We start from the raw sequence: 120,231 nt of genomic DNA, 5'->3' as shown, positions 1-120,231 counted from the left end.
CATTCTTACAAAAGGAAAGAAGATTATTAACACGGGAAAGAATGAAAATGTCGAATTACCTCACACACAGGTATTTTGTGGTAGATTATGTGTTGTGCGAATAAATGTAACCAAAAATAAACTGTATTTGTGCCACGGATACCTGTTAGTACAAAATGTAGACAGCAGACTGCAGACCGAATACAAAATATAGACTGCAGAGTGGGTAAAAAATGCAGACTGAGAATCTGAAGAGTTTTTACGTCTGGTTTATAATAACATGTCATCTTACAGCTTACCGAGCGTCACGCAATCGCTTTTCCGCGATCAGCCTTCACCATTATTTGCACTATTGTGGAAAATTCCTGGCCCATTTCTTGATGGAAATCGATCGTAATATAATTTCAAGCCTTCAACATAGTCTTCTTACTTTGCGCGCGAGTTGGTTGGTGTGATGTCTGTACAGATTTTACCAATGTAATAAAAGTAGATGACGTGAATAATAGTGATGGTAAAGTAAGCTTAAAACGGCAACAATCGCCAGAAACTACAACGGATACACAGGGTATGACTAAGTTTTATTGATTTTTCGAGAAAAATCTTCATATTTCGAAATATTTATCGTTGTAAATCGACCATATTTCGTTCCCTATACTATTCCTTATAACGTGTTCAAATTTTCAACGGTTCCTAGAATAACTTACTCTGAGTCACATAACGCGTGACGCGTTCGTGAATTAATCGTTGGCTCTTTCTCGAAACGTGACCTTGGGTCGCCTGTGACAAGACAATTGCGTAAACAACACTTGACATAATAACATTATACACAAAAAACACGGGATTTTGAATCATGTATTTATTAAAAAAGAATATCCATACAACTACAATGAAAACAAACATAAGATTCACCTTTCTGATCGTGAAATTAATACCATTCGCACTGTTATCGTAGCTACGTTCCCTGGCATCAAGTGAATCCAGCATGACGTCTTTCTTCACTAGCAGTTTGCATCCATTTGAATTTTGTTCTTCAGTCTCACGGTAGTAGTGTTGTTCAATAGATTGCATAGAGTATATGCAGTTTGGTTTCAGATTTCAGATTTTGCTGTTTACAACGAGTTTACGTTTTTAACTAAGACATTGGCATACTTGGCATTCAAGACATACAAGGCATTCAATGCTTTCATGGCTTTCAAGCGTTCGCGATTCTGTCCGATCCAAAATTACCGCTCAATAACATCTTTTTGTGTGGATTAGCCGCGAACAATACGACTTGCGCATGCGTCTAAAAGTATTTTGAGCGTTTGCCCCATAATGCTCCAGATGATCGTAATCCAATTACGTTGAAATACAAAACGACTGACAAAATAGTTTTATGAGCAAAAATCTCGTGTTCGTCATGTGACCCGGCCCTGTCCGTGCATGACAACGTCAATCATCATCAAGATAGCACGCGTAATCAGCATGTGAACACCTCATTGGATCACAGTTAGTTGTCATGGTGTTGAGGGCCCAATGACCTCTGGGTACTATTGCGCAATTTTTCCATTTTGTGGCGGAGGAAAAAAACAAAAAAAAACTAGACCCTGTGAGCAGGGTAACTGGGATACCTGGATGGTACTGGATCCTTGGAATCAAGTGTAGTGATACTACGGGTATCGGACTAGTATACTGAAATAGTGCGCTCGAGTCTGGCCAAGGGCATACACCTATTTCAAAACATAGGCATGGTATGCATGCAAGAGTTACTTTTTTGTAGGGTGGCTGGATTACTTGAAACATTGTGAGTGATGTCTACATTCTTACAAAAGGAAAGAAGATTATTAATGTGGGAAAGAACGAAAATGTCGAATTACCTCACTCACAGGTATTTTGTGGTAGATAATGTGTGTTTTGCGAATAAATGTAACCAAAAATAAACTGTATTTGCGCCACGGATACCTGTTAGTACAAAATGCAGACCGGATACAAAATATAGACTGCAGACTGCATACAAAATGCAGACTAAGACTCTGAAGAGTTTTTACGTCTAATATAGAATAACATGTCATCTTGCAGCTTACCGAGCGTCACGCAATCGCTTTTCTGCGATCCGCCTTCACGATTATTTGCACTATTGTGAGATATTCCTGACCTATTTCTTGATGAAAATCGATCGCAATATTACTTCAAGCCTTCAATATAGTCTTCTTACTTTGCGCGCGAGTTGGTTGTTGTGATGTCTGTACAGATTTTACCAACGTAATAAAAGTAGATGACGTGAATAATAGTGATGGTAAAGCAAGCTTAAAACGGCAGAAATCGCCAGAAAATACAACGGATACACAGGGTATGAGTAAGTTTTATTGATTTTACGAGAAAAATGTTCATATTTCGAAATATTTATCGTTGTAAATCGACCATATTTCGTTCCCTGTACAATTCCTTATAACGTGCAGTTCCTCTCGTAACTTAACACCGAGTCACACAACGCGTGACGTGTTCATGAATTAATCGTTGGCTTTTTCTCGAGACGTGACCTTGGGCTGCCTGTGACAAAACAATTGCGTAAACAATATTTAACATAATAACATTATACACAAAAAAACACAGGGTTTTGGATCACGTATTTATTAAAAAAGAATATCCATACAACTACAATGAAAACAAACATAAGATTCACCTTTCTGATCGTGAAATTAATACCATTCGCACTGTTATCGTAGCTACGTTCCCTGGCATCAAGTGAATCCAGCATGACGTCTTTCTTCACTAGCAGTTTGCATCCATTTGAATTTTGTTCTTCAGTCTCACGGTAGTAGTATTGTTCAATAGATTGCATAGAGTATGTGCAGTTTGGTTTCAGATTTCAAATTTTGCTTTTTACAACGAGTTTACGTTTTTGACTAAGACATTGGCATACTTGGCATTCAAGACATACAAGGCATTCAATGCTTTCATGGCTTTCAAGCGTTCGCGATTCTGTCCGATCCAAAATTACCGCTCAATAACATCTTTTTGTGTGGATTAGCCGCGAACAATACGACTTGCGTATGCGTCTAAAAGTATTTTGAGCGTTTGCCCCATAATGCTCCAGATGATCGTAATCCAATTACGTTGAAATACAAAACGACTGACAAAATAGTTTTATGAGCAAAAATCTCGTGTTCGTCATGTGACCCGGCCCTGTCCGTGCATGACAACGTCAATCATCATCTAGATAACACGCGTGATCAGCATGTGAAGACCTCATTGGATCACAGTTAGTTGTCATGGTGTTGAGGGCCCAATGACCTCTGGGTACTATTGCGCAATTTTTCCATTTTGTGGCGGAGGAAAAAAACAAAAAAAAAAAAGACAAAAAAACAAAGGCATTTTATGACTGGGCTACCACAGGTATCCCAGTAACTAGACCCTGTGAGCAGGGTAACTGGGATACCTGGATGGTACTGGATCCTTGGAATCAAGTGTAGTGATACTACGGGTGTCAGATTAATATACTGAAATAGGGAGCTCAAGTCTGGCTAAGGGCATACACCTATTTCAAAACATAGGCATGCTATGCATGCAAGAGTTATTTTTTGTAGGGTGGTTGGATTACTTGTGGTCTACATTCTTACAAAAGGAAAGAAGAGTAATAACGTGGAAAAGAACGAAAGTGTCGAATTACCTCTCACACAGGTATTTTGTGGTAGATTATGTGTGCTGTGCGAATAAATGTAACCAAAAATAAACTGTATTGGTGCCACAGATACCTATTAGTATAAAATGCAGACAGCAGACCGGATACAAAATATGGAGACTGCAGAGTGGGTACAAAATGCAGACTGAGAATCTGAAGAGTTTTTACGTCTGGTAAATAATAAAATATCATCTTACAGCTTACCGAGCGCCACGCAATCGCTTTTCCTCGATCAGCCTTCACGATTATTTACACTATTGTGGAAAATTCGTGGCCCATTTCTTGATGAAAATCGATCGTAATATAATTTCAAGCCTTCAATATAGTCTTCTTACTTTGTGCGCGAGTTGGTTCGTGTGATGTCTGTACAGATTTTACCAACGTAATAAAAGTAGATGATGTGAATAACAGTGATAGCAAAGCAAGCTTAAAACGGCAGAAGTCACCAGAAACTACAACGGATACACAGTTCGCAACTCAATCCGGTCCAAAATTACCGCTCAATAACATCTTTTAGTGTGGACTGGCCGCGAACAATACGACTTGTGTATGCGTCTGTAAGTATTTCGAGCGTTTGCGCCATAATGCTTCAGGTGATCGTAATCCAAACACATTGAAATACAAAACGACCGACAAAAGAGTTTTCTAAGCAACAATCTCGTGCTCGTCATGTGACCCGGACCTGTCCGTGCATGACAACGTCAATCATCATCAAGATAACACGTGATCAGCATGTGAACACCTTCACCCTCATTGGATCACAGTTAGTTGTCATGGTGTTGAGGGCCCAATGACCACTGGGTACTATTGCGCAATTTTTCTATTTTGTGGCGGAGGAAAAAAAAAAAAAAAACTAGACCCTGTGAGCAGGGTAACTGGGATACCTGGATGGTACTGGATCCTTGGAATCAAGTGTAGTGATACTACGGGTATCGGACTAGTATACTGAAATAGTGCGCTCGAGTCTGGCCAAGGGCATACACCTATTTCAAAACATAGGCATGGTATGCATGCAAGAGTTACTTTTTTGTAGGGTGGCTGGATTACTTGAAACATTGTGAGTGATGTCTACATTCTTACAAAAGGAAAGAAGATTATTAATGTGGGAAAGAACGAAAATGTCGAATTACCTCACTCACAGGTATTTTGTGGTAGATAATGTGTGTTTTGCGAATAAATGTAACCAAAAATAAACTGTATTTGTGCCACGGATACCTGTTAGTACAAAATGCAGACCGGATACAAAATGTAGACTGCAGACTGCATACAAAATGCAGACTAAGACTCTGAAGAGTTTTTACGTCTAATATATAATAACATGTCATCTTGCAGCTTACCGAGCGTCACGCAATCGCTTTTCTGCGATCCGCCTTCACGATTATTTGCACTATTGTGAGATATTCCTGACCTATTTCTTGATGAAAATCGATCGCAATATTCCTTCAAGCCTTCAATATAGTCTTCTTACTTTGCGCGCGAGTTGGTTGTTGTGATGTCTGTACAGATTTTACCAACGTAATAAAAGTAGATGACGTGAATAATAGTGATGGTAAAGCAAGCTTAAAACGGCAGAAATCCCCAGAAAATACAGCGGATACACAGGGTATGAGTAAGTTTTATTGATTTTACGAGAAAAATGTTCATATTTCGAAATATTTATAGTTGTAAATCGACCATATTTCGTTCCCTGTACAATTCCTTATAACGTGCAGTTCCTCTCGTAACTTAACACCGAGTCACACAACGCGTGACGTGTTCATGAATTAATCGTTGGCTTTTTCTCGAGACGTGACCTTGGGCTGCCTGTGACAAAACAATTGCGTAAACAATATTTAACATAATAACATTATACACAAAAAAACACAGGGTTTTGGATCACGTATTTATTAAAAAAGAATATCCATACAACTACAATGAAAACAAACATAAGATTCACCTTTCTGATCGTGAAATTAATACCATTCGCACTGTTATCGTAGCTATGTTCCCTGGCATCAAGTGAATCCAGCATGACGTCTTTCTTCACCAGCAGTTTGCATCCATTTGAATTTTGTTCTTCAGTCTCACGGTAGTAGTGTTGTTCAATAGATTGCATAGAGTATATGCAGTTTGGTTTCAGATTTCAGATTTTGCTGTTTACAACGAGTTTACGTTTTTAACTAAGACATTGGCATACTTGGCATTCAAGACATACAAGGCATTCAATGCTTTCATGGCTTTCAAGCGTTCGCGATTCTGTCCGATCCAAAATTACCGCTCAATAACATCTTTTTGTGTGGATTAGCCGCGAACAATACGACTTGCGCATGCGTCTAAAAGTATTTTGAGCGTTTGCCCCATAATGCTCCAGATGATCGTAATCCAATTACGTTGAAATACAAAACGACTGACAAAATAGTTTTATGAGCAAAAATCTCGTGTTCGTCATGTGACCCGGCCCTGTCCGTGCATGACAACGTCAATCATCATCTAGATAACACGCGTGATCAGCATGTGAAGACCTCATTGGATCACAGTTAGTTGTCATGGTGTTGAGGGCCCAATGACCTCTGGGTACTATTGCGCAATTTTTCCATTTTGTGGCGGAGGAAAAAAACAAAAAAAAAAAAGACAAAAAAACAAAGGCATTTTATGACTGGGCTACCACAGGTATCCCAGTAAAAAGACAAAAAAACAAAGGCATTTTATGACTGGGCTACCACAGGTATCCCAGTAACTAGACCCTGTGAGCAGGGTAACTGGGATACCTGGATGGTACTGAATCCTTGGAATCAAGTGTAGTGATACTACTGGTGTCGGACTAGTATACTGAAATAGTGCGCTCAAGTCTAGCCAAGGGCATACACCTATTTCAAAACATAGGCATACTATGCGTGCAAGAGTTCCTTTTTGTAGGGTGGGTGGATTACTTGAAACATTGTGAATGATGTTTACATTCTTACAAAAGGAGAGAAGAATATTAATGTCGGAAAGAACGAAAATGTCGAATTACCTCACTCACAGGTATTTTGTGGGAGATTATGTGTATTTTGCGAATAAATGTAACCAAAAATAAACTGTATTGGTGCCACGGATACCTGTTAGTACAAAATGCAGACAGCATACTGCAGACCGGATACAAAATATAGACTGCAGACTGCAGAGTGGGTACAAAATGTAGACTAAGAATCTGAAGAGTTTTTACGTCTGGTATATAATAACATGTCATCTTACAGCTTACCGAGCGTCACGCAATCGCTTTTCTGCAATCCGCCTTCACAATTATTTGCACTATTGTGGAATATTCCTGGCCCATTTCTTGATGAAAATCGATCGCAATATTATTTCAAGCCTTCAATATAGTCTTCTTACTTTGCGCGCGAGTTGGTTGGTGTGATGTCTGTACAGATTTTATCAACGTAATAAAAGTAGATGATGTGAACTACAGTGATGGTAAAGCAAGCTTAAAACGGCAGAAATCGCCAGAAAATACAACGGATACACAGGGTATGAGTAAGTTTTATTGATTTTACGAGAAAAATGTTCATATTTCGAAATATGTATCGTTGTAAATCGACCATACTTCGTTCCCTGTACTATTCCTTATAACGTGAAGTTCCTCTCGTAACTTAACACCGAGTCACACAACGCGTGACGCGTTCATGAATTAATCGTTGGCTTTTTCTCGAGACGTGAGCTTGGGCCGCTTGTGACAAGACAATTGCGTAAACAATATTTAACATAACAACATTATACACAAAAAAACACAGGGTTTTGGATCACGTATTTATTAAAAAAGAATATCCATACAACTACAATGAAAACAAACATAAGATTCACCTTTCTGATCGTGAAATTAATACCATTCGTACTGTTATCGTAGCTACGTTCCTTGCCATCAAGTGAATCCAACATGTCGTCTTTCTTCACAAGCAGTTTGCATCCCATATAGTTATGTTCTTCAGTCTCACGGTAGTAGCGTTGTTCAATAGATTGCATAGAGTATATGCAGTTTGGTTTCAGATTTCAGATTTTGCTTTTTACAACAAGTGAACGTTTTTCAACTAAGACATTGGCATACTTAGCATACAAGGCATTCAAGGCTTTCATGGCTTTCAAGCGTTCGCGACTCAATCCGTTCCAAAATTACCGCTCAATAACATCTTTCAGTGTGGATTAGCCGCGATTAATACGACTTGTATATGCGTCTGTAAGTATTTTGCGCGTTTGCGCTATAATGCTCCAGGAGATCGCAATCCAAATACGTTGAAATGCAAAACAACTGACCAAAGAGTTTCATGAGCAAAATCTCGTGTTCGTCATGTGACCCGGCCCTGTCCGTGTATGACAACGTCAATCATCATCAAGATAACACGCGTGATCAGCATGTGAACACCTCATTGGATCACAGTTAGTTGTCATGGTGTTGGGGGCCCAATGACCTCTGGGTACTATTGCGCAATTTTTCCATTTTGTGGCGGAGGAAAAAAAAAAAAAAAAAAAAAAAAAGACGACAAAAAAACAAAGGCATTTTATGACTGGGCTACCACAGGTATCCCAGTAAAAAACTAGACCCTGTGAGCAGGGTAACTGGGATACCTGGATGGTACTGGATCCTTGGAATCAAGTGTAGTGATACTACGGGTGTCGGACTAGTATACTGAAATAGTGCGCTCAAGTCTGGCCTAGGGCATAGACGTATTTCAAAACATAGGCATGCTATGCATGCAAGAGTTACTTTTTTGTAGGGTGGGTGGATTACTTGAAACATTGTGAGTGATGTCTACATTCTTACAAAAGGAGAGAAGAATATTAATGTGGGAAAGAACGAAAATGTCAAATTACCTCACTCACAGGTATTTTGTGGTAGATTACGTGTGTTTTGCGAATAAATGTAACCAAAAATAAACTGTATTGGTGTCACAGATACCTGTTAGTACAAAATGCAGACAGCAGACTGCAGACCGGATACAAAATATAGACTGCAGACTGCAGAGTGGGTACAAAATGCAGACTAAGAATCTGAAGAGTTTTTACGTCAGGTAAATAATAACATGTCATCTTACAGCTTACCGAGCGTCACACAATCGCTTTTCTGCAATCCGCCTTCACGATTATTTGCAGTATTGAGGAATATTCCTGGCCCATTTCTTGATGAAAATCGATCGCAATATTATTTCAAGCCTTCAATATAGTCTTATTACTTTGCGCGCGAGTTGGTTGGTGTGATGTCTGTACAGATTTTATCAACGTAATAAAAGTAGATGATGTGAACAACAGTGATGGTAAAGCAAGCTTAAAACGGCAGAAATCGCCAGAAAATACAACGGATACACAGGGTATGAGTAATTTTTATTGACTTTACGAGAAAAATGTTCATATTTCGAAATATGTATCGTTGTAAATCGACCATACTTCGTTCCCTGTACTATTCCTTATAACGTGCAGTTCCTCTCGTAACTTAACACCGAGTCACACAACGCGTGACGCGTTCATGAATTAATCGTTGGCTTTTTCTCGAGACGTGAGCTTGGGCCGCTTGTGACAAGACAATTGCGTAAACAATATTTAACATAACAAAATTATACACAAAAAAACACAGGGTTTTGGATCACGTATTTATTAAAAAAGAATATCCATACAACTACAATGAAAACAAACGTAAGATTCACCTTTCTGATCGTGAAATTAATACCATTCGTACTGTTATCGTAGCTACGTTCCTTGCCATCAAGTGAATCCAACATGTCGTCTTTCTTCACAAGCAGTTCGCATCCCTTATAGCTATGTTCTTCAGTCTCACGGTAGTAGCGTTGTTCAATAGATTGCATAGAGTATATGCAGTTTGGTTTCAGATTTCAGATTTTGCTTTTTACAACAAGTGAACATTTTTCAACTAAGACATTGGCATACTTAGCATACAAGGCATTCAAGGCTTTCATGGCTTTCAAGCGTTCGCGACTCAATCCGTTCCAAAATTACCGCTCAATAACATCTTTCAGTGTGGATTAGCCGCGATTAATACGACTTGTATATGCGTCTGTAAGTATTTTGCGCGTTTGCGCTATAATGCTCCAGGAGATCGCAATCCAAATACGTTGAAATACAAAACAACTGACCTAAGAGTTTTATAAGCAAAATCTCGTGTTTGTCATGTGACCCGGCCCTGTCTGTGCATGACAACGTCAATCATCATCAAGATAACACGCGTGATCAGCATGTGAACACCTCATTGGATCACAGTTAGTTGTCATGGAGTTGAGGGATAACACGCGTGATCAGTATGTGAACACCTCATTGGATCACAGTTAGTTGTCATGGTATTGAGGGCCCAATGACCTCTGGGTACTATTGCGCAATTTTTCCATTTTGTGGCGGAGGAAAAAAAAAAAAAAAACTAGACCCTGTGAGCAGGGTAACTGGGATACCTGGATGGTACTGGATCCTTGGAATCAAGTGTAGTGATACTACGGGTGTCGGACTAGTATACTGAAATAGTGCGCTCAAGTCTGGCCAAGGGCATAGACGTATTTCAAAACATAGGCATGGTATGCATGCAAGAGTTACTTTTTTATAGGGTGGGTGGATTACTTGAAACATTGTGAGTGATGTCTACATTCTTACAAAAGGAGAGAAGAATATTAATGTGGGAAAGAACGAAAATGTCAAATTACCTCACTCACAGGTATTTTGTGGTAGATTATGTGTGTTTTGCGAATAAATGTAACCAAAAATAAACTGTATTGGTGTCACAGATACCTGTTAGTAAAAAATGCAGACAGCAGACTGCAGACTGGATACAAAATATAGACTGCAGACTGCAGAGTGGGTACAAAATGCAGACTAAGAATCTGAAGAGTTTTTACGTCAGGTATATAATAACATGTCATCTTACAGCTTACCGAGCGTCACGCAATCGCTTTTCTGCGATCCGCCTTCACGATTATTTGCAGTATTGAGGAATATTCCTGGCCCATTTCTTGATGAAAATCGATCGCAATATTATTTCAAGCCTTCAATATAGTCTTATTACTTTGCGCGCGAGTTGGTTGGTGTGATGTCTGTACAGATTTTATCAACGTAATAAAAGTAGATGATGTGAACAACAGTGATGGTAAAGCAAGCTTAAAACGGCAGAAATCGCCAGAAAATACAACGGATACACAGGGTATGAGTAAGTTTTATTGATTTTACGAGAAAAATGTTCATATTTCGAAATATGTATCGTTGTAAATCGACCATACTTCGTTCCCTGTACTATTCCTTATAACGTGAAGTTCCTCTCGTAACTTAACACCGAGTCACACAACGCGTGACGCGTTCATAAATTAATCGTTGGCTTTTTCTCGAGACGTGAGCTTGGGCCGCTTGTGACAAGACAATTGCGTAAACAATATTTAACATAACAAAATTATACACAAAAAAACACAGGGTTTTGGATCACGTATTTATTAAAAAAGAATATCCATACAACTACAATGAAAACAAACGTAAGATTCACCTTTCTGATCGTGAAATTAATACCATTCGTACTGTTATCGTAGCTACGTTCCTTGCCATCAAGTGAATCCAACATGTCGTCTTTCTTCACAAGCAGTTTGCATCCCATATAGTTATGTTCTTCAGTCTCACGGTAGTAGCGTTGTTCAATAGATTGCATAGAGTATATGCAGTTTGGTTTCAGATTTCAGATTTTGCTTTTTACAACAAGTGAACGTTTTTCAACTAAGACATTGGCATACTTAGCATACAAGGCATTCAAGGCCATCATGGCTTTCAAGCGTTCGCGACTCAATCCGTTCCAAAATTACCGCTCAATAACATCTTTCAGTATGGATTAGCCGCGATTAATACGACTTGTATATGCGTCTGTAAGTATTTTGCGCGTTTGCGCTATAATGCTCCAGGAGATCGCAATCCAAATACGTTGAAATGCAAAACAACTGACTAAAGAGTTTCATGAGTAAAATCTCGTGTTCGTCATGTGACCCGGCCCTGTCTGTGCATGACAACGTCAATCATCATCAAGATAACACCCGTGATCAGCATGTGAACACCTCATTCGATCACAGTTAGTTGTCATGGTGTCGAGGGATAACACGCGTGATCAGTATGTGAACACCTCATTGGATCACAGTTAGTTGTCATGGTGTTGAGGGCCCAATGACCTCTGGGTACTATTGCGCAATTTTTCCATTTTGTGGCGGAGGAAAAAAAAAAAACTAGACCCTGTGAGCAGGGTAACTGGGATACCTGGATGGTACTGGATCCTTGGAATCAAGTGTAGTGATACTACGGGTGTCGGATTAGTATACTGAAATAGTGAGCTCAAGTCTGGCTAAGGGCATACACCTATTTTAAAACATAGGCATGATATGCATGCAAGAGTTATTTTTTGTAGGGTGGGTGGATTACTTGTGGTCTACATTCTTACAAAAGGAAAGAAGAGTATTAACGTGGAAAAGAACGAAAATGTCGAATTACCTCACACACAGGTATTTTGTGGTAGATTATGTGTGTTGTGCGAATAAATGTAACCAAAAGTAAACTGTATTGGTGCAACAGATACCTGTTAGTACAAAATGCAGACAGCAGACCGGATACAAAATATAGACTGGAGACTGCAGAGTGGGTACAAAATGCAGACTGAGAATCTGAAGAGTTTTTACGTCTGGTAAATAATAACATGTCATCTTACAGCTTACCGAGCGTCACGCAATCGCTTTTCTTCGATCAGCCTTCACGATTATTTGCACTATTGTGGAAAATTCCTGGCCCATTTCTTGATGAAAATCGATCGTAATATAATTTCAAGCCTTCAATATACTCTTCTTATTTTGTGCGCGAGTTGGTTTGTGTGATGTCTGTACAGATTTTACCAACGTAATAAAAGTAGATGATGTGAATAACAGTGATGGTAAAGCAAGCTTAAAACGGCAGAAATCACCAGAAACTACAACGGATACACAGTTCGCGACTCAATCCGGTCCAAAATTACCGCTCAATAACATCTTTTAGTGTGGACTGGCCGCGAACAATACGACTTGTGTATGCGTCTGTAAGTATTTCGAGCGTTTGCGCTATAACGCTTCAGGTGATCGTAATCCAAACACGTTGAAATACGAAACGACCGACAAAAGAAAATCTCGTGCTCGTCATGTGACCCGGATCTGTCCATGCATGACAACGTCAATCATCATAAAGATAACACGTGATCAGCATGTGAACATCTTCACCCTCATTGGATCACAGTTAGTTGTCATGGTGTTGAGGGCCCAATGAACTCTGGGTACTATTGCGCAATTTTTCCATTTTGTGGCGGAGGAAAAAAAAAAAAAAAAAAAGACAAAAAAACAAAGGCATTTTATGACTGGGCTACCACAGGTATCCCAGTAAAAAACGACAAAAAAACAAAGGCATTTTATGACTGGGCTACCACAGGTATCCCAGTAAAAAAGACAAAAAAACAAAGGCATTTTATGACTGGGCTACCACAGGTATCCCAGTAACTAGACCCTGTGAGCAGGGTAACTGGGATACCTGGGTGGTACTGGATCCGTGGAATCAAGTGTAGTGATACTACGCGTGTCGGACTAGTATACTGAAATAGTGAGCTCAAGTCTGGCCAAGGGCATACACCTGTCTCAAAACATAGGCATGCTATGCATGCAAGAGTTATTTTTTCTAGGGTGGGTGGATTACTTGAAACATTGTAAGTGGTCTACGTTCTTACAAAAGGAAAGAAGATTATTAACGCGGGAAAGAATGAAAATGTCGGATTACCTCACACACAGGTATTTTGTGGTAGATTATGTGTGTTGTGCGAATAAATGTAACCAAAAATAAACTGTATTTGTGCCACGGATACCTGTTAGTACAAAATGTAGACAGCAGACTGCAGACCGGATACAAAATATAGACTGCAGAGTGGGTAAAATATGCAGACTGAGAATCTGAAGAGTTTTTACGTCTGGTATATAATAATATGTCATCTTACAGCTTACCGAGCGTCACGCAATCGCTTTTCCGCGATCAGCCTTCACGATAATTTGCACAATTGTGGAAAATTCCTGGCCCATTTCTTGATGAAAATCGATCGTAATATAATTTCAAGCCTTCAACATAGTCTTCTTACTTTGCGCGCGAGTTGGTTGGTGTGATGTCTGTACAGATTTTACCAATGTAATAAAAGTAGATGACGTGAATAATAGTGATGGTAAAGCAAGCTTAAAACGGCAACAATCGCCAGAAACTACAACGGATACACAGGGTATGAGTAAGTTTTATTGATTTTACGAGAAAAATCTTCATATTTCGAAATACTTATCGTTGTAAATCGACCATATTTCGTTCCCTATACTATTCCTTATAACGTGTTCAAATTTTCAACGGTTCCTAGAATAACTTACTCTGAGTCACACAACGCGTGACGCGTTCGTGAATTAATCGTTGGCTCTTTCTCGAAACGTGACCTTGGGTCGCCTGTGACAAGACAATTGCGTAAACAATACTTGACATAATAACATTATACCCAAAAAACACGGGATTTTGGATCATGTATTTATTAAAAAAGAATATCCATACAACTACAATGAAAACAAACATAAGATTCACCTTTCTGATCGTGAAATTAATACCATTCGCACTGTTATCGTAGCTACGTTCCCTGGCATCAAGTGAATCCAACATGGCGTCTTTCTTCACTAGCAGTTTGCATCCATTTGAATTTTGTTCTTCAGTCTCACGGTTACCGCTCAATAACATCTTTTTGTGTGGATTGGCCGCGAACAATACGACTTGTGTAAGCATCTATAAGTATTTTGAGCGTTTGCCCCATAATGCTCCAGATGATCGTAATCCAATTACATTGAAATACAAAACGACTGACAAAATAGTTTTATGGGCAAAAATCTCGTGTTCGTCATGTGACCCGGCCCTGTCCGTGCATTACAACGTCAATCATCATCAAGATAGCACGCGTGATCAGCATGTGAACACCTCATTGGATCACAGTTAGTTGTCATGGTGTTGAGGGCCCAATGACCTCTGGGTACTATTGCGCAATTTTTCCATTTTGTGGCGGAGGAAAAAAAAAAAAAAACGACAAAAAAACAAAGGCATTTTATGACTGGGCTACCACAGGTATCCCAGTAACAAAGGAAATTTGTTCCTCTTTTTGATTCAGGCGGTACATTTTTAAATTGCGCTTGCGTAAAAAAGATATCGCCGGAGACGCTTCGCTCGGTTGTGTTTTGAACAAAAACGCCTTGTTAATTTCACGCAACCGCTCGGAGAAAAGGTTAAAATGACGAGTTAGAAAATTAGCGAAATAGAAAGCCACAATATTATAGTTTAATATTTCAGAGGTACATTGAGTGCTTTTTCCGTAGAGAATCCGCACGATGGTAAAATGTTCGAAAATTACACTCGATTTGAGTGGGGCGTTGAAGTGGGCGTGGTCACTATATTCATGTTAAGACTATTTGTACCCCGTGAGTTTGATATGTTAAACCAGGGAGGGATGCTGTCCTCGATCTCGGTAGACAGACTTAAACAACGGCCGTTTCCAAATTTTCATGCAATGTAATCGGTTTAGAATTGAAAAGAATTGACGTAATCGTCATTTATGAGACGGTAGATACAATTTGTGGAGATGGCCGACTCTTCTTAAGTGAAATGAAATAATAATAAAAAATAAACAGTTTTATCAGTTCAGAAACTGTATAGTCATCCTTGTTGAACTGCTTTTGTAAAATCACGAACAGCCAAGTTATAAAAAAATATTAGTTAAACCTAAATTAACAATTCAGTGTAGTTCACGTAGAACTTGACTAGCCCAAAGACTACCTCTTATGGGCTGTACTTATTTTGCCTCCACAAGTCAACCAGGCACACGAAGAGATGATATCTTGGCGCGTTGGCCAGACCATAGTTAGTAGAGGAGTCTCCTCTACTAACTATGGCCAGACAGAGCCACTTTCCAGTTAATGAACACCAATAAGCTTACAAAGGTTTACACCATTGACTTGAATCAAATGCACCAAAGCCGGGCACAAAAACCCCTTTAAAACCAGCAGGTGGATAAAATGGGGCATTTGTACGCACGGCCAAGGCCTTACCACCACCACCCCCCCCCCCCCGGTTTTAGGGTACAGTATCCTCTACATAACACGGTATACAGAAATAGATAAGAAATAAGCACATCATTAAGTAACACCTGTGAACATCGCCATCTTTCAGTAAAAAAAATAATAAAAAAAATAATTTAAAAAAAGTAAATAAATAAATGAATTCCAGCGAGAACGTAACCTCACAAGTTTACACTTCGAAGGCCGAGCCGAGACTGTCTCACAGTACTAACGACTCCAAATCGCAAACTGCAATCCCATGTGCGTGCTGGCAAAATAGCACTTTATGCTAATTACGATTATCATTAATTACTCATTGTAATGATAGTGGTCGTACAGATCACCAAAAAATCAAGATTCATTCGAAGGCACTCTCAAAAACGTTTTATTTTCTATGGTCTCGGTTACAAACTCTATCCAAAAAAAGAACCTCGTGAACTGAATCGAATTGAAATGAACTCTGTGGAAAACAAAAACATCCGTTGAACTTCCAAAAACTTTATTCTTGAGTGAGATAGACAGTTCGATACTTTTTCGAGATTTTGTGGATTCTATTCTGTACAACTAGATACAAGAAAAGCGCGCGAAGAGCGAAATTTCGATCTCAGAAGTTAGGTCAAGCGATTACGTAATCCGATAAGAGAAAGGGACAAATTTCGTGTAAAATTCTTTTTTCAAAAGCTCCTTTAAAAGTTCTCAATAAATACTCCTAGGAAATAATTTTCTCGTCTCCTCACCAAGCATTAGTCATTTTGTTTGTTTCCAAAGGTTACATTATTCTTGTGGTACTGTAGTCTTCCACTTGAAAACGGAGTTGAGGCCTTGTTTTTGTCAACAGCTTCATAGCTGGTTTGTGAAAACCTTGATATTAGATATTTAGACATGGATTCAGGGTTCTGCACTTGTGTTGCGTTTTTTTGTGTTTTAGTCACTCTCGGCAAGGAAGAAAAATAATAACATTACCTCTCTAAAAAAAAACAATTGACGGTAGTCATTTTTTTCCTTCTAGGAGACTACAGATGGTTTTGTTACAAGATGCACGGTGCTTATAGGTTCAGTGAGCGTGGGCTTCCTGTGTACCTAATAGGGAATTTGTCCAGTCCTTTCGAAACTGCAGGGTCATGAAAGATACGCTTGAAGTTTGTCTCTCCCAGGTAAGGTAAATGGTAGGGCGTTACTTGAGTCGCTGTGAAAAGCTATCAAGGCCTCCACCGTCCCACATGACGAAGCTGCTGATTTAAAAGAGAGGTTCTAATGTTCTTTTGATCTCCTCTGGATACCTCTGGTGATCTATATTTAGTAAAACAAATAGCAAAGTAAGATTTCATTTCACTCATTTTTAAAAAAACAGAGACGTTTAAAATAACATTTAGGACTACTAAGAAAATCACTTATAATGGATATGGTATTGTCTGCTTTACCTAATATAAAGAAATTAAAGCAAAATTAGGAAAACTGAAAACTTAACGCCTCATAGTGCTTAAGGGCTAAAATAGTTTCTTTTTATGAGATTTCAAGTAAACTAAACCAGTTTTCCCCCTATCTGCCCTTCTTGTCTGCCGGCAAATAGCTGCTACAGAACATTTTACTTGAAGCTTTTACTTGGTCAGTCGTGGGAGATTCTTGATCCGTTTAGCCATGTACATGAAAAAAGTTACCAAACTTTTTCTTTGACGGCAGCTTCAGGTCTGTCCTGTGATAGATCTAGACTAGAGATCAAGTCAATGATAAAATCGTCAGTAATTCAAACACAAATTAGCCGAACACTTAAAGGTTTCTTTGACGCTGATATGGAAAAGCAATGTGTCGGGTGAAAGTCCTTTTCACAAGTTGTTCAACCATAATCGGGGAATTCAATTATGTTCATTACTGTCTAAGCAACAACGGAAGAAATATAGATGTATAGATTCATCACAGTGAGTTTCCTCAACAACGAAGAAACCTCGAAACAAGTCAAACAACTTTAAAAATTCATTAGAATAACTTTTTTTTAAAAACTGATGCTTGTGTTCAAGTTAACAGTCAAGTTAAAAATAGTCATGCGGAATACTACGTCCGCGGCACGACACATCCTAACTTAAATATGCGACGACATTGGTCCTCCAAGGGGGAAAACAATAGTGTCCAGACTTCCTTTCCACAAAACACTGATAATATCCCCTGAAATACCTCCTCCCCCCCCCCCCTCCCCGATCATGGGCTAAATTATAACTTCACCCGTTATTCAACGTGAATCATGGTTTATAACCACGATTTTACGGTACGACACTTAAATGATTAACTAATGTAGTACGGAAAAACTTTATTGATAGTGATAAACATAGTTGCTCTAATTACACCTAGCTCTGGCAGCTAGTCAAAGGCTGATAAATAGTACTTTATAATAATGACAATGATGACAATAGTACACCATAAACCTGTCATACAACTCGGAATGTAACTGATTAAGATATCTTTTCTAAAGTATATCGAACTTGAAATTGTTAACTTATCAACGTTTTATTCCTTAAGAGTAACCATAAGTGGTCCAGTTCACTTAAACCGTACGAATTCATTTCAATAACTGTGCATCAACAAACTAACAGACCTCAGCAAGGAAAGGACAATTCATCTCAACATTCGCTTTATCGTATTTAGCTTGTTGACCTGAAGATGAAGATCATAAACGGCAGACTTACCGAAGGTATACCTTAACTTAAACTGCCACAAACCTCTCTTCATTCAGGGAGTAGTATTGTTTAAAAGTGCGTTGCTAACAGAGTAATTTTCCAACAAAAGGGTTAACCCAACCAAACTCAACGTGTATGTAAAACGGAACGGAGATTCAAATCAAGTAACTTAACTAAGAAAACCGTAACATTTTATAACAAAATGGCAGAAAGGTACATCTTTCGCCATTCTGAAAAGTTTTCAATGACCTCGTGAGAAAAAATCATATCAATTTAAAATTTCAAAACTACTGATTTCCTTCGTCTATTTAAAATGTTCAAGTGTCTATATAGCTTAAGTTCAGCCGCCTAATGATAAAAGGGCTTTCAAAAATTTTCTTAACCAGCTATAACTAGTATAAATTAACTATGATGTAAATATTAATACCAACAAAAAATTAAAGCTAACATTTTCGTATGTACAAAATTAATGCTATGTGTTTAAAGTATTTTGAAATATTCATTCCTGAGTTCGGCAACCGCCTCACCATTTGATGTTGGTTCGGAGTTATCTTAATATTTCTGTTTCTATTTTTTTGCTGTTACTTTCTTCTTTATCATTATTTTTTTTTTAATAATTTTTAATTTTTTTTCCCTTTTTGTTCCTTTTTTTTCACTACAAGAGCTATTGTGTGCTTTACGCGTAAAAAGTCGCCTAAGACACGGTGGTTGGTTGGTTGGTTGGTTGGTTTGTTTTCTCAGACCCTTTCAAACGTTTACTGATTTTCTGTCAACCCTTTGTTGGAAGAAATGTCAAGGACCTTCCAGGAATTCTAAGCACCTACTTTACTAAGTCAACATTACTGCTCTTAGAAACTTAATTACATTGTCTAAGTGGTCAATTAAAAATTCAACACCAAAAGTGTCTAAATGATTCCTATTAACGTGTTTAAAATCCCTGGAAAAAACCTTCACGTTTTCACAACTGTTGCAACTGCTTTCCGGATATTTTGATATAAGTCGAGGAAATGATGGAGGAGTGATACGAGGCTAGTGGTTTGTGACAGGAAATTAAATTCTAGAGCACACTACACGAAAGATTATTAATTAAGACAAAAAAATATGGGATACTCACAGTAGACACAACTCACCCCGATGAAATCCATTTAAGTTTTTGAATTTCTACTATTAGTGTTCAAACTTATCTACTTTTAATGCGATATATTCCATCGATTTAACCTCAAAATATCCTAATGCAAGCGAATTCCAATGAATGAAATGTCCCAGCTACGCTGTGACAGTGTTGATGTCGAGAAAATTAAGATTTTTTTCTTGTAAATAAACCTGCCGTCAGAACGAGCAAGTCATGTTAGGTAAAGCGCCCTTACAGGACTAACTTCTGACGCAGCTCTGATTGGTTTAAGTGACCCGGCACAAAAGTCCCTGACAGAACCCTTGTCCATAAGGACTAAAGAGCTGTTTTGTTTGACCCTTCCCCGAAGACCAATCCAGAATGGTTAAACCTAATAGGAGCACATGGCTCCTTCTGGCACAGCTCTGCGGATCACTAGAGTACGCACGCTTCCTCATCTCGTCACGGTACAGCACCAAGAGGAAGATGAAAATGTAACTTTTATGTTCTGAGTCTAACAGAACTGGAGATATCATTAAATGTTTCACGTACACTTGAGTGAGAAAAGAGTGACATTCATTGAAATTCCCTTGCATCACTTTTAGACAATACTGCACAGTTAATGAAAAATTTGAATCCGCACCAGCATTGTATTATTCCTGACATACTGCGGCTCACGGATCGACTCAATTGGTGCAAACTCAACATATCCATACCCCTTGTAGTTGCGCGGCGCTGTGGGTCTTTGGAAAGCCAACAGGTTAGGCTTGGCCACCAGGGTCTCACTGATGTGGTGACGGTATTCAGCGCCATCAGACTGATCCAAAATGGACAGAGCAATTCTTCCCGTAAAGGGCCATTCCAGAATGCTGTCATAATCTCCCTGCATCATATGAACAAACAGCGCCACGTGTTTTCCAACACCACTATCCACACCGTTCAGGTTGATCCTCATACACAATTTATAGCCGTAAAGACTGGTGTGGAAGGACGGGCTGTGGATTGCTGTCATCACCCCACTGAGGGCATCTTGGCGGCACTGTCGATAGTTATCGATCTTCCAAATATATGATCCGTTGCACAAACGCCCCTCAACTTCTGACAATTTTGTTTCATATCGGTTGAATCTGATGAAATAACAAGAATTATATATTAACACTAGTATATCGAAATCTCAAAAGAGTCATATCTTGGGGATAATGGGTGGGTAGGGTTGTGGGGACCTTGCAACACTAAGCAGGCTTTGCCTTGCCACGAGCGACAAGAATTTTCCCTTTCTATGGAAAATCTCCAAATGAGGTCTGCCGTATTTACCTTGGGTTAGCCCTATATTAAAAATCCTAATAACCGGGATCGTCTAGTTACTTGGTCACTGTAGCAAGTCCTGAGTTTGATATTTTCCCGTAACGACCTCACTCTTAGTTATCGAGTAGTGACCACCACTTACTGTGCTCTAGCTCTTAGCCAACCAGAGCACGTGATATCAAACACGCGTCACCATATTATAATTTCCCGCGATGGATCACGTAGATAATGGTGGGAAACGTAGACAGCTTCTAACATAGAAAAAAAGTAACCGGTTTTCTCCTTTGAGGAGAAAACCGGTAAGTCACATGACCACGTTTCAACGTGTCTTCTATTAATGAATATACATGGTAGAAGTTTTGGATTTACCGGCTAACATTCTCAGCCATTCGTGAAATTTTTCTAAGGAGACCAAAAAGTACAGCTCAGGGGCGGCGAGAACGACCCCATACCCTTTCGAGTTTCAGGTGAAGACGTCACCATTCGAAATTCTTTGAAAAAGGACTTTTTAAAGATTTTTTATAAAGTCGATCTTCTAGATGCCCACACACCAAAGTAAACGGGTGTAAATCACCAAGTTAAAAAGATAAGCTGCACTAAGAGATCTGTCAAGAATCCTTAACAGATAAATAGCAAATATCTCACCAAAGGTGGTCATTTACGAAGAAGGCGATGACGAAGACTGAAATATCCCGAACATTGCATTCCATGGCATATTACGTTTTCTTTTACCAAAAGGCCCCAAGCTTTTGAACGTGCGTAAAGCTACTCTCTGCATGCAGACTTAAGCTGTTGATACTAGAGAATCTGGATGAGATTTCTGATGCTAAGTTCCAATATAACATGAACAACACTCAAATATTATCCAAAAATACGGAAATCACATGTACTCAAATTGAAAATATCCTCTTGAGGAAATACGTTTTAGCACCCAAGCGTTTTACAATTTCTTAATTGCCCGATTGTTTCATTAGAATTTCGCTCAATTTAAGTTTTCGTTGCTATTGTTGTTACGTTGATTTCTCGCGCACTTAAATTTTTATTATTCTTTTCTGATTGTTACGTTAGTATCTCACATGATTAAAGTTTTCCCTATTGTCTGATTGTATCGTTAGTATCTCGCGTGCTTTGATGTTTCGATGTTGTCCGATTTTTACGATAGTATTTCACATGCTTAAAGTTTTCGTTGTTGTCTGACTGTTATGTTCGTTCCTTGGCACTTAAATTTTTAGTTCCAGTCCGATTGTTACGTTAGTATCTCACGCACTTAAAGTTTTCTCTGTTGTCCGAATGTTACGTTAGTATCTCGTGCACTTCAACTTTTTGTTGTTTTCTAATTGTTAGGTTGGTATCTCGCAGAATTAAGGTTTTAGTTTTTATCCAATTGTTTCGTTCGTATCTTGCGTACTTTAATATTTCGTTGTTGTCCAATTGTTACGCTAGTTTCTCACACGCTTAAAATTTTCGTTGCTGTCCGATTGTTAAGGTGGTATCTCACACGTTTGAATATTTGTTTCTCATCCGATTATTACGTTAGTATTTCCGCGACTTTAGCTTCTTTGTTCCGCTTGTTTCGCAAAAATTTCGCGCAGTTTAAGTTAAAAAATTTTCACCTGCGCCTAAGTTAGACAAACCACATATACACTGAAACACATTCTCAAATTCCTTATATTTTTTATTTCTCTAAGTATGTAGCGAGTATGTCCTTCAATATCTCCCAGATTTCCCTAAGGAACACATCTGACAGACTTGAACTGCTAAATAATCGCACCTGCGCCTTTATCACACAAAGCCTTCTGGTTCGTTGTTACATCAGTAGCGCACGCTTTGTACGTTGTCCTTATTTTTCAGTTATTTAGTTCTTATCTCCCAATATCATTTGACGGTTACTCAAGAACCTTGCGAACTGTCATCGCCTGGCTTGTTGTACTTTTACGAACGTATCTCCTGCACTGTTCTTATTATGGTTTGTTTTATTATTTACAGAAGCATCACGTGCACTTTTTGTTCTTTGGTTTGATCGTATTCACAGTATCACGCATATTTAACGAACTGTTTCATTTGTTCCTGGTTTGTTTGGTCGAGATGAGAATTTAAATTTTTAAGTTACTCGATTTTCACGCGAGGCAAAAATTATACTCGAATGTAAAGCATACCAGCACTTATCCAGTACTAAGATAAAAACGCCCCCTTCCTTTGTTGTTAATGTTGCAAGGTGATCATACTTTCCTTACCCCACGCTTTATTTTCACAGAGCTTGGTGTCGTACGTTTACTGAGTAATACTTCTCCTTATGTCTCTGCCTAACTTTCTACTTGATAACATGCAGATGATACACCATCGATTGTAAACTGGTATTGATTCTGATGACTTATTAAATGAAATAAATAATAATATACATGACTTACCTTAACATGTCTTTGTTATTTTATGAGTCATTAAATGACGATGTAAATCCCTAGTTTCTCTCCTACCTCATGCTTCAAGCAAGATATACTTACAACTGTATACTCGAACTACTTCAACTGATCAATTCGATATACAAATATACAATAAATTTCCTTAGAAACTATAGGAGATTGTGTCTAAGTATTAGTAATAAAAAATTCTGGAGTGACTCATACCTCAGAGTCAACTCTTGGATGGGCCTTTCCTGTCGCATACGAGTCTCCTCCAGCTGCCGCTCCAGATGATGTATTATATTACTCAGCTCAGCTACCTTGTGCCTCAATTCGTCCAGCTCTTCTCGCTGAGTCTGAGTCCTGCTTGACAAATCATGTAGATATCCTTCTTGGCTCGCTTGCTCTCGAGGAAATGCCCCCACCCCACCCCTAGTTCGCCCAGTACCACCCGCAATCCTCTGTCCTTCTGTGTTATCATTGCCAGACCCAGTTGTCATCAACTCACCAAGTTTCTTGGCCATATCCATTGTGTGGGTAGTTATCTCCTCAGCAACATGTTCAATGACTCCTAGCCGCTGACCCTGAAATATTTGAAAATTTCCCTTGGTCAATCACGGAAAACAGGAAATGAGGATTGAAGTAGTTCAAGGGCATTGGTCAAAGTGAGGTTTCGATTAATGAGAAGTGACAAATCGATTATAAATACTCCACAAGACTTCCCGTATATAGTAGAATATCAAATGCAATCAAATGATCATTCGATTGACAGATAAAGGACTAACTAATTGACAGACTGACTTAATGACTGGCCGACTGACTAGCTAACTGACTGACAGACTGGCTAGCTGACCAGAATGAAGGAAGAAAAAACTTTCACATGTAAAGCATACTGGCCGGGAAATATCTCATACTAATTTGACTAACTGCCTACCTGATAGACTGGATAACTGACTGACAGATTAACAGACTGGCTAACTGACTGACTGGCCAACCAGTTGACTGGACAAAAAATTGAAATTGATTGACGGTGTGTGGTTTGTTGTGTGTGTTGGGAGAAGTCCTTGCCTAATAGGGTTGACATTTAAGGAAGCTGGAAAGTGTTTTCCGCCATTAAAAGCAAATATCCTACAACAAAACATTACAAGATTGTTGATCTCGTCATAAGGAAAATTTTCAACACCTGGATTACACTATTGTTAAACAATTTTTAAGGGTGTTCGCGGGGCCTCATCTGTTGTCATGGCAACAGTACAGCAAATGACCCAAAATAACCTCGAGTTATGTGAACAATGTGGCGTAGACAAAATCTGTATCGGACCGGACCGGATCACGGATTGCTCGTTTCGGTTTGGGGATTTTACATGGTTTGGAATTTCATTTTCGGTTTTCGTCAAAAATACAAACGGGTTTTCGCATTTTTTCCCGGTTCGACTTCAATCTGAGCGGCAATTAAGCGCCTCCACTGATCTCGAACAGCTCGACTCAACGCAAATGTTATCGAGAGGAATGCGTGACAAAACAAATGTCGCTAAAATAACTTCTCGTTGGTCGAATATCGTAGGGATCCATGGGAGGTCACGCGTCTCGAATGGCACCCAGGACTTTGACCTTGCAATGCGAAGTACTAAGGTTGATCGGTTTGCGAACTATAGCTTCCAACGTGCCTCACGCACCAGCAACTTGAGAAGCTCAAAGACCTTAAGAAACAACTGTGGATTGTATTGCGTTTTTCTCACCTGACTGATGAAATGATACGTACCTCATTTTAGGTCATTATAGAAATCACCCAAGGTCATTAAAGGTCATTCTAGAAATCACTAAACGTCATTTAATGTCATTTTAAGTCACTCTAGAAATCACTAAAGGTCATTTTAGATCATTCTAGATATCACTCAAGGTCATTTTAGGTCCTTCTGGAAATCACCCAAGGTCATTTTAGGTCATTCTAGAAATCACTCAAGGTCAATTAAGGTCATTCTAGAAATCACTCAAGGTCATTTAGGTCCTTTTTGGTCATTTCAGAAATCACTCAAGGTCATCTTAGGTCATTCAAGAAATCACCCAGGGTCATTTTAGATCATTCTAGAAATCACCCAAGCACATTTTAAGTCATTCTAGAAATCACTCAAGGTCATTTTGGGTCCTTTTAGAAATCACTCAAGGTCATTTAAGATAATTCTAGACACCACACAAGGTCATTTTAGGTCTTGTAAAATTGCGCCAGCGTGTGGCTGCATGATTTTAGGTTCTGTAACTTTTAGCATTCCTAGCGTTTCTTAGCGTTTCTTAGCATTTCTTTTAGTTAGAAGTCATATTGTTCTAAGTCTTAAATATGCTAGTTTACTCCAGAACTCTCTCATTTCACTGCGTAACTGGTACAAGACTTCAAGAAGCTCTCAGCGCCGCTTCATGGATCAGTTGTTCGACCAGTATCGACCGAAGTTTGGGAGAAGCTTGCATTCCATAATTTGCTAGCTAGCACAAGAGGACAGCGAGGCGGAAACCATCTCAGAAACCGAAGGTCCATTGCTATAGTAAATTTTATTGCCAGAAGTGATGGAGCGTCAAACCCAAGTCAGAAAGGATCAAATCGTTCGAACTTATAAACCATTCACATTGACACCTCTAGAGCCATGACCGCGACAACAACAACAAAAGAACATCAGTGCTAAACTTCTAATCTCCCGAAGTCTAAACTTAAAATTGCACATCTTAATGTAAGATCATTGAAAACAAGAAGCCATTTGCTGCAAGTGCGGGGGTTAATGCGGGAGAAAGATTATGACGTCTTCGCTGTTTCAGAGTCCTGGCTCAACTCGACTGTGACGAACGCCGATGTTGAAATTGACGGATATAAATTAACTAGATTGGACCGTCTAGGAAAGAGTGGAGGCGGAGTGTGCGTATATACTCGCTCATCGCTCAAAGTTAAACGGTTAAAGGACATGTCTGAGATTTCGGAGTCAGGATTTCATCAGTTATGGATGCAAATTCAGCTGAAGAAACTGAGGTCTATGTTACTTTGTGTGGCGTATAGACCTGATTATTGTCCTTTACCTTGTTTTGTCAACAACTTTATGGACAAATATACTCAAGCGCTTACCTTTGTAAAAGATATACTTGTTGCTGGTGAATTAGTTTGCGACATGTTGAAACCACGTTCTCCTGAAGCTAATGCCCTCCTTGATTTGTGCAACAGCGTTAATTTAACTCAGTTGATTAAAGAGCCGACACGGGTGACTGAAAATGCGTCAACTCTTATTGATGTGATCATGACCTCCAGTAACAATATAGTAGAAGATAGTGGAGTGGTCGTATCTCACATCAGCGATCACTTTCTAGTGTATACTTCTTTGAAACTCAAGTTGCCTAAGTCTCTATCTAGCTCTGTGAATATACGATCCTACAAGAATTACAATCGTGATAAATTTGTCGAGGATCTCAAACAAGTGTCATGGCATGAGACAGCCCTTGTTGACGACGTGAGTAAAATGCTTGATCACTTCAACACAAATTTTCTCAATGTGCTTGAAAGTCACGCCCCTATTAAAACAGTGAGGATCGGACCCCGTTGCTGCCCTTTTGTCGACACGAAATAAAAGAGCTTATGCGTAGCAGAGATGGCTTATTAAGAAATGCCCGTCGCACTGGTATGCCTTTGGATTGGGAGTTACACCGTGATTTACGTGAAGAAGTGAAGACTAAGTTAAGAGGGGCGGAAAAAGGATACATACAGGAAGAACTAGAGCGCTCTCAGAACACCAGGTCGAAGTGGAAGGTTATTAGAAGTTGTATTCCTCGAAGGGAAACAACTCAGCAAGTATACACAAGAGACTTGAAGGAGGTTGCTGACGAGTTCAATTAATTCTTCACTTCTGTGGGTGCTAGAGCCTCCGAGGCTTCCAAGTCCCTGTTAGACGTCCACAATCTGGCCCCTCTATTGGCCGTTGTTCCAGATAATGAAATCTCAGAAGTGGACAAGTTTTGTTTCCATCCAGTGTCTAGTAGGGAGATTCAGAAGATTGTGATGTCTTTACCATCAAACAAAGCCCCAGATCACGATAAAGTGTCAACGTCTGTACTTAAGGATGCTCTTCTATGTATTCTTCCAATTCTTACAGTTATTGTTAACCGTTCCTTATTGACCTCAGTTTCCCGTCAGCCTGAAAAAAATCTGAGGTCGTTCCATTATTGAAAGAAAGGGACCACGAGATTGTTAATAAAAATCGCCCAGTCTCGCTTTTGCCTGTAGCATCTAAAGTGTGGGAACGAGTAGCTCTGAACCAGCTGGCCACCTACATGAATAACAACAGGCGCCTCACTGAACATCAAAGTGGCAATAAAAAATTACACTCATGCGAAATACTTTACGTTATGACGACAGATAAGGTAATAGAAGCGATGGATTCGAAGAAATTGACCCTTGTGGTCTTACTGGATTTGTCAAAAGCCTTTGACAGTATTGACCACTGCAGACTTCTCTCCAAACTAAAGGCTCTTGGAATTGGTCGTACTGCATTAGAATGGTTTAGAAGTTATCTAACCGGGCGCCAAAAGTACGTCAGGACTGGGTTCTGAGACCTCGAACCTCGGCCCGATCACTCATGGAGTTCCACAAGGCTCGATACTGAGGCCGGCCCTCTTTAACCTATACATAAATGATTTACCAACCATCCCGGAAAGTGGCTCATTGGAATCATTTGTTGACGACTCAAAGCTGTACTTGTCGTTTCCTGTCAAAGATGCTACCGCAGTGGTGCAGCTGATAAACGAGGACCTGGCTAAGATCGCTACGTGGTGCTGTTATAATGATCTCCTCATCGATCCTAATAAGACTAAACTCTTAGTGATGGGAAATCGCCAGATGCTAAGACTCCCCAAAGATTTTCATGTCATTTTACTTGGCAAAGTTACTCCATTCAACTCAGCGAGGGATCTTGGCATAGAAATGGACGCTACGCTAAGCTTTGACGAACATATCACAAACACTGTCTCATCTTGTTTTGAAGTTTTTATATGAAATAATTCATATTTGTACTGCGGTTGTAGATGAAAGTGAAATGTGATCATCGCAGTAAATTTTCCAATTTAAGCAATTGGAAAGAAATTGGAAAATTTACTGCGATGATCACATTTCACTTTCATCTTGTTTTGCTAGCTTATGCCAGATTAACAGAATTAAACATCTTTTTGACTCAAAGTCTTCGGAGAATGTTGTCCACGCTTTGGTATTTAGTCGATTGTTTTATTGTTCTCCTGTATGGTCCAGTACATCAAAGAAGAACGTCTCCAAACTGCAAAGTGTTCAGAATTTTTCTGCAAGAGTTGTCACAGGCTCGAGAAAATTCGAACACATAACACCTGTCCTGAGGGTCTTAAATTGGCTTCCTGTTAGTAGTATGTTGAAATATACTGTTGGCATTCTCACGTTTAAATGTGTTAATAGACTAGCGCCTAGATATCTCTGTTCCCGCTTTGTCACTAGGGCTATTGTACATGATCGAAATACTAGAAATAAGAACAAATTAGATATTCCGGGATACAAATCTGCTGCTGGGCAGCGATCTTTTCCGATCAGTAACTATGTGGAACTCACTGCCGACTGCTATCACTGATTGTAATAACCTAGCAATGTTTAAAAGGAAATTGAGAGATTATCTTTTCCGATTGTATTTTTTAAATAGTTAAATGTATCATTATACGATGATTGTTACATATTCACAAATTAGGACTGAACGGCCTTTTATTGTAGATAATATTCATTTGTAAATTAGGATTGATAGGTAGTTTTCCTATTGTAGACAAAAACCAATGCGTTTGTGTAAATTAGGACAGAAAAGCCTTCTTGGAGTCCTAATGAAGATCTTACTCTTACTCTTATTGAATAAATCACCCAACGTCATTTTAGGTCATTCTAGAAATCATTCAAGGTCATTTTAGGCCATTCTAGAAATCACCCAAGGTCATTTTAGGTCATTCTAGAAATCACTCAAGGTCATTTTAGGCCATTCTAGAAATCACCCAAGGTCATTTTAGGTCATTCTAGAAATCACTCAAGCTCATTTTAGGTCATTTAAGATCATTCTAGAAATCACGCAAGGTCATTTTAGGTCATTCTAGAAATCACCCAAGGTAATTTCAGATCATTCTTGAAATCACTCAAAGTCATTTTAGATCATTTTCCAAATCACTTGAGGTCACTTTAGGTCATTCTAGAAATCCCCCAAGGTCATTAGAGGTCATTCTAGAAATCAACCAAGGTCATTTTAGGTCCTTTTTGGTCATTTGGAAATCACTAAAGGTCATTTAATGTCATTTAAAGTCACTCTAGAAATCACTCAAGGTCATTTTAGGTCATTTTAAGACATTCTAGAAATCATTCAAGGTCATTTTAGGACATTTTAGAAATAATTCAAGGTCGTTTTTGGTTGTTAGGACATTTAAAGTCATTCTAGGTCATACCTTGTTTTAGTACCTAACTTCAGAACATGCATTAAGGCCTATTTACACGGTACGACTTTGTCGCATGCGACAAGCTTACGTCAGGCCTACGACATGACTTAGGACAATTTACACGCGCACGACATTTTCACCTACGACATGCCAAAATCGCGTGCAATTCCACTCGTTTCGGCCGCGGTCATTGTTTCAATAATTTGCAAGAGAAGGAAAAGAACCTCTTCCTCGCTCCACAGTGATATCATATTCTCTATTTCCTCCGCCATTTTGACGCAGGAAAATTTCACCTTCCTCCCCTACTCAGTAGAAATTTGTCACAAAATACGTCATTTTCTATCAATTTCGGCTACGATTGTCGCAGCGTTTAAAAACATGTTTTAAAATCCTACGACATTTTTCGTGACGTGCACGACAGTCGTAAGCGAGTGGTAGGTTTAATTTACACGATACAATTCGTGCCGTAGGCCTGTCGTAAGCTTGTCGCATGCGACAAAGTCGTACCGTGTAAATAGGCCTTTGTGAAGAAAATCTCTTCTCAGAATAACCCCTTACACCTTCTCATCTATTGACAGGGAGGAGAATTCTGTCCAGCCCTCGCGAATGTGCAAAACTGATGTCCAACTCCTCACCAGAAGGCAGCGTTATTTATCTAGATTGCTCATTCAATTTTGGAACCGTTGGAAAAGTGAGTACGTGGTGGATCTAAGGGAGCACCACAGGCCTGCTAATGAAGGTGCCTGCGTCGCACAATCAGTTGCACCAGGTGATATTGTCACCGTGATGGAAGAGGGGAAGTCGAATCGTAGTACTTGGAAACTCGGAAAGACTGAGGAGGTGCATCCTGGAAACGATGGTTTCGTTCGAGGAGCTACTGTGGAAGTTGCTTCGAGCAATGGCAAACGAAAACGCCTGAGACGACCCTTACAAAAATTGTTTCCGCAAGAAGATCGAGAAGTTGGGGGTATGGAACAAGTTCCAGAGGTAAATACTTTGCAAAGGCAGAGGAGGAGTGCCGTTACCTCAGGAGAAGTTAGAAGACGAGAAGTCGATCAGTTTCTTCAAGAACAAGAGGACTCCTTTTAAAGGAATTGATCGAGGGGTGGAAGATGTAGAAAATCTCTTCATTTTTCTAACTATTAAGTTACAATTTTTCTCTTCCTCTCTCCCCTTAGTATTCTTTTTGCATTCACGCGCGGTGCACGTGATTTCACAAATTGGTCAATCACGTTAAAGAACTCTAACCTTGAAAAACTGACGTGGACATTTTTCGCGTACTTTTAGTTTGTTTTCGCGGAGTTTTAGTTGTTTTTGAGCTTTCGTTCGCGTAAATTTGTTACTCCTTGGTTTGGAATTTAAGAAGTTTCGGAGTTTTTATTTTAGTTAAATGTTGTGGTTCATTTAATAAGTTTAATATATATTTTCTGCGGAGTTTGGACCCTAGTCTCTTTTTTCGAATATGGATTTTTTACACATTACTGACTGGCGTAAAATCTTACGCCAGTAAAATCTTGAACCAGCCGCGTTGGATCTCAGCATGAACCGTCATGATTAGTTCGAGTTTTTAACAGTCTCGCCAGTTTGGCTACATTTTTCATCATCCCTGTTTTGTTGTTCTGTTTTGTTTTTGAACACGAAACTGTATATACTACACGAGTGTTAGCGGTGTTTGATATTTATTACCGTAAGCTTGCAATTTAACTGAGTGTGCAAAACCTTGAAAATTCGGACTGTCCATTTTGTTTACTCTTTGAGGATTTTCGTCTCTGCTCTGCTATTTGTTGTTTTCGGAAATTGTAACAGTTATGATTTATTGGTAACGGGACTTTGTGTCGTCCAATTCTGTCTGTAATCATACTCATGATCAACAAATCAGACTTCCGCTTCGCGGTCATCCGATTTTGTTAATCAGTCATATGACTACAGACCGAATTGGACTCCCCTCGGTCCTATTAGCATTATTAATTACAGGAGTAGAATCTTACAGTATGTATGTTAATTTGTTTTCGTTTTGTTTTGTTTTATTTGTTTCTGTTTTTTTTTTTTTTTGGGGGGGGGGGGAAGGGGGAAAACTAGGTAATTTTCCCTAGATGAACATATAATAACTTAGTTGTCAATAACATGTATGTCACACTTTGACCATCGCATCCTATATCTCACCATGGAGATCTCATTCCAATGTCCAATATGATCGCAATCGAAGTTTCGAATACGCATTGACATGCATTTAGGTATCCAGAAATTACCGGGATCAAGCTATTTAAGATTTTACGCTAGTGACTGACGGGGCAATTTCATTTAGTCAGTAATGAATATCCTGTAAAATTTTACGCAAGTAACTAACGGCGTAATTTCATTCAGTCGATGATGTATGTACTTCAAGATTTTACGCCCGTAACTAACGGCGTAATTTCTTCCAGTCGGTAGTATATATACTTTAAGATTTACGCCAGTAACTAATGGCGTAATTTCTTCCAGTCGATGATGTTTATACTATAAGATTATACGCTGTTAACTAACGGCCGACTTCGTTGTTTTTCACTTACACCACGCAATTTCGCGGGAGTATCGCGTGTGGGATACATTTATTTGGATCCTCTCTCCCCCGTATAACAACCCCTTTCGAACTTCCTTAAATTCAGTGAAGTGCAAAATCTAAAGTAATCCTATTTAAGTGTCAGTGTACAGTAAAAAAAGGGATATTCCCTACATACAGTTTCAATTTCATTCAATTCAATTCAATTCATATTCTTAATGTTAAAAAAAGGAAGACAAAATTTGGCCTCAAGTTCAAGCCCTCTAAAAATGGGTATTACAACAGGTTTCAAGGTACTCGAGAAAGAGACGCAGAAAGTGTTATCAAAACAGTTTTTACTCACATACCTCAAATGGACACCCCACGATGTAGAAAGGACATTTCAATTCCACTGCAGGACATTCTTTGTCCAAATGTTCTTGCAACTACAGAACACAAATTCTTATGATATAGATGCATTTCTACTTTAATTTGCAAAGACATGACCACTGTCCTTTATAATTGACTGTCAGGTTCATGCCTTGCCAGAGCTCTGCTAGAGGGTGAATACTTTGTGTTTGGAGAGAGTTTGAGAGCCCAAAGCCGCAGGTTTGCAAACATCTGACTGCAAAGTTTTGGCGCAAAGGTGGCATCACCCACTAAAAATGTGGGGGGCTTAATATCAAGGCAAGCACCCTGACATAGCCTTGGGACTACCCTACAAGAGGTTGGGTTGTTAACAGCAGGGATGGGGAGGGTAGGTTTTGAATCCCTCAGTCCATTGGTCTTTGCTTTTCAGTCAAAAGGGGCTTCTTGGGCGCTTGTCATGCTGTTTTGCCCCATTTCAAAAGGCTTAATGCTAAGACTCATTAGCTGAAGGTTAGCTAGGTGTCAAAACCATCACTTACAAGAGGGGGAGGGTTCTATTAATATTGCAAACACCTGATGGCAAGATATTTCACTTGAATGAAATATACTGTATCTCTCTATCCTTCCCATGAGGTGTACAAAAAGGCAGTACAGGAAGAGTAAATAACTTTGCTGACGAAAGATGGTCTACTTAGCTGTCTTTAGATCTTTAAAATAAAATGACACAAGGAACAGGGTTAGGGTAAAAAGGATGGAGTTACAAGATAGGAAGAGAGAGAAGGCAGAGGGATGTAGAAAAGATATGGCTTTTGATTAAAAGAGGTCACTATACCCACAACTGAACATTAAGAAAAAGTAGTGCTGATACATAACAAGTGGTTAAATGAGTGAAATGCAAAAGACTAGAGTTACATTGTTTACAACAAATGAGCCTAGAAAAATGAAGTAGAGAGTTAAATCATCTTTCATGTTTCTACTTGCCTTTTCTCTTGCAATGTTTTCTTTCTTGCAGCTATCACACTTCACAGGGAATTTTGGACAGTTCCCATAATGGTCCTAAAAGGGAAATATTTTAGGGACCAACTCAACAAAGTGCCTCAATGTTGTTACAATAACACACAATTTTCAGAATCTTCAACCTCAGTTACATGTTAGCTTTCTTCCAAAACATTCTAGACATTTTAGTCAATCTCTATTTTTTTCTCTGTACTCAGGTGACTAATGAAGTCTTCTCTCACCAAAAAAAAAAAAAAAATTGGAAAACATCTTTATCAATGCTACATGTAAGACCCACCACACTTTATTCTAGATCTTAGAGTATGAGGGGCAAGGCCACCCTCACCTGTTAATCAGGACAAACCTCTAATTCATTCCACTTTATGTCTTTTTTGCAGTGTTTACAAGGTATTGTTCTGTTTGGACATTCCTTCGCCAGATGTTCTTTAATTTCCTTCCTCTGCATCTCTCTTCCACACTCTTTGGGGCACTTCACATCCACAAAATCACATTTATTCAGATGTTCCTAGAATTCAAAATGAGAATTAATGCATGTGGTTCCTAAAGAATCTGTTGTGCTTTGTTAATGGGCAACAAATATTATTAATAAAGAACCATAACATAAAGCTGCTCTGAAGGAGAGAGTTCACCCTTCAGCCCCTAAGAGTGATTAGCATCTAATTTCTCCTTATTGTATCACCCCTGAATCAAACATGAAAGTCATGCGAATAGAGGAGATGATCACTGACTAGAGCAACTCTTGATCTTGATTGGTAAACAAATTCTTCTTAGCAGCCTCTTTGTAAATGTATGGAGAACAGTATGGAGAATATGCATACTGATGTTAGGGTGTAAAGGGCTAAGTCTTGCTACTAGCATACGATGATTATTTATCTTAATACAATGTACTTCACATAGAAGTTCATCCTTTCTTATCCATCATGATAAAACAGTCTTATCTACTAAATTACATCTTAAACATCAACTTAAATTTTTAGGGTAACTTCCCAAACACAGTTGATGAAAACAAGCCTTGTTGAGTGATAATTAATAATAGGGTTCATTATCACAAGAATTTGTGCTCATACAGTCCTAATACCTCTAACTTGCCCAGCTTTCCCTTCCAAGTACAGCCGTACTGCTTTTTCATACGACAGAGGACATCTTGATCCAACATTTCCCGCTTTGCAAAGTTGTCTGGATAAAGCTGAACATAAAATAATTTGAATTCATTATGCATTGCCCTGTGGGCATAGAAAACATTTCTAAAATGGTTTACAGGAATTAGCAAAATCATCTTTCACTTTAACACACACACACCTCTGTGCTGAGTATTTATTTACAGCATTTTGTTGTGATTCTTGACTCATAAAAATTCTCTCATCATTTTGAATCAAATATTTAGTGTGTTTCAATTAACAGCACTCTAAAAATACAATTTGCCTGCAGGGAAAGTTGTTAATTGATGGTTATTATTCACATGAAGAACAATATCTCACAGATCCCAGGTGCCCTATCAAATGGCTTAAATTTCACCTTGTCTTGAAGGCCCTTTATGTCATTCTACAGTTTCAAATATTGATGAAAAAATCATGCACAGCAGCAACAGCCAAAGTATAACTAGGCGAAAAAACTTGTCTGAAGCCAGTTGGTGCAAATTGCTCCTAACGAGGCAAACTTGAGCCACATTTTTCCTGTTCTGTAAATTTTACATCAAGAATTCTTGCTGTAAAAAATCTTAAGCCAAACAGTGGCAACTCTTGGATGAACAGCTCGTCACAGTGTCGCCCAGACAACATGATCACTTTGGGTGTTTTTTTTTTACTTCACCGCTTGGCTGATTCAAAGCAATTCAACCTTCTTGTCAGATGCCCAGTAAGATATGGTGGTCAAGGTTTTCTAAATACATCATCATTCTACCTTGTTAGAAAACAACAAAAGAGACAACCAGCATGAAAGGTGCTATGAGAGGAATGAGTCTAGAATGTCCTTTGCAGCAGGAATATTCAAGATTTGAGCATGAAGTAGGCAGTGGTTGTTTACACTGGTCCCCATTGTCTAGACTTTCAAATTATGTTCAGTCATGTGTAATACTTAGGATACAAATTACACCACTGTTCATGTATCAAGCGCTTGATAAACTTGACTGCAAACTCAGACAGGCACTAAAAGCATAGCTAACAATGCAGTAAAATGATCAGCATTTAAGCCTTTCATTTACCTTCCAAATACTGACTGATAAGTCAATTTGTAAAGTGATCCAACTACAGTATGCATGTTCTGATCCAACCATTCACCATATTTCTTTCATGAAAACAGTAACACAGAATACTTGTACAAACCTGTGATTCGCTTAGTGGCTCATTATCTACAGGGCATTTGGGACCAGCATCCCTGATAATAGTAACGAAAAACAATGTTATTAGTAAGACTACGACTTATCAAGGAATAGCATCTTTACCTGTAGTTCTGTAGTTCTAAAACACAAAACAAAAAAATCAAATTGCATTTACTATATAACAAGCCAGATCCATTAATTGAAGGTATATCAAATGTTAAAAATTAAAACTTACATCAACCCTACTTATACTTGTCAAAAATGTTTTTATGTTATTTTTCCCAATAAACATTTCACTGCAAGAAGGGCATGTATCATATATAAATAATACAACCTGATTTTTTTCCCTGAAAGAATTAAAATGAAACAAAAACAAAATATGCCCTCTTAAGCACTCTCCTAGACAATTCAGTATTTACTTCAAATTATCATCTTCATTCTACAATACTATTTTCAAAAAACATGACTCATGTTTCCTGGTTAATTCCCCTTGTAAACAGTTCACCATTATGAACAACATCTACATTTTTAGTTAGACTTGGCAGGAAGAGGATGAATTACTCATAAGAAATATAATAATATCAAATTTTCTCATTGAAGTCTGAAAATGAAACAAAAAAACAAAACCTCAGCTCTTTCATTTTCTAAGAAAATTTCCCCCAAAACCCAAAACATCGATAATGAAGGTAGAAGATTATAAATGGGATTCACACAAACTTTAATCATAAGATGTGACAAAATAAGTGATTGGCAACATGAAAATGTTACAAGTTATGCTACTACCCTTCCTTATAAGTTTTAGCTGTAATGGATATTGTTGAGGACACAAAGAATGACTTGTGACATGCACACAAATTACTCCATGCCACGCAAGAGTACTAATCTATAAATACTTTAACCCTCCCTTATCTAAAATGATGAAAACCCTTCCACATAAGACAATAAGCTGTGACGCTTCGAAAAAAAATCCCCATCCACAAATAAGCTACTGCATCAATCAACTCTGCGTACAAATACCGTTTCATGTTCATATCAATCACAAGGGATTTTTTGATGCAAAGGCTACCTTCCAATATGGATTGGCTTTCTCCAATTGCTTCAAATATTCTTGTCTGTCTTTGTTTATTTCTGCATACCTGGATTTTCCATTTGAAACTGTTTGATCAAATCTGGAGTAAACACCCCCATAATGCTGTCACTGTTGTCTGACATGTACCCGACATATGTTATTAAGTGACTGGTTGACCAATATGCAACAACTGAGATGCTGCTCCTTTGAGTTTGCAAAATTGTCACATTCAAAGTTTCCTACCCAATTAGGTATATGAGAACAATAAAGGCATACACACGCATGCGTCACAAAAGAATCTTAGTTAACCATAAAGATGAGAAAATCATTTCATGAACCTACAAACTAGTGTCGAGCGAAGGGATGTAACGCTAAGGCGTGGAAACACGGGTAGAAAAAAGGCGTCATGTTCGTATTCTTCATAACTTATAAGGTACGGTTACAATGTGCCACTAGATATAAAGAAATTACCTAGATTGATCAAGACTAACAGCAAGTAACGGCAACATTGCAGATATGATTTGGGATCGAACAAACTGCTATGACGACCTCAACCCTTAAGTATATTTAATTTCCTTATGTGAATTTGGAACTTCATGTTATCAAAAACATGTATATGTAAAACTTTAATAGACCTTACCGTATTGACCGAACAATACAACCTCTACAGAACCTGTGACCACAGCTTGTCTGCACTGGCTCTCGCAGCCCCAGAAGACAGATAGGACATTCATATTTGCTTTCCAACGGTGGATCAAAGTATTCGTCATATCCTTCAGACCTTGGTTCAACTTCAACAGATGGATACCTGAACTGGGTTGCTGCTGAACCTTCAAAACTTGGTTCAAATGAGCTATCACGAGGAAAAGGAGAGGACTGGTCCTCTAAACGAAAACTACGATTCATAGTGATAAGTCCATTTTGCTGAATAGGAAAAAATTCGAATAGAGCGAAACGACGTTTCATAGAAACCGAAAGCGGGGAAATCCCGTATCCCATAATGCAATGGGAGATTATTATTATTGTTAATTGTTAACCCTCGCTTCCGTTTCACCTTGGTCGGGGGAGGGTGCGGCTATACGTAGTACTAACGTCATGCTCTTGCGTGCTCCAAGCTTCCTTTGTCACATTGTTTTCAGTTTTGAAGACAATAGGAAACACACAATCGAAAATGCTGACGTGTGCAATCTTGAATCCTCGATTTTTCAAAGTCACACACTACAGTTATCGCCTCGTGTTAGCTCCATAGTGTTGGCTCTGAAAACTCGTCCAATTAAGAATTTTGTGTTCAATCTCTCTATCGATCTCTGTCGCAAATGTTTTTTGCGCTGAGTGTTGTTTCCTTCAATCAAAGAAACGGCATCATGTACGCATTACCTGATCGACTTGTCAAGCTTTCTTCAAGTATTCTATCTGAAGTCATTTTTTATTTTTTGTAACGATCCTATTAACTTAACATTTGCAGCGTATCACAACGTACAAAGTATGTCCATGGTCAGTGCAATGAGATTGTCGCGTTGCCAAGTTTGAGGATCCGACAAATGTTTCAGGAAGAAAGCAAACAACAAAACCAACTTGTCCCTCGCACTTCGCAGAATTCCCCACATTTGCTGCTTGCACACTTTTCCACAGAAATTTTCTATCACAAGGATAACACACTAATCAAGATGGAGATGTGAACTGTCTACAATTAGACATAGCTTATAGGTTGTATGGCTTTGCGTAACAAACACGCCCTCATTAAAGCCTTTCAGTAAAGTTTGGGTTGGCACTAAATCGGTCACGACAAAACGCAGACTGCAGACCGTGCAGACTAACAACAAGAGTTGTTATGTCAATTTCATACTCAAAAGTGCCAGCTTTTTCAGCAGACTTTTAGTTAATTCTTAAAAGATTCTAGAAGTGAATACGCTCAGTCACCACCTACATCACCTATTGTGAGAACAAATTTTGTAAAAGCAAAGGGATTATGTTTAACGATACTGAAGATGAAATGGTACAGTGTATTAACGCTTCTTTTACCCCTGTATAATTATGTACCTCAAACTTTTCCTGTTTACTGTTGTAAGTTACTTTTATTAACAGATATCTATCTGTTCAACTTATTTAAAACAATTCATCATCACAGCATATCCATGGAATCTGTCTCTGTATTGACAAGTACTAGCAGTCTACCACAATTAATTTTTAAAATTCTCTTCACAAAATATTGCAAAATAATTTTAAAAGCATTTACTCTTAAACAACTTCCATTAATTTTTTTGTTATCTATGGCATCATCAGGTGATGAACTGCTTGGTTATGTACACACTAGTGTCACAGCTCATTAACTGTATGAACATGTATCTGGAAAAGTCATATATATCAATTTTCAATTCCAGACATCTTCAACCAGTATGCTGAAGGCCATTTGTTTCTCCCCTCAAAAAACAAAGACACTGACTACTGCAATGCAGTGACACTTAAGCAACAGTTACCAAAGTGATCAAAGAAAAATCATACGAGGAACAAAATGAAAAAGCTTTGAAGAACACATCTGCTGTCCTTGTTGACCGAACAGGATCAATCAATGCTAAATTTTGGGAGGATAATGGGCAGATTACATAGAGGAGGAAGATACCAATATCTTTAACAATCTCAGAGTAAAAGGAATATTATTATACAAAAGAGAAAATAGTAAATACTGCCCTCAGTGGTTTTGCTATAAAGTCAACGATCCCATTCACTGAAGAGATACAAATTACTGTTACAATTTTGCATGTGTTACTTGCAACAAAAAGATTCAAAATCAAGGCAACTAAAAGAATTGCCCATCCTTCAATGTTAAACAGAAACCCAAACAAGATAACCAGCAAAACTAGGTCAAGTTCTACATGAAAGATCAACAACAGAACAATTTACATTTGTCATTCTTCAACATACAATTCCAAAAGTTCATGCAGCATATCAACAAGAACCTGCTTCAAAGTACCTTTAATGAGGAAAGCATCACCAATGTACTAATTTCAGAACCTGGAAAAGAAACAAAATTCACCATTATCAGTAGTGAATGTTTTAAATGGTACAGTTCTTGATGTTCTTGATGCTCAGTTAAAAATTTCAAAACACCAAACAGTTAACAGTATATGTTATTCATTACACTATAAACCTTACCAAGAAATTTTAAGATATTTAGAGAACATTACAATATGTGTTACTGATGCATTGCTTCAAATATCTAAAGATCAAACAAGAATTACTATAATCCAATGTTAATATGTAGTATGTTTCAGTTCTCTGATGTTTCAAATACCCTATAGGGTATATCAAAGCAGTCCATGTTATTTGTTTATTTTCACCTTACCCAGAAATGTTATTTCATATATAGGATACTTAAGAAAGTATGTGCAATGCATTACTCAGGTACCTAATACTGGGCAGTTCAAAAGTACATACTGTAGTGTTTGCAGTGGACAATACAAGCTGGTTTTGTTTCAATCCTATGGAAAAATCTCACTGGTTTGAATTGAGAATACTTATATTTTGTGTTACAAAAATTGCTTGGCACACAGATCTATTAACAGTAAATATTCTAGAACTAATTGTGAAATGACAGGCGCAACAGCACATGCTTTTAATCACTTGTCCATTATGATTTATAATGAAAAGCAAAAAGTAAAACATTTTTTTAAAGGTAATCAATGGTGAACACTTCAACTCATCCCATAAGTCACTACAATCTGCCACCCTAACAGTTCTGTAGTCTTTAATTTTCTAAATAACTTGAAACTTTAAGTTTTAAAGAGTTGCTCACAAGCATGGGAGAAATTTTAAGGATATTCAAGTCTAACGGAACAAATCGCATGGCTGCCAAACATCATTTTAGCTATTTATCCATCACCATATCAGATAAAGATCTTAATAGGCCAGCGAAACATAGTTAAGGGACATGTTATTTGTCTGTTTTTCATGAAATTGTTGACTTTTTCACGCTTGACGTGTGCTCTAAACGAGTATTTTGCTCAAAATTGTTTAGAAAGCCGAAAATTGCTCGAAGTTGCCAGAGCCACAAAGACTTGCTCCAAATGCCAAGAGTCGCTCAAAAGTTGCTAATGCACAATCAGGAGAGGCCTAGAAATGATTACATTGAGGCTATTTTAACACGGATCACTCTCCCTTGCACATTAGATATTCATGAGTATGAATTTCAACAAATAATTAAATGATAACATAGAATAATATTACCAATGAGAAAAATAATGAAAACAATAATAATATAATAATAATTTAAAGACGCTGGTTTGAAAGCTTCGTGGCCCCTCAATCCTCATGGCTTCATCAATATTTCACCGGTTAATTATAAATAGTAATATCACTTATTGCAATTCCAATTTTTAAGACATTTTTTTAATTCTAAAATGCTTTCCGCGGTTTTGGATATTCCATCATTTCGCTTCGTAAGATATCCCGCCATTCCACCAGTGCACCGTTCCTCCCTTCCATCATTCCGTTGAATATCAGTAGGTATCGTATTTCGCAGCTTTCTCGCTTTGCAATTTTGATGGCTCTTTCCGGCATAAGTCGTTGATTCAAACGGTAAAATGCTCTTTTTTCAAAGAAAAAATTCTTAAAGCTTCCACGATGTGCAGACCGTGTTAATGAGAATTCCTTTAAGGAAAAGTTTTGATTTAAATTATGCGTCAATGGGATCTTATCGTCTTATGCAGTGTCAAGGCAGGGGAATATATATAACGGCGTAATATGCGACTAACACAGTCTATATACTGTAAGATTTTACGCCACTAACTCAGTCGGTGATTAAATTATAATAAATTAAAATATAATTAATTTATACTACTGGCGTAAAATGTTACATATATATATATATCACCGACTGGAAGAAATTACGCCATTAGTTACTGGCGTAAAATCTTCCATATATAACTACCGACTGGAAGAAATTACGCCGTTAGTTACTGGCGTAAAATCTTCCATATATAACTACCGACTGGAAGAAATTACGCCGTTAGTTACTGGCGTAAAATCTTCCATATATAACTACCGACTGGAAGAAATTACGCCGTTAGTTACTGGCGTAAAATCTTCCATATATAACTACCGACTGGAAGAAATTACGCCGTTAGTTACTGGCGTTAAATCTTCCATATATAACTACCGACTGGAAGAAATTACGCCGTTAGTTACTGGCGTAAAATCTTCCATATATAACTTCCGACTGGAAGAAATTACGCCGTTAGTTACTGGCGTAAAATCTTCCATATATAACTACCGACTGGAAGAAATTACGCCGTTAGTTACTGGCGTAAAATCTTCCATATATAACTACCGACTGGAAGAAATTACGCCGTTAGTTACTGGCGTAAAATCTTCCATATATAACTTCCGACTGGAAGAAATTACGCCGTTAGTTACTGGCGTAAAATCTTCCATATATAACTACCGACTGGAAGAAATTACGCCGTTAGTTACTGGCGTAAAATCTTCCATATATAACTACCGACTGGAAGAAATTACGCCGTTAGTTACTGGCGTAAAATCTTCCATATATAACTTCCGACTGGAAGAAATTACGCCGTTAGTTACTGGCGTAAAATCTTCCATATATAACTACCGACTGGAAGAAATTACGCCGTTAGTTACTGGCGTAAAATCTTCCATATATAACTACCGACTGGAAGAAATTACGCCGTTAGTTACTGGCGTAAAATCTTCCGTATATAACTACCGACTGGAAGAAATTACGCCGTTAGTTACTGGCGTAAAATCCTCCATATATAACTACCGACTGGAAGAAATTACGCCGTTAGTTACTGGCGTAAAATCTTCCATATATAACTACCGACTGGAATAAATTACGCCGTTAGTTACTGGCGTAAAATCTTCCATATAAACACAACCGACTGGAAGAAATTACGCCGTTAGTTACTGGCGTAAAATCTTCCATATAAACACAACCGACTGGAAGAAATTACGCCGTTTGCGGCTGGCGTGAAAAATTACTTAGCGGGAAGGTATATTTATTTTTTTTTTCTGTTTTAGCGAGGCCACCTTAGTAAGAGGTGCGACAAATTTTTCTTTAAGCTTGACAAGGGACAAGGTATGGACAGCTTCTACGGGCATTTCGTTTGTTCCAACTTTCTTACTGCAGAGTCGTAGATGTGCTTCTACCATAAATTTTAAAAAAATGATTACAGTTTACTTTGAATTCGAATGCCTTGTATTGCTTTTTTTTTTGTGTGTGTGTGTGTGTTAGGATGTGTTATCGTTCCAGTTCGCATTTTCAAGACCAGTCATTACCCACGTTTTCCCCTGCCAGTTTACCGGATCAAATCTTTTGGTCTCCCGAAAGTATTTTGCCACATTAGTGGAGGGGTACAGGCCCGGGAGAACAGGGGGCTGGAGGCGGGAGCAGAAAAAGCCGAACCTAGCTAAGTTTTTGACTTCCATTTAATGCCCACCCAGAAGAGAAATTTCGTTTCTTTATTACGTCCAAGGTCATGTATGAGGTGTCATGAAAAATCGACGAAATTGTCGGTGTCTTTCAGCTGTATCAGTAGAAAATTGTCCAAAGTGAGTAAGGTCAAATGTCATTGTTGATCAGCCTCATTATTTTAGGCGTCGCAACGGAAAATCAGTCTGTATAAGACCTTGTTTCTGCTATTGACAATCACGTAGGTAAATTATAGCAGTGTAGAAATCTATCAATCAACGTATGTACAACGATTCAACCTTTCCGGAGAGGTATAAAGAATATTTCAACTCCTCAAAGAAATCTGAATAATTATAGAATGTGACAACGAGCCGGACAAAGTAATGTACAATACCAGAGCTGAAAATAAACGCTCAAAATGCAAATGTTTGTACACTTCCTGTGCAGTGATACGAATCACTCACTGAATCTAGCTTTCATATTGCTCACGACAATAGCTACTGCCGAAGAAAAGCGAACATTACACGCGATGGGTATTCAATTAGCTGATTCAGGGCCAGTCCGTAATAAATCCATACATTTTACACTAGTCAGTAATATTTTACGCCAGTAACTACCGGCGTAATTTCTTCCAGTCAGTTGTGTTTATTTGTACGATTTTACACCAGTAACTAACGGCGTAAATTTCTTCCAGTCGCTACTATTTATATGTAAGATTTTACGCTAGTAACTAACGGCGTAAATTTCTTCCATTTGGTTATATTTATATGTACGATTTTACGCCAGTAAAAGGCGTAATTTCTTGCAGTCGGTTGTGTTTATATGCACGATTTTACGCCAGTAACTAACGGCGTAATTTGTTGCAGTCGGTTGTGTTTATATGTACGATTTTACTCCAGTAACTAACGGCGTAATTTGTTGCAGTCGGTTGTTTTATATGTACGATTTTACGCCAGTGACTAACGGCGTAATTTGTTGCAGTCAGTTGTGTTTATATAGAAGATTTTACGCCAGTAACTACATACATACATACATACATACATCTTTATTTAACAATGCAGGTTAGAAGGATTGGCAAGACCGAAGTCCTGATGTGGACCTGCCTAACTACAACTTAGAAACAATTACAATAAAATATATAATACAATTGGAAAAACTGAGTGAAATCTGTCTTGAACACAATCCTAATTTGATAAATAAATATATAACAAGTATTAATTCGTAATTAAAAATATAGAAAGTCATCGTGTTTCATTGAAACACAGCAGGAACCTTTAGCAAAATTTATGCTATTGAGAAGATGCTTATTAACCTTAAGCTTGATCTTAAACAGTCTTAAGTTAGCACATTCCTTGACATGATGGGGAAGTAGGTTCCATGCCAAGGCGGCCCTGTGTTTAAAAGAGGACCTGCCAAATTCAGATCTTGGTCTTGGCACTTCAATATTTAGAGAATTTCTTAAGCTGTAATTTGTTTTTGCCTTAGAAATTAAAGGCGCGTAATTTGTTGCAGTCAGTTGTGTTTATATGGAAGATTTTACGCCAGTAACTAACGGCGTAATTTCTTGCAGTCGGTTGTCTTATATGGAAGATTTTACGCCAGTAACTAACGGCGTAATTTGTTGCAGTCCGTTGTGTTTATATGGAAGATTTTACGCCAGTAACTAACAGCGTAATTTGTTGCAGTCGGTTGTTTTATATGGAAGATTTTACGCCAGTAACTAACGGCGTAATTTCTTGCAGTCGGTTGTCTTATATGGAAGATTTTACGCCAGTAACTAACGGCGTAATTTCTTCCAGTCGGTAGTTATATATGGAAGATTTTACGCCAGTAACTAACGGCGTAATTTCTTCCAGTCGGTTGTTTTATATGTACGATTTTACGCCAGCAACTAACGGCGTAATTTCTTCCAGTCGGTTGTTTTATATGTACGATTTTACGCCAGTAACTAACGGCGTAATTTCTTCCAGTCGGTTGTTTTATATGTACGATTTTACGCCAGTAACTAACGGCGTAATTTCTTCCAGTCGGTGATATATATATATGTAACATTTTACGCCAGTAATATAAATTAATTATATTTTAATTTATTATAATTAAATCACCGACTGGGTTAGTGGCGTAAAATCTTACAGTATATAGACTGTGTTAGTCACATATTACGCCGTTATCTAACTACCGTCAAGGCAGCAACTGAGAAGATTATATCATCGGATCTACATAATTTGCTGATTTAAATGGTAAAATGCTCTTTCTTCGAAGAAAAAAATTTTCCGGTGAGTTTCATGATGCGCCGATCACATCTATTAAGATAGTTCTGCAACGAAAATGTTTGTTTTCAATCACGCGCAATCCTGAGATGATTGGGAGATGTTTATCGTCTTCTGCTGTCTTTCATTGTGTTACGGCAAGAAAGAAAAACCAGAAATCACAAAAGGAGAGATCTCAACTGTATATTGAGTGCGAATGTCGAACTACCAAGATGGAAACATTGGGTCAAAATTGGGTCAAGATTGGAATTCTGTTGTTACACTCTCACTCACTCATTTCTACAAAACATGTGGCTTCGCCACATGTAAGACGCGGTAACCATAAAATGGAATGTTTACAAAACCTCTCAAATGAAATGTGAGAAAATAATACTCGGGCCTTGACCTCAAATATTCCATGCATTGTATACTTGCGCTATTTTAGGATTTTAAGATTTTAGGGAAAAACGTAGTTACTAAAACAAGGAATGACCTGAACTGACCTAAAATGACCTAAAGTGAGCTGAAATGACCTATAATGACCATGAGTGATGTCTTAAATGGCCTTACGTGATTTCTAAAATGACCTAAAATGACCTTGAGTGATTACTAAAATGACCTCAAATTACCTTAAATGACCTTGCGTGATTTCTAAAATGACCTAAAATGACCTTAAATGACCTAGCATGATTTCTAAAATGACCATAAATTACCTTGAGTGATTACTTATATGACATAACATGACCTTGCGTGATTTCTAGAATGACCTAAAATGACCTTAAATGACCTTGCGTGATTTCTAAAATGATGAGGTCAAACTGGTAACAGTCTAACCTTAAGCATGTGCATGTGCACATTTCCCTGCACTCCATTTTTCAGTCATTTACCATCAGTCAAACTCCCACTAACTAAAACCGTTTTTTTTCCTTTGGAGTTCTGGTTAGCAGGGTTCTTCTATAAAATAAAATCTATCTAGTGAGTAAATCTAAGTAGCTTTTGTCTATGATTGCAATGCATGATAAATACTATTGTAAAACTTAACTGTTTGCGTCTCGATGATCTTCAGGGTTTGATTGTAAGAGGGTGGAAAAGGGTTTTTGCGTGACGCGTGATGGCCCCAAAATTTGCGGGGTGACGGGGGACCGGACAGTACAACATGGTGCGTGATTTGCTGTTTTACAAGCGCGTGACACGTGATTTACAAGACTTACCACTTAGATTAAGTGACAAGCAAACGCTCTCTGACATAGAAGGATACCAATCATTTAAAGAAAATAGAGTCTTAACAAAGATCAATAAACCGTGACAGCCGTGACACTGTTTTTTCCTGGTCTTTTCCGTCCTTTGCTGACCTTTGATTGACCTTTGATTTCTTTGATCTTTGTGGTAGGTGCAAACAAAGTTAATGTAGTTAAAATTTGCACAAGGACTATGACCTTCAATGCCTGGTCGTGGTGGTGCTTCACATCGTATCCAGAAAGACTAGAAAGTAACCGAATTCATCGAATGAAAGATTTGAAAAAACGAACCAACTTGAATAGTAAGTAAGTAGGCTTAACTCTTGTGTTAAATATTCTGATTCTTTAATTTGTTTTTACTATGTTCAGTACTTGAAAAGTACGATTTGATATTGCGAAACGAAGCCCGATTGAACGTTCTCGGAGCAAGTAAGTCTTCTATATTTGTCTGGAAAAAAGCAATATGACAAGTGAAACGCGATTCATTCCAGAATAAAAAACGTTGGATACAAAATGATTTTTGATAATCTGCTGGTTTTCACGTGACGTCACTAAATTTCAGACTTCAGAACTATTGATCCTCCTGAGATTTTACTTTCATGATGTATTACAGCAGCTAAAAACTAATATTCAGACAAATTTTCACTCCAAATGGGTTCTTGGTTTAGTGATAGACTACTCTTGAATTTCTAAGCTTTTGCGTGACGTGGCCTTTACATGTCGAGCGAGAGAGCTGTTATGTTGGTTTAAAAGGTGACTTATTTAGGGAAATTCAACTATCTGAACAGTTCTTGTTTTAGAATAAAGTATTATTGTTACGTTTATGAGTTCTTAGAGAGATAAATTCACGCTTTTGTAGCAAAACTCAGTGACAGATGTTTCTGCTGGTTTCCGGCCGCCATGTTGGTGCCCATCTAGGTGGGCACCAGCATGGCGGCTCCATACAAATCTCTATAAATTTGTGAAAAACGTTTCTCCTCATATCTTCCGTAAGAAAAATTGCTGTGACCTGAATCTTGGTGAGAGTCTTTACATGTCTAGCTTCTTTCTATTTCCAGATTCTAGACTAAATCGATTGAACGGTTTTTATTTTTTATTTTGATCTATTTTGAATGGCGTGACACTGAAAACCAGCAATAGGTTGAAATCTTACAGTATTATCTTAGCGTGCTTTCACCTTTTAACGTGATTGGTTAAAAAAATTCTTCGTGATGCGTGATTTTATAGAAAAATTCAGCGTGATGTGTGATTGGAATCCTCTTTTTGCCACCCTCTTGTAAGTTCACTAGTTTGATTGCTTTTACATATTATTAATAAGTCATCGTAGTACCTGTGTTTTTTATCTTTAGATACTTTGATTATTACAAAACAAAGCCAAGTGGAAACCATCAGCTGTGCAAAGTTGGCAGCAATTTATCTGCAGATTTAAACCGCAAACAATACAAACAGGCCAGCACTAGGATTTTCTTGTCAGCCACTGTTGTAGGGGGGAACCAAATGGATGACTCTCCATCTGACTTGGGACAAAGGGAAATCATCACCACAAATCAAGGTAAAAACTGAACCACAAGTGATTGCCATTATGACAGTGAAAGGAACGATAAATGTCTCTTCTTGTTAGCACTTGAATGCTCAGTGTCCTTACTCCCGTAATCCCCATTCATATCTGACAAAAATTTCAGCCATAGCTATAGGTCAAGATCACAAAGAGTCAGTTATTGTAGCTTTAATTACTGACATGGACGAAACTTCAATATTGCAGTGTTTGTAGAAGGATTAAATGTATTTCTCCAATTGTACTCAGTAGGGTAAATAAAGCACTTGCACTGGTTGGATGAGAGGTTTGTAGCTGTGTCTACTGAGTTAGTAATTGCTGAATGCTGCATACCTAGTTTCAAATTGAATTAATCAGTTTTTTGTCTCATATCCAGATGCACAAGCTCCTTCAATTTCCACATAGAGTCTGCAGCCAGAGAAAGGTACCATTCTCTTAACTTTTGATTAAGAATGTAATTATGTAACTTCTCATAAACTTCTATGTTGATATCACATATGATTTTAAGGTTCTAGCTTTCAGATTTCATTTGGGGACAATTGAATTCAAATCAGCAAGACAATGAAAAAACATTTGTATACCACTTTATAGTTTCCAGATACTGGATTTGAACCCAAACTGACCACAAGTCTTGCATCTAATCAGTAGCAACATTAGTCCCTCAGTTCAACCACTGAATCTTACAATTATCATGTCAGGTGGGCCTCAATATCATGGCGACCAGCATCCAGTACTTCATGTATATTGTTTGAAATTCAATTCAATGAAAAATAATTGAAGTCAATGCTTGGTCAGCTTTCTCATGTTTTAATTTCCTTTCTTCTCTCTTTCATTTGATACTCAACTAATTTGTGTTTTCCCCTTCATTCTGCAGTGGGTTTAGTGACTTTCAAGCTCTCAGACTCTGGACTTGGACTCATGGGTACCAGGGAATCACCATGTTTCAGCGTATAAGATAAATTTCAGGGTATGTTTGTAGCCTATCATTAGTAGTTGTGGCAAGAAATAAATTTTTTCATTCTACTATCCCATGATACAATTAGCACCATCTTCATTGTACATATAGCTTCTGGCTGCATTTAACTTCATACATTAATGTCAATTCTAAGAATATCACCCATTGCGAACCATTAGATAGTTTCTCTTAAAATCCATTCAGTTCTATCTTCACTTGTGCCTCTATTTATTATTAGCATAGATGGGGAAACTGACCTAAATATGGTTGTGTGAGGGTGGGGGTTTGGGAGTGATAGCTATACAATAATACTCTTAGCAGCAGTGTGATCAGCTGAGCTCTAAAGTAGACGTTAACTTTTATCTTTGCAGGAATGTGTACAGATGGTTTTTACCAAACCATATTTCATTTAACCACTGCAAATATTTGTCCTGGAGTTTCCTTCACTGGAATCCCATTCAAAGCTGTAAGCTAATTCACATTACACCATAGCTCTAGTAAATATAACAGGTACACAAAACCTGAAAATAACTATTTTGCTAAAGGTGTTTTCAAAATATACAGTTCGCTACAAGTTTGGATTCATTGTAATTATTCATTACTATGTGGTGACATAGTCTTGAGGTAACTCCAAGTGTTCTGATTGGTTCTTACTTGGTTGGTATTTTGTAAGATGGACAGTTTCCATGGAAACAGAATAAGCTGTGTATTATTTTTTTCTTGAAAACTGGAAAAATAAACATTTATTTTCCGTGAATCATTTAATAATCTACTTACTAACATCACTGGCTCAAGCCATACTGAGGAATATTGTCCCTTAGTTTTTTTTGTATGGACCTTGCTGTACCCAGTCTGTACTGCCACAGAGGGTCAGCCTTTTCATGACTTTTTTCAAGCAGGTATGTTTTAAACAATGAGATATTCTTTCTCCTTTTAGCTTTGTTATCACATTAAAAGAGGCCTTTAGATAGCCATGATTGTGACTGTAATGGCTTCACACACCCTATCTCTTGAGGTAAGTTTTCCTTTCAAAAAACTGTATCTTTATTTTGACTTAATCTTAAACAGAAAATAAAATAATACAATCCATAGATGTTAAGTCAGTATTAATACCTTTTATTAGGGGAAAAGACTTATTTGCTTAAAAAGGCAACAAGGAATAGGCCAAGAAGTATGATGACAATGCAATTGGAACTTACAAAGTGAACCTTGTGCATGGTGCTGACAGTGTTAAGCTTGTTGATTACATTCTGATTGAGCTATCATTCATTATCAACTGTTTTCTTCAAATGCATCCCAATAACTTCATAATCAATGAAATTACGGGTCTCTGAAGACTACAGAATAGTTTAGTTGAGCCTGGGAAGGTTATAGCATTTACCAAGGGTGGGGTAATTGGACAAAAATTAAAAGAACAGATAATGCACTGAAAAGAACTCTGCAAGCACATGAATATGGAAATAAATAGAAGTGAGTGAAGGAAAAAAAAGTACTTTTCTTTACTGATTCTGCTGAAGTTGATTAGGTTAAAGAGTTATCAAGAAATTGGTCACAGAAACAGGTTTTCCCTGTATTCCTGCTAATTTGAGAAATTGAGGAGGGGCTTATTTGACATTTAGGCCTAGAGGGTGGCTTTTTATTCAGAGGGGGGGGGGGCACTTATTGGGGCATGGACACTTATTTAAGGAAATACTTTAACCAAACACCAAAAAGGATATTAAGTCCTTTTACATAATTTGTGTAGACCCCAAGTCAGTCTCACCATTAAGAGAAAATTAAAACAATTTTTTCTGTTCTAGCCATGGAGGCACTTGGTGGCCAAACTCTTGGTTTACCTCAGATTATTCTGTGTACACCATCCATGGGGGGGTCAAGCCAACCCACACCTGTGGAGAGATATGCAGGTAATAAATGAAATTTAGTTTGCTTTACTCTAAGATACCTTGTACTCTGAAAAAGCCTGAGCCATTAACTGAAAATTGTAACTAATCTAGAAGGTTACTGTAGGCACCCCCCTTGATGCAACAGTATTTCCTCAGAGTGCATACAAAAAAGGAAAATCAAAGCTAAAGCTACTATAATAATGACCTTATTTTTGTTTTTTTATTGTTGTCAATAGTACTGAGCAACTTACTGGACATATTTTGATAGCCCATGCTTACATAATTGTCAGGCAGAAAAACATGTTCATTTTGCAGAAAAATGACCATAATTTGGATCAAGTTGTACTCAGATAAATTAAACCAAACTTGCATCCCAAAAATAAATTGTCAATTCCTAAAGTCAACCATACCCTTCCCTCTGATGATGGGCTAACACTTGAAAGGCAAACTTAGAAACTCTTTACAGAGGCCAATTTACGTTTATAGATTGATTGGCTGGTGGGCAACAGGTTAAAGGTTTCTGATATATGCACTAAACTAGTTAGCAAGAAGGGAAAAAAGGATTGAATGGTAACTTAGAATTTGATTGCATCAACCTTGATGAACCATTTGAGAACATTCATTTCAATGAAATGTTACAAATCCCAGTATATCAATGAACATATTTTGATTCTTCCAAATAATGACAAAATTTCTTTTTAGAGTCAACTATAGTCCACTGCAATTTCTGTCAATATCACCTAAAGTCAGAGACAAATTATTTCGGGGTAATTTGGTATCAGCTACATCTTAACTATAAATGTTCTTAATTAACAACAGAGGAACCAACAACAAGGTACAACGAGGGCAACAGTTCAACCAACAGAGAGAAAAGACAAAGAATTAAGCCTCCCCGAAGATGATCTGGTAAGTGCTTCATATATGAAATAATTAAGACTGTATTTGTGTTGTTTAAAAATGCTAGCTATCAAATGATGCAAACCCTTTTGCAGCTTACTTCAATGGGGTTACACATACACTTCAACTCCCACAGCCAAAAAACATGCTCAGTGAGATCTGGAAAAACATAAATATAGGAAGAAATAAATAAAATATTTAAAAGGTATACATTTACTATTATTGTGTTGTCATTTTCAAGATACAAATAGCTACTAAGATTTGATGAATGGAAAACAATTATGTTTCTGATGCAGGCTGAAGAAATATGCAATTTGTGGGAAAATTGTGTCAGAAAAGGACCAAAAGATGGTGTAAAGATTAAAGTTTACATGCCCAGTGGTTTGTGCAAAAAAACCTTTCACAGAGGAGGTTCCTATCAAGTGCATGATAACCTTGCAAGCAATTATACAGCTTTAAAATAACGTACATAATGATCCAGATGTTTTGCTATTTTAGGAAATTATGAAAATTATAAAAATCACTACAACATGGGAAAGGAGATTTGCCTTTAAAAAGTGCTGCTGCACATCCCCCATGTAGCTCATATATGTAATTTTTGTATTAACTCTACAATGAATTGCAGACCAATGAAGATTACCCTTCTCAAACTTCTCAGTGGTATCAGCTTGCCTTTTCAAGAGGTTTAAATTCCCCCACAACCAAACTTTTAAAAGTATCCAATAAGTGAACTAGAGAAATGTTACAAATAGTTTTTACTTTTAGGATATTACCTTGAACCTTTTACTTATAGGAGGTGTATGACTTGCTTGGGAGTAGCCACAAGCAGCCATTGTTCTTTGTCCTAGAGAGACAGGAAAACAGGACAGTGTTTCCAACAGAGGCTGTTAAACCTCCTAGAGAAGTGCTACCTAGTGGAAAAGGTATTGAATCAGTTAACCTATTTAAGTATCGGTGAGTGGTATTTTCAACCTATGAATAAGATTCAAACCACATGTTTCTTTTCTTGCAATCAAAAACTGCAGGTTATTTGATAATGCCATTCAGAGAACTTTATTGTCCTGTGAGCAATATTTAGTACTCATTAATCACTGTATGTTGGGTAACACTCTAAAATGAACTATGTGTTTGAACATTCTTTCTAGAACTGAGTTGAAGTCTTTCTCCTTTACTTCCAGTCTGAACAGGAAATGGACAAACTTATGTCAGAGTCCCCAGAAAAAGTAAGACTTTATGATGTTATGACTTGTACTTATGAGTGGAGGCTTTCTAACACTCTATTTCATCTCTCCTAACTTTTCATACTACTTCATCCACATGACCACATTTATCATTTCATTTATTGTAACATGTAACTGAACACATTGAAGGAAGAGCTAACACCACCTATATATACACATATAGATATGATAACCTGATGACTTGTGTGTATCAACTGTTGCCTGCAGATTGCAATTCTTTCGTCAGTGTAATTTAGGCCAGGCTTATTCCAGTAATAAAATGTCAGGATTAGGTGATATAGGTAACCTTAGCTAGGGTTAGATTTGCCTGCAGCTGCTTGGCTACAGATGCTTACACACACAAGTCTGATTAATTAAATGACCATTATCTTTGTTATATTGTTATTCACTAATTCCATATGCCCTCATTAAAATAATATAATTGAGAATCATCATATACTATAATAAATTACTTTTACTTTATAGGATCCTTTTTAATGCTTATAATGTACATCCCTTGATATTTTGAATAGTTATAATGAACATTCATGTTATATTAAAGCATCTACAGCTATTGATGAATTTACTTTTAGTATACCACTGGTACACAACAAATGGCATATCACACAAGTTAATTTCATTACAAAAAAAAATCAATTAGAGGAATCACTTGTTTTGTTCTCTATCCTGGTTATTTACCAGCTTTAACGGGGATGCAGAGAAATCTAAGTCCTGAATGCCTATTATGAAAAAAAAAGTCCCTGTCCATGCTTTAATGCCAGAATACACAAGGGATGTTTTCAGAAACTATAAAAATGTTGAAGTGCAAGATTGAACTTAAAGATTTTGCATTTAAGATAAAATGGACAGGAGAAATTTAGCATGTAGGAAAGGGCTGAAGGAGAAATGAGAAGGGAGTGGGTAAAACAGAGGGGCCAGTGAACGGAAGGGAAGCTAAGGGTAGAGAGAGAGAGAGCAGATAAGGGGAAGGAGAAGGAGAAGAGAGTGGGACTTGAAGAGGGGAGGGTGGGTACAAGAGATGGGAGTTTAATTTGGTTATAGGTCATGGTTAGTAGATGAGTCTGGTAAGGAGAGACTTTTTGGGGTTCAGTTGGAGATCCTGTTCATTTATTTTAAATACCCTTGTTTTCTATGTTTTTCCTTTCTTGAGTGCTTTTTTTCCCCGCTGGTCAGTTTTTTTCCCCTTCACACAGTTTTTGAAGTCTACCTGGCTAGTTTTTTCATGCATTTGGTGATTATATTTAATTTTACTGTTGAGAACATCTACAGTGGTTTCTGTCAATGCCACATCCAAGAGCAATTTTCCAAGCATTGTCTTAGTAATAGGTACACATGTATATATAAGAGAAATCTCCCAAGAAAAAAAGGAGGGCATTGACATTTGTCCCTTTGTGTACTTTTGCAAGTAGAGAAAAACATACCAGAAGTTCCTAAACTCAATGTATTTCAGGTAATCCTACAGCTAGATTTATAGTGTAGGAAGGTGCTTTTGTACCCGGAACTTGTAACCTCTACCATAGAAGTGGATGGTGTTCTTTTGTGAGGTCTCACCTGGAGTTCCAAAGCTAGATTTGGTAGTGGAAGGTGCTTTTGTACTCTGGAGCTTGCAACTTCTACTATAGAGGCGGAAGGTGCATTTTTCTGCATGGGTGCAACTAAGGCAAGGGTTCACTCAGTGTTCTACAGCTAGATTTGGCAGTGGAAGGTGCCCAAGTACTCTGGAGCTTGCTACTTCTACTATAAGGGCAGAAGGTGTGTTCCTCTACGAGGTTTCACCTGGAGTTCTATTGCTAGATATGGCAGTGGAAGGAGCTTTTGTATTCTGGAGCATCCAACTTCTATACCATGGAGGCTGAAGGTGTGTTCCTTTGTGGTAGCATGACAAGAGCAAGGTCTCACCTGCAGTTCTAGAACTAGATTTGGTACCAAAAGGTGCATTTGTACTCTGGAGGTTGCAACTTCTACTACAGGGTTGGAAGGTGTGTTCCTCTGTGGGAGCTCTGCCATTGTCACTGATGGTCCAGATTTACACTTGTTTCATTGAATTAGGAATAAAGGGGTGTTTTTCGTAGTGTTGTATCATTTCAAAGATATTTTACTTTAATATTACAATAGAATCAAGGAACTTAAAGAAATGCTGTGGAGTCTTAACTTCCCATTTGTTCAACAAAACTTAGACTTTAAAATTTTCTTAGAGAAAGACAAATGTAGATAGTCTATTTCTGTAATCAATAATTCTTTTGGTCGGGGATGCTTCCACTCTTCTCCTATTTCCTTCCAGGAGTCATTCAAAGGAACTGGCCCTCAAGAAACTGACCAGGACTTCAACTCAACCATTGAGACTAGAGGTATGTTTTGATTGGTTTTTGTTCTAGCCTTGTTAGTGCTTTTCACCTCTTATCAAGTGTGAATGCATCAGAGTAATGCAAACAACACTGTTATCACTGAAAGTTAAGTAACCAGGAAAGTTTGTGTACTGAATTAAAGTCATAATGATCCAGTTTTCATCTTATTTAAAAAGAATGAAAGATAGATGTGCTCTACATTATAATTGGATAGTTACAAGTAAATGTACACTGGAAATACTAAGTTTTTTCCCACTATTGGAATGTTAATTGACTTTGGTAGAATTAAAGAAATTCAAAAATATCCTCATCATTTCAAACTTCAGGTCATCAATTGTTTGAACCTCTATAATCAGGGTGACCACAAAAATAATGTGGTCAATAGCCAGGACTTGATTGAAGAAATACAACTTAATTGTCTGACACAAGTTTAACAATACTTTAAAATTTAATTTAGCTGATGATAATAACAAGGACACTGGAAAGAAAGTTAAGAAGATGAAGAAGAGGATGAGAGAATTGATAAATAGGTGACTAAAGGGAAATCAAGAGACACACATGACAAAAAGAGGAAAAGAAAGAGAAAACCAGAAGACAACAACAAGTCAAACTTGAATGCCAAAAAAAATTAAAACCAAAGAAGATGACATTGAAGTGAACAACATAAATAGACGTCAAATGAGAAGGCTAAAGCTAAAGAAAACAAGAAAAGTAACACTAATAACTAGAAAAATCTACCTTAGGTTTTATCACACAAAAAATTATTTGTTTTTGCCTGCTGTCATGACGTTGGGCAATTATATGTCATATGTATGTATGTATTGCCACAAAAAAATATTTTTAGCTTTTTTCTCTAAAGTAAACTTGAAAAAAGGAAGCTTTTTACAGACTTCGGCTAGTTACACAACACAAATGTGAAAGAGTGAGTCACATTACAACTTGCTCTCTCTTGAGAGAAAGAAGTGACAATAAACTTCATGATCATTGTCCTTGATAAACAATTCTTCTTTCTTCAAGTTCAAATGTAATTTTTCTATGGTAGGATTCATTTTCAATATACAACCAATACAATTGTACAGAAAAATCCCAATTATTACAGTTACATTGATCACCAGAAACTGCAGCAATCAAGTTTGAAAAGCTTACTGTTTGCAAATTTCAAAGCAACAGTTGTACATCAAGTTTTTTTCCACTGATGACGTTTAATGTCATGTTTTAAATTCAAGATTTTTACCTGATGTCCACTGAATTGTACTCTGCTTACAAGACAACTTTTCACTTTGAAATACACAACCATTAATAATATAGAAAGAGAGCCCATAACATGTTATTAACCTTGTTGTTTTAAAGTAAAAGATGGGCTTTATAAATTTAATTCTGGTTGAGTGGTTACTGATCCCTTGCTTAGTTGGAAATAGTCAAGTGGTAAACTCTTTACCTTTTTACAATGTCAGTCATATTCTCCACCCTGTTCCCTTTGCATTTCTTGGGATCCCATTTCCTATGGTACTGACCACCATGGTCATTACCTTGACATTTGATCCAAGGGTGATACTGTTGCTACTTAAAACTTGGCCAGCTAAATATTTGGCCATCCAGAAACTTGTTGATGAGACAGTGCCAGAGGATTTTAAGGCAAAGTACCCTTCAACAAGGGTGATCATTGACTGCACAGAGATTTGCTGCGAAATGGGTGCCAAGTAATCTTCTTTTAAATAGTGAACTTATAAACATCACACCACTTTAAGGGAGAAGTAGGAATCTCACCCAAGGAGTCCTTCGCATTTATTGGACAGTTGTACACAGGCAGCATATCACATACATGCCAATACACCCAAACCGTTGCGATTCGTCTACGGTCGTTGACGTCACACCGGAAGTCGAATCGTGCGTTAACATACCGGAAGTCGAGAGGCGTAGGCAGTATGTGAAGTTATCATGGTATGCCGGAAGTCGAATCGTGCGTTAACATACCGGAAGTCGAGGGGCGTGCACGTGAGCAATGAGTGAAAATGAGTGGCATGGTACAACTCGTCATTTATTATGACGAGTCGTTCGATTCGAGTCGAATCGTCTCGATTCGACATCTTCAACCCCCCCTTCACAGATACTTGCGTAATATTTTTCAAGTGTCTTGCAAATCGACATCAGCTATGACGGGTCGTCATTTGTTGTGACGAGTCGTTCGATTCGACAACATCTTCAACCCCCTATCGCAGACACTTGCGGGATACTTTCTAAGTCTCTTGCAAACTGACTTCCGGTTTCCATGTCATAAGAGATGGTTTCTCAGACCTCCGGTATCACAACACCACTTAGCCGCGAATCGACTTTCGGTTTGATGATTCGTCAACTGCCTTTGACAATTCGCAGCGGTTTGGGTAAATTGAACAACCCTCGCCTATCAGATAGGGTGGAAATAGTTGAGTGCAGTAGTTTTCTAAACCCCCCTTTTCTAAAGGGGACTCTATAATGGCTGATAAGGGTTTCACCATTGAAGACATATTTCCCCTGGGTATCTCCCTCAATACCCCCCTTTTCTTGGGAATGTCAGATCAGATGTCAGCTGAGGATGTGGTTAAGACACAGGATATTGCTTCCCTGAGAATTCATGTAGAAAGAGCTACTAACAAGGTCAAGAACTTTTCAATTTTTGATGGTGTAATTCCTTTAAGCCAGTTTGGCATAGTAAATCAAATGTGGTGTGTGTGTGTGTGTGTGTGTTTCATTTTGTGTAATATGCAAGATCCTATAATTACATAGCGATGTACAATGATATTAACTTAAACAAGATGGCCCTGAGATAGCAGAAATTTGCATCATAAATCTCATCAACATCTCTGTGCATGCATAGAAATTATGAAACCGATTAGATCATGCCTCGCTTGTGAGGCACCAAGTGCTGTTCACTCGAAAAGATGTTAAAGTCCAATTTAAACAATATTTACGTGGAGCTTGATCTGCTTTGCTAAACACCACAACAGACAGAGGCTTGTTTGACCAGACAGTTTATTAAATGTATATATCCTACGTAAATAACACACTAGACCATTACATAACAAAGATATTGGACGAATACACTAAACCAACGGTCCAGTAATCAAGAATAAATTACAAACACGAATGAGATTAAGATACAATCAAAACTGTCTATGGTGTGGATGGGAGGGAAATTAAAATTTTCTTAATGCTAGAAATAATCTTGTTGCTGGCTTGCTTGCAAGATTACTAATAACACGTGCACAGATACCTAAGCGGTAATACTAAAGTAATTTCGCAATTAAAACGTGTTAACGTGGTGAATAGCCATTGGCTCCACCCAAGTCTAAGACTTACATGCTGGAAAAATTGCTCAGTCTTACAGAGAAGGGAAAATACTAATTTGCACCCTGCCTGTACCCGGTCCAGGCCTCTCAATTATCGATGTCTAGATTCATATTAATAGAGATTTATATTCACCTTAAATTCCTGTGATGCAGTTTTAATGAAACCATTGAGGGAATCTCGTCCACATGTCAGCCAAAAACCTCAACTCTTTGTTCCTCAGTAATGAAGGAATTCTCCCCTCCAGTGAAACCCCCGAAATATCATCTTCTGTGAGAATAACAATGCTATCTGACGAACTTGCCGAAGAAGACGCCCTAGTGATACTGAATAAAGGCCTTTTGAGTTTCATTCTCGTGTATTCGAAACAAGGCGTTTCCGCGCGGCCGCCATTTATGAATTCGGTGTTTACCTTAAGTTTAGCTGCCACAAAACACCTCTCTTCATTCAGTCGAAGATGAAGATGTAATCTTTATGTACTGAATCTAATAAATCTGGAGATATCATTAAATGTTTCACGTACATTTGAGTGAAAAAGTAATGAAATTTATTGGAATTGATGATAGTTGATGATAGTCGGTGATAGTCGGTGATAGTCGGTGATAGTCGATGATAGTCGATGATAGTCGATGATAGTTGACGATAGTTGATGATAGTCGATGACAGTTGATGATAGTTGATGATAGGCGATGATAGTTGATATTTGATGATAGTCGATGATAGTTGATGATAGTTGATGATAGTTGATGATAGTTAATGATAGTCGATAGTTGATGTGAAAAAATAATGAAATTTATTGGAATTGATGATAGTTGATGATAGTTGATGATAGTCGATGATAGTCGATGATAGTCGATGATAGTCGATGATAGTCGATGATAGTTAATGATAGTCGATGATAGTTGATGATAATTAATGATAGTCGATGATAGTTGATGATAGTCGATGATAGCTGATGATAGTTGATGATAGTCGATGATAGTTAATGATAGTCGATGACAGTCAATGATAGTTGATGATAGTTGATGAAATTTGATGATAGTCGATGATAGTTGATGATGTTTGATGATAGTCGATGATCGTTAATGATAGTCGATGTAAGTTGATGATAGTTGATGATAGTCAATGACAGTTGATGATAGTTGATATAGTCGATGATAGTTGATGATAGTCGATGATAGTTGATGATAGTCGATGATAGTTGATGATAGTTGATGGTAGTTGATTATAGTTGAAGACAGTTGATGATAGTTGATGATAGGCGATGATATTTGATATTTGATGATAGTCGATGATAGTTATGATGTTTGATGATAGTCGATGATCGTTAATGATAGTCGATGTAAGTTGATGATAGTTGATGATAGTCAATGACAGTTGATGATAGTTGATATAGTTGATGATAGTTGATGGTAGTTGATTATAGTTGATGACAGTTGATGATAGGCAATGATAGTTGATATTTGATGATAGTCGATGATAGTTGATGATAGTTGATGATAGTTGATGATAGTTAATGATAGTCGATGATAGTTGATGATAGTCGATGATAGTTGATGATAGTTGATGATAGTCGATGATAGTTAATGATAGTCGATGATAGTCGATGATAGTTGATGATAGTTGATGATAGTTGATGATATTTGATGATAGCCGATGATATTTGATGATGTTTGATGATAGTCGATGATAGTTAATGATAGTCGATGACAGTTGATGATAGTTGATGATAGTCAATGACAGTTGATGATAGTTGATATAGTCGATGATAGTTGATGATAGTCGATGATAGTTCATGATAGTTGATGGTAGTTGATTATAGTTGATGATAGTCGGTGATAGTTGATGATAGTCGATGATAGTTGATGATAGGTGATGATAGTAGATGATAGTTGATGATAGTCGATGATAGTCGATGATAGTCGATGATAGTCGATGATAGTTGATGATAGTTGATGATAGTTGATGATAGTTGATGATAGTTGATGATAGTTGATGATAGTTGATGATAGTTAATGATAGTCGATGATAGTTAATGATAGTGGATGAAAGTTCGTAATTAAAACGCGCGTAATAGTTGAAACAATCATCGACTAATAAGTAAAGCTCCAATTGTATGAGATACTAACGCTGAAACGGCTTAACAAGGAAAACTAAAGTGTGTGAGGTAGCCCTTCGTTAGAGTATAGTGAATTTGGAGAAAAGCTAGCGCTTGAACGTCAATGAGTCAGCTGGTCAGTCAGTCTGTCAGTCAGTCAGTCAGTCAATAAGTCAGTCGGTAAGTCGGTAAGTCAGTCAGTCAGTCAGATGGTCAGTTAATAAGTCAGTTACTCAGTTAGTCAATAAGTCAGACAATAAGTCAGTCTGTTATCATTCAGTCGGTCAGTTAGTCAGTCAATATGTCAGTCAGTCAGCCAATCTGTCAGCCAGCCACTCGGTCTGTCAGTTAGTCGGTAAGTCAGTCAGTCCGTCAGTCAACAATCAAATAAGTTTGCCAGGTAATCAAGCATGCTGGTGTCGGCCTCATCTTCCATAGTCTGGATAAAATTAACTAGTGCCTTTGCTTCATGTTCTTTCACAGAAGGGAATGAGTCATCAACTATTCGGTGCAGAAGGCTGGTTGTGTTGGAGCTACTGCTCTTAATGAACTCTTAAATGACGTCAAAGCCAATTATGGAATGCTCCTGATCATCTTGACTACCTACCTTGTTGAGTTATAGCTCCTTTCGCTTGGGTTTAGGCATTGGTAACTGAAGTGGCCAACATCCACAAGTGAAGCAATGGTTGCAGCGGAAACCCCTCCCTTGTCTTTCGCAACTCCAGCACCCTCCAGGGCGGACCCTCATTTGTTCTGCTGGGTTGTACTGTAGGTGGGGGTTATTACGACTTTGTTGTTCCATACTCTCCCGGATAGCGGCCAGTTCTGCTTTCAATTCTGTAACTTCGGTAAAAAGGTTAACTTTTGTTGGCTCTTCTGGGGTTTTATCTTCAACCGAGGCTCCGCTGTTACTGTGTGGGTGGTCACCTAAGCTACAAGTTGCGTGGGGGTTCGGTTTGTGAGCTGGCCATGGCGGGAAACTAGCTTCTGCATTCTTTCTGCTTCATTACTAACTTCTACATTCAATTTCTCAAAAATTTCTTCGTCCTATGCTTTTTAGGTGTTTTGTAGGCAGGGTTTTATCTCCATTTTGATGCTATCATTCTTAGCTCAGAAATATGCATTGTACCAGCTTAGGGTCATACTTTAAGTCAGATCCTGCTTCTTGGGATGCAGGCTACTTTCTGTCTTTGGTCAAGGAGGCGAAAAAGAAAGTCCTGAGGGATCTCCCCCGCTTCCTGTGCTGCAGAACTAAGTAGTTGGCACATTTCCGTCGCCCATTTCTTCTGGTAATGCGACCTGAGTATTTTACTTAATCTGGCAAGTCCTAAAACAGGCTTACCTTCCAAGTAGCTCCTCAATCTGAGGCCTGGGTTGATTGCTCGAATGACGGCCTCGAAAATGTCATCCTCTTTGTAGCCTCGCTTCAGGCTGGTGAAACTCAGGCGGTCCTTCTGACGAGAATCTCCAATCTGTCCCGATATTTTAAATTCATTCCTGAACGTTGTGATCGCTGCGGTCTCTTTAGACGTAGGTATGTTTGTATTTAACTTGATGGCAGATTTCTGCTCAACCTGCCGGTGTTTACGCCACTCTCTTGTTCACTCTTCACATTTCTTGTCCTCTCCAACGACTTCAGACATCTTGATAGCCTTCTCTGTCACATCGGGGTCACCAAATGTTGCACTCTGCTCAATCTCACACAGAAACTAAGGTAACAACACGTTTTCTCGTAAACTAGTATCGATCTCTCATTGCTTTTTTCACAAGCAAATGGGATCTTCCGATCCCATAGATGTGTATTCTGGGGCTGGGTCCAGTCTCTTTCGTCTTACCTTGAGTGATGTCTAAAATGACCTAAAATAACCTTGACTGATGACTTGACCTAAAATGATCGAAATTACCTACACTGACTAAAATGACGTTTAAACTTCACTCGAACAATTTGAAAACGTAATTGCCAGCAATATACAACAGAACAACAGAATTGAATAAGCTGAGTGCTTACCTTCTCGGTTAATAGTATGACACTTCAGATCACTTAGAACACCTTAAATCACTGTGCTACTACCAGCTAATATTGTGGATCTTTTTAGCCAGACTTTTGGTTAATTTAGACATCAGTCAAGGTTATTTTCATGTCCGGCCATCTTAGACAATAGTCAAAGTTACTTTAGATTTTTTTATTTAAGGTCATTGAGTATATCACTCAAGGTCATTTTAAATCATTTCTTGTCTTAGTCACTACGGAGGGAAAAAACTGAGAATGTTCATGTGACTATAAGAGCAGAAAGCGTTGTAACTGTGAGACACCGCGATTTTGTTTATACTCCCGCCCTATTTGAAACTGAAAGGATTATAAGATTTTTTTTTTCATACTTCTCACAGAAATAAGCAAAACAAAACAGAAATATTATCATAGACGTGACTGAACACATCCAAATTATAACGCCGGTCCCTCCAGACCTGCGAGACACCGCAATTTTGATTGTACCCCCGCTCTAATTGAAACTGAAAGGGCTGTAAGATTGTTTCATCCTTCTTAGAGAAATAAGCCAAAAAAAACAGAAATATCTTTATAAACATGACTGAACACATCCAAATTATCACGCCAAGTCCTTCCAGACCTTTTGCCATAATTTCCTTAGGGTTCAGTCCACTCGCGAATTGATAAACAAAACAGAAGACAAACAAATCCCAAGTTCGAACTTGTTACATCAAAGTTCATGATCAAAGCCTTATTACAAAAATGGATCGGGTTTATTTACCTTCGATCGATAAATTCGTGAATAATTAAGGGCAGAGCTCAGCCCACGTCATATGAATCCTTCTCAAAATCGGTTACGAATAACTTCCTACGGTCGACATCCTACTGACTGAGAAACACATTTGAGCACGATTCATCTTTCTTTTAATCTTTACCTAAGTCAATTTCTGTTTTCCGCTTGAATCAGTCTGCTTTCTGTACAGAAAAAACGAGTGCGTGTTTCTTTTACATTTCGCTCCTGCATTCATCAAGGGCAATCCCATGCTTTGTAACTTAATATTTCACAAAGCTGTCGCCATTACCATCTGTACAGAGCGAGTATAGAGGAAACCATGCTATCCTCGAACAATACAACTTCCTTCATCATCCTACGGAAAACGAAGACAAAATGAGAACAGAGACGCTTTCGTTGTCTTTTGCAATTCTGGTAAGTATCATAGCTTTCGATCTGACGTAGGGCTAACACTCGAAATGTCTGCTTAAAAACTCTTTGCAGTGGCCAATTTACATTATCAACTCATTTTGTTAACCAAATTATCTTTTTATACCCTCCACCGACACAGTACCACAGTTTCTTAAGAAATTTATCCCCTTTATCTAACTAGTAAATACACCAGTTTGCAGTTTGCGTTTATCGAAGAACAGGAACCCAGAATATGGACTAGACCAGGCGAATCACCCATAAAAATAGGTGGTATCTTCTGGTGCTTTTACGAAATTCTGCAACCAGGATCTTACGAGAGTATTTTCCCTCAGTGTGGCTTGCCTCACATATATACGGCTATTGCTTTTTTGCTTCCTTTTTTCGGTTTGTACTTTTCATCCTCTGAACATTTCTACAGTAGGACAATAATCGACTAGTTGTTCAACTGATTTGCTCGAAAAGACCACGTGACACTAAACTCGTCACGTGAAACATAGAGAGTGACACTTTGTATTTGACGCGTGCATTTAGCTCAACTTCCGCTTATGCTGATTTTCTTTATCAGGGATGCGGGGTGTCGAATTTTTTGTCTATGTAATCAACTTCCTCTTCGAACAACTGACTTCCACTTCCCAATTTATCGCCAGTCAAGAAGCTGCATGTAGTAATACAACTTGTCATTTTCTAAAATTGTTTAAAATGGTTTACACCACACAATTATTGAGAAATTATCGGGTAATTTAACCAGTATCAAAAAGCAGGTCTTCCTTTCGACTTCCGTCGGTTTATCACCGTTCTTTTAATTCAGATATTTTGATTTCCATGTATTTTGGAAAAACCCGTTCGTCATCTGGTGTCAAAAAACTCTCCAAATGTTGTTACCATTTGGCCCTTGATATACACGTTACTCTACAGAATAGGTAAAAATAGAAGCTTTGTTTCTTAAACATTTCATTTCTGTTTCCTCTTCTTGGTTTATACCCACCGTTTACGTTTATTTTTTAATAAGATGAAACGCAGTTTTCAATTAAGTTTTGAAAATAGACTACTACAAAACGGCATTATACTAGTTCGCTTTATGTCTTCGTCTAGAATACTTCTCAATCAATCAAATTCAAACTTATTCAATCGCTTCTTCGTCGTTCGCCTTTTCTCGCGCTTCAGACTCATTACATGTTCAAATTTTGAGCCCTCATTAGACTACGAGCAGTCCCTTCTTTTCGGTAAAGTCCGTCGCGCAAGTTATTTAAAAAAAGAACTGCGAAAGAAATCGATGTTAGCGCGCCACTTGAAACTCTGCGAGAGAGGCGCAGAGTTCCACATAGCGCACAAATTTCAATTTTTTTTTCGCTGATTGTTTTCTTGACTCGCGCGATAGACTTCGCCACACTCTAAGTTCCCATTTGCTCCTCGTACAGTGTTCCTTGATCCTGATTGGATGATTCGAGAATCCGACAAAGGAGAATAATTTTTTGCGCAGCCCATTTCACTGTGATGACGTGTTCTTTGCTCTTCTACCCCAAGAAAAAGCCCTCCCCCTTCTTTACTTATGTCCATTGGAACAGGTGGGCAAAGGATCAAGGACTCGGGGAGCGCTATCTACCACTGAGCGTACGATTTTGTAGTAGTGAAAACAAGTCCTTATCGCAACCCGTATGGCATTTTTATAGAGCTAGCGCGGGAAAGGAGAAGAAAAAGGAACATGAGCGAGGATTTCTCCTTGTTCATGTACAAAGTCAAACGCTATGACACTTATAAAAGTATTGCTTCCATATTACAAGTGGTTTTTATTTCATGTTACATCGGAGTTACTTATCCTCGTTTTTTGAGAAGAATCTAGTCTTTTGAAAGAAAACTTCTTTTTCTCTGTTTCTGTTTTGACTTGCACTTACAATCGGTTATAAACATCTTTTTCAGATCATTGTAATACTGATACTTCGGCTCACACTTATGATACACGGGATGTGTGCCGCTGCATCCAAGCATGGAGTAACCATAACATTGCGCCTCCTTGATCAATTTGCCTTCAATATAGACTCGTGAAAAATGCCTCACGCAGGGATGCTGTTTAGGTGATCCTAAATCGTTTCTTTGTGAGTTCGTCTTCGTCAGGATTTTGTCGGCAAAAACATGCCAGCGTTCATGCGGAGAATCCAATTGACTACTTTGGAAATCTCCACCTGGTTCATTGCCTGAGATCTGTTTGGGTTTCATCCACTCTGTGCCATATGTGTTCTCCAATATTGCTATCTGAAAAGCAGAGTACTGTTATATGGAGCCTTCAAGGCACCTGTGGTAAGGCTCAAAATGAGTCATTTATTGTACAGTTACAGTAAATGATTACAGTCCATCGCTTTCTATAAAAAAACATTGCTAATCTAGCGCCCAGACACTCAATTACTGGGCAGTGAAATTGTATAATAAGGTTTGGTTACGAAGTAAGTGTATAAGACATAACATGTTCGTCTTTGATAAAGAACCAAACGGTTCACATTCCGATTGACCAAAACCAAATTTAAGAACATCGTCGTCCAATCAGGATGAAAGCGCACTGTACAAGGAGCTAATAAGGACTATCGCACGAGTCAAACGAGGCGAACGACAAAAACGCGATTGTATAAGTTTTAATTTGATTGATTAAGAAGTATTCTAGACGAATACATAAAACGAACTAGTCTATTTTCGAAACTTAATTGAAAACTGCGTTTCATCTTATTAAAACTAAAAGATAAACGTAAACGGTGGGTATAAACCAAGAAGAGGAAACAGAAATGAAATGTTTGCAATTGAGAAACTTTGGAATTTTTTCAAGAAACATAGCTTCTATTTTTACCTATTTTGTAGAGTACCGTGTATATCAAGGGCCAAATGGTAACAACATTTGGAGAGTTTTTTGACACCAGATGACGAACGGGTTTTTCAAAAATACATGGAAATCAAAATATCTGAATTAAAAGAACGGTGATAAACCGACGGAAGTCGAAAAGAAGACCTGCTTTTTGTTTCTGGTTAAATTACCCGACAATTTTCCAATAATTATGTAGTATAAACCATTTTAGACAATTTTAGTAAATGACAAGTTGTATTACTACATGCAGCTTCTTGACTAGCAATAATTTGGTATGGGGAAGTGGAAGTCAGTTATTAGAAGAGGAAGTTGATTACATAAGCAAACAATTCGACACCCCACATCCCTGATAAAGAAAATCAGCATAAGCGGAAGTTGAGCTAAATGCACGCGTCAAATATAAAGTGTCACTCACTATGTTTCACGTGACGAGATTTAGGTGTCATGTGGTTTTGTTGGGCGAATCGTTTGAACAACTAATCGATTATTGTCCTATGGTAGAAATATTCAGATGATGAAAAGTACAAACCGAAAAAAGGAAGCAAAAAAGAAAGAGCCGTATATATGTGAGACAAGCCGCGCTAATGAAAAATGCTCTAGTAAGATCGTGGTTGCAGAATTTCTCAGAAACCACTGAAAGATACCATCTATTTTTATGGGTGATTCGCCAGGTCTAGCTCACATTCTGGGTTCCTGTTCTTTGATTAACTCAAGCTGATGGTGTATTTACTAGTTTAATAAAGGGGATAAGTTTCTTAAGAAACTGTGGTGCTGTGTCGGTGGAGGGTATAAAACGATAATTTGGTTAACAAAATGAGTTGATAATGTAAATTGGCCACTGCAAAGAGTTTCTAAGCAGACATTTCGAACGTTAGCCCTTCGTCAGATCGAAAGCTTTGATACTTACCAGAATTGCAAAAGACAACGAAAGCGTCCTTGTTCTCATTTTGATGGTGAAGGAAGTTGTGTTGTTCTAGGGTAGCATGGTTTCCTTTATACTCGCTCTGTACAGATGGTAATGGCGACAGCTTTGTGAAATATTAAGTTACAAAGCAATGATATCTCTAGCCAAAGCGCGCAGTAAATGCTCTTCAAGGGCTGGAATTTTAAATGTTGTATGAGATGCTACTTCATCTTTTTAAGAGGCTCTTTTTGTTTAACGCCCGCTCCTATTACGGCAAGCCTCATAAACAACCAGAGTTAAACTTCCTGCTAGCCTTCTTTCAGTATTTTTTTTTTTCAGGGGTTGCCCATGATGAATGCAGAAGCGAAATTTAAAAGAAGCACACACTCATTTTTTCTGTAAAGAAAGCAGACTGATTTAAGCGGAAGACAGAAATTGACTTACGTATAGATTAAAAAAAAGATGAATCGTGCTTAAATGTGCTTCTCAGTCTGTAGGATGTCGACCGTAGGAAGCTGTTCGTAACCGATTTTGAAAAGGATTCATATGACGTGGGCTGAACCTAGAAATAATGTCCTTGTCTTTTCTTTTGAAAAACATCAGTGTTTTTCTTGTATAGTAAATATGTTAATGTATAAGCTAATTTTGTGCCAATAATTACATTTCTCTTCAGTTTAACAGCTCTCGGATTTAGTTTGATGAAATTTCTCATCATCATCATCATCATCATCATCGTGATAATCATCATCCCTGTTATTATCATCATTATCTGTCACAATCATCGATTTTCAAGATATGGGATAAAAGAATTGAAAAAACGTGCGTCATCAAATACGTACTTTTTTCCCTTATTCAGCATATCGACTTTTTGAAGGTTCCGGGTTAAGTGTACTAAAAATGATAGACAGGAACAATTTTTATGGTTTTAATCTCCAAAGTGCCCTCTCAGACCAAGTCACAATAACATCTCTTAAACACGCCAATCTTTCTTTAATTTTCCCCATTCACTAATCGGCTGTAATCGGTCTTCAAAAAGAACTTAGGTAAAATAAAAATAAAAAAGATTGTCAGTTTCTAAAAGAGTTGGTCAAATGATTTCAATATTTTCAAATGCATCTATTCATGTGGGTTACGCACAACAAAGACGATAAATTGAACCTTAAATTTCAAAAGGATTTTGTCAAAGAAGGACAACGTGCTCAAGATGGTCACACACAAAAAAGCTCATTGCATTTCAAAAGGTTTTTCATTCAAGTAGGAGGATTGCTGGTTCATACATAATGATTAATGGTTTGAAAACAAGCATTTTTTTTCTGAATAGAAACGGGTACAAGTTTAGTTCAAACGATTGTCTATCAAGCTAGAATGCAGAGAATAATAAAAATCAGATTTCAGTTTGTAACAGGAAAACAACTAATGAAAAGATAATTCTACACCAAAATCAATAAATGCAAGTTCAGTGGAGGAAAATATTACAAGAATAAATAACTCTGGAAATAGCTTGAAAAGACAACACAATCACTTGCAAGATGGGACTAAATTCTTGGATGGACGGCAAATCAAGATGAAAAATTTTTCTCTTGGTGAAATGCTTTTTATATTACATTGTAACATAAAACTTTAGGGGAACAGAGTGCAAACTGACTGTCTAGACACTTCGTAACCAAAAATAAACCTAGAAAAAGCTAAGTTTTTTATAATACCAGTCACCGCTCAATAGCTTTGAACGACTAACGTACGCTATTTATCATCCATTAATAATTGTACCGTCGAGTTATTTGGGAGATCTTTATTGAGTATAATATCACGTGTTCTTTAAGGTAAATGTCAAACAAATGAACATAGAAGTGACAATCTTTTAGCGCAAGATGTTGAACTGTAAGTGCGTAAATGTGTTCAAAAGATAAATCCTCTCATAATCTTCAGTTCAAAATGCTGAAAAACAATAACAGGGGCAGATCTAGGTTTTTCTTAGGAGGGGTTGCACCAATAAAGAATGACGTAACTGAAGGGTGACATAAACATGTTTTAAAAGCGGACAACGAAGACGATGGCCTGAACCTTTTTCGAGCAGCGTTTCTGGTCCCATGTGAAACAGCTGAAGCCTGAAGACCCAGGCGTAGCTGACCTCGTGATCGAAGGCAAATATTCAGCAATGGAGCGACCAAAGCGGAATTTTGAACAAAAAATTCTCTTCTGTTTTCAGCAATTAAACTGACTCAGATCCTCAGAGCGTCGGGAACGAGCCAAAGTCTAGCAGAAGTCCTCTTATAATCACCGTTACTGGTGTCACCAAACAGCTAACCTCCCTGAAGACCAATAAGGCTTGCGACTACAGACCATAGACTTTGCTTTACTTCGCTTTGAGAGAACTCGCGCCGCTTCAAACCTTGACCAATCGCGGCTGGGTCACTCGCGTTTTCCCGCACTTCTTGTGGCTTAGCGGCTTTCAGTTTGAGTTTTCATTGGCTCTTATAATCTTTTCCTGTGTTTTGATTGGCTGTTGTGATAACTTTGGTTTTTAGCTTTGATATTATGACACGTACACCGAAATGCGCGCCAATGTAGAGGAACGTGTCACCAGATGTTTTAACTGCGAAGACAAGACGAACCGAAAGCACATGAAAAAAATTTTCTTTCGTTTTCGACACAAATAACCAAAAAAATGTTTTTATTTCTTAGCCAAGTACGCGTCACAAATAATAAAAATAACAATTTTTGAAACTAAGAGAGGTCATTCTAATGTTAACAAACGTTAAAATCAACAATTCTCTAAGACCGAGTGCGTGTAGACCGGCAGAAAAATACATTGAAGTTTCACACATTGAAATATTTGAATCATGCATCAAAGTTAGTATCATTCGGGATTAAGGAAGGATAATCGCATAAGATTATAACGTCTTGAAGGGACACATTCAAATTTAAAAAAAATTCAAAAGATATAGGCAAAAATTACAGAAAAACTTTCCTTCTGAACTTTCAGTACTTAAATCCATTGATACCAGCTATATTAGTCCATTTTAAACTTGTTTTTTTTCAAAATGCGTGGATATTTTGACCGGAACAAAAAAATTGCGGCTCGGGAGATTACGGATGTTTCGCCGTTTATGTAGAAGGTTCTCAGACAAGTTTGCCCTAAACATTTCCTATACAACCTAACTAAATAAATTTCTTCCACCCTTCTAAAACACGGTCAATTCTCGTACCGCATATTCACAATAAGTCATATGATCGTTTTTTACAAGGCGTGCATCTGTTGATCACACTCGCCTTAGCCTTGGGTTTTCTTGTCTTCGAGAATATCTCCGTTTTAAAATAAATAGTTGTGCGTCGCCTATTTGCGAGTGCGATCTTGACTCCGAATGGGTGAATTTTTTTTCTTGAATTGCCTAAGGTATGCCGATCAACGCGACGTCCTCTTTACATCTGCTGCTAATATTCTAGGTGAAACATGGTCATCGAGAAGCGATCGAGGAAGCTGAATTTTTTTATCGTATGGTGTTGAATCTGTAACTATCAATTACGATGTCAGCTATGCTTTGTTTAAATAATATATCCCTAGCTTTGTAAGTTAAATTCATCGTCATTACAATTTGTGTGTGTAGTTTGTGTGTCTGTTGGTGTGTGAGCATGAGTAAATTGAATTTTATTTGCAATATTATAATCCTCTCGTTAAGCCTTCGTACTTTTGGGGAAAAAAAAAGAAAAACATGTATAAATAATAATAACAATAAAAAAACCTATCTGTATAAACTTGTAAAAGGGAAGCAAGCCCTTAGGTCACCAGAAAACCGCATCCCTTTTGTTCAAGAGGCGCTTCTACAGTGAAATGCAATATACCTTTTCGGGGTTCAAGACTGCTACGAGCTACTAAGTCAATAATGTGTACAACATCGCACTGTCGTAAATAATTCCCTGAGATACCGTGCAAGGCATATTAAACCGGCTGTTGAGAGTGGTAGTCCGTAAATGTAGGAGCAGGTCAAACAGGTAGGTTCACCGATTTCGCGTAAATTTTGCATGTAAACTTGGTTAGGGTTTCCAATCATGAGATTGCAATTTATTTTGCGTGGGAAATTACGGCTCACAGCCATATTGAGCGCCATCTGGAACATGGAAACTGGGCTAAACTAAGAGCTACTAAGTCAGATTCATGGGCAAAGTTTGAAAGAAATCGATTTTTTAAACCGAAATACACCGAATCGCTTTGAGAGAGACTGCGTCTTAACTGTTCCCTATTTGCTTCAAATATCAAGCCACCCAAGAGAGTACAAATAGTTTATATTCTCTTAGCCGCCGTAAGTCTATTCCATGTCAAGTCGTCCTGTATTCCCTAAGAAAAGAAAAAATATAAAAAGAATCTCGAGGAGTAATTAGCGATATCAGTTCACGAAGAATATTATATCTTGTGACAAAAAACTGATAAAGCGAGGAACCGAGAGTACAAAATATTTCAACATCGAAACTCTTGGACACGGAAATAAGTTAAAAGTAATTACAGTTTACAGCGTAGGTGTTAGTTTTCGTAACTGAGACCCTGTATTTATCTTCTACAAGTAATGCAAACTGGACTGGCTACGAACCCTAACAGTTCCGCCTGACATAAATAATTTGTTACTCGTAAATTCAGACTTATCATAATTACTCTTGGAAAAGAAGTGTTAGTCTTACTATGCTGATCTAATACAAAATAGAAAACTGGTTGCCGCTGAGATCTTTTATTGTTTTTCGAATGAAATTCAGCATGGGTGTTTTCAAACTGACGTTTATTCAAACGCGTTGGTGTTGTTTCATCAGAGCGAGGAAGTAAGTTCGTTCAAGGCAACAGATGCGTATAAGTATTCTGAACTCATTTTGCATTGGTATGATCAAATGAAGACAACAATAAGGAGTAAATGTATAATTAATGTATTTCAGTATCAACGTTCTAACTGATGAAACGGTTGGTACTCAGGGTTACAATTTGATCTGAGGTGACCAACTTTAGAGAAATTGGAAATACTCAGAATTTGTACTTTACCTTCCAAGAGCCAGGGAGTCATCGTCATTGTCTGTCAGAGTTTCCAGATCTATCAGAAAATTAAGGGGAAAAAATATTAACATCAAAAACAATCGCTTAATGTCGCGTCATTTCTATGAACACATTCACGACAGCTTACAGACATCGCTATACAACAAGAAAATTCGAGTTGGTTACCTTTGATGCAATGCACAGAAATGGATGTCAATAAAGGGTATCAACTCATCCATGAGTTCTATATTCCCGGTTGTCTTCCACAAGAAACAGTCGATCGAAGAAAAGAACATAGTGTTGAATTAAACACTCATTTTTAGAAAGTAAGTAATTGTTATCCACGAAATCCTCTTAATCAATAACTTTATGGTTTGGAACAACTGCTTGGGACAAAAGTATTTGATGTCTCAGGTGATAAAATTCAAAACCGCGCCGTTAAAACAGAATACTCAAAAGTAATATGATCCTGTTTTTCTTCGCCGTGATCGACTCGGATCGATCGCAGCCTCAACTGAAAGCATTGCTTTTTTCATATCTTACCTTTTTATTATTATCTTCAGATCAAACATGACCATGATCTTCAAGTCCGTTGTGGTTGTCTTGATAGCCATCCTGTTCATCGACGAAGCTACAGCGAACACCTGTCCTCGTTTGGTGAAGCTTAAAAAGAGTCCAGTCTGTTTCGGGGCTCGAAGTAACAAGTATGGTCGTTTTACCTACCCTCGGAACATCTTCTTGAGCTCCTTCCTGTTCGTGCACCGTACAGGATCGGTGACTTGTAATAAAAAACAATACAGCTACTGGGGTTGTTTTCCAAATCACCATGGACTTGTTGTCATCCTCACAGATCATCAAATCAGAATACTGGCAGGTTACACTTCTTCGTCTTCTGCCCTCGTGTTCTGTGCTCCTCGGAAGCCCCACTGTCCTTCGCCAACACCGAGCTCCGCCTCTGGTACGGAGAAGATTTACGTGGTTTCATAGAGAACGACAAGGGCGGAAAAACTTGCGCAGATGTGTATGATGCGTTGGCCTAATCAGTGATCTAAAAAACCTCGAACTTTAGAATGAATATATCAGTAAATGCTGAAAAATGTTATCTTTGTACTACATGATTATCATCTACAACCGCAGTACAAATATGAATTATTTCATATAAACTTCACATCATTTCACTGCACGGGAAGATATGAACTCAATAAATTGACCTCGCTCCCAATGTGTGGCTTCATAGCTCAGTTGGTAGAGCATCGCACCGGTATCGCGGAGGTCACGGGTTCGAATCCCGTTGAAGCCCTGATTTTTTTCAGGCTTCTTCTTTCCAATTGCTTAAATTGGAAAATTTACTGCGATGATCACATTTCACTTTCATCTACAACCGCAGTACAAATACGAATTATTTCATATAAACTTCACATGATTACAACTGATAAGGGAAATAAAATTATTCGAGGTGAGGAGACTGGTATTTGTTCTCTTACCATAAAACCCCGCTGATTAGAGGCTCAATGCTTTCAGTTTCATTTAAAAGTTCAGCCAAAGACGGAATCAGCGAACTTATGCTCTATTCGTATGATCTAAGAGGAAATCTCTGGAAAGGTGAATTTAGTTCGCAGAACTGATCAAATCTTATCAAATTTGTTTAAAAAGAAAAGAATATTTATGTCACAAAGTTGACCCAAAAATTGGTGGCAATCTCCAAAAATTACACATTCCCATCGAAATCGGATTTTCGAGCAGCTAAATTAGAGCGTAGACTCAATTTTTTCCCGCCGGCGCTTGTGCGATTTACCGCGCTCCCGACCGCTCGCACAACTGCATGAGACATATGAATGAACCATTTAAACGAGCGTCTTGCGGCAAATTTTTATGTCATATTCATAAAAGCGATTCAGTTCGCGCCTTAAATAAACTGCGGTTTATTTCCCTCGTAAAAGTGGCCCCGATTTCCCCTTTGTGGGCTGCGCAAGATCTTCCACCATTGATGCTTCAAATTTAATCGACTAAGATCTTTCGCTTCCTACATACTTTCGTAACAAGAGACTATAAACTGTAATCTTTTGTTTCGTAACAAAGTGGCCCTCTACAAGTCATATGTTTTACATCTACATCCATGAAATTAAAACCAGTACTGACCATATCCGACCACATTTGTTTAGAAGACTAGAAAATTAAGGAGAATTTGTAACAAAATTAATCCCGTGAATCATAATAATGTTAAAAAAGTTCTCGTCTCACTTCAATTTTCCAGCTGGGGCATTTGTTAAAGTAAAAAAGCTCGAAACAGAAGAGTATTGAGACAAATATAATACGAAATTAACAAAAAAACTAGAAATTGAATATCAGGTGCTAAAGAAAAATTTGTGGCAACGAGAAGCAAACCATACAGATTTGCACAAGTGAAAAAGCACGAATTCCTTTACCAATCTGAATAGGACAACTTTACGTGTGTCTTCTAGTCAACTTTGCGAGAGAGGGAGAGTAAAAACTATGGGGACAAGGTTATGTTCCAGTCAGTTTGCTAAGCAACACCTTGGACACGTAATTAAGGGTTCATTCGTTGTGAAGCAGATTCTTGTGAACTGTTCATGAAAAATATGATGATTTTTTTCGCATATCAAACATGAACAAAATCAAAATATGAACAGGACATGAAGAAAGCCTCTGTGGTCAGACAGCTATGAGAATTATTCAAAAACATTATTAAGACACTTTAAGTTTCTCTTCTTCTCTTCTTCCTATGAACAAAAGCTACAAAGGATTAACTTTGTAAGAAGAAAGTTAACTCTGCTGTCCATAAAACACCAACAAAGATTTATGCAAACTCCAAAACGATATGACCAAAGTAACCTTTTATCGAAGATGTGACTGAGAACAACATCAATTAGCAAGGTACACAATTGAATGATGACCTGTCGTCAAAGTTATAAGCAGTAACTAAACATTCAAATGGATTGGAATCATAAGCAATTAGACATGTCGATTTGGCTATTATGTACTATTTACAACTGAATACATAAGTTTGGCCAAATACAACATGCATCAGTTTAACAGGATAAAGAGGGCTCCTTTCCAAAAACAAGTTAACACTCGAGATCTCCTTTCCAATGACAAATTGATTCGAAACATGGAAGGATGTTTTATAATCTAGTCACTACTGTGAGATAGAGAAATACTTGTAGGCCTCCGCTCATTACCAAGCTACTCACTCAAGTTAATAGAATTGATGGATTCTGATCCAGCTTTTATTTAAAATTGAAAATCATTCCGAATCAATTGCTACCCAAGGACATCAAAGAAGTGCCATTTGATTTAAGTGGATCCAACGTTCTTGTCAGTGAAAACTACAGATGAAAAGCAGATTCAGCAAACTTTTCCTGTGATAGCCGAAAAAAATGAGACAAAAGTAAATTGTTATCACGTTTTAACGAAGATGGAAGATCAACATCAATTAGTAAAATATACCATTGAACAGCCACGAGTTAAAATTGGAGTCACCACAACAATACAGCTGTTAAACACTATTAAAATGTTCAATGTTTCATATAAATACAGCACGCATCAGTCATCAGTTCACTGTGTATAGATTTTCGTTCCTGATCACAAGCAGCTGACGAAACCTACAGCGTGGAAACTCAAATTTCTCGTTTATTCTGTTCCTTCAGCGCCCATTGCAAAAGGTAACTGAGATATTTGATTGATTCCAAGAGTTCATATTTGATCATTTTTTAACCAGGGGTTTCAAAAACTTTTGCCATAAGCATAAGGGGTGTAATAGGCGACTTTGCCTGTAAAAGGGGGCGAGGGTGGAACCCGAACGCGAAGTTCTGTTCGCAGGCTAAACAGGCGTCAGTAAGTGGTCATTACTGCAGGTAATGTGTCGATCATCCCAAAGCTTCAACATCCTCTCGGGCAACCCCCTGGGCATTTGAACTTTTGAAGATTGGTTTGATAAAATTCCCACCCCCTTCTCCTTCCTCGAGGCCAAAATTGTGTTCAAATGGCCCACCCAAGAGCTGGATTGATGATCCATTTTTTTGCAAGATTCAAAATCAGGGACGATCTTCTGAGCCATTACCCCGCGAAAGTAAACTGTTTACTTTCAAACACGTCCATTTTCAAGATGAAGCACTCGTATTCCATCGGAAAGACTTCACACTTCCGGTTCAAAATTTCATTCCGGCCAGGCAAAGTTCAAATTGCCCGATTCCCTTCCCCCCCGGCACGTTCGACAATCAAATGCCCGGGAAGATATTGAGGCTTTGAATTGATCGGCGCATAACTGACTTTTGTCGAAACCCTTGATTTCAACAGTTTTTTTTCACGAAGTGACTCTGTTTCTACTAACTATGTGTACAGTTGTCTGTTTTCCTTCTTCTTCAGATCAATCCAAGTCACCATGCTTTTTAAGTTCGCTCTAATCACCATGCTAGCCACAGCGTTCATCAGCGAAGCTTCAGCAAATTCCTGTCCTCGCTGGGTGAAGCTAAACAAGAGTCCAGTCTGCTTCGGAGCCCGAGACAGTCAGTTCAGCGCATTTGCTTACTCTCAGAACATCCTAGTAAGCTCGTTCATGCTCGTTCATCGTTCTGGAACAGTGACATGTAATAAAAGACATTATAGTTACTGGGGATGTTATCCAAATCACGCAAATATAAATGTCGTCTTAACAGATAATCAAAACAAGTTATTGGCCCCAGCTGCTACCAATCATGGTGGATGGTACAATCTGTCAGGTTACACCTCCTCATCTTCTGCCCTCGTGTTCTGTGCTGCCAAGAAGCCCCACTGTATCCACGCCAACACCCAGCTCCGCCTGTGGTACGGTGAAGATTTACGTGGCTACACAGAGAGCGACAACGGCGGCAAAACTTGCGCAGATGTTTATGGTCTGCTGGTCTAAACTGCGATCAACAAACCTCGAACATTAGACTGAACGAGATGATTACTGATAGAGAAAGACTGTCGATTTATAACAAGTTGTCAAAATAGAGATAATAAAGTGATTCGAGGTCAGAGAAGAGTGGAGATGGTTTATATGATCCTGCAATCCCATACCCAAATATTAAGGCAAGAGCTGCTACTCAACCTCTAAGGAATACAACGGTCAAAACATTGAGCATGCGCGAGGGTATCAAATTTGGCCGCCCGCGCGCCAATTCCCCGCGCAGAAAAACAGATAAAACAACTGCTCTCGCAAAATGGGTGAAAGAAATTGAAAAGCTCATAGAATTATGTTAAAGAAAACAAAAATATGGAAAAGGAAAACTCTTAATTTTTAGAACAGTACGGGTTTTCTTTTGATTCACTACTCTGTTTTGAGCTTTACCAAAATATGGGCTTTTTACGCTTCCAAAAAAAAAAGTGACTTACCGGCTTGTTTGGTTCACTGTTTTACCGCTCAGTCAGCGATAAACAGGCATATTTGCATAGACATCTTAACCTTGTAAAATCCTAGTTGCAATAAGACACCAAAACAAAAGAATGAGTCTCCAGTGATGGAGACCCGCGTAATCAAATAAGTCCATAAATAAATATTAGAAGGAGTGAGACATCAGGGTTCGACTGTATCTCAACGTAAAAATTCTACAAATCATTGATGCTTCTCTGTCAAAACTTGCCTTTTGATTTTTCCTTTCGCTAATTTCACAGCTCGAAAACTTGTCCTGAACGGGGATACCTATTATTTGCAGATTGTCACCAATATTTGGGTCGACTTTGTTTCCAAGATATTCCGATCCAATCGTAAAATAAATGTGAGAAGATTAGGTCAGTTTTGCTGACTAAATTTATGCTTGCAAATATTTTCTTCTTTTTTTTTGGATCACATTTATGAATGGTCATATGATACAAAGCTTCACTGATTTGGACTTTCTCTGAAAGTTTTAAACGAAACTGTGTAGAACTGGAAGCACTCCACCTCTAAGTTTATAGTTTTTTTAATGAATAGGCTTTTATAGTCATAAAACAAATACCAGTCTCCTCAACTCCGATGATTTTATTTTTCTTCATTCCAATAGCTAAGTACAAAGAAAAATATCTTTTAACAACTACTGATCTATTCAGTCTAATGGTCAAGGTTTCTTGTTACGAACAGTTTAGGCCAACAGACCATACACATCTGCGCATGTTCGACCGCCGTTGTCGCTCTCTGTATGGCCTTTTAAATCTTCTCCGTACCACAGGCGCAGCTCGGTATTGGCGAAGATACAGTGGGGCTTCTTAGGAGCACAGAACACGAGGGCAGAAGACGAGGAGGTGTAACCTCCCAAACTGTACCATCCATACTTGTTAACTTTTGATGCAGCTGGGGCCAGTATCCTGTTTTGATTATCAGTGAGGACGACAACAAGACCACCGTTATTTGCTGAACAACCCCAGTAGCTGTAATGTTTTTTATTACAAGTCACCGATCCTGTACGGTGCACGAACATGAAGGAGCTCACGAAGATGTTCCGCGGGTAGGTAAAACGACCATACTGGCTACTCCGAGCCCCGAAACAGACTGGACTCTTGTTAAGCTTCACCCAACGAGGACAGGTATTCGCTGAAGCTTCGTCGATGAACAGGGTGGCTAACAAAACAACCACAACGAACTTGAAAAACATGATCATTTGTTTTTGATCTGAAGGAATCAAAATAAAAATACATTAAGACATAAACAATAAAAACGTGCTTTTGGATGAAGCCGGAATCGATCCTAATCAATCGCAGCGAAGAAAATCTAGGGCATGTTACTCTTTAAGAATTCTATGTTTACGGCGTGCTCAGTTTTTAATTTAATCATCTTTGTGATCGATTTATTTTGTCCCAAGTCGTTGTTTCAGTCCGTAAAGTTATTGATCAAGAGGACTTCATGAATTACTTACAATGGCTCACCTTTTGAAAATGAGTGTTCAGTCCAACACTGGGTGCTTTTCTCCGATCGACTGTTTCTTGTTGAAGGCAAACGGGAATATAGAACTCATGGATGAGTTGATACCCTTTATTGACATCGGTTTCTGTGCATTGCATTAAAGGTAACCAACTCGAATTTTCTCGTCCGAAAGGGAAGTCTGTAAGTTGTCGTCAAAGCGCACATAGAATTGACAAGGAAACTATTTGATTTTGATTTTTATTGTTGATATTTCTTCCGCCTTTATTTTCTGACATATCAAGGAACTGCTCTGATGGATATTGAGTTCACGTAAGGGTAATTGTGAAGAAGAGCTCCCCAAAAAACCTGTCGGCCGACTGTCGGTCAACTGTCGGCCGACAGGTTACCGACAGTCTACCGACAGCTAACCAACAGGTTACCGACAGGTTAAGAAAAAAGAAAAATTGTGTTAAAAACGAACAGTTAACGTGACATAACAATCCGTAATGGTAATGTATGACTCGACAGACTTCACCTACTCACCGATCGACGGCAAAGTTGAAAGTATGTAAAGAAACGTTTCTTCCAAAATGTTGTTATCAGATGCGTATAGGATATATCACTTGCGTAATTAACAACACACCAGACAATCTAAGAATCGCATTGGAAGATAATTTAATCGAAAAACTCGGCCAAAAACTCTGATAACCATAAGCTACGTATCAATACAAACACTTTCGTTCAAATCGCCCAACAATGCAACGCTGCCTCTTATGGTATGTTATGTATGTATCAATAATGTTTACCTTGTGCATTTGTGTTGCTAACATCGTCCTCTATCTTGCAGGTTTGGGATGAATTGCTATTTCCAATTTCAAGTTTAATAAATGATACAACTGTGAATCTTTTTACTCATTATGTTAAGTAATAAATTACTATACGCAACAATTCGATAATTAGACTTGGATGCGTGATGCGATAATTGATTTAGGCGCGCGCCGCTAAAATCACGATTCTACGAGTAAAGTATCTTGTGTATTTCACCACTCACAAAACGGCTCCTTTAGGAGCCACCAAATCTTGAAAGTCAATTTTCAACGTATTACACATGTTGGATGTTGTATCAAGCGAAAACCGAGAGAAAACATTAAGGTTTGTGTTAACGTTTCACGGACAAGCTACCGACAAGCTACCGACAGGTTACCGACACATTACCAACAGTCGGCCGACTGTCGGCCGACTGTCGGTTCACTGTCGGCCGACAGGTAGCCTATATTTCGGGCAAAACCTGTCGGCCGTCTGTCGGCCAACTGTCGGCCGACAAACGGCCCACAGTCGGCCGACTGTCGGCCGACAGTTGACCGACAGTCGGCCGACAGGTTTTTTGGGGAGCTCTTCTTCACAATTACCCACGTAAGTATGTTTGTTACCAGTAGCCAAATTGTAATCCTGCATGAACCAGGCTAACCGTCTCATAAATTAGATAGCGGTATATGTACGTTGATACTAGAAGTCACAAACTAAATATTACTCCTCATTGTTTGCTTTATTTGAACATGCCAATGCAAAATGAATTCAGGATACTCCTACGTTTCTGTCACTTTGAACAAACTGACGCGCTCGCTCTACTATGAAACAACACCAACATGTCTGAACACAAAAGTGTTGTAGAAGGTCACTTTAAAAACACCTTTTCGGAATGTTCTTTGAAAAACACCCAAAGATCTCAGTGGGAACCAGTTTTTTCCTTTGGGTTGGACGAGCATCATAAAGGATAACGTTTCTATTCCCAGAATAATTAGCAAATCAGTTATGTCAGCCGGAATTATTAGGGCTCGTAGCCAGTCCTGTCGGCATTGTCCTGATTCGCGATCGCTTCATACTTGTCCCGGCGAAGATGAGCATAGAGCCTCATTTATAATAACCGATACAGCTTTAACCGTAGTAACTTTGAACCCATTTGGATATCAATATTGGTTTTGTTGACAAGATATTTACGGTACTTTCGGTTCCTCGCTTCATTAATATATTGTCACGATGTACAATTTCCTTCGTAAACTAGGATCCCTAATTGCTCCTTGATCTGCTTTTTGTCTTTTTTATTTTATCGGAGTAAACAGGACGATGTTTTGAGGCGTAGACTCACTGTGGCATAGGGTAACAGCCGATTCAACATGCTTTCCATGGTGTTTTAAAGGAATATTCGGATAGTGCAATGTTGAACAAATTATTGACTGAGTGGTTTGCCCTAACAGTCTTGTTTAAGATTTGAACTCGGAAGGGGTATATTCCATTTCAGTGAGCAAGCGTATCTTAAACAAGAGGGATGTGTGGTCTAGCGACTCGGGTTCTAACAACCCGTTTTCCGAGTTTGTAGAAGAAAGGTCAATTATTTAGTAAAGGTGTGCTGAAAAAGTTTGGGGCAAACTTGACAACGAAACGAAACCTCCGTAATCTCGTGCGCAATAACTTAACTTTTAACTTCAAGCCGCCGTTATTTTTTTCATCAAAATATTCACGCATTCTGGAAAAATGATATCAATTACCGGCTAAACGTCTAAAATGGCCGTTATTCAATGAATTTCAATGCTGTGATATTAGAGGGTATTATATTTTTGTATTTTCTACCTAAAGCTTCTGCCTCTTTTTTAATTTCGAACTTGTGTTCTCCTTTTACCTAATAACCTCGGTAAACAAAATGGAATTAACTCGAAAGCGATTATCACTCACTTAGTTTTGAAAAACACCAATTTTGGTGGCATGACAATGATTTAATTGTCGTTTTGAATGAACTTTACTTCTCTAAGGGTCTACAAGTGTTCGGTCTTGCGGCAATGAATATTGATTTCAACGATGTGGAAATTAGAATGACCTCTTAAAGTTTCTACGATTACGATGTTTTTCATTTGTGGTACGTATGTGGCCAAGAAGTGAAAAGGTTTTTCGGCTTTTTGCTTTGAAAACTAACAGAAATCTTTTTCATGTGATTTCGGCCATCTTGTCTTCGCACCCACAACATCAATAACGTGACACGTACTCTTTCTTGGCACCATATCGATGTACGTGTCATAAGAGTATGCGTCATTGACCAAGCGTGAGGTCACCAAGACGAAGTCACAGAAACGAAAAAAAAAAGAACGAGGCTCATATCCAGCCAACTAGACCGAACAAGAATGGTCAATAAAGGAATTATTGTACAGCAAAAATATCTCTTTATAAAAATCAAGAATATCTTGTCTATTTCGAGAGCCGGGAAAGTAAGCCAACTATGTTTGTAGCACAGTAAACCCATTAGAGTCGTTTATGTTTTCTTTGTTTTGACTGTCTTATGCCGCTTTTTGCGGCTCCATCGCCCACATTGTCCTTGAAGAGCATTATGCTCAAAAACTATCTGTGAAAAGAAACGTTAAAAATTTATTCGAGCGCCGCGCAAATTTCGACAAATTTATGGTTTACTTCACCTTAAAATAAACTACACGTTCCTCATCACACTTAATTCTGAGCATATCGTTTTTCAAAAGAGAAATTGTTCGCTCTGGCCAAGTTTGGGATGACGTTAAAAGCGATTATAAAGAAAAAACGTCAAAAACAGATGGTAAATTTCCTCTCCTTAGTGACAAACTCGGTGTAAATTGCGGGCTCAGACACAACAAACCACCCTCTTTTAATCCACCAAATCAATACAAAGCACAGAAGGTATACCAACTTCTATTTTGTTCGAGAATAAATTTCAGCGCAATTACTTTACCACCCAAAATAGCAATTTTTCAACTTTCAATGCTTTGGTGAGTACACTCTGTGGTGAGTGTTGATTGCATTTTTAGAGAAATAGTATCACACCTTTTAATATTTGTGACTTAAAAATAATAATAAAAAAAGAGAATTTACCATAGTAAATAAGTAATCTATGATCACCAAATCACCAAAGGTTTTTTCTGTTGGTTGATAATCGATTATGTGTTCAGCCAATTAAGTAGCAAACCTACTCTTTTTCATTTTACACTCTAAAATCAAAATCCACACCCTCCATACTCCTCTCTATACATTTCCTATGGTGCTGACAAGGAGAATTTGTTTAACAATTAAAGCTCCTTATGTTAGTAATCATTCCCATCATTCTCATGAACTTGGAGGAATAATTCAGCAGTATTATTGTAAGGAGAAATTAGATGCTAGTCACCCTTAGGGGTTAATAGGTAAATGATTTTTATGAGAGAAATACTCTGGACTGAGCTCTGTTTATTTTTCAAAGCTGGCATCTGTTCATTCTAAAGTCAACTGGCCCGAGTAAGATACTTCAACTCGTAGTTCTGCTGTGTCCTTTACATGTAACTTCTGGTACTCTGTCCATAAAAATCTGTCCTCAAATCTGTGCAAATTCACTTGAAAGCCAGAGGCATCATTTTCCCATTAAATACTGCAGGTCTCTTTAGTGTGTTCACTTTCTAACGATCAATTACATTTCCGTTGGATAGTTTCTTTACTCACGACTTTCCAATATTCCCCCCTGCTTCCCCACTTGTTTGTTTTGCTGCCATAGCAACTTTTTCTGCCATCTCCGCTGTCCGCTGTTTAACATACTCCTCATCCTCAGGACGGATTTTCAAAAATTTTCCTTTCTGTTTCTGTACCCATTCACGTATCTAAAAAATGAAATACTCAAGAGTTATATGTATGTGTCAACTTGTAAGCACACAGCTGTAATGTGGAGATTAACATTGGTGAGTTTAAGCAGAACATATCTACCAGCAGATTGCAGGAAAAAAAGGGGATTCTAGTTCTACCAGGTTTCCATATCAATGCTGCATAAAAATAGAAAAAATCTCTTATTTACAGTTTATGCAAATATTTCAATTTTGGATTAAAAAATGCTTCAGTAGACAGCAAGATGCTCACTTTAGCCCTTTGACGTTTGTCATATATGTGATACTTAAGCTCCCTACTAGCTCAAGGAAATGAATGATGTAGCTTTGGAGAGGGAGAGGGGATCTTAGGGGTTTGATGTTCCACTTCTTGGTATGATATAAGAATACTGGTAATTACTTAACTTTTTTATTTCTTTTTTTTTTCAACAGTGAACATCATAACACGTCCTTAACTTCTGGTGAAAAGCTGGTGTAGGTCGTCTTATTGAAAAATCTTTTATCTGACATGGTTTGACACTACTCTGGTTTAAAGATTTGATGAAAGTAACCTAGAAGTTACAATTCACAGACCAAGACAGAGTTTCTCCCTAGGATATCCATATGATTTCAAGCAGGCAATAAGAATAAGGAGAAATATCAATTAGGGGATTATCAGTTGATTCAGTTACAAATTCTCAGAACTAAAATCATAAAAATTGTACAACAGTCGGTAAGGAGAATTACTAGTGAGATCTTGGGAGTGAAAGGGTTAAGCTCCCTACTAGCTCAAGGAAATGAATGATGTAGCTGTGGAGAGGGACAGATGATGTGAAGGGTTCATTTACGACTACTTGGTAACTTTTTAGTTTTTTTGTAACAGTGAACATCATAAGATGTCCTTAACTTCTGATGGAAAGCTAGTGTAGGTCTCCTTACTGGAAATTCCTTTATCTGTTATAGATTGATGCTACCCTTGTTTAAAAATTTAATGAAAGTAACCTAGAAGTTACAATTTATACACTTAATGTACTGACACTCCTTCAGATCTATGAATTGTAACTTCTCAGTTACATTCATTAGATCTTTGAACCAGAGTAGCATCAAACCACATCAGATTGTTCACCTGATTACCTTGTGAACTTTAATATATCAAATCCTTTATCTGTTCTTATGTTGTTTTTATCATCATCATCATCACTCTATTTTCTTATCATTGTAGAATAGGCCTACAGTTGTTTTTCTTTTAAATAAGTAAGATGAAGATGTTTTTTCTTTCTCTATTTCTTTACAGAGCTTGAAACTTGCAATCTTTCCTACTCTGTTTAGATAATTATAAGTTGCAAAACATGAACTTACTGGAACAAAGCAATGATCTCCTTCATACTCAGGTATAAATACACAATACAAGCCAGCTCCTGATAGGATGAAAATAAAAAATTACAATTACCACTAAATGCATCACAAAGCTCTAGATCGTTCAGGTTAAAAATGTTCTCTTTTTAACCCTTGGATCCCTAAGAGTGACTAGCATCTAATTTCTCCTTACAATATCACCCCTGAATTAAACAATATCTCACAATAATAAAGAAAATGATCACCAACAAAAGAAGTCCTTGATTTTTAATCAGATGCTCCTTGTCAGTGCCTCAGGAAATGTATAGAGAACATTATGGAGAATATACATATTGATGTAAAGGGTTGTAAAGGTTTTTAAGAGGTAATGAAATTGTATCTAATGGGGGGGGGTGGGGAGTGGGGGGTAGATTTGTATAATATTAAGTAAAACTGGTAGGGATTGAAATACCAGTGCCTCATGAATTTTCTTGCTATCAGTGAGAAGCCAAGCAGGCCGTTAGATAGAAGGGGAGTTTTACTGTGCTACACAAGGTTACGAAAGAGGGAGAAAATTTCCAGGTTTTAGATCTCGAGCTCCAGGGCCCAACATGCCTAGTTCTTTCTTTTGACCTATTATGGAACCACACACAAATGCTCCCTCCTATGATAGACATCCTTGTCATAGTTCCTCCGTTTACAGTCATATGTTTTGAAAACTCATGAAATTATTGGGTAAAATTTCCGCACAGCCCCATACTACATTATGCATTCAGTTCTTGGATAGAGAAAACAACGACAAAAACAATACATTGCCACTGGGAAAACAGATTTGTTTTTATAATAGTATGGGGCTGTGTGGAAATTTTATCAATTATTGTTTTGATTCATGTGGTTTCTTCAAGTAAAAAACAAGCGCGATTCCTAACCTCCTTGTCGAAACACAAACTTCTTTAAATACTCACCTAGGGTAGCCAAGTAAGTAAATATTTTGAAGGCTCGTTGACTATTTGGGAATATTAGCGGCTTCATGAGTTCGCTTCTGTTTGGAACTCCCGGAATTTCTGGGAATGATCTCTCCTTTCTGATCCGGGTAATTTTTTCTGCCATTTTGTCCGCCATTTTGTCCGCCATCCTGAATCATGTTGACCTCGGTCAGCATTAGATTCCATCCACCAAAACCACCTTGGTCGAGAGGGACTGAGATGGAATGATAGAAAAAAATTACGAAGCTACGACAACATGCCGACTTATCCCGATGACCCAAGTGTATTATTTGTTTGGGAAATTGCGTCAAAACTTTTTACTAAAGAAATGGTAAGTATTAATTTATTGTTCGATTGTAGTATTATAAAACATTTTACGCAATTTTATGCAGATATTTCACGTATTTAAAAGGTGCTTAGATGTTACGTAGTTTTGGTGGATGTCATTAGGGAACATCCACCAAAACTTTGACCAAAACCATCAACAATATATTTTTTAAATTTTATCTATAGCCATTGTTAGATGTTCAGGGAGACAAAAGATTTATACCACTAATTAGCAGTTAGTGCTCTGGCTAATTATTTGTAATGGTGCACAATTGCTGACCGACCAAACGTTCATAATGATTATCATAACTCTTAACACATAGAATAAAGTGGTTTTGGTGGATGTTTCTCTCCATCCACCAAAACCACCACAGAAATTTCTGCTACTTCCTTACAGAAGACTGATGTGACCTGCTATTTGGAATACATAACCACAATCTATTTCTTTGTATGTAGAGATATTTTGGAAAGTTCTTGAGTCAGCACCTTTTATTATTGAAACCATAGTCATAACATGGTGCATAATATAGAATACAAAAGGTTCTGGTGTGGTAATCATGTAATCTTGAAACAGGAGAGTTTTTAACTGACTTAAACTGATTTAAACAAACATTTGCAACAAAATTCCAGGTCCAGAAATTTCTTCCACTATTTCCGCCAAAATCATAACCTTTAAGTACAACAAATCAGCACATTAGTAATTGTTATCAGGGGTCTGAAAATCCTATAAATCTTTCACATTTATTTCAAGTAACCTTTAATTTCACATGGATGAATAAGTATACACTCAACATGCAGAATGTCTTACAGTTTACAAACTATTTCCCTTTTTATGGATAGACAGTGAAAGGCCTTTGCCACATTGGTGAATCAAACCATTGTATACCATGCATTTTGTGATAATTGTTTGTTTTTGCTCACAATACCCAGAAAAATGGAGGGGATAAATTTAAATAGCAAATTCTATGGTTAAAATTAAATAACATTGGAAGATCAAATTAACTTTGTACTGTTTAAAATTCAGTTTTGGTTTCTTGCTTATTCCAGCCTCTTGATATTCAAAAGCATTCCTTGTCATTTTTGTGTTCTTCTGTGTACATAACTTGAAAAATAAACACAGAGAAAGGAAACCACAAAGGATTAAACTTGAAGCTAAAGCAAAGTTTAAGTTGAGCCATAGCTGATCCAAATACTGAGCACTTTGTATTGTAACCCATTTAGCAGTAAAGTTTATCTATATGTCTGCCAGCTTGTCACAAGTCTTACCCCTCTCCTTCAAAAGTCTCTATAAATAAATTTTTCTTTGTGGTCCCTAATTGATGATTAGTATATTACAGCTCCTCAATTTTCCTCTCTCAAGTCAAGGTTACTCTAAATTTAACAAAGTAATGGACTTGATAAAACTCAAACTATAACTCAGCTGGCTGCTACTTGCAACCTTAATTTCTAGATATCAGTATACAATAATCAATATGTTATAAATAAGAACCCTAATGCTTAATTTTGCAGTGATCATCTTCCTCCTTTTCATTTGCAGACCAGACTGGAACCTCTATAGGTGTGTTTGCTTGTTTTGAGTGGGGATGGAAGAAAAGGAGTCATGCCACATATCTGATTTATTAAATCGCATTTGTTCTGTTTATACATGAGTAGAACTACCTTGTTCTCTGAAAAAAATAAAATTTCTCGCATTTTTATCTGTGCTTCGCAGTCAAACTTCCTTGTGTCTTGGACAAGAAATCTTATTTTCTTGAAAACAAAATCTTTGTTTCCAGCCTTCTGTAATAGGTAAATATAACAGTGTAAGATGAGTGACAGTGTATTTCTCAAGTTATTTTTTGGAATGTGACAAAACGGAAGTGTCATAGCGTGATAAGGAGCAAACATATGATTGCTTGATAGAATGCAAAAAATGCAGAATTGCATATATTTTCTCCTTTGTCAGCAGCATATGTTAGTGAAAAGTTCTTACAATTGTTAACTTCTAAACCATCTTCAATTTAGCCAAGATTGAACTGTTATCACGTTTGTCATAAAAGTATTCTGAGATCAATGTCATATGACCCATTCATGTATTTGACCTTTCAAATTAGCAAGCCATAGTTGACAGAAACACAAAGGTTGAGGATAAAAAGAAATTATTATATACAGTACTTCTTCTATATCTTTTCGTTTCCTTTTCTCTCCAGCTGTTCAATCTATGCCGTGCTGGCAATTGAACACTTTCCTTCCCAAAATTAGGAAAGGCACACCAGTAAAAAACGAATTTTTGCTCCTTAAATATCTCATGCATCTTCCCCCAGTATTTTGTGACTTCTGTCCGAGGAAGGAGGTGTAAGCATTAAATTAACCCGAATGATTCCACGATTGTGGTATCATCCAAGCCATGCCAGAGGACTTGAACTAGACAAACTAGTGAGAATGCACAATAGCGATAGCAAAGCTTTGTAATGCTAAAGAGCTATATCAAATATATATAAATATATGTTCCCGAAACCTTTGACAGCTTTAAAGAAAGAAAACTTCGTCGTCAATCCTGTTTCAAATTCCGCAATAAGTTTAAGCGCCTCATCAACAGAATTTACGTATCCTAAATTATCTGCATGTCTACCATCAATGGTTCGCGACTTAAAATTCTCGCTATGCTGTTTCTGTTTGTTCCTCAAGAATCATGGGATTTACAGCTTTTGATGTTCGGCTACATCACTTGCGGATTTCCGAGAATCTTCGGTTATGTTTTGCAAGTCATTAAATATTCCATCTCAGTCCCTCTCGACCGAGGTGGTTTTGGTGGATGGAATCTAATGCTGACCGTTGACCTCTCTCTCAATCTCGAGCCCAGGGTCATTTTGACACCTTGTCAGCGGTAAGATCATGGTCAGCTCAAGTTTGTCACCCCAGTACATATTATGTCCTATAGTTTACATTCATATAATGTCCTATACTTTACGTATAATATCCTACACACACATATAACCATACACAGCTATATAGCGCAATACAGACAGCTATAAACAGCTATACAGGGCTATAAACAGCTGTACTACACACAGTTAAACAGAGTTATAAAGGGGGTAAGTTTCTAAAGAAACTGTGGTGCTGCGTCGATGGGAGAGTATAGCAGGTAATTCACTCTGACGAGGGGCTAACGCTCGAAACGTCAGTTTTTTTACTCTTTACGGTGGCCAATTAAACGTTTTCAACTCAGTTGTTAACATTAAATTACCTGCTAAACAGAGCTATACACAGCTATACAGGGCCATACAAATCTATACAGCGATACAAAGATATACACAGCTATACAGGGCTATACACAGCTACACAGAGCTATACACAGCTATACAAGGATACACAACTATACAGGGTAATAAACAGCTTTACAACTAATCCTGGTCCCACTGCTATTCCAGTTGTAATTGGTAATCGACGTCCGACAAACTGTTATCCTGCTAATGCCACTCGTGTTTCACCGCGTTTGTGTGGCTTGGACAACTTGAGAAATGTTCAACGACAAACTGATTTTGTATCTCGCAGTTATATTTCCTGCTGTGTTCAGCTTTGCCTGCTTAATGTAAGATCTGTTAAGAATAAGGCGATGATAGTGAAAGACTATGTTGTGGACAATGATATTGATATTATGGCTTTGGCAGAAACATGGCTGCGACCTGGAAATACCGATGATGTTGAAGTGGGATATTTGTGTCCTACCGGCTATAGGTTCCTACATGTTCCAAGATCTCATTCCAGGGGAGGAGGAGTTGGTGTGTTATTTAAAGACAATCTTAATATCAACTCCTCAATGTGTGACACCTTTCAGTCATTTGAATTCATGGATGTCCGTCCAAGAAGTCTTCAGTGTATTAGGATCCTGGTTATTTATCGTCCACCCGACAACAACTCCTGTTTACTTTTCTTTGAAGAGTTCTCTAGATTACTAGAGCAAATTGCTGCTGAGCCTTCGGGATGTTTATTGATAACGGGTGACTTCAATTTCCACATGGATGATCCTGACAATGCTAATGCCAAGCGGTTTGCAGACCTTCTTGAGTCATATCATCTGAAACAACATGTCAATTGCGGAACTCATACCAGTGGCCATACCCTTGATTTAGTCATTACAAGATCAGATGACTCACTTATTTAGGATACCAAAGTTAAGGATCCTGTTATTTCGGATCATCTTGCAATTCATTGTGTGTTATCTATTCTGAAACCTCAATTTAGAAAAAAATTGATAAACGTCCGGAAATTACACTCCTTAAATATGGACTCCTTTTGTAAGGACATTATGGATTCTCCTTTGTTACAAGATCAAGCTACTGACTTAGATATGATGGTAGATCAGTATGATAGGGTTCTGCAACAGTTATTGGACCAACATGCTCCAAAAAAGAAACGTCTGGTAACTGTAAGGCCATCTGCACCGTGGTATACATCGGATGTCGTTGCTGAGAAAAGGAAAAGGAGAAGACTGGAACGGAGGTGGCGTGTTTCGCGGCTACAGTGGGACCGGGATCAATATGTTCGTCAATACTGTTTGGTTAACAACCTAATTCCTACATTGAAATCAGCGCACTACACTTCAATCATCAATGAACATTCCTCAGATCAAAGGATGTTATTCGCGACTGTTAATAAATTACTTCAAAAACCATCTGAGAAGCGTTATCCACCCTCTGTTGATAATTCTGCTCTGGCAAATTCATTTGCTGATTTCTTTATTAACAAGACTGATAAAATTCACTCTAAACTTGTTCAGAGGAATATCATCGTAGGGCCCCTTTCGTCCAATACCATTAACATGTCCTGTGGAGTTCAATAACTTTAGAGAGGTTAGCCAAGAGGAAATAAAGGTGTTTGCGTGTAAGCTCTCTTCTAAGTCATGTGTTTTGGATCCTTTACCTGCAATGGTTATAAAGGGCTGTTTCTCGGTGTTGCTACCTACGATAACTAAGTTTGTCAATCTGTCTCTCTCAACTGGCAGAATGCCTAATGCATTGAAAGTCGCTGCTTTATCTCCGTCTCTGAAGAAACCTGATGCTGACTTCAAACAGTTTTCAAATTTTCGTCCTATCTCCAATCTGACACTAATCTCAAAGATCATTGAGAAAGCCGTTGCTGAACAATTGACTGACCATGTAAAGACATACCATCTAGATGTGATGTATCAGTCTGCCTTCAAGGTCTTGCACTCGACTGAGACGGCCTTACTAAAAATACAAAATGACATACTGCGTGCTGTTGATGATAACAAGTCGGTTATACTCCTTCTACTCGACTTGTCCTCAGCCTTTGATACGGTTGACCATTTGATACTGTTATCTAGACTCTCCCATCGTTTTGGTATAAAGGGTAATGCCCTTGCTTGGTTTGATTCGTATCTTAAATCTCGAAAACAGTTTGTGCAAATTGAAGATTGTCAGTCATCACAACGTTGTTTAGCACATGGGGTGCCTCAAGGATCTGTGTTAGGTTCCTTGCTGTATTTATTATATACATCTCCGATTGCTGATATTGTCAATTTTCATAGTCTACAGTACCATTTGTATGCTGATGATTCTCAACTTTACATTTCTTTTAAAACTGACTGCTTTGCTGACCTCGCTCAAGCTAAGTCATCTGTTGAGCTATGTGTCAAGGATATTGACTGGTGGATGACAAACAACATGCTAAAGCTCAATCAGGAGAAAACTGAACTGAAATTCATATGTGTCAGTTGGTGATGAACAAATACTCCCCAAATCTTCAGCTAGGAATCTCGGTGTCATATTTGACGAATGCTGTAATATGGTGGAACATGTAAATAAGATCTGCAAAACGTCGTACTACCACTTAAGGAACATTTCTAAAATTAGGAAGTACCTCACTGAGGAAACTACGGAAATTCTTGTTCATGCATTTGTTAGTTCAGAACTAGATTATTGTAACTCTTTATTGTATGGCCTCCCTAAGCATATGATAAGTAGTTTGCAGTCTGTGCAAAACACGGCTGCTCGTATCGTTACTTTAACCAAGAAATTTGATCATATCACCCCTGTATTGATTCAACTTCATTGGTTACCTGTTCACTTTCGGATTCTTTTTAAAGTTTTATTGTTAGTTTATAAGGCCCTAAATGGTATGGCATCATTATATATCACGGAATTACTTAGTTATCGTACATGTTCACGTACGCTATGCTCTACTGATCAAAAATTTTTGGCAGTTCCGAAGTCAAGACTTAAAACATACGGAGACAGGGCCTTTTCCGTTGCTGCACCTAAACTCTGGAATGAGCTGCCATTAGTTCTTAGAAGTTTAGATACAATTAATTTATTCAAGAAACACTTAAAGACCGATCTTTTTAAAAAAGCATATAATTTTTAACTTTTTGATAATTTGGAATAGGATTTACTGCGATATTTTTATAAATAAGTCTGCAAATAGGTTTTATAATTTATTCATATTTTATTACGAGTGGGATCTTTTTAATTATTTTGATATTATGAATTGTAAAACGCTTTGGTCAATTAGTGGAGTTAGCGCTATATAAATTATGTTAAATTAAAAAATTAAATTAAAACTATATACAGCTAAACAGAGCTAAACACAGCCCTACAAGGCTATACACAGCCATACAGGGCTATACACAGCTATACGCGGCAGTAAAGGGCTATGCACAGCTATAAAGGGCTCTACACAGCAATACAGAGCTATACATACCTATACAGGGCTATAATAGCTATATGGAGCTATATAAAGCTGTACAAAGCTATACGCAGCTAAACAGAGCTATACACACCTAGACAGGACTATACATAGCTATACAGGGCTATACACAACTATATAAAGCTATATGCAGCTAAATAGAGCTATGCACACCTATACAGGGCTATACAGGGCTATACACAGCTATACAGAGATACACACAGCTATACACGGCTATACCGGGCTATATACAGGTAAACGGAACTTTATACAGCTATACAGAGATATACATAACTATACAGAGCAATGCGCAGCTATACAGGGCTATACACAGCTAGCAAGAGCTAAACACAGCTATACAAGGCTATACAAAGCTATACAGGGCTATACCCAGCTATACACGGCTGTACAGGGCTATACCCAGCTATACACGGCTGTACAGGGCTATACACAGCTATACAGGGTTATACACAGCAATGCAGGACTACACATAGCTATACAGTGCTATGCACAGCTATACAGGGCTATACACAGCTATACAGAGCTATACGCAGCTATACAAGGCTATACACAGCTATACAGGGCTATACCCAACTCGACATGGCTGTACAGGGATATGCACAGCTATACAGGGCTATACATAGTTATACAGGGCTATACACAGCAATACAAAGCTGTACACGGATATACAGAGCTATACACACCTGTACAGGGCTATAAAGGGCTCTACACACCTATACAGAGCTATACACAGCTATAAAGAGATATACCCAGCTATACATGGCTGTACAGGGATATACACAGCTATACAGGGCTATATATAGTTATACAGAGCTAAACACAGCAATACAAGGCTATACACACCTTTACAGGGCTATACATAACTATACAGGGATATTTGCAGCTATACAGAACTATATGCACCTAAACAGAGCTATGCACACCTATAATTTCTGCAGGCTTTGAATTGAAATAGCGTTACTTTTAATAATTTTATTGTTACACCTTACTCAAGGATCAGTTTTTCATCATGATGAGTATAAAAATGCCATAAAATGGATTTTCTTAAAATTTATTGAATTCTTATCCCGGAATAGGCTGTAAATACCACTTAAGTGCTCAAGTGATTGTAGAAAACCTGCAGAGCTAAACGAAAAATGTTATTCAATACTTAGTTGTTAATTCAAACGTCAGCAATTGAACCACAATAGTTTTCTGAATTTCTCGTATATCAGTGATAGTTCTGCATTCCCTCATTGACGGCATTCTCTCTTTTACTTGTTTTAAAAGTGTGTTATCAAAGAAATAAACACGTGAAAAAGGCAATTTATGTATAGTTGTGTATAGCTCTGTATAGCTCTGTATAGCTCTGTATAGCTCTGTATAGCTCTTTATAGCTGTGTATAGCCTTACATGGCCTTGTATAGCTGTATATAGCTGTTTATAGTCCTGTATAGCTGTTTATGGCTCTTTGTTGCGTTGTATAGCTGTGTATGGCTGTATCTAGTCTTGTTTTGCACTACATATGTGTGTAGGATATTATATGTAAAGTATAGGACATTATATGAATGTAAAGTATAGGACATAATAATTCCTCATACATGACCTACTTACTTGTTTTCCCGCCAAATTGAAAAATTATTCTGTGATTTCATCATTCGAAACGTTTGGTACGAGGTGAGTAGGTTTGATCATTTGATGATATGATCATTTTCGCTGTAGAGAGCCTAAAAAATGCTCGAGAGAAGTTCAATGACAAGATCGGAAATTAATTTAATGTTTTAAAATATTATGCTGTTGTCGGGGGTTTCGATAACTTCGATAAGCAATGCCGATGGTGAAGTATCTCGGCGGCTGTGCACGTAAAACCCAAACACGAGAGCTTGCTTGCAAAGGTCTTACAGGCGGCAGTATAGACAGCCGGTAACCGGCTTCTTATGAAAACCCCGGCTGTCGAACAATTGGAGTTCTGTGAAAGGGACAAAGGACGTAAAACGAACGCGCTCGCTTAAAGCAGATCTGTAGCCATTCTTCTGACATCAATAATTCAGCACTTAGCATATATCGTTTTTATTACTGGAATCTCTTGCATGGCTAAATGTATCTGCTGATTTATCCTGCACGCTCGATTCTAACTTTAATAAGACACGCGGTTGTTTTGACCGAACGCACAATGTCACTCGCATGGTTTCAATAAATTATTTTTGCACTTGATACGCGATTTGCTTCTGGATAATTGTGATAAGCTATCTCGTATTTTTTCATGTATATCATTAATACGTAATGACATGATTTTTCACGTGCAATTTGGAATGAATAACTACAAATTGCACTCGCTCTACGGGCTCGTACAATTTTGTTAGTCTTCGAAAAATTTTACTCGCGCTTATTTATTCCAAATTGCATTCGAAATCATGTGATTACCTCTACAAAATACATGTACTAAAAATAATCAAAAATTTTATGTCTTATTACAAATGTATTCAGACATGTGATCCAAGAGCTCAGTCAATGGAGCATTCCATTGCATTGCTAAATAAAAGGACTGCAAGCAGATTTCCACTAAGAAGTATAAATGGGTACTGAATAACTGTTTGTACATTTTATGGTATGCTGGGAGGCCTGGGGAAACATTGCTTGAGAAGCCTTGTTTTCCCTTCAGGAGGATGAAAATCTCTGCAATTTACTTCAACCCCTAACACCCTAACATCGGTATGCATACTCTCCATACTATTTTCTTTATATTTCCTGAGATGCTGACAAAAAGAATTTGTTCAACAATCAAGAGCTTCTTTATATGGTGATCATTTCCTTTATTCTCAAGACCTTAGTGTTTGCTTTGGGGGTGACATTGTAAGGGGAAAAAGGACAATAGTCACTCTTAAAGGTTAAAGAGTTCAAGCTGGGAAAAAAGGGTACAAATTCAGCAGATTGATGCATTTCACTCACAGTCAGACTTGTCTCTCTTCAAGGCTTTTAATACAACTGCATCAGGATGTTGTCAGGCACAGATACATGTATGAATAATGACAATACTGAAACTTGCATACCAAAGAAAGAACCTATGAAGACACAAAAACATGATGAAATGCAGTACCTGGAGTTAATTCAACACATCATTGATCATGGATCAAAGAAAGAGGACAGAACAGGTGAGATGGAAGATCAAAAATATACAGCACTATACTGTTTACTAGTCAAAGAATTACTAACATGCTTTAGAGCATGCATGATCATCACCTTTGAACAATAATAAAATATTGTCGGAACAATAAAAGTAAATTTTTCAAAGTGAAATTACTTCTAAACTAGAAAAGTTTTAGAAATTTTAAAATTTCTGCAAGGAAAAGAATAGGCTTGGAAATCTTAAGTGGTGATAGATCAAGAAATCTGACCTTTTGAAAGCTTGTTGGCCTGCACATCACAAGGTGAAAACATTCCTACCAAAATTATCTCAGCTTTTGGTGATTGAGAGTTACATTTTACTCAAGCAATTTGTGAATACAAAGTTACAGTCAATGAGTGTATAGTAACTAATTTGTCCATAACCACTCACAGGTACAGGAACCCTCTCCATTTTTGGAGCCCAGATGAGATTTAGTCTACGTAACAATGTATTTCCTCTTCTAACAACAAAGAGAGTGTTTTGGCGTGGAGTCGCTGAGGAGCTTCTTTGGTTTGTCAGTGGTTGTACAAATGCAAATGAGTTGAGTGAGAAGGGAATTCATATCTGGGATGCAAATGGTTCAAGGGAATTTCTTGACAAACAAGGTAATTTCAAATTGAAAATAGAACAAATTTGTTTCATTAAATTACCAGCAAATAGCTGTTAGTGTAAGATGGTAAAGTTTCACTTTTACAACAAAATACAAATAAGACCAATCTTTAATTTTTTGAAATTTAATAATTGTGAATAATAAATAGTTTTAATACTTCTATAGCGCAATATACATATGAATATGATCTTATGCCCTTTAAAACAACTGAAATAAAATAGGTAAACCTAACAATTAGGCACTAAACATAACTTTGTATCTGGAGATACAAAATATCACACAGGTACAGGAACCCTCTCCATTTTTGGGGTCCAGATGAGATTTAGTCTATGCAACAATGTATCTCCTCTACCAACAAAGCAAGTATTTTGGCAGGGAATTGCCGATGAGCTTCTTTGGTTTGTCAGTGGTTGTACAAATGCAAATGAGTTGTGCAAGAAGGGAATTCATATCTGGGATGCAAATGACTCAAGGAAATTTCTTGACAAACAAGGTAATTTCGTCATGAAAATGGAACAAGTTTGTTTCATTTACCAGCAAATAGCTGTCAGTGTAAGATGGTAAAGTTTCACTTTTACAACATAATACAAAAAAGGCCACACTTTCATTTTTTGAAATTTAATAATTGTGAATAACAATAATTTTAATACTTCTATAGCACAATATACATCTTGATATGATCTAATGCCCTTTAAAACAACTGAAATAAAATAAATAAAAAACTTAACATAAATTTGTATCTGCAGATCTCACCATCATTGAAATTACTATCTCAAAATGATCTTATCTAATACTTGCCATTCAAAAACTAATGTACAATACTCAAAAAGTAAAATATTGATCCTAGATATATTAACGATATGAAAGTATATAATAGGAAAATGCCGAAATCCTAGATTGAGTTAGCTGTCAGTGTAAGATAGCTAAATTTCATTTTGCATCATAATACAATGAAGACCACACTTTCGTTTTTTGAAATTTCAATCTGGGATGGAAAAATGTGGTCATGATAATTATTATAGGGTTATTGCATGACTTAAAAGTGATGAATAATTTTGTGACTTTTCCCAATAATATCCACTCATTATTTGGCAAACAGGTGATGAAAATACTTATCAGGTAGAAGCTGTTATCTTGATCTAACATCAAATTCTTGTAACAAATTTGCAATGGAATGTGTAGCTGCTAGAGGAGAGAATGAACAATCAGATCTTTGGGGTTAAAAGGGTAAACAGGTTGGTTATTATGATGGGGCTTGGCCCATTTTTCAAACCAAACTTCCAGTTCTGTGATCTTTTAAATTTTTAGGTTTGCATCACAGAGAAGTTGGTGACCTTGGTCCAGTGTATGGATTTCAATGGCGTCATTTTGGTGCCACCTATGATAACATGCATACAAACTATGATGGCCAAGGAGTGGATCAGTTGGCTGATGTGATTCACAAGATAAAAAATAACCCTGACGACAGGCGGATTATAATGTCAGCCTGGAATCCTGTTGGTAATAAAAACAGAACAGTGTTATTTATACGTACCTGTGTATTCATAATCAATCAGAATTGAACTCCAATCAGCTTTTTCGGGGAGTGGGGGAAGGGATGAAATTTTAGGGTTTGAGGGCTATAATTTTTATGAATTATTAATAAAAGACAAAGAAAAAAATGAATTTATTTATAAATTGATCTAAATGATACTTTTGATTGTTTTAAGACTCATTTCAAACCAGTCATGACTCCCTTAACAAAAATCTGCTTTGTCTTCTGGTAAAATCTCTTGAAAAAAGAAATAATTATGTTTGAGACAATTTCAACCTCTTGTAACTTAAAATTTAAATAATACTGTGGATTATTCAGCTTATGTGCTCTTTAGAAAACTGATAATTATTTGTAAATGGTTCTCCTTCAATCAACAGATTTACCTAACATGGCTCTTCCGCCATGTCACTCATTTGTCCAGTTCTATGTCTGTAATGGAGAACTTTCCTGTCAGCTTTATCAAAGATCTGGGGACATGGTATGTAATCTGCAAGGAATAGTTGAGAAGATCACAATTACTTTGTTGTGGTCCTGTCTTTGTTTAAAATTTTCATTAAGATCTATCAAACTCGGAGAGAGGAGATTGAACCAGAGTGCCTTACCTGGCACTTTTGCAGAATAGACTCACTACTAAATAAAATGTTGAATTGAATGATTTGTGATCAAACGTAACTCCTAATTTAGAGCTATGTGTAGATGTTCAGAGTATCAAAAGACACTTTGGGAAAGGTAGAAACAATCTTATATTGCATAATGGATTTTTTTCATTTCCAGGGTCTTGGAGTACCTTTTAATATTGCTAGCTATTCACTGCTGACCTACATGATTGCCCATGTCTGTGGTTTGAAGGTGAGATCCTTATCTTTTCAATGCATTTTGTTGATAAATATTGTAATTTTTTGTCACTATAAGTATGTGTTGTACATGTGGCCTGTTTTAGGACATGACAAAGGGACTCTCTCCAGCTTTCAAGCACAAATAACTTAGTAAACCTAGAATCAAACATCTTGACCATCAACTGATTTTATTTTTTGGCCTCACTGAATAAATTTTACCATCAATGTTTCTCTCTAGCCTGGTGACTTTGTGCACACGCTGGGAGATGCACATGTGTACCTGAATCACATTGAAGCTTTGAAGAAACAGGTGAGAACATTTACACAAAAGGGGAAGGAACGTTGTATGGTGTTTGACAAATAAAAAACATAACTCAGTGAAAACTTGATCTCAGTCTCCATTGCCTCAAATACGATTGTCACCCTATCTGTAAAGGAAATTTACAGACACGTTTGTTTCATCTGATATTTTACCACATGAAATATTTTGTTTCCACAGCTTCAAAGGAAGCCTCGCCCATTTCCAACCTTAGAGATTGCACACGATGTCCCAGATATTGACAGCTTCTCGCTTGATAAATTTAAGATCACTGGATATGACCCACACCCAACTATCAAAATGCAAATGGCTGTCTAAAGTTGAATGCACTTGTGAATACATTACTCTTTAAATTAATCTTAATAGGAACTTGTGTTTGTTAAAAGAATACTGCATTATATATGATTGTTAAATCCCTCAGGGTTTCAAGCTAAACTTCTTTAAAATTGCCATTTGGCAACCTTAAAACTAGAGAATGGTCCTTGAAAAAAAACAGAAAGAAAAAGAAAAGGAAGAAGAACATTTTGTCAAATATTGCAAACTATTTCAAGCAAGAACTGATCTTATTTGATACTTAAAATCATACACTGAAAAATGAAAATGTCACAATTTTGTGAACAAGTATTTTTCTAGAATAGAGTGTACACTTTTCTATTTCTGCACAGTTGGTATTAAAAGTTATCTTTTTTTTTTTACTGTCTTGAGCATGGGGTCATTTCCCAAACTGTGGCTGATTATCAAGCCAAGAGGCATAATTAAGTCTAATACAGGAATGCCGCACCTAAAGGCCACACCCTTGCCTTTTTGTAAACCACTTTTGATCAACAAGGTACATGCTGATCCTATTAATATTTCTGATGATGATTAATACTATGAACATTGAAGTTTCCTATCACACTGTTCAGCCAGAGAATTATGGGAAAATTTGGGTGAGCTACAGGCAAATACTTTGGTCCTAAAGCATACATGTAGGTATTTTTAGTACAATGCCCAATGATGGGGTATAAATTAATCTCAGCTTAAGCCCCAGAGGCTCAGCTAACGAGGTCCTAAGGTGCCCGAGGAAACTCCTTTCTCCCTCCCTTGTGAGAAAGGGTTATCGTTTGTAATATCTAACTCTTATGCCATTAAAATGCTGAAGTTAGACCCTCATTAGACTTTTCCAGGTAGCAGAACTACACGATACAAAAATGACGAGACACACAAACTATTTAGGTCTTAATACATGATTAATGCATAAAATCCATGTTCTATGCAAGTTTGTGTACCAAGACGTTCTAAATACCAAATATTCCATAACTCCATATTCCATATTCCATTGTTAACCCGCATATGCTGAACAGCTAACACAATTTCAGCACCAAAAGCTAATCGCTCAAAATACTGGGAAAGAGAAATCAGCTGGTTATTCTGTTCTTTGCTTGACTTAAAAAATTATTTTCTTTTGTGTAATGAGAAAGTAATTAGGTGACAGCTATGTCAACGTGACAAACTGTAGCAATGTCACGCACTACGTGACTGAGGAGAAAATTAAACGCAGAAGCCTGGGGGGAGTACGATGTTCGCCAGCCATTTTGAAAAAGTTTAGTATTCACACGAGTCAAATATATGAAGATAGTAGCGTTTCTCTGATGACAATTTGTACATTTTACAGATCATCGGGCTTACTGACAGCCTAGAGGTTAGTCTACTTCGGCAGAATAATTATGTAGCAAATTTTGCTTTAAATCTTAGATCACAAATTGATGAAGGGAATTTTGCAATGAAATTATGTAATTACGTAAGACAGTAAACTCACTTTTATCTTCGGATGTGCGTCCGATATTTTTTGTTCGAAAATTGATGAGTTTGAACTCTTTTACCCTGTTTCCACTTTAGGGGAATGTGACGGGTTATAAGAAAAAACTATTTCCCCACCACTAAAAAAAAAAACATTAGAAGCAAACAAAAAGAAAACAGGACATAAAATATGCAAAGTGTTTTTTATACCATTAAATCGAAGGCCAATCACTCAACAGAGGCCTTGTAAGTTAGGTTACACAGCCATTCTTAAATCCTCATAACAGGCCTGATTATCGCAGGGTGTCAAGACCAACAGTTACTAAATTATTATTTTCTCCAAGTATAATTTATTTTACCTCTTTCTCTTTCTCTGCTTCAACAATACCTTGTAAACCTTTAGTTCACGGTTTCCTTGAGTGTATTCCAAGCACAAAGTCAACTGCCATTTGTTTCCTTTAAAAATGTCATATTGCCATGCAAATGCCTTTTGAATGACAAGGATTGCTGTTTTCATTTCAGGCTTCATAAACTGACCTTAGAAATGACAAATGCCAATAATTTGAGGTTTGCAGTTAAACATCTCTACAAGCAGGTCAGATGAATGTCCTACATGAAGTGTATCCACTAAAACCCAGTTGTAAGAAAGAGTTAAAAAAAAAACACTTAGATAAATTGCCCTCAGGTTCATGGCACAAAACTGTTTTGCTTTTGACCTTAACCATTTATCTCCCAGGAGTGATAGACATGTAACTTCTCCCCACAATATCCATACATTACCCAGCGAACAGGTTAGGAGAATACTCAGACCTATCAGGTAGAGGTTGTTATCTTTATCTCAGACCAAATTCTTGTACCTAATTTGTAAGAAAATGAGTAGCAGCTAAATGTTAGAATTAAAATCAGATCTTAGGTGTTAAAAGGTTAATCTACTTGATGGTCATTTTTCTGGTGGAAAGTCCCAGCCAGGCTTAACCCTTTAAACCCAAAGAGTGATCAGCATTCAATTTCTCCCCACAACAGTAATGCTGAATCATTTATTGAGAGCACAAGAATAGAGAGAATGATCACTAGCCTAAGAGGCTTTGATTGTTTAACATATTCTCCTTGTCAGTAGTTAAGAAAATGTATAAAGAATGGTATAGAGAACATGGATACTGCTTGTAGATAGAAACAGTAGAGATGGTAAGTTTTCTCCCACACTCATCCAACGCTCGTGAAAAGACTAAAAAAACATATTTCTTAATTCTTTACCAAGCTCAAAACTTACCATCTCTACAAAAAAGTTGAGGTCAATTCTTATGATGTTAGTTCAGAGAATTTGGTAATGGATTAACTAATAATGCCTAGTTGATATTGTTTATTTTCAATACTTGTCTGCTTGATATTGTGTTAATTTTATATAGTATGGAGAAATTATGTCTTGGTCACTCATGGGAGTTCAGAAGTTAAGGTGTGGTGTCATTTTGCAGCAGAGACGCTTTTTTGTGAAAGATTTACCCACTTTCTTTACACAGAACCAATGAGTCAAATACAACTCAATGCTTCATAGGAGAATATTTCACTTGTCTAGTTACTCACAGTATAGCTGGTTAGAGGTTGCTGATCTTTTTCTTTTCTTTACAGTTATTGTTTCTTGGAAGAGATTATCCAGCAGGAGAAAAGTATTTTAAATCCAAACTTAAACAAGCATTTATGAAAAACAAGGATGAAACAGACCCTGAGAAGATTAAGATGTTGATTGCCAGAGGAGAATATGTCATCAAAGAGGTTGAAGCTTTGTACATGTTACGAAAATACAGGACTTTAAAGCAACGATACTATGGAGACCAATAATGGCATAAAACATTGGCCATTAGAATGCTAAATCAAAATTTTCAGTGACAGATGCTCTTGCTTCAGGCTTAATGATTATGTAACTGCTTTGAGTGGTTATTTCAGTTGTACATAGTTTGAACTTCAGTTCTAACTATACATGGCTGCAAAAATTTCTTAATATAATTTTGTATAAGGGTTTTAAGTCATGGCAACTTCTGCATCATCTAGTAAAGTAATTTTTTGGAATTCCTATTTTGTTGGTTTATGGAATAGTGTCACAGGGGCTTTTTTTGGAGAGAACTGCTAAGGAGTTTCAGTGAGTTGCTGATGAAAAAGAAGACTTTGTCACACTTTTGGAAAACATTTGTGTCTGAAGAGTTAAAAGTTGTCATTATGACATTTAAATGACAGATAAAGCTAACCACAAGGACAGTGTCAATTGTAAACCAGTTTTCATGTAGACAGTGCATATATCCATGCCATAGGTATCAGCTGGTAGCTTAAAAAGGTTGGAGAAGTGATACACTGCTTCAGCATTGTGTGACATAAACAGGGTATGCATGTTACTCAATCCTTATATGTTCCTCTATCCCTAACTGGAGAATGTGAAACCACCTTATGACTCGTGCAATGTCGAACCACTGACTAACAGCTCTGCAACAAAAAGGCCTTTGAAAGGATCAGATCACAGCTTAGATTTGACCTTTTGTCAGTGAGGATGGAAATGGTATTGAGTGGTGCTTTTTTTCGCTGTTGGGAATACTGAGGCAGAATTAAAATGAGAAACTGGGATCATGATCAGGAAAATGGGATTTGTGCCAAGACCAGTTTTTAAATCACAGTTTGTGCACCTCAAAAATTGAGGCTTAAATTTTTGGAGTTCATCACTTGCAATCGCTTTTAGAACAGTTATCTAGTGAGTGTCCAAAGTGAGGGGGGTTTTAATTAACTTTCCTCTGTGATTGGTCCAGAAAACTCGCGCCATCTTCTCAACCAATCATGCAATTCTTTAAAAAAATGGCGACTTGGTCATTCTCGTTTTCCCGCGCTTTAGGCAGTTTGCATGTTTTCACTCCTAGTTCTCATTGGCTAATGGGAATGGAAGTCTTTGCTCTGATGAAGGGTTAACGCTCGAAACTTAAGCTCTGAAACTCTTTACGGTGACCAATTTACATTATCAACCCAGTAGTACGACACAACTGCCTTTTGCTTTATTGGTAACTGCTCTATCTAATTTTTTTTAATCAAAGATTTTAATTAACAACACTACAAAATACAAACTAACATTGTTAACAAGAATGGCGTTTTTTACTATATTTATAATGTAAATATTACCTATAATAATGATATTGCCTTAAATACTAACCTTATGTACCATACTAACATCGCCTAAAGTTATTTGAGTTTCCCTTATATCAATCAGTTATACTAATTTGACCAATTTTTTTTTTCACGCTTTTAAAAATTCCTCGTAAATGTTTTCACTAACCCACTTTTTCATCCACATAGACTAACACCACTAAACACCACTCAGATACTGAAGGCACAAAACAAAACTTATAACATCCGGAAAATATTGTTGAACCTGTGTTAAGCGGCACCGTACTAAGCGGTCTACCTGTAACAAGCGGTCAGTTGTCAAAGTCCTGATTTTTCCCCCTTCAGTTACCGTAATTTTTTACCTTTGCTAAGTGGTCGCAGTGACCCTTGACTTAGTCCCAACGTCCTTAATCTCATGGCCTGACCTGTATTAAACGGTCACTTAAAGTGCAACCACCTTAGTAAAACTGAAAAAGTCCCAAGTAAAATTTATCAATGTTAGTACTGCATGAACAAATGTCCCTAGCGCATTACGCGTTAAACAGTCCATAGATTACTTTTTCATGCAGCCATTTACACGAAAGTTGTCGTTTTTTATCGCGTTTGACTGTTTCGTGGATCCTGTTTTAAGCGGTCATCCCGCCATTCCCCGAGGGTGACTGCTTAATAAAGGTTTGACTGTATGAAATAAGCCAGCAATTAATGAATACAATACTTCAATATGGCAGTCGCTCATGAAAAAAGTTATTGCAACCCCCGACTGCATGACCAACAAAATTTCGATTGATAATTAAATTCAAGTTCTGATTTCAATGAAAATTTCATTCACCTTCTCATTTTACGCTCCATAAACTTAATTCCATGTAAACATCATTCATACCAAAATTTCCAGTCTTTTACATGGTTATATCGCAAATTTTTTGTTTTAAGGAAAACGGATGGGAAGTAAACAAGCACATCCAGACTTTTTCTAACCTCAGGTTCTCACGATCATTAAGTGCTATTATTATTATTTATAAATCTCTTTTGTCCGACCGATCATCCAATTTTTACGGATGAAAGGCAACGGAAAAATAAACCATTTTGGAAATGGCCCTAAGATCGGCGCACAAGAAGGGACTAGTCCCTATAACTATAGTCCTGGGAACCAAGTCCATTCGTGTGAACCAACCATTTTCATAAAAAATATGGTCGCAGGGACCAAATTAATCTGAATTCGTGGAACAAGTTCCCTGAACCAATCCCCCAAATTATCCAGGTCCCAGCGTGTGAACTGTTAGTGGGAGAAAGTCCCCGGTCACAAATAACAATAATCCAATCACTGAGTGGTATTTTAGTTCCCATAACCCCTTTCGAACTTAAATATATTTTCAATTTTATGCGACGTGGCCTGCAGAATAAATTTTCAATTTGGTCGTATTAAGGGCTCTGTCTGAAGAGCTGCTGTTTTCAGTTCTGGATCAGTTTAGTATACCGAATCCCAGGGGAAAAAAAGAACGCTTTCCAAATTGTAAATGACTGACCAATTTTATAAATCGAGAGTATCTTGTTTAATTGACGTGAATATGTACTTCAGTGTTTTGCGGTTAAGTTAGTAAATTGATTCGGTTTCTCTGTTTGGGAGCGTTCCATTTCCGTCTCTACGCTTCCCTTAATTTCAGTGGAAGCGCTCTAAATTTTACTATTTTGACGTGTTACAGTTCCCGGCGTATAAACCCTTTAATAGGATCTTAATGGGGTGATGGTTTTTACGGCTAATGGTTCAAATATTGGCTATTTAACGGCTAACAATTAATTTCTTTCCGTTGCGATTAAAGGAAAACCTTTTTACGGTTACTAAAACTCCTATTACGACTACTGTCATTTTTTTCGCCCAACGGCTAAAGGTTAAACCCATGGAGACCCTCTTCAAGAAAGTTGTCCTCGCAACTGATCCCATCGTGAAAACCCTACAGAGGACAAGTCCTTGCATGAAACAAGTCCCTGCCACTCGTTCCCTTGTATCCTGAAGATTGCTTAGTCCAAAAGTAAGACATCGTTTTCTACTGACAATAAAAAATTTATAAATTTACCTAACACAACAGCAAGGAAAGTAAATGTAACAAATACGTAGTGATAAAAAGCGGATATCCTAAAACTTTTTTTCGTTTTTTCGATCGGATGAATTTCACTGACGTCAAGACTTCTACGTTATTTTGGATTGTATATTGTGACTTAGATTAAGCTCCAGGTAATCAATCATTTGTAAACATTTTAAGTTGATTGTTAAGAAAATAATCTTTAAGTGAAATATGTAAATGGCTAATAACTTTTTCTTATTTCGAGGACAAATTTGCATTCAAAGAGTACATGTTAAGTAATTAAACCTAGCAAACCAAGTTGTACATCTTAGATTCTGTTTCGAGGTAAGTCAATCTTGCTTTTTTTTTCTTCCTCGAGGTAATTTTAAACACAATAATCCTAAGAGGCGAACGTTTTATAAGCTACTATTCCCATTCGACCAGCTCACCTGTCTCCCGAGAACATTAGCTTTTGTGTGACATCGTGAATCATTCTGTATAAAATGTTCCCTATTTTCCTACTTTTACCTCAAGAAAGCTACTAAGTGGTGGTTTTTACCTATAATGGTTGCCGCTGGGTTTTTTGTCATACTGTCCGCAATAAAAAACGTTCGCTACACTTTTACAATGTTCACAGTTCCTGGGAATTTTTCTCTGATTTCGAAATCTAACCCTCACGATTGCTTAATGGTTGTTAGGGTTGAGATTTCTGTTGGTTGTCGTTTTAGCCCTGATCATGGTAGTGGATTTTCTACAGGTATTTCTCCGTTTTTCAACACATACAACACAAGACAACACATACTAAAACAGTTCTACTTGACCACAACAGTGGCACAAGTTTTGTGCGATGAGTTCTTTAACGTCTTCAGTGTTACTCAGGCGAAAAAAAACTCCTTATCATATACCACTAACCGGACCAGATGCATGACCTAGATACTGCCAATATTCTTCAAAACTATGCATGACAAAGTGAGAGATACGCTGATTTGTTTCCTGCGTGTTGAAAAATGATTTGCACCCCTACACATTTAAAAAGTAAAGAGCCTTTAGACCTGTCCTTGTCATTCTCTGATCTCCACGAAGACCTATCGTTCCTTAATACTTGAGCATTGACTAATCTTGGTCAAAATGGTCTTCCTTTTAAAAATAAACTTTGGCAGTTTCAGATGCTATTTTCAAAAAGGTATTCTACTAAACGTTGAGTTTTTAAATCTTCCCCTTATCATCAAAATATTAATAATGGTTGATGAAAATCACGAAATTACGAGCTGATAGATTGTATTCTTGTGACCCGTAATAATTTTTCTGATCTACTCTCAATATAACGTGGTGCAAACCCGGAACATTTGGATTATCACACGGTTATCTTCCGTTGTCCGATTCATCATTTATGGGTACCACGCCACTTGAGTCTTACAGCCAATAACATCACGGAAGAAATGACCAATCAGGATTTAGAAACCGGACTTACAACATTCGATTGACAACAACCATTCACTTGACTCTGATGATGACTTCCGCTCAGGTTGTCGAAACGTCAGTCACCACTACTGACAACAGTCCTTCTTAGGGCTACACGGACGATCAAACTACAATATTACACCTTATTGATTTGTTGACACCTTATCCCTCTCATTCTCGCTGCAAGGACAGGAGCCTGAGAACGAGGTTCAAATGCTAAAGAATATTTTTCTCGTAAAATTCATCCACAATGAAGTCATCAGAACACAGATTTCAAACGCTATTCGAGCCATTCCGTATCAAATCAGTTGAGAAGATACAACGTACCACAAGAGCTCAGCGGGTTCAGCGTCTAGAAGAGGCGAATTTCAATCCCTTCATGTTGAACTCTGAAGACATCATTATCGATCTGTTGACAGATTCTGGTACAGGCGCCATGAGCTCCGACCAGTGGGCCGCTATCATGAAGGGTGACGAGTCTTACGCGGGCTCACCAAGCTACCGGAATTTTGAAACAGTAGTGAAAGAAATCTTTGGCTTCCGACACGTGATCCCTACGCACCAGGGCCGCGCTGCCGAGAGGATCTTATTCCAGTGCAGTCTCAAAGAGGGGGATGTCGTTCCAAACAACGCGCACTTTGATACAACTCAGGCCAACGTAGAAAAACGGGGAGCCAAAGCGATGAATTTGCCAGTTTCCGAAGCCTTGGATCCAGAGGTAAGTATTCCATTCGGTGGCGATATGGACATCAACAAACTGATAGAATTGCTGTCGAGTGGAATAAAAGATAAGGTTACATTGGTGATGACAACCGTAACTAACAATGCCACTGGTGGAATGCCCGTCAGTATGGAGAACATAAGAATGGTTTCCAAGATTTGCCGCTCTCGAGGAATCCCCTTCTTTCTTGACGCGTGCCGTTTTGCGGAAAATGCTTGGTTCATCAAAATGTTTGAGAAAGGGTATGCACTTCGCTCGCCGCTTCAAATTGCACGCGAGATGTTTTCGCACGCCGATGGCTGTACCATGTCTGCCAAGAAAGATGGCCTCGTAAATATTGGAGGATTTCTAGCCATGAATGATGAGCAACTCGCTGACAAATGCCGCCGCGAGTTGATCATATCTGAGGGGTTTGTCACCTATGGCGGGTTGGCCGGAAGAGATCTCGAGGCGATGGCCGTTGGATTACGTGAGGGCCTAGAGGAAGACTATCTTCAATATCGAGTTGGATTTGTCAAAATGCTGGCAGATTTGCTGAGGGAATATCACATCCCTGTGTTAACCCCACCAGGTGGACATGCGGTCTACATCGACGCAGCAGCTATGTTGCCGCATATCCCCAGAGATCAATTCCCAGCTTGGGCTTTGGGCTGCGCATTATATGCTGAAGGTAAAATAACATTAGCTAATGACACATAAATTATTATTAGATGGAGAGCGGTGGCGCCTAAGTGCTTTACTTGCAAGAACACTAGAATGAATCTAGTGCTGTTTTTTTTTTTTTTTTTTTTTTTTAAGTTGCTTCAAAAGATAGTACAAATACAGCACAAAACTACTCAAAGTCGCGAATCTTGCTCGAGATATACTGTTGTGTCAGAGCGTTTTTCGATCAAACTCGAATGAACACCAAAGGAGAACATAAGTTAATACTGAAAATTGCCAGTGAGACCTTGAAGTAAAAGAAAAAGTTAAAACTGCCTGAGGCGCAGTAAAACGGGAGAGACGAATTTGAAGTTACTCCTGACACGAGAGCCATTTGTCGAAGTGTCGAAGGTAACCCGGGATTTCAATGCTTTCCTTTACTTTGCGTTGTGATTGGTTCGGAAACCCGCGCCATACTCTCAGCCAGATGTTCAAACCACAAAAGGCATGAAGGAGAAAGTCGGCAAATATTGATTGCGTTGTCTTGGAAAAGAAGCCATTATTGATATATGTATTTTTCAGGTGGTATTCGTTGCGGTGAGCTGGGCGGTGTAATGCTCGGTGGAGATGATATAAGCATGGAGAACGGTCACGAACAAGAAGATGAAAATAAGGAACTTCTTCGCCTTGCAATTCCACGCAGGACATATACTGAGTCACACATGAAGTACGTATTTTCTACCCTATAGGTGAGGGGGGACCTTTTAATTTTTCGGCTATTATTATTTTAATTATTATCATTTTTGTTGTTACTATAATTATTACTTTATTGGCAGAGAAAATGTTCTCACAAATCATATAATCATGGTATATTTACTGTAGGTATACCGCTGAAGTATTGGAGTACGTTAGCAGACACAAAAACGAAGTCAGCGGTTATAGAATCACGTGGGCTCCTGCTGTATTACGTCATTTCAGTGCTCATCTCGAACCCATTTTCCCGCCAAACCAGGAACACGAGAACGGCATTGGAAACGAGGGAAGATAATTTGGTGGAATTCGCTACATGTGAATCACCATTTTCTGTACTGCAAGAAGAATGCTCGTAAACTCACTGACTGTTGTGAAAACTATCCACTGAAGGATTAATCTTTTCTTTTGAGGCACGTATTACACTAATTTTATCACTATCCTAATAACCAGAATGCGGGGGTTTGTCAAACACAAGATTCAAATAAAGTTTGAGGCCATAATTGTATCCTGATTCCTGGTCTTGATAGATGATTTTTTTTGGCTCTTTCCGGCCGCTTGTAAAATTTCGCAATATTTTAATTTTAAGTGCGTCAGAATTCGTCGTATTCGCTACATATGAGTGGCAATAATCTGAGAACGGAGCCTTTGTAAGAAAGACTTGACTGATATAATAAAACGATACAGTTCGCGGGCATGAATATCTTTTAGGCCCGACTAAGAGTTATTTCAGCCCGAGCCGCTAGGCGAGAATTAAAATGACTCGGAGAATGGCTTGAAACAGATTTATGCCCAAGAACATAAACCCTTTTACCATTATTATCATTTTGGAGGAAAATAAGAAAATAGAACCTGATTAATTACAACAAAACTTTCTGAAAAATCACGCGGGCGTGCGAACAGGCAAAAATATAATTTAGCCCGCCATAATCTCTATGTTAGCCCGCAAAATGCGCCACAGTTCCCGACAAATTGATTGATGATAATTTTCAGCTTCCCATAATATTTTATTGCTTCACTAATGATCAAACTCGCCCTCAGGGCGATTCTTCCCATTCACATTTAAAGGGGAAAGCACTGAGGAAAAGAGATTGCAAATGAAAGATTTCTGAGGTGCTGCATAAACGAGTTTTATGATCAACCAATATACGTATAAGAGCAAAAAATTTATATGCAAGTGAACTATGTGCAATAAAAATATTCTCTTTCGGGATTTGAAAACATCTGCTCTTGATATGAGACTTAAATAACACTTTATCTGTATGCTGAAAAAATATTGCCAAATGAAACTCAAATATGACGACATTGGCGGAATTGATCAAAAAGATCATTTGATCTACGTTGTGTAATTTCCGATGGTTAAGTTTGTTTATGGTGTCGCCTCTTCCCCCTTTACATGCATCTTAGATTGTGTAACATTTGGACAAGGAATACGCCTTTATGTCAATGGAAGTATTTAAGAATGCGACGGTACTAGAGGAAAAAATTTTCTCAGAGAACCTAGGGTACGTCGCTTTGCTTCTCCGGCAGATTCAGTCTTGCACAAAAAAAACTCCTCCCAAGTATTGTTGCGTTGGTAATTGCAACTTTTCAAGGTAAAAAGTCGCTATTTCATAGATCAAATTTTTTCGGCTAAAAACAGTGATTGATCATGAAATTTAAGTGACACATGTAATTTTTTGTGTCAGCATTTTACTTTACGTGAGAGACTATATTCTAAAATGTACAATTTACATCGGTTTGAGTGTTTGCAGCCTGCTTATCGGAGCTCATTTACCAATTATGAGTGCTTATCATTCAGTTTCACCCGTGTATTTTTATGCCCTACACCATATTCTCGATTACGTTTTAAGGCAATTTTAAAAACTTTGATTGATTTGAGGCTTCGTCGGCTAATTTTTGCCGTTTCGTATTAGTGAAATGTCTTCGATCTGATTGTTAACACAATACACCCTAACATTAGCATTCATATTCTCCTCATTGTTCTCTTTACATTTATTGTGACACTGATTAGTAACATTTTTTTGAGCTATCAGGACCTTTTTAAATTGGTGATTGTTTCCTTCATTCTCATGACCTTTACATTTGATTCAGGGGCTTTATTGTAAGGAGAAATTAGAAGCCAGACATTCTTAGGGGTTAAAACAAGAATAAAATGATATAAAGGAATTGAAATACATTTTGTTATCTGTAAGAGGGGCTAAAACTCGGTTTTCCTAATCTTTCTATGAACTAAGGTGGAACTCTACCTCAACAAAAGGCTTACATAGATTGTGCGATTGTACACACTTTGGAATTTGTTATCCGTTGGTTATCTCATGGAATTTTTCTCCGTGCTTTAACAAGTTATTTGACATGTTATTCTTGAAAATTGTCGTGAAATTAAATTGAAAGCAGAGGTAAATAACTGAACGGTGTATCATTGCAACGTTTCTCTTACTTAATTTGGTTCGATCTGTTCCTCTGATCTTTCAACACGTTTCGATAGAACGATCTACTGAAAAGTTTCGAGAGACAAGTTTGTTCTGTCAAACAGTTATCAGTTTCTCCAACTTAGTGATGTTTGAAATTATATCTTTTCACAGGATTCTTCCGGGAGAATTGTAAATAAAAAGAAGTAAAACATCCGTTGAAAATGCGAGAACTCATTTCAAAGGCTGAAGAGCTCAAGGTTTTCCGCTCTAACGAAGATTGTGCTCATGGAAGAGCGATCACAAAAGTAAATCTTTCATCCATGTTAGCTGCTGTAGCCAGTTACATTAAATATATATCTAAAAGAAGAATTTATCACTTCCATAATATGTTATGGATTTTTTCGGTTTTGGTTATTGATATTCTGCGTATCAAAGTCTAATTTTCAAATTTTGTCATATTTTTAATCATCAGCTTATCAACATCGTTTTTAGTTCGGGACAATAACTTTTTACAAAGGCATGATGTGTTTGCTGTAAAAAACACTATATTGGAAATTTCAAGAGTAAACGCTTCATTTTGTAAATAGCCCTTTTGGGTAAACGGAAGCAAACAAATGTTCTTGTCCAGAGTAATTACAATGGCTAGAGACCGGAAAATTTCCCTTTTAAATGACTAAGGGTTGGACGTTTAAGGGTTTTCTTCGGTGAAAGGAGCAGATATCGGAAATGGCAAATAGATGCAACTAATTCTATTTCTTCCATTCGTTTAGGTAAAACGGTTTTTTTTATTCTCTTTCTCTTAATCAAAATAACCAAAATAGTTATTACCAAATGGTAGAGTTCAGAGTATCAAATGCGGAACAGATAAAAGAAATTTCAAATTCAAAACAAAATAATTTACTTCTAATTTTTTCGAGAGAGAAAATCCCTTTCTCGGCATACACGGGGTTATTCCTAAAGGTAAATCCAACAACTGTATTAGTAATTTCTTTATTAAAAGTGACCCACTAATCCGTTCTGCCTTTTTCTCATTTTATAATTTACAATAACAATTTTTCTGTGTCATTATGTAACTATAAATGTACTTACGGTAACTTATGATCATGTTATAAACCTTATCAGATTTCGAAGACTGGCCCGCTTAGATTGGCGTGCAGACTCTCTGCCCTTTCACATTAAGAATGACAAAAAAATATGAAATGTTGTCGTTGTGATTGTACTTTTTCCCTTCCCTAATAGGATTCAGAACCGATGGATTTGAAAGAACACAGTTTTCAAACTTTCTTCGAGCCTTTTCGTATCAAATCAGTTGAGAAGATACAACGTACCACAAGAGCTCAGCGGGTTCAGCGTCTAGAAGAGGCGAATTTTAATCCCTTCATGTTGAACTCTGAAGATATTACTATCGATCTGTTGACAGATTCTGGTACGGGCGCCATGAGCTCCGACCAGTGGGCCGCTGTCATGAAGGGTGACGAGTCTTACGCGGGCTCACCAAGCTACCGGAATTTTGAAGCAGTGGTGAAAGAAATCTTCGGCTTCCGCCACGTGATCCCTACGCACCAGGGCCGCGCTGCCGAGAGGATCTTATTCCAGTGTAGTCTCAAAGAAGGGGATGTTGTTCCAAACAACGCACATTTTGACACAACACAGGCCAACGTAGAAAAGTGTGGAGCCAAGGCATTAAATTTGCCAGTCCCCGAGGCCCTAGATGCTAAGATTAAAGTTCCTTTCAGGGGAAACATGGACGTCAACAAACTAAAAGAGTTATTGTCGGGGGAAATGAAAGAAAGCGTTTCTATGGTAATGATTACAATTACAAACAACGCCATTGGTGGAGAGCCCGTCAGTATGGAGAATATCAAATCGGTTTCCAAGATCTGCCACTTGCACGAAATCCCGTTTTTCCTCGACGCCTGCCGTTTTGCGGAAAACGCGTGGTTCATCAAAACGCGTGAAGAGGCTTATACATATCGCACGCCGCTCCAGATAGCACGTGAGATGTTTTCCTATGCTGATGGCTGTACCATGTCTGCTAAGAAAGATGGTCTCGTAAATATTGGGGGATTTCTGGCCATGAATGACGAGCATCTTGCTGATAAGTGCCGCCGGGAGTTGATCATATCTGAAGGGTTTCTCACTTATGGCGGGTTGGCGGGGAGAGACCTGGAAGCGATGGCTGTAGGATTGCGCGAGGTTCTGGAGGAAGACTACCTTCGGTATCAAGTTGGATTTGTCAAAATGTTGGCAGATTTACTGAAGGAACATCACATTCCTGTGTTAACCCCACCAGGTGGTCATGCGGTCTACATCGACGCAGCAGCTATGTTGCCGCATATCCCCAGAGAGCAGTTCCCAGCTTGGGCTTTGGGCTGCGCTTTATATGTGGAAGGCAAGTCAAAGTCTGTGTTATTGGGTATAAGCCGGTGGGATCTTTGTTTTTATTGAACTCATCACGTTTCCTGGTGTACGTCTTCTACTTGCCACGAAATGCGTGGTCATCACTGAGAAATCTCAGAGCCCACGGGGAAGATCCAGGGCATCAGCCATTGCTTATCGCTTGGAAAGAGTTGGTGTTGGGGGGTCTGAGGATTTTGGTTCTCCTGATTACTACCTTAAAGCTCTGTAACATTCTTATGCCCTCCCCCCCTTAATTGGCATTCATTTTCTATAGTCTCCCACTATGCTCTGCTGGCGACGACTGATGCCCCCCCGTTCCCCCTTAAAACCGTGTAAGCCCCCCTCCACCCCCTCTCCAGGCAATAAATAAGGACTGGTCCCTGGTTACTTTTTAATCCCATTATGATGAGAAACGTGTACGCATTTGTATCAGTAATCGCGGAATGATGTAACACACTAATCATGCGTTCACTCACCTAGGATAATATTCCGTTTCAAATCGGTAGTAGTCTGGGCAAAGCAAGGCATTCTGTTCTGTTCTGCCAGAAACCAACAGCGGAAAGGCGCACGGATTAATTTTTTCCTTTCCCCATGAATTCCACCGCCCGCTGAAACGCCTGGTAACAGACTAGACATAGCTCTCGAACTTACCATATTTGTTTAACTTCTTAGGGGGAATCCGATGTGGTGAGTTAGGTGGTGTGATGCATGGAAAAGATCCTAAGATCATGGAAAATGACCATGAATTAGAAGACGACGAAAGTGGAGAACTTCTACGCCTTGCCATACCACGAAGGACATATACTGAGTCACACATGAAGTAAGTACCGAATAAGTGTTTGTACATACATAGTTTGAGAGCGCTAGGATTCCTAACCGTGTGTCAAATTTTGATTACGATTTTGTCCATTTTATAGGTACGTCGCCGAAGTATTGCAGTATGTTTACAGAAACAAAAGAAAGGTTAACGGATACAGAATCACCTGGGCACCGAATGTACTGCGCCATTTCAGCGCTCACCTGGAACCCATTCCTCCATCAGCCAAGAAAGAAGACGGGCCTGAGGAGGACGAGGTCGATGACATGGAGGAATTCTTATCACGTGTGCGTGGAATGTCACTTCGTCGACACTCCTACCAGTTTTTGTAACTCTAGTAAACTCGTCGCAGCTTGACATGCTCTGACGAAGGGCTAACCCTCGAAACGTCACTCTTCACGGTGGCAAAATTTTACAACAATAACTCAATTAATAAAACTTGATTATCTGGTTGTACGCCCCGCCCACGCAGATATCAACCTCGTTCCTTTTTGCATTTGAATGGAGCTTGGCTTCGTCTCAGTCCATAAAAAGTGTAATATCCAGTCATCTTGTCCCCGCTCTCGGTCAATCGCATATTTATATTGTAAAATTTGTTTTAGGATTGTGTTCAATCAGATATCGCAATCGATTGGTTAATTAAAGATACTGAGCCCAATTACGGTTGTTCCTGTTCAATCCATTAGTTAGAGCGCATTTCAATTGCAAGTCGTAACCCAAAGAAATCACAATGGCCAATCAGAGAAAGGAAAATGCTCTTAAGATAATGGGAACTTAAAGTAATGCGTGGCAAAACGCGGGCGTCCAAGTCGTGATTGGTTTTAGTTTTGCATCTGATTGGTTGAGAAGGTTGGTGCGAAATTTCTGGGCCAATCACAGAGCAAAGTACAGCAATACCAAAGAAATCCCAAATACCAATGTAACAATGAATTACTTTCTACACTATATTGAGAATTGCTCCAAATGGATATTAAATTGGATTGCAATACCACTGCATCAATGCTGATAGCATCCGTTCAAATATCTCCTCCCTAATAAGCATTATCAGTTTCCGCCAAAGTTCGCTCCTTAAAATAAGGTTTCGACGATGACAAAGATAAAAACATAGTTGATTAACTTAAATTCATTTTTACTGTCTTAATACATAACAAATAAATTTCTTCAAATACGTCGTTCTTAGACTTTCTTATCTATAAATGTTTCCTCTTTTCTTTATCATAGTGTAAACTGCAACAAGTTTGCGTAACCTATTAAACAATCTTATTACGATTAAAAATTTTTAGTAAGAATTTTATTTAAAACAGATTCAAAATTCTTTACATCGGGTGACTGAAAGGTATTATGCCTGCGCAGCAAGCAAGGCTTGTTTCTAGGGAGTTTCCATCATCCGATGAGGGCACTTCCAAGAAATAGGCTAATAGGGATGTGCCGATAGATAGAGTCGCATTTTTACGACTAAATTGACTGTAATGGGGTTGAATTTTGTTAGAGTTACAAGAATCGGGTGGCATATTTTTGGGAATTGGGGGTAAGTAGGCTTTACGTCTACAATTGGCCACAGTATAGACTATGGTGGGGCAGGGGATCTGAGATACCAGCGGTACATACCCAGTAAAATAGACCCAAGCACCCCCACCACAGTATAGACTATAATGGGGCAGGGGATCTGAGGAGTCAGCGGCACATACCCAGTAAAATAGAACCAAATTCCCTCGCAGCCATTACTATTCCCCTAAAATCAAGTCGCGTACGTCATAACATCAAAATACATCGGAATTAGTTAATTACTGGGTCTCAAATCATATTAACTAAACTGCATTGATGAATTTTTTCGTCTCCTCAACACTTGACCACTGGACACCTTTACGGCTGACGGACGGCGCACTTTATCTGTTTCCTCAGAAGCCTCTGACGGCGGTGGAATGGGTTCCAGATGAGCGGTGAAATGACGCAACCAGGGTGGTTCCCACGCAATGGTATAGCCGCAAACCTTAGAGCGGTTCCTGTAAATATGGGCGCAGACCTCTGCAACATATCTGTAAAGAGGATTTATACAATTATTGGTACATGTTAGTAAGTAGGAATCCCCCTTGAAAAGCCTAAAAAGGGAACAAGGAAATTTTAAATTCTTCCATCCTTTTCCTTGGTGAGCAGAATTAGGATTTCAAGAGACGTTTAGTTGAGGAAAGCATAATAACATTAAGGTTAAATGCTTTGAAAGTCGACATTAGAGCATCCTTTCACGATTTTCTCGCGGCAGTTACCCTCATCCAATCAGATACGAAACTTTTCAAACGCCTACGTCTTTGTGAACAGCACGTGTCAGACTCGCGCTTGATCACTTGACATAAGAACTGGATAGGAATGTGCCACGTGACACATTTGGTCGGTGGGAGAGTTTAACAGGGTAATTTAGTATTATCAAATGAGTTGATAACGTAAATTAGCCACCACAAAGGCATTTAAAGCTGACGTTTCGAGCGTTAGCTATTCGACAGAGCGAAGGGCGAAGCTACACTCCGATGAAGGGCTAACGCTCGAAACGTCAGCTTAAAAACTCTTTATGGTGGCTAATTTACGTTATCAACTCAGTTTATAATACTAAATTACCACACTTTAACAATTAATGTTACACTTTATAAGTGAAGGGCTCACCTGATATGAGACTCAGTGTAGGTGCGGCGAGGAATGGCCAGACGGAACAGCTCTTCATGCTCCTCCACTTCAGTTTCAAAAACCTCATCATCTTCTTCATCAGTGTTTACTTCATCCTCTGTATTCTCACTCACTGCGGAAGACTCCTTGCCATTTTTGGCCGTTCCCAGCATCACCCCGCCAACTTCAGCCCCTCGGATACCTCCCTCGACATAAAGGGCGCACCCGAGGGCCCACGCGGGAAATTGTTCCCTGGGGATGTGAGGCAGCATTGCACCTGCGTCGATATACACCGCGTGACCTCCTGGGGGCGTGACAATCGGAACATGGTTCTCTACGAGTAAGTCCCCCAAAAACTTCACGAAGCCAACTTGATAACGCAAGTAGTCCTCTTCTAAGACCTCGTTTAATCCCACGGCAATTGCTTCGAGATCGCGACCGGCGAGTCCACCGTACGTCGTAAACCCTTCGGTTATCAAGAGCTCTTTCCGGCATTGTGCGGCGAGTTCCGAGTCGTTCATTGCCAAAAATCCCCCAATGTTTGCTAGGCCGTCTTTCTTTGCGGACATAGTGCAACCATCGCCGTATGAGAAGATTTCATGCGCGATTTCTTTGGGTGTGCGATTGGCATAGCCTTCTTCTTTGATCTTGATGAACCAAGCGTTCTCAGCGAAACGACAGGCATCGAAGAACAGCGGAATACCATGAGCTCGACATAGTTTTGAGACCGCCTTGATATTCTCCATGCTAACAGGCTCACCTCCAACCATGTTATTGGTTATGGTGATCATAACAAGTGGGATTCTGGCCTTACTCTTAGCGACCTTTTCTTCTAGCATTCCTATATTCATGTTACCCTTAAATGGCATATCTGTACTCGGCTCCATAGCTTCGGGTGTCAAAAAATTGATCGCGTGCCCCCCCTGCGCTTCGATGTTGGCCAAAGTAGTCGCAAAGTGTGCGTTGT

General features: G+C 38.0%; 11 protein-coding genes, 6 long non-coding RNA genes and 1 pseudogene across 24 annotated transcripts in view; 9 read left to right on the top strand and 9 right to left on the bottom strand.

The window, feature by feature from the left end:
• Window positions 1-2,302: 2,302 nt before the first annotated feature.
• Window positions 2,303-2,807, bottom strand: LOC149038687 (uncharacterized). Its single transcript, XR_016180214.1, has 2 exons — window positions 2,642-2,807; window positions 2,303-2,508 (listed from the first exon to the last, which is right to left on the bottom strand). It is a non-coding gene; the product is annotated as an uncharacterized LOC149038687 (long non-coding RNA).
• Window positions 2,808-5,237: 2,430 nt separating this feature from the next.
• Window positions 5,238-6,012, bottom strand: LOC149038686 (uncharacterized). Its single transcript, XR_016180108.1, has 2 exons — window positions 5,577-6,012; window positions 5,238-5,443 (listed from the first exon to the last, which is right to left on the bottom strand). It is a non-coding gene; the product is annotated as an uncharacterized LOC149038686 (long non-coding RNA).
• Window positions 6,013-16,116: 10,104 nt separating this feature from the next.
• Window positions 16,117-17,925, bottom strand: LOC149038685 (uncharacterized). Its single transcript, XR_016180107.1, has 2 exons — window positions 17,350-17,925; window positions 16,117-17,037 (listed from the first exon to the last, which is right to left on the bottom strand). It is a non-coding gene; the product is annotated as an uncharacterized LOC149038685 (long non-coding RNA).
• A 109-nt stretch (window positions 17,926-18,034) lies between these two features.
• Window positions 18,035-41,126, bottom strand: LOC113673104 (TNF receptor-associated factor 6). Its single transcript, XM_089183766.1, has 8 exons — window positions 37,618-41,126; window positions 35,913-35,964; window positions 34,670-34,777; window positions 33,935-34,096; window positions 33,556-33,630; window positions 32,574-32,651; window positions 23,457-23,815; window positions 18,035-20,654 (listed from the first exon to the last, which is right to left on the bottom strand). Exons 1-8 carry the CDS (start codon window positions 37,974-37,976, stop codon window positions 20,147-20,149), a joined length of 1,701 nt encoding a protein of 566 aa, XP_089039892.1. The 5' UTR covers window positions 37,977-41,126; the 3' UTR covers window positions 18,035-20,146.
• LOC149038684 (uncharacterized) lies at window positions 37,296-53,495 on the top strand. Its single transcript, XM_089183767.1, has 10 exons — window positions 37,296-37,410; window positions 47,047-47,196; window positions 48,244-48,873; window positions 49,324-49,416; window positions 50,342-50,419; window positions 50,528-50,575; window positions 51,204-51,308; window positions 52,107-52,193; window positions 52,978-53,107; window positions 53,330-53,495. Exons 5-10 carry the CDS (start codon window positions 50,378-50,380, stop codon window positions 53,338-53,340), a joined length of 423 nt encoding a protein of 140 aa, XP_089039893.1. The 5' UTR covers window positions 37,296-37,410; window positions 47,047-47,196; window positions 48,244-48,873; window positions 49,324-49,416; window positions 50,342-50,377; the 3' UTR covers window positions 53,341-53,495.
• On the top strand, window positions 53,336-57,142 carry LOC149038683 (uncharacterized). 2 transcript variants are annotated; one of them, XR_016180105.1, is made up of 3 exons: window positions 53,336-53,407; window positions 55,707-55,773; window positions 56,228-57,142. It is a non-coding gene; the product is annotated as an uncharacterized LOC149038683 (long non-coding RNA). The 2 variants fall into 2 exon arrangements; XR_016180106.1 differs by lacking the exon at window positions 53,336-53,407 and adding an exon at window positions 54,209-55,283.
• Window positions 57,143-66,146: 9,004 nt separating this feature from the next.
• LOC113670368 (uncharacterized) lies at window positions 66,147-68,319 on the bottom strand. The gene is made up of 2 exons (XM_027186510.2): window positions 68,139-68,319; window positions 66,147-66,633 (listed from the first exon to the last, which is right to left on the bottom strand). The coding sequence occupies exons 1-2, from the start codon at window positions 68,175-68,177 to the stop codon at window positions 66,220-66,222; spliced, it is 453 nt and encodes a 150-aa protein (XP_027042311.2). The 5' UTR covers window positions 68,178-68,319; the 3' UTR covers window positions 66,147-66,219.
• A 2,416-nt stretch (window positions 68,320-70,735) lies between these two features.
• Window positions 70,736-73,735, bottom strand: LOC149038682 (uncharacterized). Its single transcript, XR_016180104.1, has 3 exons — window positions 73,333-73,735; window positions 73,156-73,204; window positions 70,736-72,468 (listed from the first exon to the last, which is right to left on the bottom strand). It is a non-coding gene; the product is annotated as an uncharacterized LOC149038682 (long non-coding RNA).
• LOC149038681 (uncharacterized) lies at window positions 73,335-74,261 on the top strand (annotated as a pseudogene). The gene is made up of 2 exons (XR_016180103.1): window positions 73,335-73,472; window positions 73,710-74,261. The product of XR_016180103.1 is annotated as an uncharacterized LOC149038681 (transcript).
• A 2,441-nt stretch (window positions 74,262-76,702) lies between these two features.
• LOC113670367 (uncharacterized) lies at window positions 76,703-78,170 on the top strand. Of its 2 annotated transcripts, none has more exons than XM_089183763.1 (2): window positions 76,703-76,829; window positions 77,533-78,170. In XM_089183763.1, the coding sequence occupies exon 2, from the start codon at window positions 77,549-77,551 to the stop codon at window positions 78,050-78,052; it is 504 nt and encodes a 167-aa protein (XP_089039889.1). In that variant the 5' UTR covers window positions 76,703-76,829; window positions 77,533-77,548; the 3' UTR covers window positions 78,053-78,170. The 2 variants fall into 2 exon arrangements, with proteins under 2 accessions (XP_089039889.1, XP_089039890.1); XM_089183764.1 differs by having other exon boundaries at window positions 76,720-76,829; window positions 77,509-78,170.
• Window positions 78,171-79,127: 957 nt separating this feature from the next.
• On the bottom strand, window positions 79,128-80,278 carry LOC113670342 (uncharacterized). The gene is made up of 2 exons (XM_027186475.2): window positions 80,029-80,278; window positions 79,128-79,774 (listed from the first exon to the last, which is right to left on the bottom strand). Exon 2 carries the CDS (start codon window positions 79,761-79,763, stop codon window positions 79,248-79,250), a length of 516 nt encoding a protein of 171 aa, XP_027042276.2. The 5' UTR covers window positions 79,764-79,774; window positions 80,029-80,278; the 3' UTR covers window positions 79,128-79,247.
• A 3,419-nt stretch (window positions 80,279-83,697) lies between these two features.
• Window positions 83,698-87,160, bottom strand: LOC149038680 (uncharacterized). The gene is made up of 3 exons (XM_089183761.1): window positions 86,928-87,160; window positions 85,987-86,045; window positions 83,698-84,648 (listed from the first exon to the last, which is right to left on the bottom strand). Exons 1-3 carry the CDS (start codon window positions 87,094-87,096, stop codon window positions 84,490-84,492), a joined length of 387 nt encoding a protein of 128 aa, XP_089039887.1. The 5' UTR covers window positions 87,097-87,160; the 3' UTR covers window positions 83,698-84,489.
• Window positions 87,120-88,977, top strand: LOC149038679 (uncharacterized). Its single transcript, XR_016180102.1, has 2 exons — window positions 87,120-87,279; window positions 88,813-88,977. It is a non-coding gene; the product is annotated as an uncharacterized LOC149038679 (long non-coding RNA).
• A 1,283-nt stretch (window positions 88,978-90,260) lies between these two features.
• LOC113670383 (thymidylate synthase) lies at window positions 90,261-101,121 on the top strand. Of its 2 annotated transcripts, none has more exons than XM_089183760.1 (8): window positions 90,261-90,399; window positions 96,935-97,114; window positions 97,521-97,733; window positions 99,047-99,238; window positions 99,650-99,750; window positions 100,047-100,121; window positions 100,347-100,418; window positions 100,608-101,121. In XM_089183760.1, exons 2-8 carry the CDS (start codon window positions 96,958-96,960, stop codon window positions 100,743-100,745), a joined length of 948 nt encoding a protein of 315 aa, XP_089039886.1. In that variant the 5' UTR covers window positions 90,261-90,399; window positions 96,935-96,957; the 3' UTR covers window positions 100,746-101,121. The 2 variants fall into 2 exon arrangements, with proteins under 2 accessions (XP_089039886.1, XP_027042326.2); XM_027186525.2 differs by lacking the exon at window positions 90,261-90,399 and adding an exon at window positions 95,479-95,639.
• An 839-nt stretch (window positions 101,122-101,960) lies between these two features.
• Window positions 101,961-104,822, top strand: LOC149038678 (electron transfer flavoprotein regulatory factor 1-like). The gene is made up of 3 exons (XM_089183762.1): window positions 101,961-102,108; window positions 102,729-102,801; window positions 103,833-104,822. Exons 2-3 carry the CDS (start codon window positions 102,751-102,753, stop codon window positions 104,040-104,042), a joined length of 261 nt encoding a protein of 86 aa, XP_089039888.1. The 5' UTR covers window positions 101,961-102,108; window positions 102,729-102,750; the 3' UTR covers window positions 104,043-104,822.
• Window positions 104,823-108,198: 3,376 nt separating this feature from the next.
• LOC113670353 (uncharacterized) lies at window positions 108,199-111,489 on the top strand. 2 transcript variants are annotated; one of them, XM_089183759.1, is made up of 3 exons: window positions 108,199-110,256; window positions 110,811-110,977; window positions 111,111-111,489. In XM_089183759.1, exons 1-2 carry the CDS (start codon window positions 109,116-109,118, stop codon window positions 110,975-110,977), a joined length of 1,308 nt encoding a protein of 435 aa, XP_089039885.1. In that variant the 5' UTR covers window positions 108,199-109,115; the 3' UTR covers window positions 111,111-111,489. The 2 variants fall into 2 exon arrangements, with proteins under 2 accessions (XP_089039885.1, XP_027042289.2); XM_027186488.2 differs by having other exon boundaries at window positions 108,918-110,256; window positions 110,811-110,955.
• An 899-nt stretch (window positions 111,490-112,388) lies between these two features.
• Window positions 112,389-117,783, top strand: LOC113670350 (uncharacterized). 3 transcript variants are annotated; one of them, XM_027186484.2, is made up of 5 exons: window positions 112,400-112,573; window positions 113,564-113,697; window positions 114,632-115,784; window positions 116,465-116,612; window positions 116,710-117,783. In XM_027186484.2, exons 2-5 carry the CDS (start codon window positions 113,614-113,616, stop codon window positions 116,939-116,941), a joined length of 1,617 nt encoding a protein of 538 aa, XP_027042285.2. In that variant the 5' UTR covers window positions 112,400-112,573; window positions 113,564-113,613; the 3' UTR covers window positions 116,942-117,783. The 3 variants fall into 3 exon arrangements, with proteins under 3 accessions (XP_027042287.2, XP_027042285.2, XP_027042286.2); XM_027186486.2 differs by lacking the exon at window positions 113,564-113,697 and having other exon boundaries at window positions 112,389-112,573; XM_027186485.2 differs by lacking the exons at window positions 112,400-112,573; window positions 113,564-113,697 and adding an exon at window positions 114,027-114,162.
• LOC113670352 (uncharacterized) overlaps window positions 117,718-120,231 on the bottom strand; it is a 4,681-nt gene continuing 2,167 nt past the window's right edge. Inside the window, exons 2-3 of the mRNA XM_027186487.2 lie at window positions 119,265-120,231; window positions 117,718-118,645 (exon numbers count right to left, since the gene is read on the bottom strand). The exon at window positions 119,265-120,231 is cut by the window's right edge and continues 394 nt beyond it. Coding sequence (XP_027042288.1) covers window positions 118,414-118,645; window positions 119,265-120,231 — 1,199 coding nt within the window. The 3' untranslated portion in view covers window positions 117,718-118,413. The remainder of the gene's footprint in view (window positions 118,646-119,264) is intronic.

This window comes from Pocillopora damicornis, chromosome 10 (assembly GCF_964200805.1).
Source record: "Pocillopora damicornis chromosome 10, jaPocDami1.2, whole genome shotgun sequence".
In the NCBI taxonomy this organism is placed as follows: Eukaryota; Metazoa; Cnidaria; class Anthozoa; order Scleractinia; family Pocilloporidae; genus Pocillopora; species Pocillopora damicornis.
This window is presented reverse-complemented; position numbering and strand designations above follow the sequence as displayed.

What these genes read in the sequence shown, in the direction of transcription:
- LOC149038684 (XM_089183767.1), top strand. Translation starts at nt 50,378, where the DNA reads ATGATTGTGACTGTAATGGCTTCACACACCCTATCTCTTGAG. An exon ending in ACCTGTGGAGAGATATGCAG is followed by an intron (nt 51,309 to 52,106) that starts GTAATAAATGAA and finishes AATTAACAACAG; the next exon opens with AGGAACCAACAACAAGGTAC. An exon ending in GCCTCCCCGAAGATGATCTG is followed by an intron (nt 52,194 to 52,977) that starts GTAAGTGCTTCA and finishes TTTTACTTATAG; the next exon opens with GAGGTGTATGACTTGCTTGG.
- LOC113670383 (XM_089183760.1), top strand. Translation starts at nt 96,958, where the DNA reads ATGTTGTCAGGCACAGATACATGTATGAATAATGACAATACTGAAACT. An exon ending in AAAGAAAGAGGACAGAACAG is followed by an intron (nt 97,115 to 97,520) that starts GTGAGATGGAAG and finishes AACCACTCACAG; the next exon opens with GTACAGGAACCCTCTCCATT. An exon ending in GTCAGCCTGGAATCCTGTTG is followed by an intron (nt 99,239 to 99,649) that starts GTAATAAAAACA and finishes TTCAATCAACAG; the next exon opens with ATTTACCTAACATGGCTCTT.
- LOC113670367 (XM_089183763.1), top strand. Translation starts at nt 77,549, where the DNA reads ATGCTTTTTAAGTTCGCTCTAATCACCATGCTAGCCACAGCGTTCATC.
- LOC149038680 (XM_089183761.1), bottom strand. Translation starts at nt 87,096, where the DNA reads ATGGCGGACAAAATGGCGGACAAAATGGCAGAAAAAATTACCCGGATC. An exon ending in TACTTACTTGGCTACCCTAG is followed by an intron (nt 86,046 to 86,927) that starts GTGAGTATTTAA and finishes TCATCCTATCAG; the next exon opens with GAGCTGGCTTGTATTGTGTA. An exon ending in GAGATCATTGCTTTGTTCCA is followed by an intron (nt 84,649 to 85,986) that starts GTAAGTTCATGT and finishes TTCATTTTTTAG; the next exon opens with ATACGTGAATGGGTACAGAA.
- LOC113670353 (XM_027186488.2), top strand. Translation starts at nt 109,116, where the DNA reads ATGAAGTCATCAGAACACAGATTTCAAACGCTATTCGAGCCATTCCGT. An exon ending in CTGCGCATTATATGCTGAAG is followed by an intron (nt 110,257 to 110,810) that starts GTAAAATAACAT and finishes TGTATTTTTCAG; the next exon opens with GTGGTATTCGTTGCGGTGAG. An exon ending in TATACTGAGTCACACATGAA is followed by an intron (nt 110,956 to 111,110) that starts GTACGTATTTTC and finishes TATTTACTGTAG; the next exon opens with GTATACCGCTGAAGTATTGG.
- LOC113670342 (XM_027186475.2), bottom strand. Translation starts at nt 79,763, where the DNA reads ATGATCATGTTTTTCAAGTTCGTTGTGGTTGTTTTGTTAGCCACCCTG.
- LOC149038678 (XM_089183762.1), top strand. Translation starts at nt 102,751, where the DNA reads ATGACAAATGCCAATAATTTGAGGTTTGCAGTTAAACATCTCTACAAG. An exon ending in TTAAACATCTCTACAAGCAG is followed by an intron (nt 102,802 to 103,832) that starts GTCAGATGAATG and finishes TTTTCTTTACAG; the next exon opens with TTATTGTTTCTTGGAAGAGA.
- LOC113670368 (XM_027186510.2), bottom strand. Translation starts at nt 68,177, where the DNA reads ATGAGAACAAGGACGCTTTCGTTGTCTTTTGCAATTCTG. An exon ending in CGTTGTCTTTTGCAATTCTG is followed by an intron (nt 66,634 to 68,138) that starts GTAAGTATCAAA and finishes TCTGCTTTTCAG; the next exon opens with ATAGCAATATTGGAGAACAC.
- LOC113673104 (XM_089183766.1), bottom strand. Translation starts at nt 37,976, where the DNA reads ATGGGATACGGGATTTCCCCGCTTTCGGTTTCTATGAAACGTCGTTTC. An exon ending in AGCCACTAAGCGAATCACAG is followed by an intron (nt 34,778 to 35,912) that starts GTTTGTACAAGT and finishes TTTTATGTTCAG; the next exon opens with CTTTATCCAGACAACTTTGC. An exon ending in TAAAGTGGAATGAATTAGAG is followed by an intron (nt 33,631 to 33,934) that starts GTTTGTCCTGAT and finishes TTTCCCTTTTAG; the next exon opens with GACCATTATGGGAACTGTCC.
- LOC113670350 (XM_027186484.2), top strand. Translation starts at nt 113,614, where the DNA reads ATGCGAGAACTCATTTCAAAGGCTGAAGAGCTCAAGGTTTTCCGCTCT. An exon ending in ATGGAAGAGCGATCACAAAA is followed by an intron (nt 113,698 to 114,631) that starts GTAAATCTTTCA and finishes CTTCCCTAATAG; the next exon opens with GATTCAGAACCGATGGATTT. An exon ending in TATACTGAGTCACACATGAA is followed by an intron (nt 116,613 to 116,709) that starts GTAAGTACCGAA and finishes TCCATTTTATAG; the next exon opens with GTACGTCGCCGAAGTATTGC.